General features: G+C 40.6%; 5 protein-coding genes, 1 long non-coding RNA gene, 1 other non-coding gene and 1 pseudogene across 17 annotated transcripts in view; 5 read left to right on the top strand and 3 right to left on the bottom strand.

The window, feature by feature from the left end:
- The window catches only part of LOC118639394, a 13293-nt gene extending 11764 nt beyond the window's left edge, over positions 1-1529 (bottom strand). Inside the window, exon 1 of the long non-coding RNA XR_004961175.1 lies at positions 1457-1529. This is a non-coding gene — a long non-coding RNA (uncharacterized LOC118639394). The remainder of the gene's footprint in view (positions 1-1456) is intronic.
- ZNF821 (zinc finger protein 821) overlaps positions 1-3801 on the top strand; it is a 19322-nt gene extending 15521 nt beyond the window's left edge. For 3 of the 5 annotated variants that reach the window (XM_036275789.1, XM_036275787.1, XM_036275790.1), the window contains 3 exons: positions 607-711; positions 1881-2047; positions 2827-3798. In XM_036275789.1, coding sequence (XP_036131682.1) covers positions 607-711; positions 1881-2047; positions 2827-3481 — 927 coding nt within the window. In that variant the 3' untranslated portion in view covers positions 3482-3798. Of the gene's footprint in view, positions 1-606; positions 712-1880; positions 2048-2826 lie in introns of all 5 variants that reach the window. The other 2 variants (XM_036275788.1, XM_036275791.1) reach the window with 2 other exon arrangements.
- A 7253-nt stretch (positions 3802-11054) lies between these two features.
- ATXN1L (ataxin 1 like) lies at positions 11055-17952 on the bottom strand. 6 transcript variants are annotated; one of them, XM_036275514.1, is made up of 4 exons: positions 17867-17952; positions 15929-15996; positions 15794-15827; positions 11055-14732 (listed from the first exon to the last, which is right to left on the bottom strand). In XM_036275514.1, the coding sequence occupies exon 4, from the start codon at positions 14611-14613 to the stop codon at positions 12547-12549; it is 2067 nt and encodes a 688-aa protein (XP_036131407.1). In that variant the 5' UTR covers positions 14614-14732; positions 15794-15827; positions 15929-15996; positions 17867-17952; the 3' UTR covers positions 11055-12546. The 6 variants fall into 6 exon arrangements, with proteins under 6 accessions (XP_036131407.1, XP_036131408.1, XP_036131405.1 ...); XM_036275515.1 differs by having other exon boundaries at positions 11056-14732; positions 15717-15827; XM_036275512.1 differs by having other exon boundaries at positions 11056-14729; positions 15717-15827.
- Positions 17953-20153: 2201 nt separating this feature from the next.
- LOC118639077 (IST1 homolog) lies at positions 20154-37584 on the top strand. The gene is made up of 10 exons (XM_036275278.1): positions 20154-20215; positions 20561-20599; positions 21677-21787; positions 26697-26877; positions 27646-27733; positions 28269-28352; positions 30185-30295; positions 34077-34265; positions 36571-36613; positions 37264-37584. The coding sequence occupies exons 3-10, from the start codon at positions 21700-21702 to the stop codon at positions 37452-37454; spliced, it is 975 nt and encodes a 324-aa protein (XP_036131171.1). The 5' UTR covers positions 20154-20215; positions 20561-20599; positions 21677-21699; the 3' UTR covers positions 37455-37584.
- A 1782-nt stretch (positions 37585-39366) lies between these two features.
- Positions 39367-40111, top strand: LOC118639078 (annotated as a pseudogene).
- A 6998-nt stretch (positions 40112-47109) lies between these two features.
- On the top strand, positions 47110-141677 carry AP1G1 (adaptor related protein complex 1 subunit gamma 1). Of its 2 annotated transcripts, XM_036273909.1 has the most exons (24): positions 54674-54718; positions 70439-70642; positions 85548-85672; positions 92876-93017; positions 94518-94614; positions 96619-96695; positions 97759-97767; positions 100742-100837; positions 101456-101536; positions 101734-101832; positions 103446-103501; positions 105172-105285; positions 110572-110712; positions 111687-111741; positions 116987-117109; positions 117304-117393; positions 118214-118341; positions 120955-121059; positions 121729-121870; positions 122059-122185; positions 132294-132401; positions 132503-132663; positions 136648-136746; positions 137531-141677. In XM_036273909.1, the coding sequence occupies exons 2-24, from the start codon at positions 70442-70444 to the stop codon at positions 137630-137632; spliced, it is 2478 nt and encodes an 825-aa protein (XP_036129802.1). In that variant the 5' UTR covers positions 54674-54718; positions 70439-70441; the 3' UTR covers positions 137633-141677. The 2 variants fall into 2 exon arrangements, with proteins under 2 accessions (XP_036129801.1, XP_036129802.1); XM_036273908.1 differs by lacking the exons at positions 54674-54718; positions 132294-132401; positions 132503-132663; positions 136648-136746; positions 137531-141677 and adding an exon at positions 47110-47426 and having other exon boundaries at positions 122059-122308.
- On the bottom strand, positions 80649-81076 carry LOC118638242 (60S ribosomal protein L35a-like). Its single transcript, XM_036273910.1, has one exon. The coding sequence runs from the start codon at positions 81014-81016 to the stop codon at positions 80684-80686; it is 333 nt and encodes a 110-aa protein (XP_036129803.1). The 5' UTR covers positions 81017-81076; the 3' UTR covers positions 80649-80683.
- On the top strand, positions 105565-105649 carry LOC118639676. The gene has a single exon (XR_004961249.1). It is a non-coding gene; the product is annotated as a small nucleolar RNA SNORD71 (small nucleolar RNA).
- Positions 141678-143067: the final 1390 nt, after the last annotated feature.

Here is a 143067-nt window from a genome sequence, read left to right as displayed (position 1 = left end):
TCTCAGACATATAGAACAGTCTTGCTCTGACAGTCTTCTGGGCCTTCATATGAAGCCTCTCTCCCTTCACAGCACCAGTTACCCAAACCTCAGCCACAATTCTTATCTCACCCAGCTTTCCTTTTCCACCTACATATCACTACACCCATGTACAGCTCTCCTTCCTAAAGCTCCCCACTTCTTTCCAGACAGAATATCCACCTTTGTAAAAATATTAGCTGACTTCCTGAGGTGTACTCTTGCATATGTTTGCAAATTTAAGTCAAAGTGTTACTTTACTAAATTGTTTCCTGAAGATTCCTGCAAGAAGCATGGCAGGAGGAAACTAATCTTCTCTCTACAGTTTATCTTGGGGAAAAAAAAAAGCTAAGCTCTCTCTGGGGCAATCCTATGCCCTCATGGCAGGAAGCCTTGGAGAAAATAAAGATAAGTGCAAATTTAATTCTCTTCTCCCTATTAGTTTTTCCTTTGGTCCATATGGAAACCTAAGAATAATATGTGATACCAGGTTGTGTTTTTTATAGCAGGATATCCTGTAAAAAGAAGTAGGGGCGGGGAAGAGATTGGTCAATAGTCTTAATGAATTGCCTATTTATTGAATCGCAGGTCACAGAGAATTTGAATTCTGACCCCTTACTTGGACTCTGCCAGTGTCCCCTCTGCCAACTAGACTGTGGGAGTCGGGAGCAGCTGATTGCTCATGTGTACCAGGTATGGTGTGGGGGACTATGTGCTCTGGAACTTGAGCGCCAGCAGCTTGTTTAGCCTTTGCCTCCAGCTCCCAAAGGAACCTTGGGTTTTTCTAATTAAGACTCCTCTCCAGATCTCAGAACATTTTGAAGAATAAGTGGAATCTGTTGAGTAAATATGTTTTAAGGTTTCCAGGCAGACAAACGGAAAATTAAGTACCATTAAAAAAAATTACTTAATGCATATTTTAAATAGTGAAATAGAAACTAACATTTATTAATAGTGAGGGCTATTTTAAAGAAGAAAAAATGAGTTAACATAAATGTTTCTGAAATACTGGAGAAAGTTAGTATAAATGAAGGGATGAGAGTAAGACAGACATATTTTTTTAATCCTCACCCAAGGACATGCTTAGAAAGAGGAAGAGAGAGAGAGAGAGAAACATCGATCGGTTGCCTTCCATATCCTCCCCAACCAGGGATTAAACCCGCAACCCAGGCATGTGCCCTGACCGGAATTGTACCAGCAACCCTTCGGTTGGGATGATGCCAAACCAACTGAGCCACACCAACCAGGGCAAGACAGACTTTTGTGTTCTTTTTCCCCTGATCAATTACAGAGCACCTGTGCCTTATGAGCTGTATTGAAAAGGCATCAGCACACAAGGCAGCCTGGGTTATGGTGTAAAGAGATAATTTATGAGGAGATGCATTTCTTCAAAAGATTGTTTTTAAAAGACTGAAGGAAAGGCAGGACACTTAAATACCTTTTGGATACCAATCTTCCCAGTTAGCTTCTAGACTGGCCTTCGTTGCTCCCTTCACATGGACTTGTACCTGCACAATGTAAGGCAAGCAGTCAGAGAGAAATTATCCTGAGCATGAATTCCTCTGAGGCTCTGAAGATGGCTCTGGAGCCCCATTGTTCCTTAGTTTGGCCACATGTCCCAGAACGTAGTCAGAATTCAAATGAATGAAATGTGAGTGGTGGTCTGAATGGCCTGGCCCTTCTGAAAGACCATTAACACAAGAGACTTTTACTTTTCCAGGTGCTAAACAGGGAGAATAGTTGCAAGTCCCTTTTTCTGAGACTAAGGAAAGAAGATGTTTCCCATAAAATAGTTCCTAAGTAGTGGGTATAGATTGTCCTGGAGGTGGCGTGAGTTGACAGATTAAGGTTCTGTTTTACAGCACACTGCAGCAGTGGTGAGCGCCAAGAGCTATATGTGTCCTGTCTGTGGCCGGGCCCTTAGCTCCCCAGGGTCATTGGGTCGACACCTCCTAATCCACTCGGAGGACCAGCGGTCTAACTGTGCTGTATGTGGAGCCCGTTTCACCAGCCATGCCACGTTTAACAGGTTAGCCAGGCACCTACTCCTCTTGTGCTGGGAACAAATTACTGGGTATGGGTTCTGCTTTCCCAAGTCAAAGTAAAGTCTAGAGATAGGTAATGCAAAGGCAATTGATTCTTGGACTCTTTGGAAGTACAAATAATGAGGCCAGTGAATATGCCCATCCCATTAGCTATCCCCAAAGGGAAATGATTTCCCATTTCTTTCCCCTATCAGAATATTTTCATCTAGAAAGATATGTGGGAAAGTCCAAGAATATTCATGCAAAAGCATGGAGAAAGAAGTTACAGGGTGCTGAGAGGACCCTGATGTGAGAACATAGTCTCTACTGTGTCCCAGGCAGACTGGAACGGTGTGAATTGTGTCCCACTTGCTAGTGTACAATGTAGAGTTGGCCAGGGCAGGAGGAGCCTGAGCCAGTGGACTGTACCTGCCCTGAAGGCAGCCTCTACCTCAATGACTGCCTCCTTCTACTCCCCTGCACAGCTCTACCAAACACCACCATTCTGGCTTGAATGAAAAGGGCTCTTTGTAAGGGCTCATCTGATTTCTAGTGGCTTGCTGTGACATTTGGTTCTGTCACTAACTCCAGGTGGGTGTTAAAACTTAGTATACACCCTAGCCCAAAGAAGAGCAGGTGGAGAGGAAGAACAGGTCTCCAAGCACTCAGACTGACCCCTAGTGGTGAAATTGGAGAAACTGGCCTAGCAGGACAAGAGTAAGTCAGAAATGAATACCTGAGCCTTGCTAGGTGACACTAACCATTCAAAATTTTTGCTTTCCAGCGAGAAACTTCCTGAAGTACTTAATATGGAATCCCTACCCTCAGCCCACAGTGAAGGCCCCTCCAGTGCTGAGGGGAAGGACATTGCCTTTAGTCCTCCAGTTTACCCTGCTGGAATTCTGCTTGTGTGCAACAACTGTGCTGCCTACCGTAAGCTACTAGAAGCCCAGACCCCCAGCGTACGCAAGTGGGCCCTCCGTCGACAGAATGAGCCTTTGGAAGTACGGCTACAGCGGCTGGAACGAGAGCGCACAGCCAAGAAGAGCCGGCGGGACAATGAGACCCCCGAGGAACGGGAGGTAAGGCGCATGAGGGACCGCGAGGCCAAGCGCCTGCAGCGCATGCAGGAGACTGATGAGCAACGAGCACGCCGGCTGCAGCGGGATCGGGAGGCCATGAGGCTCAAGAGGGCCAATGAAACCCCAGAGAAGAGGCAGGCCCGGCTCATCCGGGAGCGGGAGGCCAAGCGGCTCAAGAGGAGGCTGGAGAAAATGGACATGATGTTGCGAGCTCAGTTTGGCCAGGACCCTTCTGCCATGGCAGCCTTAGCAGCCGAAATGAACTTCTTCCAACTACCTGTGAGTGGGGTGGAGTTGGACAGCCAGCTCCTGGGCAAGATGGCCTTTGAGGAGCAGAACAGCAGCTCTCTGCACTGAACCACAAAAACCCTCCTGCCTACCCTCCCACTCACCTGTCCACCCAAGCCCACAGGGGTCAGTGTTGCAGCCACCCACAGGGCCTTGTCCTTGCTGCCTGAGGCAGGCCCAGGTTTTTTGCAGGTGGATCTGTACACCCCTTGCATGTTGGAGCAGGATGATGGGGCCAGGAGAAACCCAGCTCAAGGCTGGACAAGGGAGCAGACACTCCAGAGAACTGGACTCCCCAGCCCACTGCTGCAGGGCATGCTATAGGACTGTGGGGCCCCAGGGTGACCCATGAAATTGTAAGGGCAAATAAATTAATTTTATCTTTATTGGCTCTTTCCTGCTTTTCTTTCAGTTTCATTTTAGTAAATGAAGTTATCTGGGACAGACCTACGTGGAAGTTTTCAGGCAGTGACTTCTGGCAGTTGTCCTTTTCTGAGGGAGGGTACTCCTCAACTTAGGCTCTCCAAGCAAAGATCCCTAGCTATTTTGGCCTTTATAAGTTGAAACATAACTAAGACATTAAAGAACCAATGCTGACTTTGTGAGGGTCCATTCCCACAACCCTAACGAAGGTAATGCACAGTCCAAAGGGCTATTAAAACATAGCTTATCTTTTCTTTATTTTTTTTGGTATGTGCCCCTAGCGGGAACCGAACCCGGGAATCTCTGGTCCACAGGTCAATGCTCCAACTGCTGAGCCAAACTGGCCAGGGCTTTTTTTTTTTTTTTTTGGTATGCCTAGCTTATTTTTTCTAAACTTGGTAGTAGAGGTCTTTCCTTATAAAAGCATTTATTTTTAAGTTGTTTCATTACTTTATTTAGGGGGTTCCATTTTCACTCCTCAATAGATTTTATGTATTTCTCATGCTTCTTCACTCATTAGTTCATCTAGTTCCGAAGGATTACTTAGTGTCATCTTGATCAACCAATCATCTTCATAACAAGATTTGTTGACAGGTCCTGGATTTTCTGCAAGAGCTTCATTAATTTCAGTTATTTCTCCTAATAGAGGCAAACAGAATTCACTAGCAGCTTTCACACTTTCCAAAGTAACTTATTTGTTCAATTTTGTCCCAATTTCAGACAGACTGTATAGTAAACATCTCCCAAAACTTCTTGTGTAAAATTGCTGATCCCACTGTTCCAATATAATTTTCTGTTATCCATTCATGTTTCTCTGTGAATTTATGCACAGAGAGCAGATTGGGTCTGGTGTACAGTACTGGCCTCAGGCCCCAGGCCTGCGGTGGGCAGGGAGCAAAGTGAGTGTGTGTGTGTGTGTGGGGGGGGGGAGTGTCGGGGCAAAAATCTCCAGCCACTTCCTAGTGGGGGGCATAACTGGCATTTTCTAAAAAGAATATGGTCTTTTTATTTCTTTTTTAATTTTAGAGAAGAAAGGAGAGGGAGAGAGAGAAACATCGATGAGAGAGAACATAGATTGGCTGCCTCCTGCACACCCCAAACTGGGGATTTGGCCCACAACCTGGGCATGTGCCACGACCAGGAATCGAACCAGTAATCTTTTGGTGCATGGGTCAATGCTAAACCACTAAGCCATATTGGCTGGGTAAAGATACTGTCTTTAGACTACCTGCTGGTTACTTTTCCCAGCAGAATTCAGTTTGTCAAACTTTTAAAAAATATGTTTTTATTGCCTGGCTGGTGTGGCTCAGTGGTTGAGCATTGACCCATGCACCAGGAGGTCACGGTTTGATTCCTGGTCAGGGTACATGCCCAGGTTGTGGGCCAAATTCCCAGTGGGGGGCATGCAGGAGGTGGCCAACTGATGTTTTCTCTCATGGGTGTTTTTTTTTTTCCTTTATTGATATTTAGAGAGAGGGGAAGGGAGAGAGAGAGATAGAAACATCAGTGAGAGAGAACATTGATTGGCTGCCTCCTACACGGCCCCCACTGGGGATTGGGCCCACAACTTTGGCATATGCCCTGACTGGGAATCAAACCGGCGACCTCTTCACGCATGGGTCGACACTCAACCACTGAGCCACACCAGCTGGCTCTTTTCATTGATGTTTCTCTCTCTCTCCCTCTACCTTCCCCTCTCTCTAAAATCAATAAAGAAAAAAATAAATGTTTCTACAGATTTTTCGAGAAGGAGAGGGAAAAAGAGAGAGAAACATCTATCGGCTGCTTCCTGCAGGCCCACTACTGGAGATTGAGCCTGCAACCCGGACATGTACCCTGACTGGGAATCAAACTAGCAACCTCTCGGTGCACAGGACAATGCCCAACCAAGCCACACCGGCTAGCCAGTTTGTCAAACTGATAAAATTCTATTCCAGAGAGCGGACAGCTGCACTGAGGAAAATGTTCACAGAAATAGCTGTGATATTAAGGTCCACAACACCAAGGAACTTGTGTTTGAGAGAAGAGGTAATTCATCTTTTTATTTACTTCCCAGGATAATGCAGAATTAAGGTGATATGAGAGCTTAAGTCAATAGTGATCAAGGCTAGAGCAAAATGACCACTCTGGCAGTTTGTATGGTTGCCAAACCATGGAGGAGACAAGAGCTGAGGTCATTTCTAAAAAGCTTCTGTGATGGCACAGAACAAGCACAGAACTTTCCTTAGCCTGCACCAAAGGTTGTGTACAGTTTAGATAATTATAGATCTTGAGGTCCAGAAGGAAGTGCCCTAGTTAAGTTGTAGCCAGAAAAATAACTATGCCAGGAATGTGGACCTCTTCCAATATTGTAACAAGGAAACTTGGACTCTTCTCTGACCTCCATAGGTTCAAGGCTATTTAACAGTGTCCACTGACCCCCACCCCCAACCACCACACTAGTCTTAATTCCTTCCAGGCAGGCTGAAATATTTCTGTTCTGAAAAAATACAAAAATTTCAATAAGCTTATTATGAAGTACTGGACATATAAAAGAAAGTACTTAATTGAACCAAATGTCTTTCTCTCTCTGAGCTCCTTATTGAAGGCCTACTTGGAATCCTTCAAAATGGTTGTGCATTCACTGTGTCAAAGATTATTCTGAGCATTCTATGTGGATTATCTCATTTAATTTTCAGAACTATAAATCAGACTCAGGAGTTAGATGCCTGGATTTAAAATTCTGCACTATTTAATAGCTGTGTAACTTCAGGCAAGTTACTTGACCTCCGTCTTGGTTTCCCCATCCATAAAATGGAAATAATAGTACTAGCAATAAATGATTAACATATAATACACTTAAGATAGTTTGTGGCACATAGTAAATGCTCAATATGTGTACCTGAGTCTCACTATCTTGTATCTGAGTGTTTCACCTCTACCAGTGGCATGTTTTAGGTTAGAAGCAGTTAAGTATCATGGCAACTGACTTATTCCAGCAACTGCTGGCAGTATTCCTGAGGAAAGAAAAATGGAGACAAGGCCACCAATGAAGACATCTACGGGTCCTTTTGATTGACTGTACTAGTATCTAAGCCTACAGGTAGACTTCTGGGTCTCTGAAATACACATGTGCAGACCACGCTTCAGGACTAGCTCACATAATCTGCCCAGAGTCGGCCACACAAAGATGGGCACCATTTGCTCTCTACTACAAGGTCTCCCCCGAAGGGCTTCTATCCCCCACCCAATGGCCATCATCTAATGCTAGGATAGGAAAAAGGCGCAAACACCAAAAGGAAAAGCTAGTAGTTTATATAGATAGATATATAGATATATAGATATTGATATATATTGTGTTTACATAGTCCACAAGTTAAATGCAGGTATCCATAAGAAGAGCATTAACAATAAAAATACAATCTGTGTGTAGCCAAGTACAGAGACTTAAAATGGTAAAACAGCAAAAAGGATCTCACAAAAGTACAAATATACAGTACAAATTGATTTATTTAAAACAGTTACAAAAAAGCACAACAAAATAGAGATTATCCTTAGAATTATTAATGCTTTGTTAAAGATCAGGTAGGATTAGAGGGTAAGAAATGGTATGGGTGGGGGGAGCACCTGACTAGTTCTAAGGCTTTAGATACAATGCAATTGATTACATATTAATTCAGCCATTACATACTGGGGATGGTAGTTGGGGGTCAGTAATTTATCTACAGGGAACTCCTACACCAATCAGATCCATCCAGACCTCCCCAGTGCCAACCTTCTCTATTCCTTGGGACCCTAAAGCCAATTGGATGACATTCCCATCCTCCTTTCTCCACCCCATTCCATATCCATATATTCTTCCCTCCCCTAAGGTGCTGTGCAAGCTGAGAGCAGTCTGCTCTCTGCAGCTGGAACATATACTGTTTTGGCTACAGGGATCCTGTGACTAGGAAGGTTGTAGGGGACAGCCTTATTTTTAATACTTCAAGTTTGCCATGAGAACAGTCAGTCTCTCCCCAACACAAGATTCTCTCAAATTCGAGTATCAAGCAACTGAGGGATGAACTCTGCCTTTAGCAATACCAGCAATGCACTAACCACTCACAGCTCACTACGTGCAAACTCCCTGTCCAGGGAGTAGGTGTAAAACCACTGCATCATCAGCTCACACTCTCTTGCTAGCTCTCTGATGAACCTCAGTCCCCATGAGTCATAAAGACAGAAATAAATGCTTGCAAGTTTGACAATAGGTAAAGGCACATGGGCTGCTGCCACACACACTGCAGACAGGAACCCAATTTGAGGCCACCTTCACTGCTGGGCATTTGCAGTTTAGAATGGCTTTGGGACCACACAGACTTTGGGGTTTGCAATCTACTGAGGGAGAATCTAGGTTTAACAGAACTAAGAAACCTTAGTGTGAAAAGTGCATTTATTACTACTGTTCCTGCTGGGGAGGTTCAGCAGGGCAAACCACACCACCTCTCCTCCTTCCGCCCCAGGCACTGTGCATAGTCTGCAGGTAAGGAGAGTGCAGTCGACTCTAGCATCTCAAGAGCCAATGTCATCCTAGGCCCAGACCAGACTTCTGGTCCAAAGAATGATCCTAGAGTTGAAAGAGCAACTGACAGCTGCAAAGACCCAGATGCTTATTTTATTATTGCATAATGTGGAAGGCCTTCACTACTCCAGGGAAGCTTGGAGGGTGAAGGCTTCCCAGCAAAGGGCTAATAGGTTCCTGGTCAACATCCAACTTAGCACAGTTCAGCTCTTCAACTGTAGTGTACACTTTTTCCCATCTGGAAAGTATTGTAGCTTCAGTGTGGTTTAGTAAACGTAGGCCTAGGGGGCCAAGAAGTCCCCTAAAACTTGGCCTCTGCCCTATTTACTTTGCTTTTAAGACGGTGACCTGATCTCCCATGGCCAATTAATCAGGTTATCTTTACTCCAATGGACCCAGGCCCTTTCCCAGTCAAGTCATTTCCACCCTTCATCTCCAGTGTGATCACTCAACTCTTCAATATGCCTGCCTGTTGCAAGTTTAAATCATACCACCAACCTGTGCATCTCCTATGATGCCCACGGGTAAAAATAAAAATAAACCCCACTGAGTGGCTATTTCAAACTTCAAACCCTTTCCCAACCCCAAACCAGAATCCACATAACTGGAGCCAGATGAACCTCCCTGGGATGCTGGCACAGGCTCTAAACCTGGTTCCCCATCATTTATTTTTAAAAACAGGATACAAGATACCACAAAGGAAAGACATTAATACACAGAAAACACCCACTAGTAGGACCTGCTTGTTTATCCCTCAAGACACTCAGATATTTGGAGCCAAAGGGCTCCCGATAAGCACTCAAGCCACATCCCTTTGGATTCACCAGCCTGCCAGCAGCAAGTCATACTATTCCTAGTCACCATGACTTTGTTATAAAGTAACACTGCACAGGTGAGAACAAAAAGCCTGAATTTCATGTATGTGGCCAGAGACATGGAAGAATGGGGAGCTATAAAGGGCAGCAGGCAGGACAGTGAGCAGACAGCAACAGTGGCAAAGCAGCACAGACCAAAGCCCTTGGTGTTATCACCAACTGGGACCAAGAGTATAGAAGGGTCAGTCCAGACCTGCTGGGGCCCCTCCCCATAGGAATGAGTGCTCAGCTTGGAACTCCCAGGATCCCTTTCCCTACACCACCCCCTCCCCACTCCCAATGTATACTAATTTTGATAGGAATGATGATCCAAGACTTGGATGTATTACCCATCCTTTCCTGGTTCCCCTTCTTTCAAAGTGGTATAATCATTTCAATTTAGTGCCAAAGTTAGCAGTCCTTTCTATCCATAAGCTCTGGGAATGGCCTACCACTGACAAGGGACTGGCTCTGGCCTTCTTCAATTGCCCATTCCCCTAAAGCTGACAGGTTCCCACTAAAATGCTCACTCTCTCAAAACCACTCTTAGGGAAGAATGGACACACCATAGGTTACTCTTACTTTTCATGCCTGAAAGAAAGACTGAACCAGAGGGAAAAGGCAAAGGGAATGCCACAGCTCTGACCAAGATTTAGAGCACAGAGCTTCTTTTTCTGGGAGATCATATTTTACAAAATACACCTCTGCAGCTCAGCAAAATCAAGTATTTAAATATTACATATTCACGGCACAATATCAGGGGAGCTACTGGTATTGCTTTCCCAACAAGAGACAGAAGAGGAACAGCAGCAGAAAGGTCAGGGCTCAACTTGCCAAGGGGCACAAGATTTTCTTTCCAGGATTAAGTGGAAGTTACCAAGCTAGGTAATGGAGGATTATTTGATTTAATCTACTTGGCCTATATCTAGTTAGATATAGATTTGCTCCCATGAGGAAGCTCAGTTGGTGTCCCTGGTGGACATTTCTTGAGTGTCTACTTGTGTGCATGTCACTATCTTCTGTTGATGAACCTTCCTATGAGGAAAGATGTTTCTGAGAAACCTGTGCAAACCATAATCCGTAGGAATGAGTTGCTCATGGAACAGCCAGAGACACCTTCTCCAAGGGCCATCATCTGAGAGAATTCAAGACTCAGCCCTACAGGTCCTCACTGCAGGAAAGAAACCAAAGAAAGCAGCATTCGGAGAGAATGGGGGAACAGAGAAGGAAAAGGGCATGATCCCAAAAGAGTACAAGGCTGAGTGTTCACTAGACAGGGTTGGTGTTTGGTTCTAAGGTGAACCAGAAACTTAAGTACTTGCGGTCAGGTCAGCAGCTTCTTTGGATGAGCCTCCAAAAGCTGACTGACCAGGTAACTGCTCTCAAGGAATGACACAGTGGAGTGTAAGGCTTGTAACAAACAAGCCAGTTTCAGCCACTTTGTTCCCGCAGAACAACCTTTAGCACCTGAACACTAAGAATGACTCCATTCTCAGAACTCCCCCTCCCCCAGGAGGTAGGTAAGATTATTTATCCCCATTTGGCAGCTGGGGAGGAAGTGAAAGAGTGAGAGGTCACAAGACTTGCCTAAAGTCTTTGACAGAGCAGATAACAGACCTCAGAGGTTTGAGACTCCTGATAACAGGCCAGGCCTTGGCCAGTCCAAGTATATTTATTTCTAAAGGAAATGCCAGGATCATAACCTGGGAGAAGCCTCACCAGAGAGCTGGGTGGACAATACCCTGAGTTGCTTCAAGAGTCTAAAGACCCCTGAAAAACAAACAAAAAGCCCACCCACCCACCCACCTGATAGCTGGTGGGGGAGCCTAATTCTCAATACCCAGTAGAATCCCAGTCTGAGCTGATGCTAAAAGTTGTGAAAAAAATGTAGATTTAAGACAGAGGGGCAAATGCAACTAAGATTGAAAATACTCTTTGCAGAGGAATATTCCACCACAAAATGAAATCTAGGCGACTTTATGTATTGAAACGTTATTGAGACTATCCCAGAACCTTAGAGCTGGCTGTGAAAAAGGACAGCTAGAAAAGGAAGTGGAATTAAGATGGAAGGAGCTATGTAAAAATGCCAGGATGGGCACTGCCCAGCCAGGTGTATTTGCCCTGACCCGTGGCAGAGTTCCCTTGTTTCTCCACTAAGCTGTTTAGCTGCAGAGGGGACATGATTCTTTGAGTTTTTAAAAACAGAGAATATACCTAAAGGGGAAACCAGAGAGACCCCTACACACCAGAAACTAGAGGTCTTGGTCAGAGTGGACAAAACCAATTTTGCAGAAGGGGAAAGGCAGTGCAGCTACATATTAGGCCCAGGTCAAGAAACCATGCAGAGGTAAGGTTAGGGCAGCAGAAGGGTGGGAGCCACATAGGCACTTAGGCACAACACAGACAGAGGAGGGGTGCAGGGCCTGGGGAAAAGGGTCCACTAGTTCTTTCAAAAGTCACCATTACCAACTAGAGATTCAGTACAATCTTGTAGCAGGTCTGGCATGCTGGGTAGGAGCTTTGTTAGGTCAGCTTCCTTTCCAGAAGCCCTGCCTAGAACCCGGTCAGCCTGGCCATAAGGTCTTTCTCCCAAAGTCCCTTGACTGGGTCCCCACTAAAGCAGTACTTCGCTCTAAACCCTACAGGGGCTTCTCTTTCCTGATGCTAGAAGCTTGTGGGAGGAATGGTGAGGAGAAATAGAAAAGGGCTGAAGCAGGATCAACCAGTCCTGTAGATGAGTGCTCCTCCCCCACAAACCAGCCACAGACATCTGTGTAACAAAATTACCCTTTAAAGTGCACAGCTCTCAAAAGAAGAGTTCTGGGTGGGAACCCTCTTATTCCAACCATGGGGCCTCCTGCCCTCCCACCACAAAAAAGGAAAAAAAAACTTCAGACAGTTGAACTGCTACTATAAGCTGTGGATCATCATTTTTGGCTCTTTCTTTGCTCCCTCCCTCTGCCACCTGCTCCCAAAGCCCGACTTTCCCCTTACAGGAGCTAGGGATGGGGAGGAAAAAACAGGGAGGCCCTGATATTTGGAATGTTTCTTATCCTGCATGCACCCCCTTATTTCCTTGGCCCAGGCCTGCTGCTCCCCCATCACAGCATCCTCTGGGGCTATCCTAAAAGGATGCCACAGGGTAATGAGCAACAGACCCTGCCTTGGGAGGATGCCTTCATGCCTCCTCTCCCCCACTCCCGCCCCCAATCTCACTGCCAAGAGAGCCATTCCCTACTTGACATGTGCAAATCCTCTGCCTGCTCACGGTGAGGCCAGCTCTGGGGTAAAGCCCCAGTCTGGTCTGGGAGAGAGGTTCATTTTCCTGCATTGGAACGCCCTTCGATGGACAGTTTTACCTCTTGTGGAATGAAAGAGGGACGGAGCAGCGCAGCCCGTGCCTCCTCCCCTTGCATGCTGTATCTTTGGAAGCTCGGAGCTGGCCAGCAAGCCTGAGCACCAGGCCCTGGCTGGGAGGGCTCTACTGTTCGGGAGCCCTCGCCTGACGGCTGGCTCTTCCCCTCACTGTCACATTGCTCTCTGGGTCCCAAGACTGTCCTCTCAGGCCTTTCTCGAGGGTTACCCAGCTGGCCTGGGGGAGCACAGCTGGCCTGAGAAACTGAGTTACTGTTCAAGCTCTGTAAACTGATAGAGATGCAGACATCTCCCACCTGTAGCCGATGGCAGGGCAGAGAGAAGAGCTGTGCAGTTCGCCCAGGGCTGCAAGAGGACCAACCCTGACCATATACAAAAAAGGGGTGCTCGGGGGGCACTTCGATGCTCACTTTGCTCTGCTGCTCACCGACCACAAAATGCAGCATGACAAATCCAGGCCACTGGCTCTCCTGAATGTCCACGACTGTGCTAGAGTCAATCTTCAGCCCCCCGCTCACTTCGGCACTGCGCACAAAATCCTGGGTCTGGAGGTCCTCCACCCGCTTCAGCTCCCCTGTAGCCAGCTGGATGATGGCGCCTTTCATGAAATGGGAGGGCAAGTGGGAGGAGGTAATGGGGGGTGGAGTTGGCTCCTTGTCTGGGAAGATGGCTCTGGCCTGTGTGTCCAAACTTGATGCCACCAGGATCTCCGAGCCCATGGGCAGCAGGCCTGTGTCAGTTCCAGTGGGCACCAGGTTGCCATTGGCTACAACCATTGCTTTGGGTAAAGGTCTATGTTTCACCGGTTCCTGATGGGATTGAGGGTAGAAACCCCGGGCCTGGTTTTTCTCGGCCACCTCTGCTGGGTTCCGGGCTGACCCTCGCCCCTCACCCTGGTGGTCAGGGGTATGATGGGACAGGTTGAGAGGGCTGGGCTCATCTTTCCTCTGAGCTGCCACCACACGATAGTCCTGAGAAGCTAAAGTGCCAACCACCCGCTGGACCTCGAGGTCAATGTCAGGGGTCCCTCGGTGTGCTGGCACCGCCACCTCCACCCGTGCAGTCTGAGAACCTGAAAACAACTGTCCATCCACCACACATTCTACCACTGGCACCAGTCCCTGGCCGTCACCCTTGCCGTTGGGGGAGTCGAGGGCTTCACTCTCCCGTCTTACTAAAATTCTTTCTCGCTGTCTCTGTCCATTGGCAGGGGCTGCTTCCAGAACAGACTGGCCCTCCTGAGGGGTAAGAACTGGGCTGGCACCAGCTGGAGGGGTTTCATGTAAGGTGTACCCAGCAGGTAGCCTGGACATCTGATAATAAATGGGCATCCGGCCTGGAGCAAGGTCCAGTGGCTGAGTACTGGAGTGATGTGGCAACTGCCCAGGTGGGGAGGTGGCAGAGGGGGTTTTATTGAATGAGTGAGCTGGGGATGAAGCCTGGGGAGGAGGAGTGGTTCCTTCTGCCAGGAGCGAGGCATATGGCACAAAGTGTGGAAGGTGGGAAGTGGCAAGGTTGGCAGAAGGAGAAAGGAGGGGACTCGGTAGGAAGTTAGGTGGCACAGCATAGGGAAGGCTATAAGGAGACCCAATAAACTGCAGAGAGGTGGATGGGAGCTGAGCATAGTGGATTGGGGGATAGTGGATTCCTGGATGTTGAATCAGTGAAGACGCTACATTAAATGTGGGGGGCAAAGGGCTCATGTTCACCACAGATGGGAGGCCAGTTGGGGAGAAGGTGGCAGGTGGCACAGCCACCTTATACAGCATGCCATACTGGTCCACCGTCAGACCAGTGATGGCCTCAGCTCCATCACCCCCCAGGCTTACTCTCGCTCCTGCCTGGCTCTGCCCTGCCACCACAACCCCTCGGGACCATTCAGAGACATCACTGGAGGGTGTGTGGTTAGTTGAGCAGCTGGTAGTTCTCCCCATATCCTCGCTGGTCACGGGGAGGTCTCGTTTCTTTGGTGGAAGGCATTCCTGACTCCTCTCATGAACAGGTTTCATATTGCTTTGTGGTGTTCCTGGAGCCTGGAAGGGGTCGGCTTGCTCCTTGGGGCATCAGAAGGGACTTCTCTGTGGCTCCCCTGAACCCTCTCTGCTGCTGGCTGGGGCGCCCACATCTGCTAGGGAACAAATCAGAGGCAAAGAAAGTAACCTAGGGGTGAACCAAATCAAAGAAAATAGCAGGAACTGTGCCCATGCAGGAAGATGTAACAAAGAGGACTGTTGGAAAAAAAGAGGTATGAGAGAGGGGCAGACAAGGATGCTACCCTCCTTACTCATTCAGTTTAGGACATGAAACAAACAGTCACAAAACCACAGAGCTACAAGGACAAGCACTCAACAATGCATAAATAAACCCAGAGAGAACAGCTTCATGATTAGATGTGCCTCTGATGGAGACCTTGACTATTCTGCCTTCTCCCCTCAGACAGAATTGAACAAATGGTCTTTGCTGCTGGCTCTTTCTTCCTAAGTTTCTCCTTTTGCCACCAAAGACTACTGTGCTATCTTCTTTCCTGAACATATGACCTCATCCTTACTTCCTTTCCCCAGCCTAATTTGGGTTATGATCTCACCTATCCCCAGCCCCCCACCTCAGGCCTGGTTAAACTCCTTTGCCTCATATCACCACTACCTCAAGGACCCAGGTGTCAGTAAGTCCTCACGTCTGCTTGTGTCTTATTTTTTTAAACCTTGCTCCCTAAACCTGTTATGAGCATTAGTATCTTCTTTGCCCCATGAAATACTACATTCAAACTTGGGCTCTGTGGAAAGAGTGTTCTACTAGTGTTCTACAATTTATGTTTCTCCTCCTCCCCCAAAGAGCCACAAAATTCCTCTGATCTCACATAGACTTCTTGTTCCCTACTCTGACAAGAATTCTTTTCTTCTCATTGACCACCTTCAATTTGCTTTCTTCTTTCATTCCCTTTCCTTTTTCTTTTGTGTTTTCTTTTGTCAATGACTCCTTTTCCACTGTACATCTCCTCTAGGCACCACTTCCTAAAATTCTGATATCATTCCTCCAAACATGCCTGTTTGTTACTATCTTAGGTCTATATGATTAGTAAGAAAATTCTCTCTCCCCTTTCTCTCGTTGTCACCTTTCATACATGCTTTTGTCCATTGTCAAAAAGTATCTTTTTGGTTTGAACACTTCAATGCATATGAACTTTGTCACCTATTTCTTCCAATCAGGCTCCAGTTCTTTGGATCTGAAAAGAGATTTCTATATTACAGTCTGTTCTGTTTTTCCACTGTTGAACCCCAGATTTTTTTTTTTTTTGCAACACGGTATCCAAAGCAGCTGTAATACCTGAGCTTCCAGTGGTGCTTCTGAGCAGCTGTAGTAAGAAGCAGTGTTCTCCCCGCTGGCATGGGAGCCTAAAAGACAGACAAAGGGATAAAGTAAGCAGGAGCCTTGCCTTCGACCCCCAGGGTCATCAAGAAAAGTAATTCCAAAGCCACGAAGACTTTAAACTCCATGAATCCCTGCCTCGTCCTCTTCTCTAGAGGCAACAGCACATTTATCCAGAGTGCCCAGGCAGTTAAATAGAGAAAAAGCCATCTCTTAAGCTCTAATTTGTAGGAAGACATCCCTGGAAAAAATTTTCCATGTCAAATTTCATTGTTTTCCTTAACACTATATTCTTCATTCTCTATCTATACCTACTGCCCCAAAGGTTAAATTTACTTCCAATTCCAATTTCAGGTAAATGCACAAAAAAGTGGAAGGCTCAACATTGTTCCCATGTGAACAAGGGAAGCAGGAAAAATCAACTTCACAGATTTCGCTTTTATTCAGAGCTGATGAAAACACAGTTGTGGAGGTTATTTAAATGAGAAAAGCAGCACTAGAGAAAAAAGAACAATTATTTATGTTTCTGGGGCAGAAAAAGAGGTCAAGGGGGAGTCACTCAAAGGGAAGCCTTATTAACAGATTTTCAGGGTAAAAAATAAAAGGGTCTCCTGTGTGTGTAAAATTTTCTGAGTGACAACTTCGTACCAAGTACTGAATTAGGTAGGACAGAAATTAAAAACATTGCCTTGGTCCTCGTGTAGCTAATAATGGGAAAACAAACTCACGCTAAACTGTCAATACTTGAATCTACACATGCCAGAAACATCAAGCACTGAAAAACAGAGCCTTAATCTCTGAAAACAGAGAAAGCAGTACTGACCAGTACTCTGAGCAACTACCCATTGTTCTGTCCAAGTCCTACAGAACACTGCAGCCTCAAACCAAACTCAAGGCAACATTTATCTCTTAAGATTGGCTAAGTGTAGATACGTACAAAAAGGTGATGAGAGGAAACAAGCTGGAAAGACTAGCTCCATAAACACAAATTACACAATGGACACGAGTGGTGTATCCCTTCTTTGCCCGCAGTTCCAGTAACTGAAAAGCAGTTAGCTTTCTCCTTCATTTCCAACAAAAACTGGGGTCACATCTTCAACCCTAGAATGATCCTTGCTCCCTGCAACTAAAACATTAAGGAAAACCTGCCTCTAGGTCACTGAGGGGTTAGCTAAACACAAGCCAATAAAAGGACTGAAAGAGGCAAAAGGTCTGTGGGAATGACAACAAAGAGCTAAGCCTGTGCACCAGGTTCCCACAACACCAAACACATTTCGGAATCTGAAACCACGGTCTCTGGAGGGGCCCAATGAGGAAGATGTAGCTTGCTACCCCAACCGAGCTAACCAGGAAGGGGGGGGGACCGTTCCAGAGAGTTGCCAACGCTGCCAGCAGAACCAAGGAATCAAGAAGCTGAACCCTGCCAGAGACCAGAATTCGCTGAGGACGAGAGGTGCGCCCGCCAGAAAGAAAGGAGCTTGAAAGATACTAGGGGTTACGCTTCCTGTGCTCCCGCAATCCTTGCTCCAAAAAGGGTAGGGCCCGAAACTGGGAATTCAACGTTTGGAGAGTGGGGGGGTGGACCCTTCACGCAGAGGGCCAGGGGCTAGAGCCCGCAGGTGATGCTTCCTTGTCTGGGGGCCTCTTCCCGCCCCAAGGACTCGGACACCCCGTCCGGTGGGGACACAGCCGCGGGGTCGCCGGGGCCCGAGGCCGCCTTCTGGGCTGGGTCGAAGGAAAGAACGCGGGGGTCTAAACTCGGCCTCTTTCGCTCCCTCGGTCCGCGGTTCGACCGGGCAACGGGCTCCGGGGGGCCACTTCCTCCGGAGCTCTGAGCCCAGGCCTGCAAGGCCTCAGCGAGGCCGGTCCGGCGGCCCCAATCCCGGCGATACTCACCGGCCCATCTCACGACGCTCTTCGGGCCCCTCCCGCTCGTCCCGGAGCCGCCGCAACCGCGGCCGCCGCCATCCCCGGCCCCGGAGCCGCCCCACACCCAGCGCCCCCCCAGTCGGGCGCCCGGAGATGGCGTAAGGCGCGTCCCGCCCCCGGCGCGGGGAGATGGCGTCACTCCTGGGCCGGAGAGGGACGCCCAGGAGTACCTCCCGAAGGGAGGGGCTGGCCACTCGCCCGAAGCCCCCAGAGCCTGCTCCGATGGGAAAACGAAATCTTCCCCTTGGAGCTGGGTCACGTGGATAGGGTTGGGCCGGGCCTCTTCACCTTGACCCCACAATGACCCCGCAAGCTTTCCACCTCCAATAAATTCTAGGGGTTCCTAAACAGAGCATGGCTATCAGAGACCCTCATTTCTCGGACTTGCTGGCCCGATTTGTGGAGCCTCCTCTTGGGAATCTAAGGGAACCCCGAGGCTCTCAGAGCCCCGGAGAGTAAGAAGACCCCCCCTGGAGACCCAGTGTGAAGACGGGAGCTCTTTAAGAATTGAGAAATGTCTGTGAGCTGGATGAGAATGGACCGCACCCAGGATCTAGGGGAAAGTGAAACAGGTGGTGGGAGACATGAAACCTCTGTGAGAGCTCTGGCCTGTTTCGCTCAGTGGTTAGTGCGTCTGCCAGAGGACCAGAGAGTCCCAGGTTCGGTTCCTGCTAAGGGCAGGTACCTTGGTTGCAGTTTGTCCCCGCCCGGTTGAGGTCATGTGGGTGGCAACCAGTCGATGTGTCTCTCTCACATCGATGTTTCTCTCTCTCCCTCCCTCTCTCCCTCTTACTAAATGCAAAAAAATGTCTGTCCTCCGATGAAGATAAAAACAAACAAACATGTAACTGCCTGGCCAGTGTGGCTTACTGGTTGAGCATCGACCCAGGCACCAAGAGGTTGTTGGTTCGATTCCTGGTCAGGGCACATGCCCAGGTTGTGGGCCCAATCTCTAGTGGGGTGCATGCAGGGGGTGGCCAATTGATGTTCTCTCTTATAGATGTTTCTATCTCTTGCCCTCTCCCTTCCTCTTTCTCCAAAATCAACAAAGAAAAAAAAAGACATATAACATTATAGTTGCATAATATATATCTTTACAGAAAAGGAATGGAAGGATGTGTAACAACTAGTTAACATAGGAGAGGAAAGTGGAATTGGATAGTGGTCAAAAGGAAAAAAAGGGATTTATGTTATTGTTCTGACTTTTTTATTTATTTTTTGAGGGGGGAATATGTGCTCTTGACTGGGAATCAAACCTGACACCCTTCAGTGCCCCGGCCCTAACCACTGAGTACACCACCCGGGCTATTGTTTGTTTTTTTGTTTTTAACAAGGAATCTAATTTTTATTTTTATTTTTTTCTTTATTGATTTTTAGAGAGAAAGGAAGGGAGAGAGAGAGAAACATCAATGAGAGAGAACATTGATTGGCCCTCTCCTGCATGCCCCCCACTGGGGATTGGGCTCACAACCTCAGCATGTACCCTGACCAGGAATCAAACCAGCGACCTCTTGGTGCATGGGTTGACACTCAACCAGTAAGCCACACCAGCTGGGTTGTTTGTATTTTTTAATGAGAATATTATATTAGAAATATTAAAATAAGGTAAAATACAAATGAAGTATGTGACTCTAAGATTCTTTCAAGGGAATCCTTAGATCTTAATTTTGATACTTTTTACCTTGATGGGCACAAAGAATCATCCAAATTATTGAATTACACACACATACACATACCCCTTGATCCAATGGATAAAAAAACATAGTGAAGCTACTGACCTGTAACTATCTAAATCAAAGGGCTTTGCTTCATGAATATTAATATTCATGATAGTCATCTTCTCTCTCAGTTTGGCCAAGAAGGAAGTCCTGTGGTCACTCAGTGATTCCATTTTAGCACTAGCTGGCATTCTGTTAATAGGTTCATTGCTTAGCTCACTAAACTGGTATTAAAACTGTAAAACAGATAGACCACCTTGAACCATTCAGGTGTATTCAAGGATAGCTAATTTCTCCCAGATCAAGATACACACTCAGAGACCTGCTTTTCAGACAAAGTTGAAAGAGCAGACACAGGCAGATACAAGCAGAAAAAGTTTTTTGACTACCGGCCAGTAACACAATTACGTAGTGCAAAGGCGTGTCTGATTTAAAAAACAGGATGTTCTGATTGGTGAAACACAGGTGATTTCCTGCTTTGGTGCTGCAGTCCCAAAAGGGTGGGTCATATCTCTGCTGTATGCTGTTTTAGAAATCTTTACTTCAAGCAATCCTGATTTCTTTGGTCGTACATATTGATAGTAGGAAGCTCCATAGTGTCAGTTTTACAGGAATATTAGTGATAAGGAAACTAATGCAGTTTAACCAGAAGTTACTTTATTTCTCTAAAATTCTGTATTATTCTTGGTATCTGGATAATTCTTTATTTAAGTTATTTATATTAAGTAAACCTGGGGTCTTAACCACTGTAACAGGCTCAATAAATAGTTGAATGAATTTTCACAAATATATCCCACAGTGGGAGCCTTTCCTTGCTAATTCCTTTGCTCAAATTTCCTCATTTCTACTCTTACCTAGTTAATCTGTTTGCTATCTGTTTTTAATCTCATTTGAAAGTCCATTTTATTTCACCGAGTTTTTGTGTTTTTTTTTTCCCCCACAGCGTTTTAAGAACTGATGAACTGAAAGGAGATTTTTAAAGGTATTTGGGACATTTGGGGATTGAAGAGTTAAACTTCAAAGTTTTTTCCACCTCTTCTCTTTCCCTGGATTTCTATTGAATTCCTATGATATGTGTAGATTGAATTTGTGTAATGGGAGAACTTGAGTTACCCTGTTGGTAGGAAAACAACACAACCCTGCCACGCTGGTTATTCTCCCTAAGCCGGCAGGAGTTTCAAACCAGCTCTCTGTGTAGCCTATTTCCTCCTTCTGGTTTTTCTAGACCTGTACTACAGGCAGGGAAAGCTCAGACAACTACCCCAGCTTCTTTTTACCAGAGAAAAGTACTTGTAACTTGGGAAACCATGTGTGTCATAACAAGGGGAGGAGATGACATTTTTCATACTGTCACATCTTCCTGCTTGTATGCTTCAGCATGTAAAGGTGTCATTTTAGGAAAGGAACTTCATCTTTGAATGCTGGTGGTGGAAAACAACTAACCGCAAGCATACACTAAAATTCTTGAAATACTTAGTAGATTTAGCTTTTGCTAGGAACGTGTTGGTGCCTGGCATTAGATTATTTTTCAAAAGCTTTTCTGGATGTCCAAATGTAGAAATGTGCAATTTTTAAGCTTGTGTTTTATCTACCTCTCTGAACAATGCTATGTCCTCATTTCCACATGCTTATAATGTTATATGATCTTTTCCAATGGGGATTTCCCTTTCAAATTCATTAATATTTTATTTAGAAAGAGGTCTTATAATTTCTCCATAGTGACTAATATGTCCTGTGGGAAGGGGAATCTCCCGTTGTTGTTTGCTTCCTTAGATACTTGGCAAAGACGTTAAGTTTGTCAAAAACTTCCTGCAGAACTCTCAAAAGTTTCAGTAGAAACACTGACTATTGGAATAAACTGGAGGAAACCTAACCCCTACTTGAATTGCAAGGATCATATCTGGGGTATTGGTCCATAGAGAAACAAGTGCAGCCAGGCCATTACTGAGCAGTTAGGAATTCATTACATGGGGCTTGTTGAATGAATAAAGCGGATGTTGAAAAACTGAAGCCCCATGACACTGATAACTCTCTCTTTTTCTGGGAAACTTGCTCACAGTTGCTGTGCTTTGTGGTGAAATCATGTTCAGCTCTGCCTTCAAAGCTGATCGTCTTCGGGTCAACTTGCAAGTGGTTGTCAATCGCCTAAAACTCCTGGAAAGAAAGAAAAGTGAGTAATACTCCAGGCAGGCCAGCCAGCTGTCTCTCAGATCACTGTGCAATCTCTCCCCACCTCCCCACTGCCTACCGACGTATCTCCTAAGACCTTTCTTACCAACTTTGGAATTTATTTATTTATTTTCAAGCTATAAGAGAAAGTTTATTTAGAAAGTCACAGAGGTAGAAGAAGTGAGCTGTAGAAGAAATGGGCTCAGGAAACAAGTTACAGAGACAGAAGAAGGAGCTTAGGAGAAAGAGAGAGGCAAGGAAAACACACCTGGGGGGCCCTGGCCAGTTTGGCTTAGCGGTTGAGCATCAGCCTGCGGACCAGAGAGTCCCGGGTTCGGTTCCCATTAGGGGCACATACCACAAAAAAATAAAAATAAAATAAAAGTCTGCATTCCTTTACTCAACATATTTATATCTATTTCTAAGCAACCCCAAAGAGCCACATAGCAATTAAAACACACACACACACACCTGGGGGTAAAGTGGTGGGGAAAGGCCCTGGCGTGCTCCCTAGAGAGAGCCACCGCCAACTTTGGAATTCCAAAAAACATTTCTGACTGGTGTGAATGTGGGAATGATTATTGCAGTGATAAAATCTTTAAAAAATGTCCAAAGACAGTTCTGTATCTTGACTGTATCAATATCAATATCTTGGTTTTACAAGATGTTATCACTGGAAAAAACTCAGTAAAGTGTACCCTGGATCTCTTTATATTACTTCTTATAAACTTCAAGTGACTCTACAGTGATCTCAAATTAAAAGTGTAATTTAAATAAATTTTTTTTAGCCTAGCCGGTGTGGCTCAGTGGTTAAGCGTCAACCCATGCCCCAAGAGGTTGCCAGCTCCATTTCTGATCAGGGCACCCTGATCAGGGCACATGCCCAGGTTGTGAGTCTGATCCCCAGTGGGGGGCATTCAGGAGGTGGCCAATTGATGTTCTTTCTCATAGATGTCTCTATCTCTCTCCCTCTCCCTTCCTCCCTCTCTAAAATCAATAAAGAAAAATTATTTAAAAACTTTTTTCTTATTTGTTGATTTTTTTTTTTTTTGAGAGAGAAAGACATCACTTTCTTGTTCCACTTATTTATTCATTCATTGGTTGATTTTTTTTTTTTTAATCCTCACCCAAGGATATTTCCCTGCTTATCTTCAGATAGAGTGGAAGGGAAGAGAGAGGGGGAGAGAGAGAGAGAGAGAGAGAGAGAGAGAGAGAGAGAGAGAGACATCGACATGAGAGGAACACATCAACTGGTTGCCTCCCGCATGACCCGACCAGAGCCAGTGATGAACCGCAACCAAGGTACGTGCTCTTGACTAGAATCAAACTTGCAACTCATTGGTTCTCGGTCTGCTCCAACCGCTGAGCCAAACTGGCCAGGGCCATTGGTTGATTTTTGTATATACCCTGACCAGGGATCAAACCCACACCTTGGCATATCAGGACGATGGTCTAACCAGCTGAGCTACCTGGCCAGGGCTAAAAAATTTAATTTTTAAAACATGTTTCCAAAGGTATAAAATGTAAAACAATGTTTCGATTACTGGACTTTCTCTCCACCAAGTTCAGAGAACTTTATCTAGCTTTTTCAAGTGTGTAGTAGCTATTAAGGTTGAGCTTCTAGGCACATTTTCTGGAAAGGCTTCATTCCAACTGCTTTTCTGTTGTCTTTTGCTCTTTCCTCATTCCAGTGGGTCACATGAGTGATTATTCCCTCAATAAACTGAAAAACTGATGACCTCTGATTATGAGGAGGGTTCAGGTGAAATAAGTATTGCCATGTAAATGCAATTTTCTGAGTACTCTGTAAATAGTTACTATTTACTATTGAATTACTATAATCTATTGGTTGAGAGACAGTGGTTACTCAAACTTCCAAATTGATTTTTGGGCGTTACTTAGCTAAATCTTGGCAGAGGGTGTTTGGGCATTATTTAGATAATAGGGTCCTAGGGGCAGTACCCCAAATAAATGAAATTTAGGCAAACCCAGTGGTTGCCATTTGTTACCTCATGAACAATGAGGCTGACATTGATGATGTACATAGAACTTTTGAATTTTATTATATTTATTTTAGAGAGAGTGGAAGGGAGGTAGAGAGAGAAAGAAACAGTGATGTTGAGAGACACATTGATTGGTTGGCTCCCTCACAGCCCTGCTTTGGTCAGGGCTGGGGAAACCTGCAACCCAGGTACATGCCCTCTATCAGGATTGAACCCAAGACCCTTCGGTTCAAGGCCAATGTTCCAAACACCGAGCCAAACTGGCTAGGGTGAACTTGTGAATTTTAAAACACATGCTCACATGTTCTTTTATTTGATCCTGATAATCCAGTGATACATATTATCCAGATAAATTTTATACTCTTCTTACAAATGAAATTTAAACATGAAGTGCCTGAGTGATTTGAGTTAAATACAGCAAATTTGCCCTGTCTTATCTAAATTGATTCCTTTTTAAAAAGAGATAATAACCTTACAGGGATCTATTTGTAACATAAACTATAATTTTGACACATAATAAATGTTTGTCGATATTGGTATTGGTGTAACAGCCATTTAGCATTTATCTGAAACAATTCCAGTTCTACTGTGATTTCTTTTCCCCTCCATGTCTAGGGCAAAAAACATTTCCCTGCTTTGGACTTGGCCAAGCAACCTTCCAAGCACGAAGCTTTATGTATATTTCAGATTCAAATATAGTCTCATATAAAGATTTCTTTGCAATGACAGCTTAATTCTGTCTATTCATGATTAGATGGTGAGCATCACTTTTAGGGTATGGTGGACAGAAAGGGTATATAATGTGGAGGGGCAGGTTTTCTCGACTTGTGAAAAGCCTATTTCCTCAGGCTCAGTCATCAGTTGATAACTCAAGGTAGTAAGACTTGACTTATAGCAGCAGATAACAAATGGAACAGGTTACATTGGTTACCTCTCCAGCATGACTCAACTTGTTCATTTTATCACATAATGTAGTGGGAAAACATAGGAATTTGCAGTCTGAAGATTTGGCTTTGAATTCCAATCCAAACAGTTACTTCAAATCATGTGACCATGGACAAGCCATTTTACCTCTCAGAGTTTCACTTGCAAAATACAAGTAACATCCCTGGCTGGTGTGGCTCAATTAGTTGAACATCACCCTGTGCACCAAAAGGTCACCAGTTCGAATCCTGGCCGCAGTATGTACCCAGGTTGTGGTGATTAGGGTGCATACAGGATCATCTCACATCCATGATTATTCTCTCTCTCTCTCTCCTCCCTTCCTCTCACTCTAAAAATCAATAAAAACAAAATTTTTTAAATGCAAGTAACAGCCCTGGCCAGTTTTGCTCAGTGATTAGAGCATCGGCCCGTTGATCAAAGAGTCCCGGGTTCGATTCTGGCGAAGAGCATATACCTCGGTTGCAGTTCATCCCTAGCCCCGGCTGGGGTGGTGTGGGAGGCTACCAATCAACATGTCTCTCTCACGTTGATGTTTTTCTTTCTCTCTTCCTCGCTCCCTCCTTCCCACTCTATCTGAAGATAAATGGAAAAATATCCTTGGGTGAGGATTAAAAAAATAAAATGCAAGTGACATACACATCTCACATAGGGATCAAATAGAATTGTATATATGAAAATATTTTTTAAAATGTAAAGCATTCCCTGGCCGGTTTGGCTCAGCGGCTAGAGCATCGGCCCACAGACCAGAGAGTCCAGGGTTTGGTTCCCGCTAATGGCATGTACCTCTGTTGCAGTTTGTCCCTGGCCCCTGTTGGGGTCGTGTGGGTGGCAACCAGTCCATGTGTCTCTTTCACATTGATGTTTCTCTCTCTCTTCCTTCCTCTCTCCCTCCTGCTCTATCTGAAGATAAATGCAAAAATGTCCTCTGGTGAGGATTAAAAAAAAAAAAAAGCCCTGGCTGGTTTGGCTCAGCAGTGAGAGACCTGTGGTCTGGAGAGACCCAGGTTCGGTTCCCGCTAAGGGCATGTACTTCAGTTGCAGTTTGTCGCCGGCCCTGGTTGTGTCGTGTGGGTGGCAGCCACTCGATGTGTCCCTTTCACGTTGATGTTTCTCTTTCTCTCTCTTCTTCTCTCTCCCTCCTCCTCCTCTGTCTTAATAAAAAATGGAAAAATATCCTCGGGTGAAGATAAAAAGAAAAAAGTAAAGCATGACATATTCTTCTTTTTTATATTACTAATCTTTTTATTATAAAAACAATAAATGTTCACTGTGGAACATTTTAGAAAATAAAGGTAAGCTGAAAAAATAAAATAAAGATCACCAGTCTAGGCACCCCCAGAGCAGTGGTACTCAATCTGTAAAAGTGGTCAGAATCCAGAGGGCTTATTCAAATACAGATTGCTGGCTCCACTTCCAGAGTTTCTGATTCAATATTTCAAGGTGGACCCCAAGAATCTGCATTTCTAACAAGTTCCCAGGTAATGCTGGTGTTGCTAAGCTGGGGATGACACTTTGAGACCCACTGACCCAGTGTGGAACACTGAGAACTTTATGCATTTGTAGTATATCTTAAATGGATATTTTTATTTGGTTATTTATTTTCATAAAAACACTGTGCTCTGGCCAGTTTGGCTTAGTGGTTAGAGCATTGGCCTGCAGACCAAAGGGTTGTGGGTTTGATTCCGGTCAAGGGCATGCGCCTCAGTTGCAGTTTGATCCCTGGCCCTGGTCAGGGTCATGAGGGAGGCAACCAATCAATGTGTCTCTCTCACATCAATGTTTCTTTTTCTCTCTCTCTCTCTCCCTCCCCCACACTCTTATCTGAAAATCAATGGAAAAAATATATTGGGTGAGGATTAAAAACAACCAAACATTGTTTCACACTATTGTACAACCTGCATTTTTATTCAATAAAGTCCTTTTTGCACATTCATTTTTCTACATGTGTGCTTTGTACTGCAGCTGAGCAGGCCCAGAAAGCAAGGAAGGAGGTTGCTGACTATCTGGCTGCTGGGAAAGATGAACGAGCACGGATCCGAGTGGAGCACCTTATACGAGAAGACTACCTTGTGGAGGCCATGCAGATCCTGGAGCTATACTGTGACTTGCTGCTGGCTCGGTTTAGCTTGGTCCAGACCACAGAGTAAGACCTATTGACCTTGAATTGTTTTACAGGCTCAAAGAAGGGATGGTGCATCCCTGCCACCTAGTGAGGGAGCAGGTGGGCTCTAACTATTTGGACTAGTTGGGACTGTGTCAAAGAACTTTGTCTCTGCTTGAAGGGAATACATCAGTCCAAAGAGCCATTTTATTTATTTATTTATTTATTTTTTAGTAGGAATTCTTTTTTTTTTATTTTAGAGAGAGAGGAAGGGAGAAGGAGAAAGAGATAGAAACATCAATGAGAGAGAACACTGATTGGCCGCCTCCTGCATGTCCCCCACTGGGGATTTGGCCCACAACCTGGGCATGTGCCCTGACCAGGGAATCGAACCGGCAACCTCTTGGTGCATGATGGGTCGATGCTCAACCACTGAGCTACACCAGCCGGGCCAATGAGCCATTTTTAAAAACCAAATAAATGTCTTTTTTACCCTCTGAGCTGTAAAAATATAGTATAAGTTTATAGTAAGAAAGTTGGAAAATACAGACAAAAAGAATCCATAATCACCAAATCTGGAGATAAGAATTTTGGTATATTTCCTTTCGTTTTACATATGTATATTTTTAGGTATCTATGTGTGTATATACTTTTGCATACACATATGTACATGGAAGTTTATATCTTAATTTTGGTTTAATTTTTTTTATTTTAACATTATATTTTGAACAATGTCCATGGGCTACCTTTGAAGTAGGGAAAAGAGGGAAACAGAATGCCCCGAGTTTTATAATTTTGTGCTTTCCTTAGGGAACTGGATTCTGGTCTGGCTGAATCTGTGTCTTCACTAATCTGGGCAGCTCCTCAACTCCAGTCAGTGGTGCCTGAGTTGAAAATAGTAAGTCTGACAAGTTTTAACTACCCATGCCACGATTATAAGTGAGGGTATCATTAATGTTACTCATCTGGACTTGTAGGATTACTTGGGGAATCTTTTCTTCTCTTAAAGGATAACCAATTTTATATATATATATATATATATATATATATATATATATATATATATATAATTTTTTTTTCTTCTGTTTGTCTTTAAGTGAAAAATAAAAAAATGTTTTTAATGACAATGGTAGGGAGAAAAAAACCTTGTCTAAAAAAATAAAACTAAAAATGAGTTTCTTCTGTGGGGGAAGAGATGTCATAATTTACAAGGTGTTTAGAATTAGAGGTTTTAAGTTTCACATTTATCAGAGACTGAAAAACAAAGCAAAGTGCTTATTTTGTTGTTATTGCTTTTTGATGCTAAAAGAATATAATTCCAATGAGGTAACATGAAAGTGATTTTCGCTCTTTCAGTGGTGCTTTATCTAAAGCAAATCTGCCATGACAATGAATTTTGCCTCTATTTCTTTCTTGGTGATGGTTTGCTGCAGGTATCTAATCAGCTGTGTGCAAAGTACAGCCAAGAATATGGTCAACTGTGTCAAACCAATGAGATTGGAACTGTCAGCTCTCGGGTAGTACCATTTCCAGAGACACTACATTTTTCCAAACCAAGAAGTCTGGGAAAAGCTGAGCAAACTCGGAATGTGTAATTCTGTGCAGAGTGAAAGATGTGTAGAAGTAATTTTTGCACTGGAGGCAGAGGAACTTGGATAAAGAACTTGGATTAGAAAACTCATATATTTTAAAGGGGGTCAAATATATGGTGACAGGTGGAAACTAGACTTTTGGTGGTCAGTACGCTGTAGTATATACAGATATCAAATTATAACGTTCTATACCTGAAACTTATATAATGTTATTCATCAGTGTAACCTCAATTAAAAGAAAAACTAGAGTCAAGAAAACTGAGCTGATTTTTTTTTATCTTCACACGAGGACATTTTTCAATTTTTTGTTCAGATAGAGTGGGAGGGAGAGAGAGGAAGAGAGAGAGAGAGAGAAATAGAAACATCGATGTGAAAGGGACACATTGAGTGGCTGCTACCCACATGACCCAACCAGGGCCGGGGACAAACTGCAACCGAGGTACGTGCCCTTAGTGGCAACCAAACCCGGGTCTCTCTGGACCGCAGGCCGACACTCTAACCACTGAGCCTAACCGGCCAGGGCTAAAATATCTTTTATGTTTATTTTTTTCCTCTTATTCTATTTGGTTTGAGGTTACTTCACCACAGGAAAAGTCTGTCTTATATTACAAGGAGAGCCTTCCTTGTTGTTGCTAAGTTATATGTTATATATCTTTATTTTTTTTTTTATCCTTACCCAAGGATATTTTTCCATTTAACTTCAGATAGAGTGAGAGAGAGGGAGAGAAAGAGAGAGAGGAAGAGGGAGAGAGAGACATCAATGTGAGAGAGACACATTGATTGGTTACCTCCCACATGACCCCGACCAGGACCGAACCGCAACCAAAGTACATATCCTTGACCAGAATTATACCAGAAACTCTGGTCCACGGGCCGATGCTCTATCCGCTGAACTTTATCTTTTTTTTTTTTTTAATCCTCACCTGAGGATATGTTTTTCATTGATTCTAGAGAAGGAGGAAGGAGAGGGAGAGAGAGAGACAAACATCGATGTAAGGGAGAAATATCGATCGTTGCCTCTGACTAGAGATTGAACCCATAACCTGGGTATGTGCCCTGACCAGGAATCGAATCTGTGACCCTTCAGTGCATGGGAGGACGCTCTAACCAACTGAGCCACACCAACCAGGGTGCTAAGTTATATATCTTTTTAAATATATTTTTATTGATTTTTTTTAAAAGTTTTTCTTCATTGATTTTATCAAGAGAAGAAGGAAGAAGTAGGGAGAGATGGAAACATCAATGAGAGAGAACATAGATTGGCAACTTCCTGCATGCCCCCCACTAGGGATTTGGCCCACAACCTGGGCATGTGTCCTGACCAGGAACCGAACCGGTGACCTCTTGGTGCATGTATCTACACTCAACTGCTCAGCCACACCAGCTGAGCTATTGACTTATTTATTTATTTTTTAGGGAGAGAGAGGAAGGGAGAAAGAGATAGAAACATCGATGTAAGAAAGAAACATCAATCGGCTGCCTCCTATACGCCCCCTACTGGGAATCGAGCCTGTAACCCAGGCATGTGCTGTGACCTGGAATCAAACCTGGATCTCTCAGTCCATGGGATAATGCTCAATCCATTGAGGCACACTGGCTGGGCTATGTTATATATCTTTTTAAAAATCATAATCTTAAATAACAGTGACTAGAAAGATGAAGAGCAATGATGCAGAGGTGAAAGACCACCTAAACTCTTTGTTTCTTGTTTTGTCAGTATGTATATGACCAACCTTGTTATGTCCTTTATTTTGCAGCTAATGTGTAAATTAAATGTGAACACTCTACCCCAGATTCTAGTGGAACAGTATCTGATAGAAATTACTAAGAACTATAATGTGCCATATAAATCCAAGGCAACCATTATGGTGAGTACTTTCAAGAAGGGAGAATTGATTTAAAGCTGAGATTTTTATTGTGCACTAGAAGAGTTTTTTCTACTTAGGAATGTGAGTCTCAGGGTAGCTTTGTCAGGATTGTAAATCAGATGAAATTTGTACCTCTTCTCCACCCATATCCTTTTCCTAACAGAGTTTGACTTCTGCTTACTGTTCGATGACACTTCTGAGTTGGCAATAGAATGGAAAACAAAGATGAAGGTACCCAAAGTGTTATACCCAGAACTGTGCAAAACATTTTTAGTTTTTAGGAATTCAACTTTTGCCTGGGAATATGTTGCACTTTGATGCAGAGATGTTTATTAAAGATAGGGAATAAAGGCTACAAGAGCCAAAGGCATAGGGCACTGTCATTTAGTCTTGGTTAAGAGTATGAGTTCCGTAGTGAAATGACCCATATTCAGATTCTAGTTCCACCATTTATTAATTGTGAGACCTCAGGCAAGTGACTTACCCTCTCAAAGACTCAGTTCTCTGGATTGTAAGAAGGGGAATAATAATAGTTAATGGTTATTTGACCCATGCACCAAGAGATCGCTGGTTCCATTTCCAGTCAGGACACATGCCCAGGTTGTGGGCCTGATCCCTAGTGTGGGGCATGCAGGAAGCGGCCAGTCGATGTTCTCTCTCATCAATGTTTCTTTCTTTCTTTTTTTTACTCCTCACCCGAGGACATTTTTGCATTTATCTTCAGATAGGGCGGGAGGAAGAGAAGGGAGGGAGGAAGAGAGAGAAAGAAACATCGATGTGAGGCACATCAACTGGCTGCCACCCAAACAACCCCAACGGGGTCAGGGACAAACTGCAACTGAGGTATATGCCTCTAGCGGGAACTGAACCCGGATCTCTTTGGACCGCAGGCCGATGCTCTACCACTGAGCCAAACCGGCCAGGGCTCTAGTAACTTCTTTATAAAAGATGGGCTTGTACTCAGGTGCCAAACTTGCGCTTAGTGCAGGCATGAAGTCACAAGGGAAGTCTATTCCATCCTCTATGTTCCCACTGTGCTGCTTTCCAATTGATGGGCAGCGTGTACTATGTTGGGTTGTAGTTAAAGGGCACATGTCTTTTCTGAGGCTTTGCTCCTGATGGTTTTCTGGTAGAGACCCTTTTATCCATTTGTTCTCTTTCAAAGAATTATATGGTTTTTTGAAAAATGACCCATTGTAAAAAATACCAAAAGGGACTGTGGCTCTGGCTGGTTTGGCTCAGTGATTAGAGTGTCAGCCCGCAAACCAAAGGGTCATGGGTTGGATTCCCAGTCAAGGGCATGTACCTGCACTGAAGGTTTGATCCTCCGCCCTTGTCAGGGTTGTGCAGGAAGCAACCAATCAATGTGTCTCACATCCATGCCCCCCCCCCCCTGCCCTTTTCACTCTATCTAAAAATCAATGGAAAAATATCTTTGGGGTTGAGGATTAACAACAAAAAAAAGGGAGTGTGAAGAAGTAATGCTACTAGAGATGTGCCCAACAGCTTAGTCTTGGACCTCTTCTCTTTCTTCCCTACTTTCTAGATGTATTTATCCAACATCATGGTTTTCAATACCATCTTTATGGTGAGGACTTCTACACATATATCACTAGCTAAGAGCTCTAGGATGATTTGAGCTCCAGGCTGATGTACCTACCCACATTCTTGAAATCTTCACTTGGCATCTCAAAGTTAACATGTCTAAAAGTGCTCTTACTCTTTCCAAGAACCCCATCAGTCTACAGTTAATGGTAAATCTATGCTAGGGCAAAATTTTTGATATTTTCCTAGACTTTCCCCTTTCTCTCAACCACCACTAGTCTTCCCAACCAGTCTTCAACAAGAACTGGTTGTTCTACTTTCTAAATATATGCAGAATTCTGCCACTTCTCACCATCTTCACTGACAGTGCCCTGATCTAACTTGTAATAATCTCTTCCCTGGATTTCAAGAGCCTCTTAACTGGGTTTCCTGCTTCTCTACTCCTCTTCCTCATTAGTTGATGTTCAATATAGCCTTCAGAGATCTGGTTAGTACTTAAGTCAGATCACGTCACACCTCTGCTTTTAAATACCCCAATGGCTTTTTATTTCACTTAGAATAAAAAGCAGCAGCTTTCCTATGACTGAAGAGGCTGCCCACACTCATCCTCACCTCTTCTCTCCGGCCTCATTCCCTCCACTCTCCCCCAGTTTACTCTGCTTCAGCTACACTGGCTGTTGGCCTCATCTCGCTTCTTCAGACATATACAGCTGATTCCCACCTCAGGACATTTGTACTTCCTATACTTTGTGTTCTCTAGCTATCTGCCTTGTCCCTCTCTTACTTCCTTCAGGTCTGTACTTAAATGTTCGCTTCAGTGTGAGGCCCTTACTGTCTACCTTCTCTAAAATGTCAGCCTCTTCCCTCTTCTCTGCTTTATATTTTTTCTCTGTCATTTGTCTTTATCTGACACACTGTATAGTTCACTTAGTGATCTTGTTTATTATCTGTCTCTCCCACTGGAATATCATCGGCTCCAGAAGGGCAGGGAAGCTTGTCTGTTTTGTTCACTGTGGCATCCCCAGTACTGTGCCTGGTTTATATTAAGGAGTCAATAGAGTTTGTCACATTAATGAATAAACCCAAGTTTTTCCACTGTTAAGATTTGCTAAACTTTCTTGTCAACATCTATGTACATGTTTATGCCTAGCTCTTAATTACTGGTATGCCACAGTGTATGATCTCATAGATACTCAACACATAGTCATTGAAAGAGAGAGAAATAAGTGTGTAGGTCAGAAAGCCTTAAGGTTGCTTTAAACCATAATTGACTTGCACTAGACTCTAAGCTTCATGAGGGCAGGAACCATGTCTCTTTGTTTACTGTTTCTTCCCCAGTGTTTTCTTTTTCTTTTGTTTGGTTAATCCTCACCCGAAGATATTTTTCCGTTGACTTTTAGCTAGAGTGGAAGGGTGGGAGAGAGGAAGAGAGAGAGGGAAACATTGATGTGAAAGAGACACATCACTTGGTTGCCTCCCGCACTACCCTGACCAGGGATTGAACTACAACCCAGGTGTGTGTCCTTGACGGAATCAAACCTGAGACCCTTCAGTCCAGAGGCCAACACTCTAACTTCTGAGCCAAATTGGCCAGGGTTTCCCTAGTGTTTTCTTTTCTTTTCTTTTTTTTAATCCTCACCCGAGGACATTTTTCTGCATTTATCTTCAGATAGAGCAGAGGGAGAGAGGGAAGAAGAGAGCGGGAAACATCAATGTGAGAGAGACACATCGAGTGGTTGCCACCCGCATGAACCCAACCAGGCTGGGGACAAACCGCAACCAAGGTATGTGCCCTTAGCGGGAACCCAACCTGGAACTCTCTAGTCTGGGCCGACGCTCTAACCTCTGAGCCAAACCGTCCAGGGCTTCCCTAGTGTTTTCTAAGAGAGTTTGACATGTAGTAGGTATGCAGTGAACAAATGTGGAATAAATTGAGAACTAGCCGCTGGCCGGTTTGGCTCAGCGGTTAGAGCGTCGGCCTGCGGTCCTGAGAGACCCGGGTTCGGTTCCCACTAAGGGCATGTACCTCGGTTGCAGTTTGTCCCCGGCCCTGGTCGGTTGTGTGGGTGGCAGCCACTCGATGTGTCCCTTTCACATCGATGTTTCTCTCTCTCTCTCTCTGTTCCTCTCTCTGCCCCCCACTCTACCTGAACGAAGAATGGAAAAATGTCCTCGGGTGAGGATAAAAAAAAAAAAAAATTGAGAACTAAATATTATTCTTACCCTCTTGTTTCAGGTTGAAGCCCCAGCAGACCTGGTTAGTGTTGGAGTTATCGAAGATGTCAAGAAAGGTGTCGCTGGCAGTGGAGGTGCAACTGTAGCAGAACCTGGTGATCCACTTTGGGCATCACCAATATCTACACCAGGGTCCTTACCTGTACCATCCCCAGTCCCTTGTTTCTCACCCCTTCCTTCTGAAAGACAGGTCAGTATGGATAAGGAAACTGAATCTGAAATGAGACTATAAGTACTGCTAGAATATATTTCTAAATGGACCATCTGTATGGTAAAATGATCTTTGTGAAGTTTTTTAAAGCCAGGTGGCAGTCCAGCCAGTGTGGCTCAGTGGTTGAGCATCTACCCATGCACCAAGAGGTTGCCTGTTTGATTCCCTGTCAGGGCACATGCCCAGGTTGTGGGCCTGATCCCCAGTGGGGGGCATGCAGGAGGCGGACAATTAATGTTCTCTCTCATCGATGTTTCTATCTCTCTCTCCCTCTCACTTCCTCTCTCTCTAAAATCAATAAAGGAAAAAAAAACATTTAAAAAAATGAAAATTAAAAAAATAAAGCCTGGTGGCATATTTGCAGTCATTTAGCAATTTTTTTTTATTTATTTATTTATTTATTTATTTATTTATTTATTTAATCCTCACCCGAGGACATTTTTCCATTTTTTGTTCAGGTAGAGTGGGAGGGAGAGAGAGGAACAGAGAGAGAGAGAAACATCGATGTGAAAGGAACACATCGAGTGGCTGCCACCCGCACAACCGACCAGGGCCGGGGACAAACTGCAACCGAGGTACGCGCCCTTAGCAGGAATCAAACCCGGGTCTCTCAGGACCGCAGGCCTACGCTCTAACCGCTGAGCCAAACTGGCCAGGGCAGTCATTTAGCTTTTATTTGATGTGTTTTTGTGCTGAATTCATGAGAAAATAGAGCTACATACAACCTTTTATGAACCTCTGGACAATACCACAGTATAGACTACAAAGAACATTTGTATGAGCTGGACAACTTTGAAAGTCTTTAATGTACAGTGATTTAGACTCAAATTTCAGATGATATCTACTCAATTTATATGTAGTGAAAACAATTTACTTTCATGTTGAAAATAGGATAAAAATCTCATAACTGTGTATATATCCAAATGTAGAGAAGTTAAATGAGTAAACACTGAAGAGCCACAGGCGTTAATTTTCTTTACTCTTTGTTCCTTCAGTATGAATTAAAAAGAAATTATTTTATTCTTTCATGTCTGACCCCATGAAGCTCTTTTTTTAAGATTTCATATTTTAGGCATAATTTAACTCTGATTTTCCTTGTTGAAATTATTTGTCTGAATTAACACCTTGTATAATGCTCAGATTCTACTTTTGGATGCAAGTCCTCTGATTTAAAAATAAAACAAAGAAAACTTTATGGAAAATTTAAACATATTCAACATTAGAGAGAATAATATAATGAACTTTAATGCACTCATCACTCATTTTCGATAGTTATCAACATTTTGCTGCTCTTAATCTATTTCTTCGTAACTTTTTTTTGAGACAAGGTATTTAAAGCAAATCTCAGACATTACATAATTTCTCCTGTAAATACTTCAATATATATTTCTAACACTTACCCTTTGTTTTTTTTAATATAAAACAATGTCATTATGATACCTGACACAATGAAAACCAATTTGTTAATATCATATAATACTCAATCCATATTAAATTTCTCTGATGGTCTCTAACCGCTGAGCCAAACTGGCCTGGGCTCTGATGGTCTCAATAGTGCATTGTTTATAGTTATTTTGTTGAAATCAAGATCCAAAATGATCCACACATTGTATTCAATTGATATGTCCCTTAAATCTTTTAATGTCTAACACTTCCTTCTTCCCCCTCTTTTTTTTTTCTTGTCATTTATTTGTTAGAGAAAGCATCCTCTGATTTTATTAAATTGATAAATTGAATAATTTTTCACAAGTAGTATCTCTAGGCTTGAAGATAAAAGATTTCCTGATTCTTGTATGAGGCCACAGGTGACAAAAGAAGCAAGAGTTGTAATCACTCTGAAGGCTGATTTCCAGAAGGCATAAAAACACTTTGTCTGAGCCCTGGCCAGTTTGGCTCAGCGTTGGCCTATGGTCCAGAGAGGCCTGGGTTCGGTTCCCGCTAAGGGCATGTACCTCGGTTGCAGTTTGTCCCCGGCCCTGGTTGGTCGTGTGGGTGGCAGCCACTCGATGTGTCTCTTTCACATCGATGTTTCTCTCTCTCTCTCTCTTCCTCTTCCTCCCACTCTCTCTGATCAAAAAATGGAAAAATGTCCTCGGGTGAGGATAAAAACAAAACAAAACAAACAAAAAAAAACACTTTGTCTGAGACAGGAAGGAAGCTTGACTATGATAAAGTTTACTTAAGTTAATTTTAAGAAATATTTATTGAAGGCTTACTCTGATCAAAATACATATTTGGAACTCAAACCAGTCACTTCCCAGTGATCTTTCTTTCTTTCTTTCAGAATTACTCCTATAAGAATGATTTGCTTCCTGTACTGATTCCTGGTAAGTATAGGGAATGCCGGTAGTAGTTGGAATTGCTTAATATTCATTGAAGATATTTCAGTTGTTATAAGACTGTTCATTCCTCCATTGGTGAGAGAAGTTTATTAGTGATTTACCAGAAGTACAGTGTGTTCCCTTATAGTAGCTAACAGCTTTCAAAATAGATATGAATCTCAAACAGATCTTTAATACAGAAAAAGTTTTAAAACCACTACTGTACTAAATTATCTTGTAACATATTTTGAAAATGTGTGCCTTTAAAAAATCCAGCCCGGCCAGTGTAGCTCAGTGGACTGAGTGTTGTCCTATGGACTAAGAGGTCCCAGTTTGATTCCTGGTCAGGGCACATGCCCATGTTATGGGCCAAAAGCCTAGTGGGGGGCAAGCAGGAGGTGGCCAATTGATGTTCTCTCTCTCTCTCTAAAAAATCAATAAAGAGAAAAAATTAAAGAAAAAAAATTCAGATTGCCCTTGGAGATTGCCAACACAATGTAACTACTACAAACAATTTTCATGGGGGAATTATCTAGTTTTCCAGCCACATTATATACTGTTCTCTCAAGAGCAATAATAGCCTATTGTCTTTGAGGCTGGGATTTCTTTGTGGAGGACATGTTGTGACTTTTAATAACATTTATTGAAATGAACAGGCCCAGGATTCAACCCCCAAACTTCTCCAAAGCCAGCATCAAAAGTCAAGATTGGTTTTGATAACTTTATGCTGCCTGATTTGCCTGATGTAAAACCTCAAGCAAGCCTTTCCATTGACCCTTATGATTCTGAGGAAGTTGACTTTGAAGATCTTGACCAGAGACTTGAAATGCTGAAGAAAGCCACATAATTCCTTAGTCCTGGACTGAGTATTTGCCTGGGACTTAGAACCCTTGGGCACAAAATTTTAATATGGCCATCGATGTGTGGGTCTGAAGTTTTCTCATTTATAATTCCTTCCATCTCTTAAATTCTGTGGCTCTCGGTCTATAATAATGTGTGTGTATGTCTGTATGCATATACACATAATCATATAATTATTCCTGTTTCTTAAAATTCTATAATTGTATAGAGTTCTAAAATTCTATAATTCTGTTCCTTAAAATTCTGTAATTCCTAGATGAAGATTCCTAACCTACAGAATTTTATTAATTATAGTCAATAAACTTTTGTTTTCTCTGAGATTCTTATTTCTCTTATAATTATCACTTTTTCCAGGGAAGCAGAATGGTGTGTGTTTAAATCCATCCCTGTACTTAACTAGCTATAAATAAGACTTTTGGCAAATGATACCTCCTGCCAGATGTGCATGAGAGAGCTGAGGAACTAGAGGAATGTGTATCTTGTGAAAAATGAGTACCTTAAGGAATGTGCAAACACCAAGAGTGAATGAGAGAAGTGTTTTCAGGAAATCTGTGGAATCCTGTGGGCTTGGGTTCAAATTTAGACTCTGCACTTACTGGCTGTAAGTTTCCTTTTTCTCATCTGTAAAACGAGGGGAAATTATGAGGATTAAAGAAATAATGGCACTCTGGCTGGTTTGGCTCAGTAGAGTGTCGGCCAACAGACCAATGAGTCACGGGTTCGATTCTGGTAAAGGGCACGTACCTCAGTTGTGATTCTTTTCGGCCCCAATCAAGGTTGTGCGGGAGGCAATCATTCGATGTGTCCCTCTCACGTAGATGTCTCTCTCTCTCTCTCTCTTTCTCTCTTCCTCTTTCCCTTTTTCTAAAAATCAATAAAAATCTTTTTTTTTTATCCTCATCCGAGGACATCTTTTTTTTTTTTTTTTTTTTTTCCAGATAAAGTGGGAGGAAGAGAGAGGAAGAGAAAGAGAGAGAGAGAAACATCAGCATGAAAGGGACACATCAAGTAGTTGCCATCCGCATGACCCAACCAGGGCCGGGGACAAACTGCAACCGAGGTACGTGCCCTTAGCGGGAACCGAACCCGGGTCTCTCTGGACTGCAGGCTGATGCTCTAACCGCTGAGCCAGACCAGCCAGGGCTAAAAATTTTAAAAATTAAAAAAAAAAGATGTGTGTAAAGGAGAAACTAAGAAAACAACATGCCCAAATTAATTATATTTTTGTTTGTTTCTTGGGTAACTGGTATTTTTTGTTCATTTGTTTTTTTTATGGGTTAAGTTCTTTTTTTTTTTTTTTCATTTGTTTTTCTTTTTAAGAGACTTTTTAAAAATCCTTACCTGAGGATATTTTTCCATTTATTTTCAGCACAGTGGGAGAGAGAGAGAAACATCGACGTGAGAGAGACACATCTATTGGTTGCCTCCCGCACGACCCTGACCAGGGCCAGGAACCAAACTGCAACCAGGGAACGTGCCCTTGACCAGAATCAAACCTACAACTCTTTGGTCTGTGGACCAGTGCTTTAACCGCTGAACCAAACTGGCCAGGGCTTAAAAGACTATTTTTTAGAGCAGTTTTAGGTTCATAAAAAAATGCCATGTTGTGCCCTGGCTGGTTTGGCTCAGCGGTTAGAGCATCGGCCTGCAGTCCGGAGAGACCTGGGTTCGGTTCCCGCTAAGGGCATGTACTTCGGTTGCAGTTTGTCCCTTTTTCTGGTTGGGTCGTGTGGGTGGCAACCACTTGATGTGTCCCTTTCACGTCGATGTTTCTCTTTCTCTCTCTCTCCCTCCCATTCTATCTGAACAAAATATCAAAAAATGTCCTCGGGTGAGGAAAATAAAAAAGCCAAATTGCTCTTTTTCACAGCACTTTGGAGGTCGCCGGCTGCTTGAGGATGAAGCTGAACATCTCTTTTCCAGTTACTGGCTTCCAGAAACTCACTGAAATGATAAACACAAACTTTATACCTTTTATGAGGTATGGCCATAGAAGTTGCTGCTGATACTCTGGGTGAAGAATGAAAGGCTTATATGGTTTAAGTCAATAGTGGGAATGACAAACAAGGTTTCCCCATGAAGCAGGGTGTCTTGACCCATGGCCGTGTGCCCCTGCTGCTGAGTAAGGGGAATTCCTGTTATAGATCAGGGAGGACTGGAAAGAGGAAGCACAAAACTGTTCAGGGTTGCATTGTGGATGCCAATCTCAGTGTTCTCAACTTGGTGATGGTAAAGAAAGGGAAGAAAGATATTCCTAGTCTCACTGATACTACTGTTCCTCGGTGCCTGGGGCCCAAAAGAGCTAGCAGAATCCACAAACTTTTCAATCTCTCTAAAGAAGATGATGCCCACCAGTATGTTGTGAGAAAGTCCCTAAACAAAGAAAGTAAGAAACAACCTGGGACCAAAGCACTGGAGATTCAGTGTCTTGTTGTTCCACGTGTCCTGCAACACAAATGTCAGCGTGTTGCTCTGAAGAAACAACGTACTAAGGAAAATAAGAAAGAGGCCTCAGAATATGCTAAACTTTTGGCTAAGAGAATGAAAGAGGCCACAGAAGAACACCAGGCAGAGGTTGCCAAGAGATGTAGGGCGTCTTTTCTGAGAGCTTCTACCTCTAAGTCTGAGTCCAGTAAAAAATGATATTTTTCTAAGAGGTACAAATAAATAAGAATAAACATCAAACCAAAAAGAAAAGAAAATATGCCAAATTAATTTTTGCATGTAATGTAATTTATGCAGTCTTTTTATAAAAAAATTTTTTTTGCCCTGGCCAGTTTGGCTCAGCAGTTAGAGCATCGGCCTGTGGTCCAGAGAGACCTGGGTTCGGTTCCCGCTAAGGGCATGTACCATGGTTGCAGTTTGTCCCCGGCCCTGGTTGGGTTGTGTGGGTGGCAGCCACTCAATGTGTCCCTTTCATGTTGATGTTTCTCTTTCTCTCTCTTCCTCCCTCTCCCTCCTTCTCTATCTGAACAAAAAATGGAAAAATGTCCTCGGGTGAAGATCAAAAAAAAAAATTTTTTTTTCCCTTTATTGACTTTTCAGAGAGAAGAAATGAGAAGAGAGAGAAATAGAAACATCAATGAGAGAGAACATTGATTGGCCACCTCCTGCATATTCCCCACTGGGGATCAGGCCCACAACCTGGACATGTGTCCTGACCGGGAATTGAACTGGCAACCTCTTGGTGCGTGGGTTGATGTTTAACTACTGAGCCACACCAGCTGGGCAGTTATGCAGAATCTTTATTTCCAAATTCTATTTTATGTGTCCAGGAGACTTTACATTGGCCCTTTTGCATGTGAAAAATTTATACATGTATACCAATTTCTCTATTTTTTTAAATCCTCACCTGAGGATGCTTTTCCTCAATTAGAGTGGGAAGGAGGGAGAGAGAGAGGGAGAGAGAAAGAGAAATATCAGTGTGATAGAGACATATTGATTGGTCGCCTCCCGCAGGACCCCAAACAGGGCTGGGGACGAACCGCAACTGAGGTACATGCCCTTGACCAGAATCAAACCCAAGACTCTTTGGTTCATATGCCGACGCTCTAATTGCTGAGCCAAACTGGCCAGGGCTCAATTTCTCTCTTTTAAAAAATCAGTTTTGTCTTGAGTGTTTCATTCTAGATTTTCCTCTGTTTATAAAAAACAAGTTTATTCAAAGAATACAGAGTTAGAGGAAGGATCTTGGGAAACCAGAGCCAGGGACTGAACTGCACAGTAAGCTGGCTGCCTCTCCTGAAGAGTAAACGCCTCACCCTGGCACCTGTTGTAATCCTAGATCATCCTCTGGCATGTGTGAGGGACTTGGTGGAGAAGCAGTTTGCTGTTCTCCAAACTGGGTACCAGGAATTGGCTGTCCCAGTTACTCAGATGTCCTAACACTTCTTGGACTTCCCAGGCTAATTTTATTTTGTTTTGTTTTGTTAATCCTTACCTGTGGATACTTTTCCCACTGATTTCTAGATAGAGTGGAAGGGAGTGGAGAGAAAGAGAGAGAGAGAGAAATACCTATTGGTGGCCCAGCTGGTGTGGCTCAGTGGTTGAGCATCGACCCATGCACCAAGAGGTTGCTGGTTTGACCGGGGTCAGGGCACATGCCTAGGTTGTGGGCCAAATCCCTAGTGGGCAGCATGCAGGAGGTGGCCAATTATTCTCTCTCATTGATGTTTCCATCCCTCTCTCCTTCTCCCTTCCTTTCTCTCTAAAATAAATAAAGAAAAAAAGAGAAACATCAATTGGCTGCCTCCCACATGACCCCAGGGGCAGGGATAGCACCCGCAAGCCAGGTATGTGCCTTTGACCCAAATCGAACCTGGGACCCTTCAGTCCGAGGGCCAACACTTTAACCACTGAGCTAAACCAGTCAGGGCAGAACTGATTGATTTTGAAGAAACAAGGATGGAGCTCTGCACCTAAAGGAGAACTAAACTGACCCTGGTCGGCTAGTTCAGTCAGTTAGAGCGTTGTCCTGATATGACAGGGTTACAGGTTCAATCCTCAGGGCACATAGAAGAATCAACCAATAAATGAATAAATAAGTAGAACAACAAATCGTTCTCTCTCTCTCTCTCTAAAATCAATCAATAAAAACTTTTTATTTATTTTTTATTTTTTTTTAAAAATGCATTACTCCTTTTGGAGTTTTATTTATTTATTTTTTTATCCTCACCGGAGGACATTTTTCCATTTTTTGTTCAGGTAGAGTTGGGGGGAGAGAGAGGAACAGAGAGAGAGAGAAACATCGATGTGAAAGGGACACATCGAGTGGCTGCCTCCCGCACAACCGACCAGGGCCGGGGACAAACTGCAACCGAGGTACATGCCCTTAGCGGGAACCGAACCCGGGTCTCTCAGGACCGCAGGCTGACACTCTAACCACTGAGCCAAACCGGCCAGGGCAATAAAAACTTTTTAAAAAGGACAACAAAATCAACTTACCATGGATCCTTCTAGGCAAATAATAGTGCCCATATTAAAGAAATAAAATAACAATGAGTTAGAAGTCCTGCTCATTTTCCAGATGATGTACTTCCTCCAGTGGCTCAGTTTTGTCATCCCCAAATGGGAGAATGGCACCATTTCTTCAACTTGGGGTTTGACTTGGTTGTAGTCTTAATATATGGTGAGATTTTTTTCACTCCAGAATTGTCAACCTAATACAGACTCATTTACAAACCAAGTATAACTACTCCACAAAGAAGAAACTATAGCATAAATATGACACAAAACATCGCAGGTGGCATTTTGGGCTGCCTCTTTTAAAATAACTCTAAAGTAGCCCTGGCTGGTTTGGCTCAGCGGTTAGAGCGTCAGGCCTAGGGACCAAAGAGTCCCTTGATTGTGGTTCGGTCCCTGACCCTGATTGGGGTCATGTGGGAGGCAACTAATTGATGTGTCCTCTCACATCAATGTTTATCTATCTATCATCTGTCTATCTATCTATCTATCTCTCCTCACTCTATCTGAAAATAAAATGGAAAAATGTCCTTGGGTGAGGATTAAAAAAAAAATTAAAGTACCTCAAAAAAGTAAAGAAAGCGCTGGGCTGAGCCTGATATCCTCTGGGTTTTAGTCTTTACTTTGAAGGAACATGTAGATTTCCTAATGTTCTTGCTAGGAGGTCAAAGAGTGTATGGAGTATATGGAATTTTAATTTTTACTTCACTCCTGGCTTTTGTATAACTGAAGGATTAATTCCTAAAGCCTTTTCTCAGGCCAGGATAAATTGCAATTAGGCACCATGCTTAAAAGAATTGTAAAAATCCTTCTTGCGAGAGCATTATATAAACAATAGAGGCACCAATTTCTGTCTGACTTTCAGGCTTATTTAGAGATTCCAGAGACTCAAACCATAACAAAACAGGCCAGTGGAACTGCCTCTTCAACTCGTGTTTCTGTACTTTCCACAGGGTTGTGTTCCCTCTTCACTCTCCTTTCTTGGCTGAGGCCTCTGGCACATGGAGAGTAGGAAGAGTTCCCTATGCTAGACATTGATCACATTTCTGCAGAAAGGGCTTTCCTTATCTGCTGCAAAGGTTATATGGCTTCCGCTGATGATACTGAGCCATTTAAGAACCCCACTGAAGAGAGAGGGGCCTCCCCAACCTCGAGTACCATATATGCCAACTGCATGTCATGTCTTCCAAAAGCCCTCTTTTGCTGCTCTGACTCCTAGTATCTCTCACCTTTCTACTGTTTTTTTTTTTGTTTGTTTTTTTTTGGAACTAGAATTTATCTACTGAGTAGTAATATTACTGCCCTGGCCGGTTTGGCTCAGCGGTTAGAGTGTTGACCTGCGGTCCTGAGAGACCCGGGTTTGGTTCCCGCTAAGGGCGCGTACCTCGGTTGCAGTTTGTCCCCAGCCCTGGTCGGTCGTGCAGGTGGCAGCCACTCGATGTGTTCCTTTCACATCGATGTTTCTCTCTCTCTCTCTGTTCCTCTCTCTCCCTCCCACTCTACCTGAACAAAAAATGGGAAAGTGTCCTCGGGTGAGGATAAAAAAAAAAAAAAAAAAAAAGACACTCAACCACTGAACCACACTAGCTGGGCTCCCTTCCAGCCTATCTAAAAACCAATGGAAAGACCGGCCGGTGCAGCTCAGTGGTTGAGCATAGACCCATGCACCAGAAGGTCGCAGGTTCGATTTCTGGTCAGGGCACATGCCCAGGTTGTGGGGCTGATCCCCAGTGGGGGGCATGCAGGAGGCAGTCAATCAATGTTCTCTCTCATCGATGTTTCTAACTCTCTCTCCTTCTCCCTTCTTCTTTCTCTAAAAATCAATAAAGAAAGAAAAAACACATGAAGAGGGTTTACATTTTATAATGTCTGCCATTTTCTCTTTAATGATCTGCCATTTGGTATGTTAGAAAAAAGCTTCTTCCTCTTTCTTAATACGATGATTTAACTTTTCTGGGGTGGTTCTCAATTATAAACATTTAAATTCGACCGCTAAGCAATTTTTGTGATGTTGCAAATGGAGTACTTTAGCTAACTGCTTTGCAGCCTGCAAACTCCTTACTTTTATGGGAACCCCAAACTGTAGTACTTTAGCATATATTCATGCATAGCTATACCTCAGAGGAACCTTTATCAAGACATAATTACGGTCTTCTAGTTTTACACTACTACAGTCAGCCCTCAGTATCTATGAGGGATTTGTTCCGGTACCCCCGTGGATACTAAAATCCAAGGATGGTAAGTTCCCTTATATAAAATAACATTGTAATTGCCTATAACCTATGTATATCCTTCCATATGCTTTAAGTCATCTCTAGATTACTTATAATACTTAATGCAATGTAAATGCTATATAACTAGTTGTCATGCTATATTGTTTATAGAGTAATGACAAATCAAAGTCTGTACATATCTAGTACAGACTCAACCATCATAGGCTTGAGTACATTGCACACATCAGCAATAACATAACATTATTTTTCATATGTTTTTAATGATTTCAAGGGAGAGGGAGAGAGATAGAAACATCAATGAGAGAGAAACACTGATCCATTGATCGACTGCCTCCTGCAAGCCCCCTACCTGGGATTGAGCCTACAATGCTGCCATATGCCCTGACTGGGAATCAAACTGCCAACCTCCTGGTTCATGGGTCAACGCTCAACCAATTGAGTCACACTGGCTGAACACAACATAACACTTTTATTCCCAACTATTTTCCAGTTGTGGTAGGTTGAATCCTCCTATGAGGAACAGGAGGATACTGAGGGCCAATTGTACAACTGTACATATTTACTAGCCTTGTGATCCAGGGCTGCACTATACAGTAGTGCATGGAGGGGTATGAGGGACTGAAATTATAAGCATTCTGCGCCCCAAACCATTGCCCCCCCCTTTTAACTTTTCTTTTCCTTTATTGATTTTAGAGAGAGGAAGGGAGAGGGAGAGATAGAAACACCAATGAGAGAGAACATCGATTGGCCTCCTCCTGCATGCCCCCCCACTGGGGATTGGGCCCACAACCTGAGCATGTGTCCTGACTGGGAATTGAACCGGTGACCTCTTGGTGCATGGGTCGATGCTGAACCACTGAGCCACACCGGCCAGACCATTGCCCTTTTTTTAATTCCACTCTGCCATGTGGGTGGGTATGGGTGAGTGTGGATGTGGGTGGGTGTGTACCTTTTTCTAACTTGCAAGGTGGCACTATATAGCAGACCCTCATGGGGGAGGGGAGAGGAAGAGTCTTTCAGCATGTCAGTTTCTGTGAATCTCAGTCTTTTTTGTAAAACTAAGTTATATATGCTTATCTAGTCTGACTAAGATTGTTGGGAGATCAAATTAGATTATACATATGAAAATGCTTTTTTAATTTTTAAAAAAATTTTTTTTTAATCCTCACCCGAGGACACTTTTTTTTTTTTTTTTGTTCAGATAGAGTAGGAGGGAGAGAGAGAGAGAGAAACATCGATGTGAAAGGGACACATCGAGTGGCCGCCACCCGCACGACCAACCAGGGCCGGGGACAAACTGCAACCAAGGTACATGCCCTTAGCGGGAACTGAACCCGGGTCTCTCGGGACTGCAGGCTGATGCTCTAACTGCTGAGCCAAACCGGCCAGTGCTGAAAATGCTTTTATAAACAGTGTGTAATATCAATATTTAATAATAAAATATAATTACTATCATGCCCTTGGACTTCTCTTTTTCCAGCCACTTGGTATGCCCCACAAGTTCAAGAACAAAATTGTACAGGTGGGCCCACTCAGTTCAATTTTTGTAAAATCTTTTGACATTCTTGCATGGGCATGGCTAAGAAAAAAAGTGCAACCTGCTGTTTATGACAGGTCCTAAACTCAAGATTTGTGGTTAGTTCAGTTCTCTTTGGCATCTAACCAGGTATTGTGCTTTATGCACTTTGGCGGGTACTTTATTGCCAATATACCTGAAGGATTTTAGTTTGGGTAGGTCACCTTTCCTTTGAACGGGCCAAAATATCTTTACGTTCACGTGGAAAATATTCGTTATCAGGTGTTAGAAATTATTTATCAAGCCAGTACTGTCTGGTTAGACTGTCTTTGGCTCAGGTCGTTAGTTCATGGAGTCAGTCAGAAAGCCCACGCTGGAAGGATTTTAGCTGTCACTAGTCCAAATCCTCTCTTTTTATATATGAGGAAACTGAGGTCCTAAGAGTTCAAATGACTTATCTAATGCAGGTAGTTGAGCGATGATACTGGACTTAGAATCCATTCTTCCGTGTTATCTTCTAATTTTTTTTTAGTATGTTGCAACGATACCATAAAACCACAGAATCCAAGACCACTTCGAGCATGTTCCTGACTTTAACCTAAAGGGAAGGCTAAGGTCTCGAAGATGATAGGAAGAGTTTGGGATTCTCATGGGTTAGGACCGGCTCAGCCTGGCTCAATGTTCCCGTCCCCACCTGCTACGCCTCTTCCACTTCCTTCGCTACCTTGCGAGCCCCGCCCTTTTCAGGTGGCCAGGTCGCTTCCTGGTAGCCCATCCCTTCCCGCTCCCCCCTCCACCCCCCTCAAGCGGAACCAATGTCGGTCGGCTCCAGGGTCAGCCGGATCTTTCTCGTTTAGACTCTTCGCAGCGGTGACTCGGCAGCAGCGTCTCGCGTCATCAGTGACAGCCCCGACCCTTGCTACGCTCTGCGTCGCTCTGCCAGGAGCAGTCACCTCCTCCTTGGCAAATAGTCCTCGGCAGGGTCCGAGTTTTCTTGGATAATAGCAGAGGGGAGGCACGAGAAGTTGCAGTCGGAGGACGCGGAATCGACGAGGACAGGAAGATAGGGACGGAAGTTTTTGCGATAGTGTGTGAACTTAGTTAAAAACTCCCTTCCTCCTAAGGATCCCTCCGCCTGCAGTAGCGGTGGTGTGGCCGAGGGAGCCGCCATTTTGGATGTTCGGTTCCTGCTGCCTCTGCTGCCGCCGCCCCCGGAGCTGCTGGTTTCATTCGAGGTTTCGGGCCGGTGAGTGTCACTCACAGCGCTAAGAGCATATTGCTTCTTTTGCCCCACGCCTGCCGGGAGCGGTCGGCCGGAAGCTTCCCAGGGGTCCGGTCCCAGGCTCTGGGGGGTGAGAAGAGAGGACAGAGGCTGGGCCAGGAGGGGCCCGGAGCCCCAGGGGCTGCTCCGACTTCTTGTTGGCCGACCCTGAGGCCTCGGACCCGGAGGCTCCGCGCACGACTGCGTTCTGTGCTGTGGAGTTGCCCCGCTAGTGCCGGCCTCCTTGGACCCGTTGACTTCATTAGACTGCGATCCTCCTTTGAGGGCTCATTCAGGGAGCCACGTATCAACGTTCTTGCATCTTGTACTCGGGTCGGGTCGTTCGTCGAACTCTTCAGCATTTCAAATGCTAGGTTAATTACTGTCTGCACCTGCAATGCCGTTCTCTCAGAAGCGGACATCTGCCTCGCCTCTTCCTAATCTTCCGACCAACTTATTTCCCAATTTTCCGTGTTTTTTGTTTTAAACTCACCTTCCAGTACACTGCTTACCCTTCTCTCAAACTCCGGATCCTGCGGACGTCAGTTTCTAATAATTCTCCCGATCTTCCCGGCTGCCTGAAAGAGTCGGGACGGTTGGTTATATTTCCCTGTTAGGGTTTGGTGTAGATCCATCGAAACATTCGCTCAGAGTATAGTTCAGCAGTAAATGTTTATAAAGCTAATTAAATGGCTTTTGTTGGGGGTAGGTAGGAAGGAGACTGTCAAGTGTTTTCTCATTTGTGGAGTCCTTTCCTGTGCGGAACACTTAGCTTTTTGGTACTTACCGACACGTATTTTTCTTTGGGTTGTATATCCTTGGGCATGGAAATTTGCCTGTGAAGAATAATCTTAATCTGATGAAGGTAGAAAGGAAAGTTTTTTTTTTTTTTCTTTTGTGGCTGCTGAAGGGATTAGTTAACAGAAGAGAGGAGGGAATGAAGATTTCTTAGTTATCTTAACTTTCAAGTGTTTCGTACAATAGTGATCTTTGCTGACGGATTCTAAAACATACTTGGATTGACTTCGTGTGTTAGATTTTTCTGTGGATAGTTGGATTTTAAATATTCACTTCCTCTGCTCCGGATAATATTTGTCAGGCTATATACACCTTAACTTTCTGTTTAAAAATATAGACTCTCCAGGTACTCATAATCTCACCACTTTTATTCTACTCTACGTATGTTTGCAGTATGGCATGCTTGAAAAAAAAAAAGCTTGTCACCAATTCACTGATGATTTTCTACATTTCAAGTTAGGTAAGTGTGATTGAATCACTTCTATTTCATCTTAGTCTGGGTTTTTACATTTTTAAAAGAGAAGTAATTTATTTGAGATTACAGCCTAGTTAGTGACTGCTGAAACCAAAATTTATAACTTGAACTAGATCATATCAGGTATAAATGTATTTTTCTTAACAAGTTACCAGGTACATACATTCTTGTACTGGTCATATGATGTCTCAGTAGAACACTGAATGTTTTCATTGTAAGTAGTCAGTGTTCTTGTTGTTTGTTTTAAGGAGACTTCAAAAGTATATTAGTTACTATTTGTATATTTATTCTGAAGCTATGGAGTTGTTTTTTTGTTTGTTTTATTTAAAGCAACTGTCAAATACCAAACATCTGTGGAATGTTCACTTAAAAAAAAAAATTATTCCTCACCTGAGGATATTTTTCTACTTATTATCAGATAGAGTGGGAGGGAGGGAGAGAGAGAGAGAGAAACATCGATGTGATAGAGCCAACCAGGGCTGGGGACAAACCGCAACCCTTGAGTAGAATCGAACCCGTTACTCATTGGTCAGAGGGCCAACGCTCTAACCGCTGAGCAAAACTGGCCAGGGTGGAATGTTCACTTATTTACTAAATATTCCCTAGTAGTTGCTACTGAAACGTTCCATCTCTGAGTTACATGTTTAAAACAAGATATTGGAAGAGCTCTTAGATAGGTGTTATTTAACTCAGTTCATTTCATAGCACACAGTACTGATGTTTGAATGTCATTCAAAATTAGTTACTAATGGTTTGCATTCAGTTGGAGAAAGTGTCTTTTTGTCTTACAAATTATAAGCAAAGTGCTGTTTAGTGCAGTGTAGATTGATCAGAACTGACAGGCTTGAATGTCTGCTTTGTCTAAAATTGTTGGGATTATATTTGAAACCTCAGTTCATTTTCTTTTGGGAGCAGTTCCTTGTTCTTTGGTCTGTTTCATTGACAGCAGGCAGTTCTAGATTTGAGGGGTGAATTTTAGAGTGAAACTATAAAGTACAAAAATTGTCAAAGTAGTCTTGAAATTAGTGGTGTGCAGAAACAGAACCCCCCGGGTTTTTGTGATTTAGAAAAACTTATTATACAAATTGAAAGTGTTTAAAAAGTATTTTCCAAAAGATTATTTTTAATTTAAAAAGTTGGATTGGGAAACTGCTTACCAAAACAGATTTTTGAAATGCTTAATTCACATTTGATGAGGATTTAAATGTTTTGTGTATACAGCGAGACTTAACTGATATTAAAAGTTTAAAATTATTTGGATTTAGCTCCAGAAAATCTGCAACAATATCTTTTCTTCAAACTTGAGCAGCTTGTTTAGCTGTTTTTGATGTTTGTGATTCAGTCTTTATTTGCTTTATGAATTGTTTTCAGTTCTTGATTTTGGCTTGCTTTCATCTCTTTGTTACTTTTATTCAGTTTCTTTCAGGATATTATTTAAAGTAGCAATATTCAGGATCATATTTAAAGTAGCAAGCAATTTTAAAATTAAGAGTGCCCTGTCTGGTTTGGCTCAGCAGTTGGAATGTCAGCCCAAGGACCAAAGAGTCATGGGTTCAACCCCCAACCCAGGTGGGGGTTGTGCAGGAGGCAACCAATTGATGTGCCTTTCACATCAGTATTTTTCTCTCTCCCTCTGTCTCCTACTCTATATGAAAAAATCAATGGAAAAATATCCTTGGGTGAGGATTAAAAAAAAAAAAAAAAAATTAGGAGAGCATATAGATTTATCTAAGCTCTTATATTTCCTGGCTTATTGGATTTGAAAATCATCTTTGTTAAGCAGTATTAGGATATATTCATTTGCCTTTTTGTGTAGAAAATTTTATTTTAGTAAAGGCAGTCATTTCTACCTTGAACATATGTGTAAGGATTTTTTCTTCACTGAAGAAGTAGCACAAAACATTTAATTTGGCATGGTTACTAGTAGAACAATCTCATCAGTGTTGAAGGGCACAGAAGTAAGTAAATAAAGAAATAAAAAACGCACTTACCAAACTTGTTGAGTCAGCATCAACATTTGTGTAAAAGGGCAAGTAGGTTTAGGATTAATATGATTGAAATGAGAAATACTTTTTTCACTGCTAGGTACTTAGAAGTTTTGCTTTTTTATTGGCCCACTCAAACTACTGGAGAGAGAAAATTATTAATAAGTTATAAATGTCGTCAGTAAAAAATAGGCTTAGAAGGAAAACATTTGTTTTTTAAAAGTTGGAGAAAATATATGTGACTTTTGTACTTTATTAATATTTAAAGACATCTTAAAGGCACATCTTTTTTTACCCCCCCCTTTCTCTGTTGTTACAGAGTGACAGTCACTGTGTAACCTGATATGCAGTTGCTTTGCTCACTCCAGCTTGCTTGTTGTAGCTGACTATATTTGTGTTGTACCAAGCATCCTAGGCTTTTCAGTTTGTCTGGCTTTGAGGTTAATGTTATAGGTTCTCGGGAAGAGTAAATATGAGAAAGACATGAACTTAAATCTTTGGAACAGTAAAATATTTGCACACCCCTTTTTTTAAGCATTGGGTTAATATTAAGACTACCATAGAGTCGATGATGTATACAGTGTTTGGTTATAAGATCTAACTTTTGTAAATGATCCCACAGTTGTATACCTCAAAGTAAAAGGAGTTTTATTAGTATTTTTACAGCTCAGTTTAGTGAAATTATTTACTAAACTTCACTATTGGGAAATTGTTCAGTTTCAAGTTGAAGAAAAGGAAGGGAAGTTAATTTTTCTTAATTCTTTTTTAGAAGTCTGCACAAAAGATTTGGTTCTCTTCCACTTTATGAAAATTTTGAAAACATGATACTTTATAAATATGGTCAGAATACTGGTTTGAGATGAATGAGGAAACTGAAAATAATTAGGCATACTATAGAGTAATTGAATCTTTGTTGATATTAGGCTTTTTGTATGATCATTGAAGAAAAACTATTGTAAGAAGAAAGAAACTTTTTTCTGATGGTACCCAAATATATGTGGTGTTTTATAAATGTGTATTTATCTCTACCAGTGAATGCTTGGGCTCTGTATTTTCTTTAGAAACTTTCCATGATGAAAGCTTAATAAATGGTGTTGATTATTTTAGAAAGCAGAATGAGGAAGTAGCTTACAATTAGATTTTATTAGCATTTGGTTGTATATTTTTATTTGCACATACTGAAAAAGTTGTTTTTGTTCCTTGAATACTCCATGTTCTTTCATTCTCTTTATACCTATTATTTCTATACCTGGAATCCTTTCTTTCTTCCTCCACCAGAACTTATTCTTCCTTTTCTCTATACCCTCAGGCAAAGAGGTGTAGCCCTTTTTCAGTACTTGTAGAATTGTCTACTGTTCCTATATCTTCCAGAGGACAAGAACTATCTAATTTGTGGCATCCCTAGTACATAGCACAGTGGCTGGCACTTAGTAGCTACTCTGTGGAATAGATTATGTGAATAAAAATAATATGAAAAATATTGTTCAGGTACTCAGATATATGGTAATTGGTTGAGTGTAGAACCAAAAGCAGTCAGGGTCCTGAGTGAATTATGTGAATCTACTGCATTTACTTGTGACTGGTAAATCTGATGTCAGTGAAGTTTATTTTCAGGTTTAGAAAACATGCAAAACCTTGTCTTCAGGTCTTTGAAAAGTTATTTAGATATTTAATTCTGAAATTGATGTTATCCTTTAGTTTTTTTATTTACTCAGACTTTTTTAAAATGCAAAAGCTTCAAGTGGGCAGCAAAGAAATCTACTCTTCCTGCCACTTTATATTTTTTTTTTATCCTCACCCGAGGACATTTTTCCATTTTTTGTTCAGATAGAGTGGGAGGGAGAGAGAGGAAGAGACAGAGAGAGAGAAACATCGATGTGAAAGGGACACATCTAGTGGCTGCCTCCCGCATGACCCAACCAGTGCCGGGGACAAACTGCAACTGAAGTCCGTGCCCTTTAGAGGGGACCGAACCTGGGTCACTCTGGACTACAGGCCCACGCTCTAACCGCTGAGCAAAACTGGCTAGGGATTGCCACTTTACCTTTTGAGTATCTATTATGTAATTCATTATAGTAAATTGAGAACTTTAATCTTTTCCCCCCAAAATGGAAATATGTTGATAGTTCATTGATTTGTTGTTGCGGGTTTTTTTTTTTTTTTTTTAATCTATCCTTTTAAATTACAAAATAATAGGTATCAATTGTAATAAGTGAAAAAAAATTAAAGACATATTTTTAAGAAAGTTATCCATTTCCCTCAACCCCTGTATTATTACTTCCTAGCTGTTTTACCAGTTCATAGGTATACTTCATTATTTCTCTCCCTGCTTGGGTCATGTACCGTGTATACTAACATAAGTGTACATATGTAGTGCTTCTTTGGTTTTATATTACTCTGTAACAAGCTTTTCTTAACACATCATGGTCAGTAAATATAGTTTTTTCTTGTTCATTTATTTATTTAATCCTCACCCTGTGATCTTTTTCTGTTTATCTTCAGATAGAGTGGGAGGGATAGGGAGAGAGATGAGAGACGTATCGACCTGTTGCCTCCTACACCGTGCGACCAGGGCTGGGGACAAACTGCAACTGAGGTACGTACCCTTGATTGAAATTGAACCCATAACTCTTTGGTCTACCGGCCGACACTTGAACCGCTGAGCCAAACTTGTCAGGGCTGTCTTTTTTTTTCCTCCTCACCCGAGGACATTTTTCCATTTTTTTGTTCAGATAGAGTGGGAGGGAGAGAGAGGAAGAGAGAGAAACATCGAAGTGAAAGGGACACATCGAGTGGCTGCCACCCTCACAACCCAACCAGGGCCGGGGACAAACTGCAACCGAGATACATGCCCTTAACGGGAACCAAACCTGGTCTGCGGGCCGATGCTCTAACTGCTGAGCCAAACTGTCCAGGGCGAGCTTAAGACCTTTTAGAGGGATGCCAGCCGGCTGCCTAGACAATATGGTGGTATCTCAATGTGGTGGAACATTTAACATCCTATTCCTTAGCTTGGAAGATCCAGAAATTCCATTTTAGTGTTTCACTTAGAGATGATTCAGCCTAATTAAAGTCACTGAAGTGTAAGTTAGAATAACAGTGTTGTGATTCACAAGGAGCTATGCATTTCTACTGAATTACCTGTATCAACTTTTCAGGGCACCCTGCTCCTTGTTTGGAGGTACTTGTGAGGCAAGGTGCTTGAGAAGGCTGTTAATAATCAAAGTTACATTGAGAGCCTGAAACTAGAGCATACGAAGTTGGATGGTCTTGAGTGTTTCATTGTTCTAGGCCTTAGTGAAACCTGATGAAAGAACTATCTCTGTCCCACAGTGGTGTTTGCCTCTCCAGTGACCAAAATACTTATTTCCAGATTTAATCTCTTATTCAAACAGTGATGTACTAATACTGGTCCCCCTTTTTTCACTCTAAAACATTTCCTTTCTGTGAACACATTTTTTCATACAGGGGAAATAAATGTGCACTACTGCTCTCCCCACCCCTAGAAAGAAAATCAAAGACACAAAGACAGTGAAAAAACCCAGCAAAGTCAGATTAATGACAGCTGGTGTCTATAAGATAATATTAGAAAGTAAAAGTCTGATTGAAGCATAATACTATTGATTAGTTTGGTTTAAGCTTTCTAACTATTAAGTGTTCTTACTATTTTGGTCATAGTATTTTGCAAATTGTAAGTGCATTAAAGGCATTCAGAGATATGTATGTATATATATAATGCGTATATATAGAATAAAAATCTGAAATAGGGGTCCTGTGTGGAATATAATAGAAAAATGTAGTCCATATGGAGAAAATGAGAAAGAAAGCATGGAATCTTTTTTGGAGGGCTTTGCTTAGTGTTAATTTAGGTCCCTTCAGCATTCTCAGCCATACTTACAAATCTGCAACTAGATGTTATACATTAAGAGTGGCAAAATTAATTGAAATCTAATTTCTTGCATCTTATTTTTTAGCAAGAAAGACTTCAAGTACAGTCTTTGGCTTGGATAGAAAAGGAGGTAATTTTAATATTGAAAAATTGCTTTTAGTTTAATATTCTTTTTAGATTTAGCGCTCAAAATGGCTTTAGGGGAAGAAGGACCACATAGCAGCAGGAGCCCTAGTTTTTGTTTGTATGTTCTTGACTTATGGCTGTCAGTGGCTCTGCTCACAGCCAGGTAGTGTGAGTTCAGAAGTAGGAAGAACATTCACTGAGCAGGATTGAGTCCTTATGCCTTTCTCATAGCTGTTGGTAAGCAATTGATGCGCCTTTATTTATGTGCTTTGGAAAGGACAAATACTGTTTATTATTATTATTTTTTTTAATCCTTACCTGAGGATGATACTTTTACATTATCTTCAGACAGAGTGGGAGGAAGAGGGCGGGGAGAGAAACATAGATGTGAGAGAGACAGGTTGACTGGTTGCCACCCGCACAACCCCTACCGGGATTGGGGATGAACCATAACCGAGGTACGTGCCCTTGTTCGGAATCGAACCCAGGACTCTTTTGAGCCAAACGGGCCAGGGCCAAATAGGGTTTCTTTAGATAAGATTCTTCTAGTGTTGAAGAATCTTATCTAAGTACTTACGGAGTTCCTGTTCTTTTAGGCAAGGGAAATACAAGGATGACTAGGACAAAAGGATCTGGCCTTATGGAGCTTATATTTGAGTGGGAAAAATAGGCATTTCAAAGAAACAAAGTTAATCATGGCTTGGAGGTGGGGGATGGTATATTGCTGTATGAGAAAAATTCTTACCTCCCCCAAGGGATTTTGGAAAATCATTTTCCTTCGTTTTGCGGATAAATTTTAGGAGACTTGGAATATATATGGTGATTATTTTTGTCTCTTCTGTTTAAAATTTTTCTGTAATCATTTATAATTTTGATTATTCTTTGGGTAGTCTAATTTAGTTAAAGCTCCAAAACCTAATTGTGTTTAACCATTTTGGATAGAAAATTTTCAAAAACGAATTTTACACTTTTTTTCTCTACATTTTTCACCATTATTTGTCAAATAACTATTAATGAAATAGAAATATATTTATTCACAAGATCTGTACCTTACCATGTCAGACTTTTAATTTTTCTGTGTTCTCTGTTGATCCTTGTCTTAATAATAATTTTAAAAAAGAGGACAAAGAGGGACATTTTATTTTGATAAAGTATATAAGCCATGTGAATAATTTAGACATTGAAGAAAATCATAGAAATACTAAATATAAATGTTTAGATATAAAAGGAGAGATGAACAGAAACACAATCATAATGTTAGACTTAACATATCTTTCTCAGTCTTTGATGGGTTAGGTAGTTAAATTAGTAAGAACAGACAGTATCTGAACTATACAGCTTTTAGAAATGGGTTATTCCACAGATATAATTTTATTATTTTATCATGTAATTATCTTTATTTTCTTAAGACAGCTTTATTTGAGGTATAATACATAAAATATTGCACAATTTCATATATATATAATTTGGTGAATTAGAATTCAATTTTATATTCATGTTTTCCCACCCTCTATATTCTATGTTAAATGTTGACTTCTCTTTTAAATTGTTGAAAGTATTACAGATGTCCCCTTTCTTTTCCCCATTGACACCCTCCTTCCTGCTCCCACCCCCCACCTCCTGCCTTCCTCCACCTAATGTCTGTGTTGATTGGTTGTGCATATATGCAAATAAGATATTTGGTTTATCTCCTCCTCCCCCTCCTACCCTCATCCCTCTGAGGTTTGTCAGTCTATTCCCTACTTCCATGATTCTAGATCTCTTTTGATCAACAGCTTATTTTATTCATTCTGTTCTACAAATAAGTGAGATCGTGTAGTACTTGTCTTTCTCTGACTGGCTTATTTCGCTTAGCATAATACTCTCCAGGTCCCTCCATACCATCTCAAAGGGTAAGTGATCTCTCTTTCTTACATCTGCATAGTACTCCATTGTGTAAATGTACCACATCTTTTTTTTATCCACTCGTGTACTGATGGGCACTTGGGCTGTTTCCAGATCTTAGCTGTTGTAAATAGCGCTGCTGTGAACATAGGTGTGTATATATTCTTCCTGACTGGTGTTTCAGGCTTCTTAGGATATATTCCAAGAAGTGGGATCACTGGGTCAAATGGCAGTTCCATTTTTAAATTTTTGAGGAAACACCACATTGTTTTCCATAGTGGCTGCACCAGTCTGCATTCCCACCAGCAGTGTGCTAGAGTACCTTTTTCTCCACATCCTTGCCAGTATTCGTTGTTTGAGGTTTTGTTGATGGCAGCCATTCTGGCAGGTGTGAGGTGATACCTCATAGTTGTTTTAATTTGTATCTCTCTGATTATTAGAGATGTTGAGAGAGATGTTGAGCATTTTTTTCATGTCTCCTGGCCATTAAATGTGTGTGTGAGAATGGATTTGAACCTGTGACTCATTGGTTCGTGTCGACGCTTTAACCGCTGAGCCAAACCGGCCAGGGCTGATCTTTTCCTTTTTGATTAATTATTTAAAAAATTTTATAGGATAGAAAGAATGTAAGGGCATACATTTTTTTTTATTGTAGGAAAAAACAACCTGAAATCTAGCTTCTTAACACATTTTCAGTTTTACAATACAGTATTAACTATAGGCACAGTGTTGTATAGCAGATCTCTAGAATCTATTAATCTTGCTATTATGCTATTTGAATGCTTATTTCTGCTATATGTAGGTTTTTTAAATGTGTTTTTTGTTTTGTTGCTGTTTTAGTGTCTTCCTTTGCTGTTAGGTGACGTTTTAAACTACCATCAATGTCTTTCCTAAGACAGCTTCTTTCCTCTGGCCCCCCACCCTTCTCTCTTTCCCCTTCAGTTTTCTAATTTGTTCTGTTCTAGAACAGGCTGAACAAGATCCTTGAGAACCTTTGAAAAGTAGATGTTTAGTGTGGCTTTGTACTGGCTGTACAAGATTGTAAAAATGTTTGGATACTCAGCTATGTTCTGTATAGCAAAGTCATTATATTACATTCATACCTTATTATTTTTTTAAATTTGTTATTATTTATGACAGGTGTTTAAGTTCTTGCATTTTAAAGAATCTTGTGGTTTTTGAGTATTTTTCAAAGACAGTAAAAACTTTCAAAAATAAGGAAATCCTCAACATTGTAACAAAAGCAAGTAGGTTATGGTTTCTAGATTATGTGATCTGCAATATTCACACATAGATAAGATGTGTTTGAATTGAATTTTTTTTTTTTTTTTAATCCTCACCCGAGGATATTTTTCCATTCTTTGTACAGATAGAGTGGGAGGGAGAGAGAGAGAGAAACATCGACGTGAAGGGACACATCGAGTGGCTGCCACCCGCACGACCAACCAGGGCCGGGGACAAACTGCAACCGAAGTACGTGCCCTTAGCGGGAACCGAACCCAGGTCTCTCCGGACCGCAGGCCGACGCTCTAACCGCTGAGCCAAACTGGCCAGGGCGAATTTAATTTTTAATATGAAATATACCAGACATAAAACATGTTAAGGCTAACAGTAAACATTCGCTTACCCACAACCTAGTCTAAGAAATAAAATATCACCATAAAGCTAAAGCTTCTTCTGTACGTATCACTTCGTCCCTGATCCATATTCCCCTCCCTCTGAGAGGTGCCACTGTGTTGGATTTGATCTTTATCTTTCACATGCATGTTCTTATTCTCTTACTGCATTTTTATATTTCTAAAGAACAGGTATTTTACATGTTTCAAACCTTTATAAATGTTACTGTATATCTTTCTGCAACTTGTTTTTGTGCAAAATTAATTTATGTAAGGATAGTTTATATAGCCAACATCATGGCCAACATTTATTTAGTGCTTACTATGTACCATACACGGTGCTAAGAATTTCACATGTATTCTCAAATGAGGAAACAAAAGCTCTGAGAGGTTAAGTCATTTACTCAGGGACACAGCTAATAAGAGGTAGTCACCATTTGAACCCAGGTAATTTTACTCCAGGGTCATCATTTTAAACAATGATAAGGGTCATTGGATAGGGATACTTTAGCTAAGTTCTGAAACAAAACAAAACAAAAACAAAAACAACTGAAAACCAAAAGTTCTCTTCATAATTCTTTTGGTGTTAAATTCTGACTTGGCCAGATATGAGTCTGTTGTTAGTATTTCTTTCTCTTTTCTTTTTTAATCCTCACCCGAGGACATTTTTCCATTTTTTGCACAGATAGAGTGGGAGGGAGAGAGAGGAAGAGAGAGAGAGAGGGAAACATCGACGTGAAAGGGACACATTGAGTGGCTGCCACCCACACGACCAGCCAGGGCCGGGGACAAACTGCAACCGAGGTACATGCCCCTAGCGGAACCGAACCCGGGTCTCTCTGGACCGCAGTCGGATGCTCTAACCGCTGAGCCAAACCGGCCAGGGCTGAAATGTTTTTAAATGATGCTTACATTGATGTCATTTATGATGTATTCTATTTTATAACTAGTTTCTGGAGTCCTGAACTGTTAAACTATTATTTATTTATTATTTTAATTTCAGTTTTTTTATCCTCACCTGAGGATATTTTTCCATTGATTTTTAGATAGAGTGGATGGGAGGGAAAGAATAGAGAGAGAGAGAGAGAGAGAGAGAGAGAGAGAGAGAGAGACATCTGTGTGAGAGAAACACATCAATTGGTTGCCTCCTGCACAACCCCAACTGGGGCTGGAGATTGAACCTGCAACTCAGGTACATGCTCTTGACAGGAATCGAACCCATGACCCTTTGGTCCTGGGGCCGATGCTCTAACCATTGAGCAACACCAGCCAGGGCAATGCCCTTGTATTTCAGTTGATGGAACAGAGGCTTAGAGAAGTCACATGGCTTGCCTTGGGTTGCTTGCATGACAATGATAGCTGATTTTTAGTATCTTTGTTTTGGTTCTAATATTTTTATGATTTATAGAAACTGAGGAAAACGTAATGTGATATTAAGAGAGAAGGTATTTGAAAGATTTAAGAACTTTGACCTGCCATTCAAAAGTCATCATTCAAAATATAAAACCATAATCTCCAGGTTTTATTTTATTTATTTATTTATTTTTTAATCTTCACCCGAGGACATTTTTCCATTTTTTTGTTCAGATAGAGTGGGAGGGAGAGAGAGAGAGAAACATCGATGTGAAAGGAACACATCTAGTGGCTTCCACTCGTACGACCCAACCAGGGCCGGGGACAAACTGCAACAGAGGTACATGCCGTTAGCGGGAACTGAACCTGGGTCTCTCTGGACCGCAGGCCCATGCTCCAACCGCTGAGCCAAACCGGCCAGGGCTAATAGGGTTGTAGAGGTAGCTTAGTGTAGTTTTAATTTGCATTTCTCTAGTACCTGATGTAGTTGAGCATTTTTTCAAATGTGCTTATTTATCATTCTTATACCTCTTTGATGAAATGTCTGTTTTAGTCTTTTGTCCATTTTTTAAAATAGTATTTTGAGAGTTTCTTTTATATTCTAGATACAAATCCTTAGTTGGATATGTGATTTGCAGATATCCCAGTCTGTAACTTGTCTTTTCATTTTAACAATGTTTTTCATAGCACAAAAGTTTGTAATTTTTTTTTTTTTTTGTATAGAATGGGGGGGAGAGAGTGAGAAAGAGAGAGAAACATCGATGTGAGAGAGACACATCGACTGGTTGCCACCCACACAACCCCAACTGGGGCCGGGGACAGACTGCAACCAAGGTATGTGCCCTTAGTGGGAACCCTGGACTCTGTGGTCCAAGGGCCAACATTCTAACTGCTGAGCCAAACCGGCCATGGCAAAAGTTTGTAATTTTTATGAAGCCCATTTGTGTGTGTGTTTTAAGGTTTGTGCCTATGATGTTATGTCTGAGAACTCTGCCTAATCCCAGGTTTTGAAAGTTTTCTCCTATGGCATTGGCCAGTTTGGCTCAGCGGTAGAATGTCGGCCTGCGGTCCAGAGAGATCCAGGTTTGGTTCCCGCTAGGGGCATGTACCTCAGTTGCAGTTTGTCCTTAGCCCTGGTTGGGTTGTGTGGATGGCAACCACTCGATGTGTTTCTTTCACGTCGATGTTTCTCTCTCTCTCTCCCTCCCACTCTATCTGAACAAAACACACATGAAAAAGAAAAATGTCCTCAGATGAGAATAAAAATAAAAAAGTAAGTTTTCTCTTATATGTTCTAAAAGTTTTGTAGTTGTATGTTTGTTTGTTTTTATTTTAAAAAATTTATTTTCTTTATTGAATTTTAGAGAGAAGAAGGGAGAGGGAGGGGGAGAGATAGAAACATCAATGAGAGAGAACATCGATTGGCAGTCTCCTGCATGTCCCCCACTGGGGATCAGGCCCACAACCTGGGCACGTGCCCTGACTGAAAATCTAACCGGTGATCTCTTGGTGCATGTGTCGATGCCACATCACTGAGCCACACCAGCTGGGCTATAGTTATATGTTTTACATTTAGGTCTATGATTCATTTTGAGTTAATATTTGTATAAGGTATGAGATTTAGGTGGAGGTTCAATTTGTTTTTTTACATATGGATGTCAGTTATGTGTATTGAGTTGTTCTTTTATAATCTAATTATCTGTTTGATGTTTTTGGTGATATACCCTTTTTCATTCCTGATATTGGTAATTTGTGTTGTTTTTCTTTTATAGTATTGCCAGAGGTTTATCAGTTTCACCGGCTTTTCAGAGAACTAGTTTTTGGTTTCATTTGCCTAATTTATTGTTTTTCTGTTTTTAATTTTATTGATTTCTCTTTATTATTTGCTTTTTCTACTTTTGGGTTTATTTTGCTCTTTTTGTAGTTTCTTAAAGTAGAAACTTCAGTTGTTAGTTTGAGATGTTTCTTCTGTTTTAATACAAGGCATTTAATGCTATACATTGCCCTCTAACTGCTGCCTCAGTGTATACCACAAATTTTAATAATTGTGTTTTTGTTCAGTTCATTATATTTACTTATTTTCCTTGATATTTCCTTTTTTACCCATGGATTATTTGGGAGTGTATTGTTTAGTTCTCATGTACTTGGTAATTTTTCCAGTTAGCTTTCTGTTATTGATTTCTAGTTTAATTCCTTTATGGTCAGAGGTCATACTTGGTATGAGTTCCATTCATTTAAATTTATTAACATATTTTTATGACCCTGGTCGTGGTCTATCTTGGTGAATGTGTTCTGCTGTTTTTGGTTGGTGTGTTCTGTCAGTAGTGTTTAGGTCCTGTTAGTTGATGGTATTCAGATCTTCTGTATCCTTGTTGATTGTCTGTCTGTGGTTCTACTGTTTACTTGGGGAGCATGTTGACTCTAATTGGGGTTTAAAATTTTTTTCTTTCTTGTCTGTCAATTTTGCTTTATATATATATATTTAAGCTCTGTTGTTAGGTATGTTTACAGTTAGGATTATTGTTTTCTTGGTGAATTCACTTTTTTTTTTCCCAATCCTCACCCGAGGATATTTTTCCATTTATCTTCAGATAGATGGTAGGGAGGGAAAGAGAAACATTGACGTCAAAGAGCCACATCGACTGTCGACTGGTTGCCTCCTGCAGGACCTGGCCCTGCAACCAAGGTATGTGCCCTTGGCCCTGGAAGAACCACAACCGAGGTACGTGCTCTTGGCTGGAATCAAACCAGGTCTCATTGCTCCACGAGCCGACTCTAACCGCTGAGCCAAACGGGCCAGGGCAAATTCACTCTTATTAAGCAGTGGGAGGATAGTGATTTACCTCATATTCTTGGGATCACAGCTACTCTTGTTAGAGAGAAGAGTTCTCCTTCCCCAGTTTTTAGGTTTCTACCTGTCTGTTACTGTCATTTCTGTTCTATCACAGCCAACACCACTGCAGTATTCCCTAGTTGCTAGTGTGTAGGGAAGGAAAAATCCAGAAAGTCAAAAGGGAGAATTTTCTCCATTGTTCTTTCTTTCTTTATTGTTTTAAATAACTTTTTGTTGATTTTTTAGAAAGAGAGGAAGGGAGAGAGAGATAGAAACATCGATGTGAGAGAGAAACATCCATCAATTGCCTCCTGCACACCCCCTACTGGGGATTGAGCCCGAAATCCAGGCATGTACTCTGACTGGGAATCGAACCAGGACCTCTCAGTTTATGGGATGACACTCAATCCACTGAGCGACACTGACCAGGCTCCATTGTCCTTTATCTTTTTTTTTTTTCCTCACCCGAGGACATTTTTCCATTTTTTGTTCAGGTAGAGTGGGAGGGAGAGAGAGGAAGAGAGAGAGAAACATTGACGTGAAAGGGACACATTGAGTGGCTGCCACCCACACGACCAGCCAGGGCCAGGGACAAACTGCAACCGAGGTACATGCCCCTAGCGGGAACCGAACCCGGGTCTCTCTGGACCGCAGTCAGATGCTCTAACCGCTGAACCAAACCGGCCAGGGCACTGTATGTCTTTTGATTGGAGCTTTTAATCCATTTATATTTAAAGTAATTGTTGATAGATATGTAGTATTTGCCATTTTATTACTCATATATTTTATTCCTTCTTTTAAAAACCCCGTTAACATTTTTTCTAATAACAGTTTGGTGGTGATGGACTCCTAGCTTTATTTTGTCTGGGATCTCTTTTTTCTTTTTATTCTAAATGATAGCTTTGCTTGGTTGTAGGTCCTTGCTTTTTTTTTTTTTTTATCCTCACCCGAGGACATTTTTCCATTTTTTGTACAGACAGAGTGGGAGGGAGAGAGAGGAAGAGAGAGAGAGAGAGAAACATCGACGTGAAAGGGACACATCGAGTACTGCCACCCGCACGACCAACCAGGGCCGGGGACAAACTGCAACCAAGGTACATGCCCTTAGTGGGAACCGAACCCGGGTCTCTCCGGACCGCAGGCGGGGCGCTCTAACCACTGAGCCAAACCGGCTAGGGCGTAGGTCCTTGCTTTTTATCACTTTGAATATTCCGTGCCAGTCCATTCTGGCCTACAACGTTTCTGTTGAGAAATCAGCTGACAGTCTCATGGGAACTCTCTTGTAGGTAACTACTTTTCTTTTTCTGCTTTTAAGATTCTTTGTCTTTAATTTTTGGCATTTTATTTTTTTGGGATTTAAAAAAATATATATTTATTTATTTTTGTTACAGATGTTTCTCCTTTTCTCCCCTCTGATTCCCCCCTCTCCCCACCCTGTCCCTAGCTTTGTTGTCTATGTCCATTGTTCATGCACACATGCATATAAGTTCTGTGGTTAATCTCTCCCCCACTACCCCTAGTTCTGGGGATTGTCAGTCTGTACCCCACTTCCACATCTCTGGGACTACCCCATTCCTCAGACTGTTATGTTCATTATATTCCACAAATAAGTGAGATCATATGATACTTGTCTTTCTCTGTTTTGCTTCTTTCGCTTAGAATAATACTTTCCAGGTCCCTCCATGTCATCTCAAAGGATAAGAGATCTTTCTTTCTTACAGGTGCATAGTGTTCCACTGAATATATTTACCACAGCTTTTTTATCCATTCATCTGCTGATGGACACTTGGGATGTTTCCAGATCTTAGCTATTGTAAATAGTGCTGCTACAAACATGGGGATACATATATTCTTTCTGATTGTTGTTTCAGGCTTCTTAGTGTATATTCCTAGAAGTGGGATCACTGGGTCAAATGGAAGTTCAATTTTTAATTTTTTGAGATAACACCATATTGTTTTGAAACAATTTTTTTTTTCTCTATCCTCACCCGAGGACATTTTTCTATTTTATTGTTCAGATAGAGTGGGAGGGAGGGGGAGAGAGAGAGAGAGCGAAACATCGACGTGAAAGGGACACATCGAGTGGCTGCCACCCACACGACCAACCAGGGTCGGGGACAAACTGCAACTGAGGCATGCGCCCTTAGCGGGAACCGAACCCGGGTTTCTCTGGACCACAGGCTGATGCTCTAACTGCTGAGCAAAACTCGCCAGGGCAACACCATATTGTTTTGTACAGTGGCTGCACCAGTCTGCATTCCCACCAGCAATGTACTAGAGTCCCCTTTTCTCCACACCCTCACCAACACTTGTTTGATGATTTGTTGATGGCGGCCATTCTGACAGGTGTGAAGTGATACCTCATTGTTGTTTTAATTTGCATCTCTTTTATGATTAGTGATGTTGAGTATTTCTTTTTATGTCCCTTGGCCATTTGTATGTCCTGTTTGGAGAGGTGTCTCTTTAGTTCCCCTGCCCATTTTTTAATTGGGTTCTTTGTCTTCCTTTTTTTTTTTTTTTATCCTCACCCGAGGACATTTTTCCATTTTTTGTTCAGGTAGAGTGGGAGGGAGAGAGAGGAACAGAGAGAGAGAGAGAGAGCGAAACATTGATGTGAAAGGAACACATCGAGTGGCTGCCACCTGCACAACCGACCAGGGCCGGGGACAAACTGTAACCGAGGTACGCGCCCCTAGCGGGAACCGAACCTGGGTCTCTCAGGACCGCAGGCCGACGCTCTAACCGCTGAGCCAAACCGGCCAGGGCTTTGTCTTCCTTTTGTTGAGTTGTATGAGCACTCTCTATATATTGGAAATTACTCCTTATCTGATATATCATTGGCAATTATGCTCTCCCGTACAGTGGGTTGCCTTTCCATTTTGATGATTGTATCTTTTGCTGTTCAGAAACTTTTGAGTTTGATGTAGTCCCATGTGTTCATTTTCTCCTTTGTTTCTGTTGCCTTTGGTGATGTATCAGTGAAAATTCTGCTGCGTATGATGTCTGAAATTTTGTTGCTTACAGTTTCTTGTGGGAATTTTATGGATTCATAAGTCACATTTAAGTCTTTTATCCATTTTGAGTTTATTTTTGTGTATGGTGTAAGTTGATGGTCTAGTTTCATAAATTTGCATGTAGCTGTCCAATTTTCCCAACACCATTTATTAAAGAGGCTGTCTTTACTTCACTGTATGCTTTTGCCACCTTTGTCAAATATTAATTGAGCTTATTGCCTTGGGTCCATTTCTGGGTTCTCTGTTCTGTTCCACTGGTCTATATGCACTGGTCTATATGCCTGTTCTTGTGCCAATACCAGGCTGTTCTGATTACAGTGGCTTTGCAGTATAACCTGAAATAAAAGGGATCCAAATTGGAAAGGAGGAAGTGAAACTGTCATTATTTGCAGATGACATGATATTACACATAAAAAACCCTAAAGACTTCGTCAGAAATCTACTAGACTTATTAAATGAATTTGGAAAAGTAGCAGGATACAAAATTAACATCAAGAAATCAATGGCATTCTTATACACCAATGATGAACTCACAGAAAGAGAAACTAAAAAAACAATCCCATTTACCATCACGCCAAAAAAATTAAGATACCTAGGAATAAACTTAACCAAGGAAATAACCTAGGACCTATTCACAGAAAACTACAGGTTATTGAAAAAAGAAATAGAGGAAGATATAAAAAAGCGGAAGCACATCCCTTGTTCATGGATTGGAAGAATTAACATCATTAAAATGTCCATGCTACCCAAAAGCGATCTATAGATTCAGTGTAATCCCCATCAAAATACCAATGACATACTTCACAGAACTAGAACAAATACTTCAAAAATTCATATGGAACCAAAAAAAGACCTCGAATAGCCACAGCAACCTTGAAAAAGAAGAACAAAGTAGGGGGGATCATATAACCTTTGGCATTTTAATGATATGTGTTAGTGTTGGCCTCTTTGGGTTTATCTTGTTTGGGTCTTTCTGAGCTTCCTGGACTTATATGTCTTTTCGTTCACCAGGTTAGGGAAGTTTTCCATCATTGTTTTTTCAAGTAGGCTTTCTATTTCTTGCTCTTTCTCTTCTTCATCTGGCACCCCTTGATGCAAATGTTGGTATATTTGAAGTTGTCCCAGAGCAGAGGCTCCTTACGCTATCCTAATTTGTGTTTTTTTTTTATTCTCTTGTCTTTTTGTTGTTCTGATAGCGTATTTTCTGCTACCTTATTTTCTAAATCAGTTAATCGATCTCTGCTTCATCTACTCTGTGAATTCCCTCTAATGTATTCTTCATTTCAGTTATTATAGTCTTCATTTCTGACTGGTCCTTTTTATGATTTCTATATTCTTTTTTAAAGCTTTTGAAGATCTCCCTAAGTTCCTTGAGTGTTCTTATAACTATTGTTTTGAACTCTTACTAGGTAGATTGCTTGCCTCCATTTCATTTAGTTCTTTTTCTGGAGATTTCTCCTGTTCTTTTATTTTGGGCATGTTTCTTTGTCTCCTTATTTTGACTGTGTCCCTGTGTTTTTTTCTATGTATTAAGTAGAGCTGTTACGTCCCCTGGTGTTGATAGAGTGACATTATGTAGTAGGTATATCCTGTGGAGCCCAGGATGAAGTCTCCCTGGTCACTTGAGCTGGGTGCTCCAGGTGTGTTCCTTATGTGTGTCCTCCTGTTGTAGTTGAACCCTAATGGCTATATGGAGGGATTGACTCTCAGGCAAATTGATTGTAAGGACTAGAAGTGACTACAGTGTAGAAGCTGTTGTGTGGGGGCCTGACCCTACATAGTATGATTCACTTTAGCTGTGCTCTGGTGCTGCTGAGTCTGCTCTTTGAGTGTGTCATTTGTGAAGTTGGTTGGGTGGTGCTCTGATATGGTCTGAAGCTGGTCACCAGGGCCATTAGTTCTGGGGTCTCTTGAGAGGTTCAGGCCAAGGTCAGCTGCTGTCTGTGCCCTGCCCAGGGCCACCTGGTATGAGCTAAAAAGTGATCTGTAGATGGTTGCCACTTGACCTAGGCTTGTAGGTACCCGGAAGAGGCTAAGCTGTGACCTGAGGCCAGATGCTTCTTGTTTGAGGTTTGTGAACCTTTGAGAGATTTTAGGAAAGTCTGGCATGATCCAAGACAGCATATTTGTACGGAAAAGCCACTGGAAATGGCCTGGGTTGCCCTGGCATGTTTGTTTCAGTGGTTAGAGCGTCGGCCTGCGGTCCAGAGAGACCTGGGTTCGGTTTCCGCTAAGGGTGCGTACCTTGGTTATAGTTTGACCCAGGCCCTGTTTGGTCGTGCAGGTGGCAGCCACTTGATGTGTCTCTTTCACATTGATGTTTCTCTCTCTCTTCCTCTCTCTCCCTCCCACTCTCTCCCACTCTATCTGAATAAAAAATGGCAAAATGTCCTCGGGTGAGGATAAAAAAAAAAAAAAGAAAAGAAATGGCCTGGGTAGCCCTTCAAGTTGGGTGGGCAGGGTCTCAAGGAATCACCCTGGTAGGCAAAGTGTTACCCAGGTTGAATAAAACTGGGATACAGTGCCAGCCTGTGCCTTCAGGGGCAGAACTCTTCAAAGGCTTCTGTCAGCATTTCTGTCTGGGAGAAAGCTGTCCCTCTAGACCTTGCCCTGAAGTCAGACTATTCAGTTCCTCCCCATTTGTCCTTAGTGCCTTTCAAGTTGTTACCCTAGAACTGGAGCTCAGAGCCAGCAAGCGAGTCTTTCAGCACATAACTATGTGGGCTCTAACAGGAATGTCTGGGATTCCAGCAGCCCTCCATTTCACTCGGGCCATAATTTCTGCTGGATTTCACAGCCAGAAAGTTATGAGAACTCTTCCTAGCATTGGATGCCTGGTCTGGGGGAGCATGGTGTGAGGTTGGGACACCTTGCTCCTCAGGGGGGATTTCTGAAGTTGAGAGATATCCCTCCCAGTTTTTAACCACCACATGTGGGTGTGGGACCAACCCATTCTGTGCCTTTGGCTCCTCTTACCAGTTTCGATGTGGCTTCTTCTTTGTATCCTTAATGATAGATCTTCTGTTCATATAGACTCCAAGCGATTCTTTTTTTTTTTTTTTAATCCTCATCTGAGGATATTTTTCCATGTATCATCTGATAGAGTGGGAGGGGGAGAGAGAGACAGAGACATCGACTGGTTGCTTCCCACAGGACCCCACCAAGGCTGTGATGAACTGCAACTGTGGTAGGTGCCCTTGACTGGAATCAAACCCGTGAGTCATTGGTCCGCGGGCCGATGCTCTAACTGCTGAGCCAAACCGGCCAGGGCCAGGTGATTCTTAATGGTGGTTGTTGTATAGTTTTGTTTTTTTTGTTTTAATTCTCACCCAATGATATTTCTCCATATATCTTCAGATAGAGTGAGAGGGAGGGAGAGAGAAAGAGAGAAAGATTAATGTGAGAGAGACACATTGACTAGTTGCCTCCTGCATGACTCCGACCAGGGTAGGGGATCAGACCACAACTGAGGTACATGCCCTTGACCCGAATCAAAGCCATGACTCTGGTTTGTGGGCCAACTCTCTACCGCTTAGCTATATCAGCCAGGGCAGTTTCGTTGTAATTTTGAAGTGATCATGGGAGGAGTGGAGTAAAGCATTTACCAATGCCCATCTTGATCAGAAGTCCTAAGTTAATTTAGGTGTAATGTGTGAGATTAGGCTCTGGGGTTAATTTTTTCCCCCATATAGATATCCAGCTGTGCCAGCACCATCTGTTGAAAGACTACCTTTCTCCTTGTTGAGTAACCTTGGCCCCTTGGTTGAAATCCATTTAGCATACCTGTGTGGGTCTATTCCCAGACTTTCTATTTTACTCCATAAGTCTCTAAGTCTATCCTTAAATTTAGTTCCACAGTGTCCTGTTGCTGTAGCTTTGTAGTATATCTTGAAACTAGGTAGCTCAAGTTCTTTCCAGTTTCTTCTTTTTATTGTTTTGGCTATTACAGGACTTTTTGGTGATATTGGTAATCCTCACCCAAGGATATTTTTCCATTGATTCTTTTAGATAGAGTGGAAATGAGGGAGGGAATGTGGGAGGGAGAGAGTGAGAGAAACATTGATAGGCTGCCTCCCGCATGACCCCTATTGGGGTCTGGGATTGAACCTGCAACCCAGGTATGCGCCCTTGACCAGGAACTGAACCTGCATCCCTTTGGTCTGTGGGCCAACATTCTTAACGACTGAGTCAGACTGGCCAGGGCTAGAGTCTTTTTTTTTCTTTTCACTTTTTAAAATATGAGAATATGACACTAACAGTCTTATCCTTTGAGATTGGTGTATTCTCCTCATCAGATTTTCAAAGAGTATCTAGTGTTCTGAGGTGATTACTGTTTCTTGGAAAAGTGATTTAACCTGACAGTTGAGCTTTGTGATTATATTCAGTGTTCATCTGGTTCTTTGTTAAACTATGTTGAGTTTAACAATAGCTGAGCAGAAAATACCTATCTTTTCTCAGGTAAAGCCATAAACCTTTCTTTATTACTTAATGACTGAATAAATATTTGGGTTGAATTCTGAAGATTTAAAAAAAATGTTTTTATTGTTTTGGTTTTTTTTTTTTAGTGAGAGAGGACGGGAGAGAGAGATAGAAATAATGTGTGAGAAAGAAGCATCTATTGTCTGCCTTCTGCATACCCCCTACTGGCGATTGAGCCCCAAACCTAGTATGTGCCCTGACCGGGAATCGAACCAGGACCTCAGTCCATGGGATGATTGATGCTCAATCTGCTGAGCCACACTGGCTGGGCAAGTTCCTAAGATATTTTTATATTAGTGATGGATTTTACATATTGGTATATCCTATGCCTTATTTTGCTTAATTTAATATTTCACGTCTATTGTTTATATTTTTTCCAGAAATTAATTGAGGAATTTGTATATAATAGCTTTCTAAAGCTTTGTATCACTGAACTTAGCAAATCCTGAATTCTTAAAAATCAGAAATTTATTTGGAAAGTTGTGTGAATGGTTTTGGTAACAAAAATATGTGAACATCTTTATTTAATGTCTTTTCATATCCAGAGGATGCCAGCCCCCATCAGATTGCGGGAGCTGATCCGGACCATCCGGACAGCTCGGACCCAAGCCGAAGAACGAGAAATGATCCAGAAAGAATGTGCTGCAATCCGGTCATCTTTTAGAGAAGAAGACAACACATACCGGTGTCGGAATGTGGCAAAATTACTATATATGCACATGCTGGGCTATCCTGCTCACTTTGGACAGGTAGGTTGGGCTGAGACTGCATTTAGCAAGGGTACTCTTGTTTGAGTTACAGTAGCTCAGAGACTTTCAATCTTTTCCTGTCAGGGAGGACAGGATACTTTTGATAGTCTTAACAGTCTGATCATTGTGGAACTGAGAGTAGAATTGAGAGAAAACACTGCAGACCTTGAAAGGCGTGATAATTGCCATCAATTTTCTCTTTTCATTGGGGAATCTCTCATTATGTGGTTTAGAATGTTTGTTTATTTTAATTAATTAATTTTTTATGTTGAAAGTATTAACAGATGTCCCTCTTTTTCCCCCATTAACCCCCTCCTCCCCATCCCTGCCCCCCTCCTACTTTCCCCAACCTAATGTCTCTGTTCATTGGTTGTGCATATCTGCATATAAGTTCTTTGGTTGATCTCTTCCCATACCCCCAACCCCCAATCCCTGACTAGAATATGTTTTGATGGTGGCAGCTAGTTTCTTTAAAATTGACGAGGATTAACCAGTAGGTTGTGATTGTTCGGTGAGAGGGCCTGGGCTATAATGAGTATTTAAGAAAAGTTTGCTGAATGTTTCCTTAATTTTTTTTGTGTGTGAACCATATTATAAGGAGGAACACTCACAGCAGAGGTTTTTAAGTAAAAGAAATCAGGTGGTTGTAAAATGATGGCATTAAAGATTTTGTCTCAATTACCTCGTTTTTTTTTTTTTAATATTTTTGCTTTATTGATTTTTTTTTTTATCCTCATCCGAGGACACTTTTCCATTTTTTTTTGTTCAGACAGAGTGGGAGGGACAGAGAAAGAGAAACCTCGACGTGAAAGGGACACATCGAGTGCCTGCCACCCGCACGACCAACCAGGGCTGGGGACAAACTATAACCGAGGCTCGTGCCCTTAGCGGGAACTGAACCCGGGTCTCTCTGGACCACAGGACGACGCTCCAACCGCTGAGCCAAACAGGCCAGGGCTTCTTTATTGATTAAAAAGAAGAGAAAGGGAGAGGGAGAGAGAGGAAACATCGATGAGCGAACATTGATCGGCTGCCTCCTGTATGCCCCCCACTGGGGATTGGGCCCACAACCTGGGCATGTGCCCTGATCGGGAATTGAACTGGCGACCTCTTGGTGCATGGGTCAGTGTTCAACCAGTGATCCATACTGGTCAGGCACCTAATGTGCTTTGTTTTTGTTTTTTTATTAAATTTAATTTATTTATTTTTGTTACAGATGTTTCTCCTTTTTCCCCTGCAGATACCCCGCTCCGTCTCCCAGCCCTGTCCCCAGCTTTGTTGTCCATGTCCATTGTTCATGCATACATGCATATAAGTTCTGTGGTTTATCCCCCCCCCCTTTCTGGGGATTGTCATCTGTACCCCACTTCCACATCTCTGGGACTACCCCGTTGCTCAGACTGTTATGTTTATCATATTCCACAAATAAGTGAAATCATGTGATATTTGCCTTTCTCTATTTGGCTTGTTTCGCTTAGGCAGGCACCTCATGTTTTAATTGCTACAATTACTGTGGAGATCTGCCTCCTGATCTTCTCTTGCACACAAATGCATATTGATATAGCCAGTCTTAGCTTTAAGCATGATATTCTTGGTTATAACTGCTTTCTTCTTTCCATGTTTCTACGTAATAAGGGAGACTGAGTCACAGAGAAGGCTATATTGGGGTTGTTTTGTAATTCTTATTTAATGCTATTACATTTTTTTTCCGCCTAATTTAAGAACGGTATTATAGTCCGGCTGGCGTGGCTCATAGTTGAGCATTGACCCATGTGCCAAGAGGTTGCCGGTTTGATTCCCAGTCAGGGCACCTGTTAGGTGGTTATTACCAGCATTTAAGAGCATAACTGCAGGAACCAGACTGCCTGGATGTGAATTCTGGTTTTGTTACTGTACTATCTGTTCTTTTTCGTAAGACCCTTAACCTGTCCTGTCTCAGTTGCCTCATGTGTAAAATGGGAGCAGTCCTAAAACTACTTTATAGGTTTTTTGTGAAGATGAAATAAGTAAATGTTAAACATTTATGTTTTGTATGTAAAAAGTCAAATACTACTACTTTTACCATTTCCTTAAAGACAGCAACATTTTTTGAAAAAGTACTGAATTCTAGCAGAGATTTTTCTTATGTGTGTCTTCTATCCAGGAGTCTCTTAGAAATCTGAGAGACAGTATTTTCAACTTTTTTCACAATAAAAGCAGTGATAGATTTTCTGTAGGATTTATAACCTTTCATGTATGGCTGAAACACAACCCAGAAATAAAGTTGAGTATTTAAGGAAGTTGGTAGATTTCAGGAGTAGAAAATAGTGGCTCAGGGGCCATATTTTTTCACAAATGTCTTTTGTTTATCTTGTACAGTGCTTAAAATTGTTTTGAATTTGCTGCCAATATATTAAAATGAAGGAACTTCTATAAATCTGAATTTCTAATTTCTCTTAGAAAATTAGAGGATTTGACAATGCTGGATCCACATTTTCACATGGCAGTAGTAGGCTGGTGTCCTTCTCCACGCTGTTACATGCATTTGTTTCTTCTCAGTTTCAACCTGGCCTGCCATACCCAATTGTCTGTCTACAGCAATCTTCCCTTCTATCGCTATAATATAGCACTCCACTGCCTTAGGTTCTCTAAAGTTTTACATGTTTTCCATACACATCTTTGGTGAGATTTTTTCTTAATCCTCACCCGAATATATTTTTCTATTTATCTTCAGATAGAGTGGGAGAGGGAGAGAAAGGGAGAGAGAGAGAGAGAAAAAACATCAATATGAGAGGGACACATTGACTGGTTGCTTCCTGCACGACCCTGACCGGGGCCGGGAACAAACTGTAACCGAAGTACGTGCCCTTGGCTGGAATCGAACCTGCAACTCATTGGTCCGTGGGTTGATGCTCTACTGCTGAGCCAAACCAACCAGGCCTCTTTGGTGAAATTTATTCATAGGTTCCTTAAAGCTCTTGTTTCTATTGCAAATAGCATCCTTAAACATTAATTATATTGTAGATATAGAGAAATATAATTGATTTTTATCTACTTAACAACATTACTGAACTTGGTTGTAATAGTCCTTGTAGACTCCATTGTTTCCATATATTCAATAGTATTGTCTACAAATAATGGAAATTCCCTTCCTTTTTTATCCTTTTTTTTAAAAAATATTTTTTCTTTATTGATTTTAGAGAGAGGAAAGGAGAGAGAGAGAGAGAGAGAGAGAGAGAGAGAGACACCTCAATGGGAGAGAACATCATCAATTGGTCACCTCCTGTATGCCTCCCACTGGGGATCAGGCCCACAACCTGGGCATGTGTCCTGACCAGGAATTGAACTGGTGACTTCTTGGTGCATGGGTTGATGCTCTACCAGTGAGCCACACTGGCCAGGCCCTTTTTCATCCTTAAACATTTCTTTTTTCTTATGTTCTTGCTGTATGTACATGTAGTACAATATTAAAAAAGAACATTGATACTAGGCATCCTTGTTTGGGCACCTTTAAACCCATATTGCAGTCTCTAAATACCGTTTTATTCTTAAAAGGCTAGGGCCCATTGGAAAGATGACTGATTCCAAATTTGAGGTTATGTTAAAAGTATTCAATAACCACCAGAAGAAGTCCCAAAAATGAGAAAATTTGAGCATTAATAAGAATAATGATTATAGTTGAAACCAAGTAAGTTTATATCATTGAGTGGGAAGGAGGGGGTCATTAGGGAAAAAAGGGGGACATTTGTAATACTTTCAATAATAAATAAAGAAAAATAGAAAAAAGTTTGTGTCATTGAGCTCATAATAATTATAATGAAAACAAAACAAAACAAAAAAAACTCTTGGTCATCTTTGGAGGTTACTAGGGAACCAACTCATCATTTGAAAACTGGTAAATAAAAGGAAAGAACAAACATTTATCCTGCAGTAGTTCCTTCTGAAAAAATTATCGGTAAGCGCCAAAGGACCTGTTGGTAAACCAGTTGTATATATAGAGAAGTTGTTCTTTAGAGGGACTAGTCCAGCAAATAAATGAAGGACTAAAAGAATGATATTGCCATTTTGTAACCCCTGATGATCACTGCTGCTACTGTCCCAAGAAACAACCATCAGAAATAATTATATGCTTCCTGATGAAAATTCATACCACCACCTATGAAGTATACTTGCTAAATCAAAACAAAAAGTGAGAAGCCTGAATCTGATTAAACCTCCTTGGCTGTGCTTTTTTGTTGTTGTTTTTTATTTTTATTTTTGTAATCCTCACCCAAGGATATTTTTACATTTATTTTCAGACAGAGGGAAGGGGAAAGAGAGAGAGAGAGAGAGAGTGAGAGAGAGAAACATCCATGTGAAAGAGACACATCTACTGGTTGCTACCCGCTTGACTCCAACTGGGGCCAGGGATGAACCGCAATCGAGGCACATGCCCTTGGCTGGAATCTAACCCGGGACTCTTTGGTCCACGGGCCGACGCTCTAACTGCTGAACCAAACTGGCCAGGGCTCCTTGTCTGTTTTAAAAAGAGATATTTATACGAGTATTTGTTGCAGCATTGTTTCTAATAGGGATACATTGGGAACAATCTGTATATACACAAAAAGAATAGGTAAGTTGTGTACTCATAAGTGGGACACTATATAGCAACAAATATGAATGAATTAGAGTTTCTTGTCTGGATATGAGTAATACTCAAAGCAAGCTGTTTAGTGAAAAGAGCAAGAATATGATATGATACTGATATAAAGTTTAAAATATTAAAAAACAATTCTCTTTTTGTGTGTAGTAAGGACGTGCAGTGTGGCCAAGATGAACAGGAATTTTGAGTTTTTGTTACTTCTGGGGGTGGAGAGAAAGGAAAGGGGATTGAGGCAGAGTGTGCAGAGGGCTTCAGTTGAATTTGTAATATTAAAATTTAATGCCCTGGCCGGTTTGGCTCAGCGATTAGAGCATCGGCCTGCAAACTGAAGGGTTGCTGGTTCAATTCCAGTCAAGAGCACATGCCTGGGTTGCAGGCTTCCCTAGCCTTGACCAGGGCTTTGTGGGAGGCAGCCAACTGACATGTCTCTCTCTCTCTACCTCCCTCCCCCTCTCTCTAAAAAATAAAAAATCAATGGAAAATATATTTTTTAAAAATGAAGTAGGGTAAAATGATTTGATAAAGCTTGTTGGTGGGTCAATGGGTATAATGTGATTTTTGTATATTTTTGAGTTGAAATATAAATTTTCACAAGAGAATAAAATGGCATACAATAGGAACGTGTTTTTTTTTTTTTTTCTTTCTCCTGTCACGAATGAAAAAACAGGCTCTGGTCCATATAGATACTATGTTGCCAGGCTACAGCTTGGTCTTCAAAGTGTGTGTGTGCGCGCCCTGGCTGGTTTGGCTCAGCGGTTGGAGCATCAGCCCGCGGTCCAGAGAGACGGGATTCGGTTTCCGCTAGGGGCACGTACTTCAGTTGCAGTCTGTCCCTGGCCCTGGTTGGAGTTGTGCGGGAGGCAGCCACTCGATATGTGCCTTTCACATCAATGTTCCTCTCTCTCTTGTCCTCTCTCTCCCTCCCTCTCTATCTGAACAAAAATGGAAAAATGTCCTTGGGTGAGGATATATATATAAAAAAGTGTGTGTATGTATGTATGTAAGTGTGTAAACTAGAAAGTTAATAAAGAAATAAAGGTAACTTTTAAAAAGACCTAACTGATCAGTGGCAGATCCATTCATATTTATAATATTTTAATTGCATCTCTTCATCAAGATGGTTATTCACATCATAAAGCCCAAATGTTTCACTGAAAAGCAAATGTTGTACCCTGGCCTGTTTGGCTCAGCGGTTAAGAGCCTCAGCCAATGGACCAAAGAATCGTGGGTTCCATTCTGGTCAAGGGCACGTACCTCAGTTGCTTTTGGGTTCCTGCCGTGGTGGGGGTGTGTGGGAGGCAACCAATCCATGTGTCTCTCACATCAATGTTTCTCTCTCTCTCTCTCTCTCCCCCCCTTCACCCCTCCCCCAATTCTATCTGAAGATAAATGGAAAAATATCCTCAGGTGAGGATTTAAAAAAAAAAAGAAAAGCAAATGTTGTATATGTGCATTGACCTTGTTCTGAAAGCTAACAAAATGGGTACATCTTTTTTCTAAAGGGTAACCAGATTAAATGTTGATAAAAGGCAATGTTTGTACTTTAGAAAAATGGAACAAGGCCAGAAACCTGGCAAAGTTCTCTTTTTAAAAATTGCTTTGAAATTAAAAGAAAATTAGAACATTGAGTCATCTAGAATAACTTTGTAAACATTAAATTATCAGAGTCTATCTCAAATCTACACCAGATTATCCTGGGGGTGACTTACATTGCAAAATTCTCCCAGGTGATTTTGATTAGTCAAGTTTGGGAGCCACTTAGGCATTGTAATTGTTCCAGAGGGGGCTGATAACTTCAGCCTCTCAGGCTTGTTGCCAATGGCTGCCTGGAATGCTTCTGAGAAAAATTCTGAGGCCACTTCTAGGATCAGCTGGAGAGAATTAGGCAGGGAGTGAAGAACTGTTAGGGCTGTGTTCCACAATGTGGCTTCATTACCTTAGTGATGAGGAAACCTGAGGCTCAGGTTGTTGAAATAATTTAGCTAGAAATAGGAATAGGCACATCCCCTAACCCAGATTGGTTTCTTTCTATTCTACTATGTGTTATATAAAGAGATACTTTCTTACTGTTTCTAACCTGAATTGGGTGCCCTTTTATTTTTTTTATTTATTTTTTTATCCTCACCCGAGGACACTTTCCCATTTTTTGTTCAGGTAGAGTGGGAGGGAGAGAGAGGAACAGAGAGAGAGAGAGAGAGACATCGACGTGAAAGGGACACATCGAGTGGCTGCCACCCGCACAACCGACCAGGGCCGGGGACAAACTGCAACCGAGGTACGTGCCCTTAGCGGGAACTGAACCCGGGTCTCTCAGGACTGCAGGTCGACGCTCTAACCGCTGAGCCAAACCGGCCAGGGCTGGGTGCCCTTAAGTCGTTTTCATAGTAGCTTGTGCATAACTGTCATAGTGTATGTATCATTTTATGATACATATCCAACTGTTGGTTTTTTATGTGTCTTGTGTATCATTGGGAATGTCTAGCACATTGGTTTGTGCACATCAGGAGTTTACTAAAGTAAAGCAAAACCACAGTGTTTCAAAACAATTGGAAGGTAAATATTAAAGAAATCAGTGAGTAGCAAAGAATTATTACAGTCAGCCCTTTGGGATGAAAGGTTGGGGAGAGGGAGAAGGTTGCTGTGGAAAAGTAAGTAAGCGTGTTGTTGACGAGGGACAAATTGATAGTAGGTGAAGAATACAAAATAACCGTCAGCAGGAAAAAGCACGGCCACGCTGGGGATAAGAGATAAGGAATGAACATACTTCTTAAGTTCCTACAGCATCACAGATAGAATAGAATAGCATAATAATTACTCATTATGAATATAAATTATCTAAAAAAGGCTGATTGTTTCCATTTACTGAGTTGTATTTTTTCAAGATTCTGGTCTTAAATTTTCAGTCTTTTTCAAAAAAGAATTCCAAGACTCAAATGCTTTTTTGTTATTTTTTGAAATATATGTTGTTCAAGTTTTGAATGGGAACAGATGATTTCCCTAAGTTGTTTTCTTCCTTTTTAATTATAATATATTAATTTTTCTGACTGTAAGTTAGATATAATTTCTCTTTATCCTGCAGTTTTTTAAAGTTTTTTTCTCCTAATCCAATTTTATCTCTTTGAAATAGATAATGGAAGTTTGTTGATGCAAAATTTAAAAGATACAAAAGGATATATGATGAAAACAGCTTTCTACTCTCTTCTTATCACTTAGTTTCCTCTTTATAGGCAACTGGTGGCATCCATTTTTTTGGCTATCTTTCCAGAGTTATTTTATATATCTTCAGGCAATGGATATATATGTTCTCGCCCCTTCCCCTTTAAAATACATATTGTCACATACTGTTTGCACTGTGTTATTCATTTGTCTTGACGATTAGCCTATATCAGTATAATAAAAAACTTCCTCATTCGTTTTTTCCAACTTTTTTGACATGCTTGTGGTAGTATATCCCGCATAACATTCCATTATATGTATGAACTATCATTTACTAAGCTGATGCCTTATTAATGGACTTGAACTGTTTAAAATAATACTACAATTGAATAATCTCCATTATTTTGCACATGTGTGGATGTAAATGTAGTATAAGTTTCTAAAAGTGCAATTGTTGAGTCAAAGGGTAGGTGTATTTGTAATGTAGATAGGCCAGATCTTTCTTATTACAGTTTGGTCCAGTTTATATTCCTATCATTAATGTCCTTGCTCTGTTGTGACAATTTTTTATCTTTATTAATACAGTACGTTAAAAGTATCTCACTATGGTTTTGATTTGCATTTCTTTTTTTGTAGGAACTTCACTCAGGCATCTTTTGTATATCATATAATTCACCTTTTTCAAATGTACAATTGATTTTTTTTTTAATCCTCACTCAAGGATGTTCTTAGAGAGAGGACGGGAAAGAGAGAAAGAAAGAGAGAGAGAGAGAAAGAGAGAGAAACATCTATGTGAGAGAGAACCATTGATCAGTTGCCTTCTTTTTTTTTCTTTTTATCCTCACCCGAGGACATTTTTCCATTTTTTATTCAGACAGAGCGGGAGGGAGAGAGAGGAAGAGAGAGAGAGAGAGAGATACATTGACATGATAGGGACACATTGACTGGCTGCCACCCACATGACCCAACCGGGGACAAACTGCAACTGAAGTACATGCCCTTAGCGGGAACCAAACCCGGGTCTCTCTGGATCGCAGGCCGATGCTCTAACCGCTGAGCCAGACCGGCCAGGGTGATCAGTTGCCTTCTGTACGTGCTTCAACCAGGGATTGAACCCACAACCCAAGTATGTGCCTTGACCAGGAATTGAACTGGCAACCTTTTGGTGCATAGGATGACGTCTAATCAAAACGAGCCACTCCAACTGGGCAACGATTTTTTTTTAATAAATTTTCCTAGTTGGGTTTGTATTTGTTTTATGAGGAGATTGAACTCTATTTCGTATATTTGAATTATTCTTTTCTTTGACTTGTCCATATTTTTGGTCCATTTTTGTACCAAATTATTGATCTTTTTAAAAAAAATCAATGTGTAGGATCCTCTTACATAGGATTTCATGACTATGAAATGAGTTACAAATATTTTTTTCAAATTTGTCATTTGTCTTGACTTTATTCGCAGAGTTTAGGATAAAAGTAAAAATTGTCTGGACTGAATATAAAAGTTGGGTTATTTACTGGGGTCTTAAATCTTTTGCTAAATTTGTGGGTTAACAGTGTTTCAGGTGAGATTTTAAGTAGCTTTAAGTGAGGAGTAAAGAGGACTGGATGAATGTGAGGTTGTGGATACATTGATTGATTGTTAATTCTCATCCGATATTTTTCCGTTGATTTTTTTTTTTTTTTTTGAGAAAGTGGAAGGGAAGGAGGCAGGGAGAGGGAGAGAGACAGAGATATTAGTGTGAGAGAGACACATCTACCGGTTGTGTCCCACACGACCCTGACTGGGCCCAGGCTTCGAACTTAAATCCAGGTACGTGCCCTTGACTGGAATTGCACTGGAGACCCTTTGGTCTGTGGGGAGACGCTCTAACTGTGGAGCCAAACTGGCCAGGGCAGGCAGGGGTGGATATATTTAATTGATTTGGATATATTTCCCTAAGTTGTTTTCTTCCTTTTTAATTATAATATATTAATTTTTCTGACTGTAAGTTAGATATAAGTTCTCTTTATCCTGCAGTTTTTTTTAAGTTTTTTTCTCCTAATCCAATTTTATATATTTTTCTTTTGTAACTCACTCAGATGTTGAGTTTTGTTTTAGTGATTGCTGCTCAAAAATGGATATCCTCCCTTCACCTTTACCTACATCCGATTCTACTGCCCCCCAACCTTTTTCTTTTTTAACATTTAAAAACGATAACATTCTTTTTTTTTTTTAACAAAAACACAAGAGAACAAATTCATTTTATTTACTTTTCAATAAATTTAAATCCTTGAGGGGTACAGCATTACACGAATTCTGTGTCCAATGGCCTCAGCGGGAAGGTTGCTTCGGAATTTAGCACGAACCATGCCACTATTTCCATGAGCATGAGTTACCTTTCCCCAGATTACTCTGGTTTTGTTTGATTTGCCACCAGGAGTCACTGTGTTGTTCTTTGCTTTGTACACATAAGCATATCTCTTGCCCAGATAGAATTCAATTTCATCTCGAACATAAACACCTTCAATTTTAAGAAGAGCTGTGTGCTCCCTCTGGTTCCGGAGACCCCGTTTATAACGGGCAAAAATGGCCTTGGACCACAGCCTTCCAGACATATTTGTCCTTATAGAAGTCCTTCTCCCAGCAGGCCTCCACAGGGTCCAAGATGGCAGAAAAAGGTCTTTGATAACATTCTTAAACATGAAACATGGTATATTCTCAGCACTATTGCTGGCTACCTCCACCTAAGTGTAAAGTGTGATCATAGTTAATTCTTCACTGGAGGTTGTATTTCAGATGCCATTTCCAACTGTATGATCTTATCTTTCCCCTCAAATTTGTCACCTTCAAAAAATAATTCCCTATTCTTAAAGCAAAGTCACTGTACCAATGGGAATATTAAAAAGAATTAATTAGTATTGTTAAATTTTCATCTTTTTGCTGTTTAGTTTTTAGGTAAGTTTTAAATAAGTATCACAAAAGAAACAAATTCTGCTCACCAGTCACTGATGACTTTTATTGTGACTGTCTTAAAATGTGGCCCTAAAAACTACAAAGTAATGTTAATGCCTAAGAGTATGTTCATCATTAGTTCATCTTGATAAAATATCTTTGGATAATTTATTTGTGTAATTCCTGGTGTTTGCCAGAAGCATGATTCAATAAGGATGATAAAAATTTCAGTGATACCTGATTCTAAGAACATTTCCTTTCACTTCTAAAACATTTATTCATCGACTTACTAAATGGAAAGATTTAAAAACCTTCAGTTTGAAAGAGTAAGATTTTTCTAACAACATTTTAGCTTCTGATTTTTCTTCAGCACTAATTTTTCTGGTGACACTAAAGATGACTTTCATCATTATCTATTTCAGAAGTACTTAAAAATTTAAGTTGACTATATAGAAGAAAGGAAAGGGTTAATTCTTGTCAATCTCAGAAGACATTTTATTTTATTTTATTTTTATCTTTATTGTTGAATGTATTACAGATGTTCCTCCTTTTTCCCCCATTGACCCCCTCTTCCCCGCTCCCACCTTCCTCCTGCCTTTTCCCACACTGTTGTCTGTGTCCATTGGTTATGCATATAAATTTTTTGGTTTATTTCTTCCCACCCCACCAACCCCTTTCCCTTTGAGGTTTGTCAGTCTAGCAACCGATTTGTTCTTCTTAATCTCTTCACCTTTTTCACCCATTCCCCCAACCCTCCTCCCATCTGGCAACCAACAAAATCTTCTCTGTATCTATGGGAATGTTTCTGTTCTGCCTGTTCATTTTGTTTATAGATTCCATTGCTGATAGATATGTATTCCATTGCCATTTTGTTTGTTCATATCTTTTATCTTTTTCATCAAGAAGACCCTTCAACATTTCATATAATAATGATTTGGTGGTGATGAACTCCTTTAGCTTTTCCTGTCTGGGAAACTTTATATGGCCATCGATTCTAAATGACAGCTTTGCAGGATAGCGTAATCTTAGTTGTAGGTTCTTGCTTTTCATCACTCTGAATATTTCTTGCTACTCCCTTCTGGCCTACAAAGTTTCTTTTGAGAAATCAGCTGACAGCTTTATGGGAACGCCCTTGTAGGTAACTAGCTGCCTTTCTCTTGCTGCTTTTAAGATTCTTTCTTTGTCTTGAACCTTTTGCATTTTGATGATGATGTGTCTTGGTGTGGGCTTCTTGGGGTTCATCTTGTTTGGGACTCTGTGCTTCCTGGACTTGTATGTCTGTTTCCTTCACCAGGTTAGGGAAGTTTTCTGCCATTATTTCAAATAGGTTTTCAACTTCTTGTTCTCTCTCTTCTCTTTTTGGCACCCCCAAGATGCGAATGTTGGCACGCTTGAAGTTGTCCCAGAGGCTCCTTACACTATCCTCAGTTTTATGGATTCTTTTTTCTTTTTGCTGTTCTGATTGGGTGTTTTTTGCTTCCTTATATTCCAAATCAATGGTTTGCTTCTTGGCTTTACCTACTCTTCTATTGAATCTGTGTAAATTATTCTTTATTTCAGTTAGTGCCTCCTTCATTTCTGACTGTGCCTCCTTCATTTCTGACTGGTCTTTTTTAATGCTCTTGAGGCCCTCACTAAGTTCATTGAGCATCCTTATGAGCAGTATTTTGAACTCAGCATCTGTTAGGTTGCTTATCTCCATTTCACTTAGTTCTTTTCCTGGAGTTTTGTTCTGTTCTTTCATTTGAGACCTGTTTCTTGGCCTCCTCATTTTGGCTGCCTTTCTGTGTTTGTTTCTATGTATTACTTAACGAGAGGTATGTGGATATCTGAGACCAGATATGCTTGTTTGAAATAATTTAGGAAAACCTGAAGCAGGATCCAAGACAGGCCAATCCTATGGTTAAGCAACTGGCAACAGCTTGGGTGGGCCTGAAAGTTGGGTGGGGCGGGGCCTCAGGGAATCACCAGGGCAGGGCTACCAGTGTGAGCCAGGTTTCTGGAGTCCCAGATATGGCAGCTATCTGTCACCCCAGGGAAGGGCTCACCAAAGGAACAAGGGCTCACCAAAGGAACAAAGGCCTCAGAGAGCACGTCTGTCTTGGAGATAGCGCCCTCTCCAGCCCTTGTTCCAATGCCAAACAGCTCAGTTCTTCCCTGTATGTCTCCAGCGCCCCTCGGGCTGCCTTCCTTCCAAGCTTAGAGGGAGTGAGTTCGATAAGTCCATGCGTGGGCCCTTTAAGAGGAGCTGCCTGGGGCTCCAGCCACCTCGGCCTCTCTGAGCCTCAGTTCCCGCTGGTTTTTCCAGCCAGAAGTTATGGGGACTTCTCTTCCTGGCACTGGAACCCTGTGCCGGGTGCCTGGTGTGGGACAGGGACCCCTCAGTCCTCAGGGAGGACCTTCCCTGCCAAGGTGTCCTCCTGACTGTTATCAGCCACACGAGGGTGTGGGACCAGCCCGTCTGTCTTTGCCCCTCCTACCAGTTTGGATGTGGCTGCTGCTTTAATTCCGTAGTTGTAGGACTTCTATTCAGCTTGATTTCAGGTGGTTCTGAATGATGGTTGTTCTGTAGTTTAGTCGTAACTTTGATGTGGTTGTGGGAGGACACGATACCGCGTTTACCTACCTGCCATCTTAACCGGAAGTCCTCTCAGAAGACATTTTAGTTTTTGTTTTGGATCCTGATGATTTCCCCTTTAGGAGTCTTTTTTGACTTGCTCATGATAGTTTCTACTACCTTTAGGTGTTTTTAATGCATGTACATTGAAAGAACAATTTTTATTTAAGATGTTTTTTTATTGTTTTTTAAATTATTTTTTTATTTTTTTAAGAGAGAGAGGAAGGTCCGGCTGGTGTGGCTCAGTGGTTGAGCATCGACCCATGCATCAAGAGGTCGCCGGTTCGATTCCCGGTCAGGACACATGCCCACGCTGTGGGCCAAATCCCCATTGGGGAACATGCAGAGGTGGCCAGTCGATGATCTCTCTCTTTGATGTTTCTGTCTCTCCTTCTCACTTCCTCTCTCTCTCAAATCAGTAAAGAAAAAAAAAAGAGGAAGGGGATAGAGAGGGCAACATCATTGTGACAGTGAAACATCTATTGTCTGCCTCCTTCAGGCCATCAACCCCCGGTGTGTGTCCTGACTGGAAATCGAATGGCAACCCCTTAGGACAATGCCCAACCAACTGAATCACACTGGTCAGGGCAAGAGAACTGTTTTTAAACAGCTCGAGACAATTTTATTTGTCAACTCTTCTCAATTTTACTTTTCAACTTATAGGCAAATTCAGGCGGGATGTAGTCTCACATGATCTTAGATTCCTGTGTACATGCTTTGGCATTTGAGTGCCTTACTTTCGGAATAGGGTGATTTTAAATGGGAACATAGTTTGTAAAACTCTTCTTGGAGCATCTAAATTGTGCACACCCTTTGACCATCACTCCTCCAGAGGGTATGTTTGATCTTTTCTATGTTAGTCAAGATGGAATGATAAAGTGTAGCATAATGATTGTGACATTCAAGAAAAGCTAAGTAGGGAGACAGACTGCTTGACTATAAAAACCCTTAAGCTCGAGGATTTCTAACAATTATATAAAGAAAAAAATGTAGAATATTTTGTTATTTTCACTACTGAATTTTTGTCTTCTGTATTTGATGCCTAAACCCTCACTTCTCCCATAGTACTTGGTTTAAGACCTAAATGTAGCACTTTCCACATTACATTTAAGTTAGTTATTGTTTGTTTCTTCTTTAGTTGTATAGTCCTGATGTTTAAGGACAGTGTTTGGCACCTTGATGTATTTTCAGTTGTTTGAGTTTTTTGATATTCAAAATGAGAACCAGACCTTAAATACACAAATGTGTTAAGTGCTCATTTAATGTAACTTGGGGATTAAATTAGGAATTGGGTTTATTAATATTATAATACGTTTTTACTTTGTATGAATCTGTAGAACTAAGGTAAACTTCACAGATTATTAGCAAATAGCATAGGACCTTGACAAGATTATCTATTTCAGAACTTTATTACTATCAGTATACCCAAAACTCTTAAATATTTGTCTTTTAGGTGGTTTGATGATACAGGTTATATTTGTTTACTTTGATTATTCAGTGATTCTGGGTTAAAAACATTGCTTTTCTGATTGTGGTAGCAATTTCTTATTTTTTTTTTTTTTTTTTTCAATTTGCAGTTGGAGTGCCTCAAGCTTATTGCCTCTCAAAAATTCACAGACAAACGCATTGGCTATTTAGGGGCAATGCTGTTGTTAGACGAGAGACAGGATGTCCATCTTCTTATGACCAACTGTATCAAGAAGTAAGTCGGGTTTTTTTGTTACATAATTGATTAATTTATTTGGTATTAAATCTCATTGCTTTGTCATATTTTATTCTCTCTCTCTCTGTATATATATATGTATATATTCCCCCCCCCCCTTATTTCCCCATCACCATTTAGTTCCCCTATACCCTTCTTCCACCCCCCTCAACCCCCGCAATCACTACACTGGTGTCTATGTCCATGAGAACAAGTAAGTCTTAACCTTTCCTTCTAAGAACTACTTTGTGGTTTTTAGGTCTTTCCTGTAATATGACATCAGTAAATCATGACATCTTCTATTTACTGATTTTATAATTACTATCTAGAATATATTTGAATTGCTTTTGGTTCTGTAGCTTATATGTAAAGAGATTTAGCATATGTAAAGAGATTTAGTCCCGGGTGGGAACCGAACCTGGGACTCTCTGGCCCGAAGGCCAACGCTCCATCCGCTGAACCAAACCGGCCAGGGCAAAGATTGAAATTTCTGTAGGGGCCCTGGCCGATTTGGTTCAGTGGTTGGAGTGTCGGCCTGGGGTCCAGAGAGACCTGGGTTCAGGTCCTGCTAAGGGCGCGTACCTCGGTTGCAGTTTGTCCCTGGCCCTGATTGGGTCATGTGAGTGGCAACCACTCGATGTGTTCCTGTCATATTGATATTTCTCTCTCTCCCACTCTGTCTGAACAAAAAATGGAAAAATGTCCTGGGGTGAGGATAAAATAAATAAATAAATAAAATTTCTGCATGGGATAATTTAATTAAATGAAAGTATTGCTGTACATCTTCAGGCATAATAGCACAATTTAGCAATCAAATAACATTTGGGCCTTCATGGAATAGAAAAGGTATTGGCAAATTTGAGCTTTTTTATCTTATATTTCCAGGACTTTGAATACCATGCATAATGAAATGTTACATTTATTAAAGAATTACGAGTGTATATTCTGAATAAATACCATTTAAAAATAAAAAGAAAAATCTTCTCTGGGTCTCATCCAAGATATCCATTGCGTGGAATTATACTTAGCCCTGTGAATATTTGTGTCTAAGTCTTTTTATTTTTAATGGACACTTGACTGATTTACTAGTCTGGTCATGTTTGTTTAACTTTCAGTCTGAGGAATGCATGTTATTATGGAGAAATTAGAGGTCCCAAGCAGGAATTTAGCAGTTCTTCACCACCCTCCCTCTTGTAACAAATTTCTGTAGAAAAGCATGGAAGTTCTAATAGCCTATTGGTTAAAGGTACTTTTTGGTTTGTTTTAATTTGGTTTTGGTTCGTGTGTGTAATCTCCTTTTTTAGATTTCTTTTTCATTTGCAGTATTTGTATATTTCATAGAAAATAGAAGTGGGGGGATATAGATAATCAGATTTGTAGATATTGAACTCCTATACTTTGCTGTGATAAATAATGTTCTACTTAAAAATTTCCCAGTGGACAATGGAAAATTTCAAAATAAGAATTATGATTTGGGTGTAAATATTGACTGTATCATGTAAATACTATTTTGAGTCTGTGAACTTGATTTTGGGGGAATCTTGTTTTTTGGTCTTGAAATAAATATTAATAATGAAAATTCTAAGTTGATTCGCTTATTAATACCAGTTGTGTGCTGGGAGGTGCTTTAAGCTGTGGAGATGGAGAATGAAAAAAAAATGGGATAAATTCTTAGTGTCGTGGAGGTTACATTCTATTATTCAACATGACTCTTTTAAATATTTTTTCTTTATTGATTTGAGAGAGAGAGAGAAAGGGAGAGAAGAGAGATAGAAACATTGATGAGAGAGAACATCGATTGGCCTCCTCCTGCATGCCCCCACTGGAGATTGGGCCCACAACCTGGGCATGGGCCCACAACCTGGGCATGTGCCCAGACCAGGAATTGAATCAGTGACCTCATGGTGCATGGGTTGACGCTCAACCAGTGAGCCACACTGGCCGGGCAACATGACTCTTTCTTACATTTACTCTGGGCAGACCTCTGAGAGTTTCTTTAATTCTTGTTCTTTCATGCTCTGTTGCTCTTATTACCCAAGCCTTCAGTCACATGCTGATAATTTGGCAGTTCTGCCTAGCAGTAAGTTCATATTAGAGAGTTAATGCCAAACTCAGGTGTAGGTTTGTAGCTTGATAAAAATTGGGGAGTAAGGCACATAGGCAAAGAAGAAATCTTTGTGTTTAATTTTAATGAGACCCAGCCAAGCCCCAAGTGAATTTAGGAGAGAGCTACTAATAGTAGGAAATTGATCTGGCACTTTCAGTCTAAGCTCTCTTAAAGGACTCTGGATCATTAGTTGTTGTTTTTTTTTTTTGTTTTATTTGGATTTTTTTTTTCATCCTCACCCAAGGACATTTTTTCATTTTTTGTTCAGATAGAATGGGAGGGTGAGAGAGGGGGGAGAAAGAGAGAAAGAGAGAGAGAGAGAAACATCGATGTGAAAGGGACACATCGAGTGGTTGCCACCCACACAACCCAACCAGGGCTGGGGACAAACTGCAACCGAGGTACATGCTCTTAGTGGGAACCGAACCCGGGTCTCTCCGGACCGCAGGTCGACGCTCTAACCCCTGAACCAAACCAGCCAGGGCTGTTGTTATTTTGTTTTTTTTAACCTGTTAATGAATGAGATTTTTTTGTGCATTTTCTTTTTCTTCATCTTTTATTTTTTATTTTTTTTGCTTTTTATTTGTATTAGAGCTCATAGTGTACCAGTAGATTTTATGTTCATTAATGAATGTTTATCTCGTTGGTCATTGGCCTAGAAAAACTCTAAGACATTACATTTTTAAAAATGGAATATAATATTTTATGAATTTGCATTATGCAATTTAATTGTTAAAAATGAATGAAAAGACAACTAAATATTCTTGGGAACTGGGAGCCTAGACAGTAAAGCCATGGTTAATATTTAAGCTTCATATCACCAGTAATTTATTTTTAAATGTCTCTATTGATTTTTTTGACAGAGAGGAAGGGAGAGGAGAAATAGATAGAAACATCAGTGAGAGAGAACATCGATCAGCCGCCTCCTGCATGCACCCCAATGGGGATTAGGACCACAACCTGGGCATGTGCCCTGACTGGGAATTGAACCAATGACCTCTTAGGGTATGGGTCCACACTCAACCACTGAGCCACATTGGCCGGGCACCATCAGTAATTTTAACTTAAATATTGAAATTGGTGGAAAGTAGCAACCTGGCTATTTACACTTTATCTTCTTTTCCTTCCTTTGTTCTTCAGGGAAGACTAAAACTATTTATTAGTTTATTTGAAATTATCAGTTATGAACCCTTTGCATGTTAAAATAAATAATATTTTTAAATGAAAAACAAATATTTTCCATAACAAGAACAGTTTAGTGAGAAGAATGGCATTATTTTACATTTTAAAAAATCTCTGACCCTGGCCGGTTTGGCTCAGCGGTTAGAGCGTCAGCCTGTGGTCCAGAGAGACCCGGGTTCAGTTCCCGCTAAGGACATGTGCCTCGGTTGCAGTTTGTCCCTGGCCCTGGTTGGTCGTGCGGGTGGCGGCCACTCGATGTGTCCCTTTCACGTCGATGTTTCTCTCTCTCTCTCTCTTCCTCTCCCTCCCTCCCACTCTATCTGAACAAAAAAATGGAAAAATGTCCTCGGGTGAGGATAAAAAAATAATAAAAATCTCTGTAGTATCTGGCTTAATGGATGGTTTTATTTGCTTTTGTATTCAGTTTCTTGTGTTAGGTTTTAATTGAAGTATATGAAGGAGATTCAACTTTTTTTTTTTTTTCCTTAAATTCTTACCCAAGGATATTCTTTCATTTATCTTCAGGTAGAGTGGGAGGGAGGGAAGAAGGGAGAGATACACTCAGAGAGAGAGAGAGAGAGAGAGAGAGAGAAAGTGAGAGAGTGAGAGAGCCAGCCAGAGAGAGCCAGAGAGAAACATCGATGTAAGAGAGACACATTGACTGGTTGCCTCCCACAAGACCATGACCAGGGCTGGGGGTGAACTGCAACCAAGGTACAGTCGTCCCTAACCACTCCGTGATAGACTGAAGCTGCGAAAGTCAAAGCATGAAGTGGCGAGGGACAACTGTATATAAATGAAGAATCCTACTTCATGGAAATTCATTTATCTCGGTAGAGTCTGGAACTGATTAACCGTGATAAATGAGGGCTGACTGTACACACCCTTGACTGGAATTGAACCTACAACTCTTTGGTCTGAGGGCCGATACTCTAACCACTGAGCAAAACTGGCCAGAGAACATGACTTTAATAGCGTTTAAAATAACTATGGGCCCTGGCCGGTTTGGCTCAGCGGTTAGAACGTCGGCCTGCGGTCGGAGAGACCCGGGTTCGGTTCCCGCTAAGGGCATGTACCTCAGTTGCAGTTTGTCCCCGGCCCTGGTTGGGTTGTGCGGTGGCATCTACTCGATGTGACCCTTTCACGTCGATGTTTCTCTCTCTCTCTCTCTCTCTCTCTCTCTTTCTCCCACTCTATCTGAACAAAATATAAAAAAATGTCCTCGGGTGAGGATTAAAAAAATTAATTAAATAAATAAAATAAAGTAACTATGGATAGCCCAGCTGATGTGGCTCAGTGGTTGAGCATCGACCCATACAATCAAGAGGTTGGCAGTTCAATTTCTGGTTAGGGCATATGCCCAGGTTGTGGGCCAAATCCCCAGTGTGGGGCATTCAGGAGGTGGCTGGTCGATGTTCTCTCTCATCGATGTTTCTATCTCTCTCTCCCTTCCTCTCTCTGATATCCATAAAGAAAAAAAGAAAAAAAAGCAAAAACTGTGGAGGCTTCTTTTATACTATGCCAAAACTACACAAGTGGTAGTTTCTTAAGGGTTAGTTACATTGTGAAACCGTATCAATAACATTTGGTATCTTTTAAATTTATTTTTAATATATTTTTGTTGATTTTTTTAAAGAGAGAGAAAAGGAGAGAGAGAGATAGAAACATTGATGTGAGAGAGAGACATCTATCAGCTGCCTCCTACCCGCCCCCTACTGAGAATTAAGCCTGCAACCCAGGCATGTGCCTTGACCTTTCATACTGTGGGAGGATGTGTAATCCACTGAGCCACACCGGCTGAGCAAGTTGGTACTTTTTGTCATGCCTTAGGCATTTGGCGAAAAGTTGGTTCACCCAGTTAAAGTATTAGTGGACAGTCAAGTCAAATTCATGGGGGCAACACAAGTTTTCCAAAGTTGTGTGTTGCCACCATGAACATGACTGTCTACCAGTACTTTAACTTGGTTATTGGCAACAGATATTATCAGTTGATGCTCTTAAGTGACAGGCTAACTTGGTTCTTTTTCTAGAAAATGTCTGCCACATACCCAAGTCTTAATAATTATAGTTATCTGTCATTTATTTTTCAAATAAAAATGATGTCCTTTTAAAAGCAGCTAGTTTTATAGTTTAGTTTGCAAATGGAATAAGAGCACAGGTGCTTTTATCTGATATTGCCACATCAGTTTGTGGCAGAAATAGTTATGCATACTTCCCATTTGTCACGCAAAATACTAAAAGATGTATACTCAAGCCCTGACCGATTTGCTCTGTTGGTTAGAGCATCATCCAGATAAGGTTGTGGGTTTGATCTCTGGTCAGGGCACATAAAAGAAGCAACCAATGAATGCATAAATAAGTGGGACAACAAATTACTGTTTCTCTCTTCATCTCTCTCTCCCCCCCCCAAAATAAAAAAGTTTTTCTACATTGTGTACTCAGAAGTCAAGATTTAATAAAATTAATTATTTTTACTGCTTTGTCATGGGCAGTCTTAAGTGAAATTTAACTTTTCCTTCCTCTCTTTCTTTCCTTCCACTGTGAGTCTGTGCCAACGAATACAGTGATTACTAGTACAATTTGGTGCCACTGCTGTGATTTGTGCTAATGTGCCAGTAGTTTTTCCCACCACTGCTTTAGCTCCATTGGTGCAAATGCCATTACCTTTGACAAATAATGAATTAATATTGTGAAAATGGTTTTTATCTCATGGATACCCTAAAACAGTCTTGACTACTCCCAGAGATTTGTTAACTATACTTTGAGAAGCACTGGATTAAAGGATACTGAAATGCTTTTAAAGCTGGTAGAAGTAGCATAACTCATAATAATTCAGCTTCTGAGTAGTTAAGAGTTGATTATATTATATAGATAAGTTTACTGGCTCAGGCTTATAATAGTTCAGCTTTTTTGAAAGTAAAACCTGGCTGGTTTGAGAATAATTCTGTGAAGTAATCTATGTCTGTTAATAATAGGATTTTGTGTATCTGTATTACCAGATACTGGGCCACTATAAATATGTAGTTTAGTTTGTTAAAGGTGGTTCAATTAACTAATTTTTTTAGTTACTATTTTTTCTTCTTTTGAATAAATAGTAATTTAAAAATAATGTCGCATCAAGGTTTATACTATACCATAATATTAGAGAGTTTCATTGTTTCTGTTGTAATAATTAAGTCATAAATGCTTTAGCAGTAGAGATTGTGTTTTCTGATTTTTTTTTTTTTGCAAAAGGTTTTGTTTAATGTATATTGAACTATTTTTGTTAGTTGTAGAGCATATTAAAAATCTTTTAAAGATAAAGTTGTGCTTCATATTTCTATCATTACATTTTTACTTTCATTTTGTTTTGTTAATCCTCACTTGAGGATATTTTACCATTGATTTTTAGGTAGAGTGGAAGGGAGAGGGAGGGAGAGAGAGAAACATTGATGTGAGAGAGACACATCAATTGGTTGCCTCTTGCACAACCCCGACTGGGGATTGAACCTGTAGCTCAGGTATGTGCCCTTGACCAGGAATCGAAACCAAGACCTTTTGGTTCAAGGGTCGACGCTCTAACCTCTGAGCCAAACTGGCTAGGGCACCAGTTTTTACTTTCAGTGGTTTGCTTTGCTGAGTTTTCTAAAGTGGGTTGCCTTTAACATCCAACAGATAATGTCCAATATCTATTGCTTTAGTGTTCAGAAATGTTGATTTGTAAGCCTGTAGGAGGGAGTGTCAGTCAGTCAGTTTGTGGTATTGGTAATTTGTGATAAAGTTAGAATAGATGTTTTTCGCAATTTATAATCCTATTATTTTCCTTGTTGGAAAAATTGGAAATTACTCAGAGCTACCTCATTGGATTATGAAGCTTCTTCATGGGAAGCACCAGGTACACACATTCATTTTTACCTTTTTCCTTTCTTTTGCAGTGATCTTAATCATAGCACGCAGTATGTACAGGGGCTAGCACTTTGTACCCTTGGTTGTATGGGCTCCTCAGAGATGTGCAGAGATCTTGCAGGAGAGGTAGAGAAACTCCTGAAAACCTCCAACTCTTACTTAAGAAAAAAGGTAACTGTAAATGAAACCAAATGTCTGGGTTTGGAGTAGGGAGTCTTATTGGAGATGAGAAGGAAAATTATTCATTTTTGAAAGCTTTGCTGTCAATATATAACATGTCTTTATGCAGTAGATATATTTTAAATGATTATATATGAATCAAGTGTTTATAAATCAAAATCTATTTTTTATACTAATTATGGAGGTGATTTTTTTGTTAACTAATTAAAGTGTTCACAATCACTTATTAACTCTCCAATTGATAAATGATTATGAACACTTTTAATTCCTCTTTTTCAGGAAAATGATTTATAAACAAATATTACTGGATATCCTAGATATCCTAGATAGGTATATTTGATTACTTCCTAAATTGCCTGATTCTAAACAGTATTGCAGTGATAACAAACAAATATTTTTAAATTTACTTTTATCCTAATAATTAGTGCCTGTTTCTTTATATGAGTGCCTTTGAATCTCTGGAAGTGCAGTTCCATTTGGACCTATGTAATTATTAGGAATGATAAAAAGAACACACTTTCTAAAATTGGTATGTCTGAATGGAATTATAATGGAAGACAATGATCTTACTCTCTTACCTGCTTTTATTTGTTGATGGAAACATTTTATTGTTACTTTACTGTGCTTGAACCCTAAAACCTTTGTATGCAAAGGTTATAAAATGTAGAACTCCAAGAAGTGAAAACATACTATTGTGTGGTTGGCATTTACTGTGCCTCTCTCTATTAATGGTGTGAGGCAGAGGTGTTGATAGGGCCAAGAGGCTGTTTTCCAGGATCATACACACTTTCTGATGGCTGCAAATCAAAGCCAGTCCTTTCTCTTAAAGAATGTGTGGGCTGCTTTTTTCCCCCACAAAGTACATTATTTCCTTAAATAGAACATTCCTGCAAATTAGAAAAAAAATTTTTTTTTTCTCCTATATATAACATGAGAAGAATTAGCTAAAAAAATTTTTGTCAGTGTATCTAAACTTTTACACTGTTCACCTCCAATGAATATGGTTACTTTGGGGGGGGGGGTGTCACCAAAATTAGTCTTAGAATATACCTTTCTTCCCAGTGAGTAAGCTGTGACCATCTATTCCTCAGTAGGGACTAACTAAGTATCTTTCGAATGGTTTTCTTGATGTCAGCAGAGAATGAATTGAGGAAGGTATAGATATCACTAAAAGTAACAGCAGATTTCAAGCATCTGCACTATACTTTCAGTTGCATGATGTTTTTATAAAATCCTAAAGTTTTATCTACTTATTTAGCAATATAGAACAAAGGGACAGGTGAGCTAGAAGTTCTCGTTGATGTAATAGTATAAATTAGAAAGCCCTAACCTGTTAATAATAATAAATATGATATCTTTTTTCTTCTTTATTTTTCTAGTAGGTGAACTACTTGATAAGGTTTTTGTTGTTGTTGTTATTGATCTTTATAAGATTGGTTGCCCTGACGTAATTGAAATAAATCTTTTGTCTTTTTTATTTATTTTTTATAGGCAGCACTGTGTGCTGTTCATGTCATCAGGAAGGTTCCTGAACTTATGGAGATGTTTTTACCAGCAACAAAAAACTTATTGAATGAAAAGAACCATGGTAATGTGATTTGGGTGCACTTGGTCAAGTACTGAGGGAGAAGAGGAAAGAGAAAAAGCTTCAGGCAGTGTTGGCCTTCTGTCTCAGTGCAGTGGATTGCCTTTCTACTGTGCTGGACACTTTTCCAGGAAGGGCTATTCAGTTGAATCTCTCTTCCACTCTCACATCCTAGTTTTATAATTAGAGATTGATTCCTTCATAGTAAATTTGCTTCTCATTTCATTTTGTTGTTGTTGTTAATCCTCACCCGAGGATATTTTTTCTTTCTTTTTTTCTTTTTTTAGAGGGAGTGGAAGGGGGGGGGGGAGGGAGAGAGAGAAACATCAGTGTGAGAGAGACACATCAATTGGTTTCCTCCCGCCACAACCAATCGAACCCAAGACCCTTTGGTACTAGGGCTGACGCCCTAACTGCTGAGCCAAATTGGCCAGGGCTGTTTTTCACTTCTGGTCCTCTTTTACTATACTAAAAGTACTGTATTAAGTTACTAATATTTAGTGTAATAAACAAATGATCCTAGCCTGAATTTTCATGTGTAAAATCCTTTGATTTCCTGACTGTTTCATATTAGAAGAAGAAATTATTTCTTTATTGCTTTGTGGTAAGAGTGTAAGATTTGTGAACATCCTTTTAGGTTATTTGTAACAGGAATTTGTAATGGGCACTCAGATATGTTTATATAAAAGTTGAGAGGAGCCTGGTCGGTATGACTTGGTTGAGCATTGTCCCATGCACCAGGAGGTTGCCGGTTCGATTCCTGGTCAGGGGCATGCAGGAGGCAACCAGTGGTGTTTCTCTCTCATTGATATTTCTATCTCCCTTTCCCTCTCTCTGAAATCAATAAAAACATATTTTTAGAAAAAGTTGAGAGGAATTAAATAGAATGTGACTATTCTTTTCCATCCCCCCCCCCCCCCCATCCCCACTCAAGGATCCCTTTTCATTGATTTTTTTTAGGTAGAGTGAAAGGGAGGGGGGGGGAGAGAGAAATAAAAAACATTGGTGTGAAAGAGACACACTGATTGGTTGCCTCCCGCATGACCCTGTTCAGGACCAGGGATCGAACCCAAGATCCTTGGGCTGATGATCTAACCGCTGAGCCAAACTTACCAAGGCTCAAACATTTTTTTCTTATTTTGAAGTCCTGAGTAAAGAAAATTCACATGTCCCAAGTACAAAGAGAAAAAAATGGTAGGGTATATTTAATGATTAATTCAATCCTATATCTAGAAGGCTAAAAAAATGAATCTTTAGAGCCCTTAGTATTTTGTAGAAGCTCTTGTAAGATTCTTTCACTCATTCTGTAACAAGCAAATTAACTTTCTCATTCACAATTACTGTACCTTGTAGTTTTTATATATTTTATCTGGAAATTTAATTTCTTTGCTTCTTGAATTGTCTATCAGAACCCAGCTAACCCCTGGCTGGTTTGGCTCAGCAGTTAGAGTGTTGTCCCATGGACCAGTGAGTCACGGGTTCGATTCTAGTCAAGGGCACGTACCTTGGTTTTGGTTCATCCCTGGCCCTAGTTGGGGTCGTGTGGAGGCAGCCAGTCAGTGTGTCTCTCTCACATTGATGTTTCTCTCTCTCCCTCCCTCCCTCCCACTCTGTCCGAAGATAAATGGGAAAATATCCTTGGGTGAGGGTTTAAAAAAAAAGAACCCAGCTAAGAGCTTATTAAGTATGGAGCAGATGATATCTAGCTTATATTGACTTTGAACATGTCTTCATGGGTATTCTCAGATGGAAAGACACCAGTATTGTTTGTCATTTTTAGCAATTACTTTGTTTATTGGTTAAAATATTCTAATTTGACTAACTTAACCAATAAGCATCTATTAAATGCCTCCTTTGTAGTCACCTCAATGCTTAGATTCTTTGAGAGATTAAAAAACAAAAGTAGCAACTATCCTTTTGGAAGTGATCTTCAGAACTCAAAGTCCTGTTCTATGAAGTTGACTATTACAGCCTCATTTTTGGTTTTCATTTGCTCTTTTCTTTCAGGTGTCCTTCACACATCTGTAGTCCTCCTCACAGAAATGTGTGAGCGAAGTCCAGACATGCTTGCACATTTCAGAAAGGTAGGTGCCATTCTATATGCCTAAGCCTTTCTTAATTGAAAATAATTTTCCTGAAAAGTACATGGTTTTCTCACTTACAAATTTTTGTTTGAAAGGGAGCTATGGAGCAGAATAAAGGACTTAACCAGCCCTGCTGTGTTGTAGGGCTGGAAGCCAGATTTTGACATATAAGAACTGGCCATAATACAGTGTTTTCCCTTTCATAATAGAAGTTTTCTCTCGTTATTGGCAAACACACTAATTTCTCCTGTGCTTATCTGTTGTTTTCGCATTAAAGTCAGGAAATGTAACCTGAGGTCAAATTACAGACAGGAATGTGTTTGTGTGTTCTTTTTTAAGGCAGGTAAATTTTTTCTTTTCTAAGGTGAAAAACTGCAGACTGAACTTTGACATTAGTTTTTACCTAATATAGGGTTCCCCACTGTTCATTTTAGGCTGTTGACTCTGGTAATGGAAACCACTAGCTTTGTTAATTCTCTCCTTCTGTCCCTTTCTTACAGTATTCTAAAGGGGAAATTTTTGTTTTCTCCACTTACTTTTTTTTTTTAATCCTTACCCGAGGACATTTTTTTGTTTGTTGTTCAGATAGAGTGGGAGGTAGAGAGAGAGAGAGAAACATCGACGTGAAAGGGACACACCAAGTGGTTGCAACCTGCATGACCCAACCAGGGCTGGGGACAAACTGCAACTGAGATTCATGCCCCTAGTGGGAACCGAACCTGGTTCTCTCTGGACCACAGGCCGACGCTCTAGCCGCTGAGCCAGACCTGCCAGGGCTCCACTTACTTTTAGAAGGCAGTAGTAAGGAGGACTCGGAGAAAGACTGTTCTTTGAGATACATGCTTTTAAAAAATAGGGTGCTGATCACTCCATAAATGGCGCTTACTTTGTACTTTAGATATAATGAAGTTCTAATAGCAGTTCTTTTTTTGGCTTTTTTTCCCCTTAGATGTTCATGTCTTGATTAAATTATTGTAAGATAGTATGCGACCCGTATCTGTCCCTAATGCTTGCTTTGTATGTTTTGTTCCTGTTGTCTGTTTGGAATCCTGCTGTATGTTAGAATGAAAAGGTAAGAATTAACCCTCTTTTAGATGGTGCATGCTGGCATTAGGTCCTTAGTAGCTTTTGTGTATCCATCCACAAATGTGGCTTTTAAAAACATACTAATGCTGAAGCTGTGCTTAATACTGTGAGTTATTTGTTCTACCATTTTTGGCTAACTCCCTAGTCCAGTTTTTGTCTTGTCACTTAAACTCTTGATTCCAAAGTCAGCCTTGGATTTCAGTTGCAGCCTTTCCTGAATTGTAAGTCTCCTTCTCTGCCGTTCCTTTATCTTTGTTTGAGAAACTTGGAGCAGTTTCCAGGTGGTTTTGGTGATGGCAGTTCCAAATCAGTTTGGAGCCTTGCCACGAATACTGCTTCTTTTTGAAGTAGATATTTTAGAACCATATGTAGGTAACCTTGTACTTTAAAGAGCTCCGTGTGTACTTCTGAGATTTCAGTTCAGACTTAGAGCTTTTATTTCCCCCTTACCTGCACTTATCTTACCTAGAAGTTTGGACCGTAAGAAGGATTTTGAGGTGGGCATCAACTGATTTTCATGGCTGCAGCCTTTCCCTTTGTCATCTTATTTTGTTTGTTTTGTCATAAGTTTTAGCAAATTGCATTTTTGTCTGAATAATAAAGCTGGGTTTCAAGAATTGGTATGCTGAACACTCAACTCAGACACTTGTGCTTTTTGTTCTAGGGTAATCCTATGTGGTGTGTTAGTCTTTTGACAGTGAATAAAACAAGGAAAAAGGACTTCTCCAAGATATTAACCAGATAAAAAAATAATTAAGGATACGTGTACAAAAAAGTAGGCCATTGGAAAGTATGCAATGTGAGACTTTTTGTAGAGAGCTTTTTAACTACATGATCCTGGTTTTATTATGTTAATTTTGAAGCAGTATATGAAATTATATTATTTCTACCTCTAATATAAATCTGCCTACAGTTGTTAGATTTAATGTGGCTTAGATTTGTTTTAATCTTGGAGTCATCCAAATTAGTGAGTGACTTAATGACTCACTTAATTCTGAAACGTTATGGCCAAACTTATGTAAATTTACACAGATTTTGATCTCGTATTTAGAAGTGGCCTTAAGTTGTGAAAATGCTTTAAGTGCATACGTTGGGCATAGCCTGGCTCTTGTTTTGATCTTGATCCCCTTTTAGAACTGGGGAGTAGGAAGGGAACAGAGTCCAAATACAATGAGATAAAATAATTGAGTTGCAGCAAAGGTGTGGCTATTTGATTGCCTCAAAAAGAGAGGTGATTCCGTTCACTGTGGACACTTCTTTTCTTAATTTTAGATGTTCAGAGTTGGTTTATATAGCTAAATTGATATTTTAGTTGGAGACTTTAAAAAGTTCCTATTGTGGCAAACATTAAGTGATTGATCAACAAACAGAATGAAATGATTAATAACATCTAAGGCATCTTTAAAGTCAGCTTGGCAATAAAATTACCTCTACTGTATGTTATGACTAAATTCACAAAGTAAAGGATGGAAAAGGAAGGAACTCTGACTTAAGGAATGTAGAGTTTCATTAGTAAGATAAGACAAGAAAATAGGTTGACAAATCTGTCTGTATAAGTAGGTGCTGAAATTAAATTTTACTGAAAATTATGTCATATGAATTAAGAATAGGAAAAGGGCCTGGCTGGTGTGGCTCAGTGGTTCAGTGTCGACCCAGGCACCAAGAGGTCACTGGTTCGATTCCCAGTTGGCACATGCCCAAGTTGTGGGTCTGATCCCCAGTGGGGGCATGCAGGAGGTGGCCAATCGATGTTTCTGTCTCTCTCTCTCCCTCTCCCTTCCTCTCTCTCTAAAATCAATTAAAAAAAAAATAGGGAAAGGAAATTATTCATGGCCTTGGTATCTTCTTATTTTATTTTATTAAAATGAGTCTCATTTTATTATTTATTTTAAATAGAGTGGGAGGGAGGGAGGGAGAGGGGGAGAGAGAGAGAGAGAAACAGCAATGCGAGAGAGACACATCGATTGGTTACCTCCTGCAAGACCCTGACTTGGGCCAAGAATTAACCCAGGCATGTGCCCTTGACCAGGAATCAAACCCGCGACCCTTAACCCCTGGGCGGACACTCCAACCCCTGAACCAAACTGGCCAGCCTTGGTATCTTCTTGAGGTGAAAGATACGATTTGTGTGTCTTTTTCTACTTGGTCAATGTTGGAGGCTTTTGTATTCCCTATTGTTTGTTGGAAAAAGACATAACTAGCCCTGTCTCAAGAAGAGAAAAAAAAATCTTCTCTTATTTGAGATAGTATTTGTTTTTTTCTTTTTAATTTTTTTTTTCTCTATTGATTTTTAGAGAGAGGAAGGGAGAGGGAGAGAGAGATGGAAACGTCGAAGAGAGAGAACATTGATTAACCACCTCCTGCATATTCCCCACTGGGGACTTGGCCCACAACCTGGGCATGTGCCCTGACTGGCATATGCCTTGGTGCATGGGTTGACATTCAATCACTGAGCCACACCGGCTGGGCTTAAAACTATAATTTTAATAAGATCACTAGTAATTTGAATATGATACCATTTTACATCCGGATGTTTGTATATGTGCTGTTGAAGCAAGCGCTATATCCAAATGTTTGAATGGATAAGAACTGAACATGTTTGTGCCACCTAAGTATGCCATGTTCTACAGAAGTAGAAATTCAGTTTGCTTCATAGGCGGGTTTTACTTGGTTCCTGTAGGCTGTCTGACTTGCTGTTATGGTAGTCTCTTTGCATATATAACTCTGGAGTAAAAAAGCCTGGTTTTTAATCCAGATCAAATATGTATTCCTTCTTGAGTTCTTGGTAAAAATACTCCTAAGTTATATTTATCAAACATCAACAGTATAGAGGTATATTGAATTAATAGAATTTGCTTGGACTTAGACCCTTGTACCCTTTTTCTAAGCCAAATTACCTGCCTATTCTTGAGAAAGTCTTTGATGTTTACTGTTTTTTGATGCATCTTTCTTCCCTGCAGCTTGTGCCCCAATTAGTTCGTATTCTAAAGAACCTCATCATGTCCGGATATTCACCAGAACATGATGTTTCTGGTATCAGTGACCCATTTTTGCAGGTGAGCTTGGAAGAAAGCTTCAGATATATGATATGAATTTAATAGCTTTGATCATTTTCTTTTAAGTTTGTGTCAGGTAGAAATTTGATAGTTAACTGATTAAACTAATTACATTAATAAATAAATAGTGACACAATTCTGTACCTTGTTAGATTAATAGAATGAAATTATAGTTATAATAGTCAAAATTATGTACTACACAGAGACTTATCAGTATACAGGCATACCTTGTTTTATTGTGCTTTGCTTTACCGTAGGTGTTGCATGTTTTTACAAATTAAAGGTAAGACCCTCCACCAGCAAAAAGGTTACCACTCACTTTACTGCGGTGGTCTGGAACTGAACCCTCAGTGTCTCTGAGGTATGCCTATAATATAGCTCTGCAGGTGGTGGTCTCTTTTAGCTGTGGAGTGGCACAGTGTGAGTTGTCTAATAACTTCATTAAGACACAGAAACACATGTAATTTCTCTAAAGATAATGTTTAAAATTCTTCTGTTTGAATTTTGATCATTTCTAAAGGGTCTAAGACTTCATTTAAGAGACTTGAATTTCATATCAAGCAAAGTTTCTTTGTGTCAGACATAGTGTGTTGACATTTCTCATATTTTACACATTAGGTACGAATATTGCGGTTATTAAGAATATTAGGACGAAATGATGATGACTCAAGTGAAGCTATGAATGATATATTAGCACAGGTGAGTAGATTCAACTTGCATATATGAAATATTTATCTCCGTATAGCAGGGAGTAGAATGATTGTAGTTACACAGAGCAATTTTTATTTGTGTTTTCTCATTGGTGGCTGTAATCAATCACAAAATGTCTCCTTACTGCTGGATATTTTATGGAAGCATTGTTTTATCATTGTGTACTGCCCTCTGTGTCTTTTCAGGTTGCCACTAATACAGAGACTAGTAAAAATGTAGGAAATGCTATTCTTTACGAAACGGTTTTGACTATCATGGATATTAAGTCAGAGAGTGGACTTCGAGTAAGTCTTTTTAAATCTTTTCTTCTCCCTAAACATTAATAATTGACTTGCAATTTAGGACTTTGGAAATGAATTCTGTTGGAAAATTAACTTTAGGAAAGAATGTCTTAAATATTTGTTTTTATTTAAGAAAAAAACACATAAAGTAAAACAACTCGAACATTACAGAAGATACGAGGGACAAAAATGTTTGCCTGTAGCTTTCGTGTGTCGACTCTCAATTCTTCTAGTGGGAAATGTTACCATTTTCTAATGTATTTTTTCAGAGCTGTTTTATTCATATTTAAATGTGTTTGTACATGTGTATTTCTTCTCTTCCCCACTTTTTGAACCTTTTTACTTGAAATAATTTTAGATTTACACAAAAGTTACAAAAACAGTTGTTACCTTTTACTTAGCTTCCTGTATTGTTAACATCTTGCATAACTATAGTATAATGATCAAAACCAAGACATTATTGTAGTTACCATGCCATTAACTAAATTATAGACTTTATTTAGATTTCACCAAATTTTCTACCAATGTCCTTTTCCTGTTCTAGGAGGCAGTCCATCATTCCACCTTGCATTTCATTGTCACGTCTCCTTAGTTTTCTCCAAGTCTGTGACAGTTCCTCTATCTTTCCCTGTCTTTCATGACTTTGACACTTTTGAATAGCACTCATCAGTTACTTGTTAGAATGTCCCCCAATTTGACTCTGATATTTTATCATAATCAGATCAAGACTGTGCTCTTTTTTGGCAAGTGATGGGTGCCTTTCTCAATATCATATCGGCAGGTACATACTGTATTTGTTTCACTACTGGTGATAGTAACCTTGATAATTTCATTAAGGTGGTGCCTACTGTGTCTACTACAAAGTTATTTTTCCCTTAGTAATTAAAAATAGTTTTGGGGAGATACTTTAAGACTATGCAGATATCTTGTTCTCCTCAGACTTTTGCCCACCAATTTTAGTATTCATTAGAAGATCTTGTCTACAACAGTTAAGGTGGTGTTCTAATGATACTTTTCTATTTCTCTATAATTTTGTCCTCATTAAATAATTAGAATTCTTCCATAATGAAGAATTCTCCCTCATGAATTTATTCATTCTTTAAATCAGTTATTAATATAAGAGTAATTAGTCCTTAGTCTTATAAGAAACAAGTTTACTAACTACAATATAGTATTTGCTTATAGTTCTTTTTGTCTTTAAGATTACATTATCCAAATAACTTACCCAAAATAACTTAGGTTAGTTCCTTTCCTTTCCCCACCTTTCGAACAAAATGGTAACATATCATGTATATTGTTCTGCACCTTAATTTTTTCACCTAATGTCATGTATAGAGACCATCCTCATTTTAAAAAAATTGTGGTAGAATATACATAGAATAAAATTGACTGTTTTTACAATTTTAAAGTCTGTAGTTCAATGGCATTAAGTACATTAACATTCTTGGGCAACCAACACCATCATTTATCTTTAGAACTTTTTTGTTTTTCCAGGCCATAAAATACCAGCTACCACCTTTAAATAGTTTGCACCCAACAGAGGCCAGGAAGTGATCCTTAAACAATAATAAATATTTAATTTTCCTAGATTTTTAACCTATGCTCTTTTTCTTTAGGTCCTAGCCATAAATATCCTGGGTCGTTTCTTATTGAACAATGACAAGAATATTAGGTAAAGCAATTGAAAAATGTCTTATATTTTGTTATTATAAACGTAGTGTTTTCGAGAGTGACTTTGCTCAAGATCACACATGTATTGAGTAATGTATCTGAGGAAACTCAGGATTTCTATTTTTAGTCTGGTCTTAAAACTACTGTTTTATAAATAAAGAATTTGAGAATTTGCCTTATGGCTTAATTTTTACTCCTCTTTATGCTATAAATCAGGAGTCAGCAAATTTTTTCTGTAGACGCTCAGATGGTCAGTATTTTAGGCTCTATGGGCCTATGGTCTCTGACAGTTACTCAGCTGTGCCTCTTGGCATGAAAACAGTCATAGACAATGATGAATGTGGCCGTCCTAATAAAAATTGATTTAAAAACCAGACAGCAGAGGGCTGGATTTTTGCAGGTAGCCTGTAGTTTGCTGACTCCTGCTCTAAATTAAGAAGAAACATAAAACATTTCAGGTTACAGTTGTGAAACATATTTATCAATTCCATTTAGTTTTTTTTAAAAAAGTTGATTTATTGATTTTTAGAGAGAGAAAGGGAGAGGGAGGGAGGGAGAGAGAAAGAGAGAGAGAGAGACAGGTAGTCAGAAATATCTCTCTGCTTACTACTGCATATCCCCTACCAGGGATCAATCCTGCAACCTGGGCATGTGCCCTGACTGGGAATTGACCTTTCAGTGCATGGGACAACGCCCAGCCAACTGAGCCACACTGGACAGGGCTTTGACCTAAAGTAGATGAATGTATTAGTATTATCTTTTATTTTGTAGTTTATCCTGTTTGCCTTTTTTCCTCTTTTAATCAGGAGAAAAAATTTTTTTTCTTATCATGTTAAGCTTTAAAAAAGTGTGGAAATAATTAATGAGTACCCTAAATTATCTTCTTCCATAATAATTTTTAAATACTTGGATGTTATACTCAAATTTTTGCATGAGTCTCAAATAAAAACAGATAATACAAATAGTAAAATTGAAATAATTTTCTTTTGCATTTTGGGGCTAAGGCCTGAAAAGGTATACTATATGCCTTTTTAAAATTTTGTTGTACTATTTGGAAGAACTTGAAGTAATTCTTGTACTGTTTGTTATACCATTTGGGAGAACTTGAAATAATTGCGTCAATCATTTTGAGAAATATCAGTGGACTTGACCATTGTGACCTTGGATACAGATAGTCTAAATCCAAGGCTTCTCCTGGTTGTCATTGCTTTAGATTATAGTGTCTCCTGTGCCTTTAAAATGTTACCATTATGCCCTGTCTGGTGTGACTCAGTGGTTAGCACATTGGCCCACGCACTGAAGGGTCATGGGTTCAATTCCTAGTCAAGGGTTTGATTCCTGATCAAGGGCATGTTCCTGGGTTGCAGGTTCAATCCCCAGCCCCAATCGGGCATGTGTGGGAGGCAACCAATCATTATGTCTCTCTCACATTGATATCTATTTCTCCCTCTCTCTCTCTGTTGCTCTCGCTCTTTCTCTTCCCCGCTTCCACTCTCTCTACAATCAATCAATCAATCAATGTTAGCATTATAGTTGTCTTTTTTCAAATGTTTAAATATATATGTTTTCTTTCCCTTAGTCCTTAGACATTTTTTGTCTTTATTTTAGGCAGAGGAAAACTACCCTGAATTTTACATTTTAATTGTTCTTCTGCAATTTTGTTTCATCCAGATATGTAGCTCTGACATCTTTGTTGAAGACTGTGCAGACAGATCATAATGCAGTGCAGAGGCACAGAAGCACGATTGTGGACTGTCTAAAAGATTTGGATGTCTCAATAAAACGGTAACAGATAATTGATAGTTCTTTGCTTCCACCCACCTGATAGCTTTGTAATAGTTTTGCGAGTGAGAATGTTGACATTTATGTATTGTCATCATTTTCACAGATGAATTCTCTGCAGAGTAAATCTTTTTTTTAGAAAGGATTGGCAGGGAGAAGTTCAGGTCATTGAAGGAGGCCAATGAGGAAATAAGTGTACACTGAGGTTGTCCTTGGTTCTTTGATAAATAAAACAGATAAGTAATCTTTTGCCAGCTTATCTTTAGCAGAGGTACTGTGTTTTGTGTGTTGGAGGATGAATACATGGAGTGATCCATCGGCTAAGTGTTTATCACAATGCTGAAACTCAAATTGCTGACAGCACACATTTTCTCACAGTACTTAAGTCCCAAGATACTAGAGGCAGCATGTTTCTTAGAACAGTACATCTAGAAATGATGTTAGGAAGCAGATAGCACTTTCAAAAGCCTTACATTTTTTCCTTCATGGCGTAACTCTACTGGTTCTCCTTTTAGAAGAAGATAGATGTTTGTGAAATCTTGCTATAGTTGGCCCTAATGAACTTCTGGTTGTGTTTGTATGTTCAAATCCAGAATAAATTAGATTTGAAATGATCTCTGAAACCACTTAACAAACATTTATTGATACTGAATTCCTTTTGTTTGCAGAGAACAGGAGCTAAGTGCTTGGGCAATCTAAAGACCTAGAACAACTTTTACATATGCTTTGCAAAGGATCTATAAGCAACCTCTCAGTTCTCTGAGCAAGCCAGTGAGACTAGGCATTTACTTCTATCCTCAATTAACAGCTTAGTTAAAAATACAGTCCCAAAGGAATCAAATTGTTATCAGGAAAGTTGGGCTATTCCTTTCCTCACTAAGTGCTAGGAGTGGAGTCTTTACAGTATCTTGAGAAAAAGAATTTTCTGAGACTCACACCGGAGAATGAGTGATTTTTATTTGTGTGGAATTATATCCCTGGGTTTCTGAAGTCCCATTCCAGTCATAGAAGAAGTGTAGCTGGGAATTCAGTACAGCTAGAATCAAAGTCAGTATCCAGAGTTTCCGTTGTTCAGAGTTTCCATTCCATGTTGCAGCCGGGTCCAGTTCAGCATCAGGCTAGTTGCAGTCTAGTAGTCCACTATGTGTGGGCGAATGCAAGAGAGCCAAGATAATGTGTCCCCTGCAACAAAATGACTTACTCTAAACCTTGCTCCTTGTTCAGGGGCAGACCTGGGAATAGAAGTCAGGCCTTCTAAGTTTTTTTTTTTTTTCTCTCTCTCTAGCTTATTACTGGGCTTTGCATTTCAAAAGTTAAACTATGTCTCTTTGATAGGCTCTATAGCAGTAAGACCTCAGACTCTGGAGCCAGACTGCCTTATTTCAAATCCTGCCTCTGCCTTTAATAGACGTGATCTAGTTACTTAACCTTTTAGTGCTTCAGTGGGCCATATGTAAAATGTAGATATAAGAGCATCCACGTTAAGGGAGAGAGGGAATCAGTGGGGGAAAAAGGAGAAACATCTATAACAAAAATTAATTAATTGATTTAAAAAAAAAAAAAGACTTCCGGTCAAGAGAGTGGCATAGGTAAATGTGGTATTGCATCCTCCCACAACCACATCAGAGTTACAACTAAACTACAGAAAAGCCATCATTCAAAACCGCCTGAAATCAAGCTGAATGGAATTCCTACAACTACGGAATTAAAGAAGCAGACACATTGAGACTGGTAGGAGGGGCGGAGGTGGACGGGCTGGTCCCACACCCAGGTGTGGAGGATAAAAATCAGGAGGATACCTGGCTGGGAAGGTCCTCTCTGAGTCCTGAGGGGTCCCAGTCCCACTCCAGGCGCCCCGCCCAGGGTTCCAGTGTTCCAGTGCCAGGAAGAGAGGTACCCATAACTTCTGGCTGGAAAAACCAGTGGAAAGTGAGGCTCAGGGAGGCTGAGGCGGCTAGAGCCCCAGCCAGCTCCTCTTAAAAGGCCCGCGCACGGACTTATCAGACTCACTCCCTCTAAGCTTGGAGGGGAGGCAGCTCGAGGGGCACCAGAGACATACAGGGAAGAACTGAGCTGTTTGAAATTGGAGTGAGGGCTGGAGAGGGGACTTTCTCCGGGACAAACGTGCTATAAGAGGCCTTTGTTCCTTTGGTGAGGCCTTCCCTGGGGCGGCAGACAGTTGCCATATCTGGGACTCCAGCAACCTGGCTCATACTGGTTGCCCCGCCCTGGTGATTCCCTGAGGCCCCGCCCCACCCAACCTTCAGGCCCACCCAAGCTGTTGCCAGTTGCTTTACCATAGGATTGGCCTGTCTTGGATCTTTTTTTCAGGTTTTCCTAAATTCTTTCAAACAAGCACCATCTGGTCTCAGCTAGCCCCATACCTCTTGTTAAGTAATACACAGAAACAAACACAGGGAGGCAGATAAAATGAGGAGACAAGCAGGTCCCAAATGAAAGAATAGAAAAAATCTCCAGGAAGATAACTAAGTGAAATGAAGATAAGCAACGTAACACATGCTGAGTTCAAAATACTGCTTATAAGGATGCTCAATAGACTTAGAATCTCAGCGAACTTAGTGAGGGCCTCAAGAGCATAAAAAAGGACCAGTCAGAAATGAAGGAGACATTAACTAAAACAAAGAATAATTTACACAGATTTAATAGTAGAGTAGGTAAAGCCAAGAAGCAAACCATCAATTTGGAATATAAGGAAGCAAAAAACACCCAATCAGAACAGCAAAAAGAAAACAGAATCCAAAAAAATGAGGACAGTGTAAGGAGCCTCTGGGACAAACTCAAGTGTGCCAACATTCGCATCTTGGGGGTGCCAGAAGGAGAGGAGAGAGAACAAGAAATCGAAAACCTATTTGAAACAATAATGGCAGAAAATTTCCCTAACTTGGTGAAGGAAACAGACATGCAAGTCCAGGAAGCACAGAGAGTCCCAAACAAAATGAACTCCAAGAGGCCCACACCAAGACACATCATCATCAAAATGCAAAAGGTTCAAGACAAAGAATCTTAAAAGCAGCAAGAGAAAAGCAGTTAGTTACCTACACGGGAGTTCCCATAAGACTGTCAGCTGATTTCTCAAAAGAAACTTTGCAGGCCAGAAGGGAGTGGCAAGAAATATTCAGAGTGATGAAAAGCAAGAACCTACAACTAAGATTACTCTATCCTGCAAAGTTGTCATTTAGAATCGATGGCCATATAAAGTTTCCCAGACAGGAAAAGCTAAAGGAGTTCACCACCACCAAACCGTTATTATATGAAATGTTGAAGGGTCTTTTTGAAGAAAAAGATAAAATATATGAACAAACAAAATGGCAATGAATACATATCTATCGGCAATGGAATCTACAAACAAAATGAACAGGCAGAACAGAAACATTCTCATAGATACAGAGAACATTTTGTTGGTTGCCAGATGGGAGGGGGTTTGGGGGAATGGGTGAAAAGGTGAAGGGATTAAGAAGAACAAATTTGTTGTTAGACTGACAAACCTCAAAGAGAAGAGGTTGGGGGGTGGGAAGAAATAAACCAAAGAATTTATATGCATAACCAATGGACACAGACAATAGTGTAGGAAAAGGCAGGAGGGGGGCGGAAGTGGGAAGGAGGGGGTCAATGGGGGAAAAATGAGGAACATCTGTAATACATTCAACAATAAAGATAAAAAAGAAAAGAAAAAAAAACAATTGTCCAATGGGGGAAAAATAAAAATAAAATAAAAACACCATCCACTTTATTGGACTATACAGGATTAACTGGATTAATATATAAATGCTTAAGCACTGTATAAGGATTATCTATTATATTTCTGTAAATATTGATTTTTTTAATTGCTTTTAAATTAGCTGAGATGACAGTACTTTCTATTTCTACTTATTAAATTGATATTTTTGTAGGACATTTTATATACCATGTTTGAAATTACCAAATATGAGAAGATGCATAAAGTAACCTTATAACTTTTATTTATTTATTTATTTTTTTATCCTCACCCGAGGATATTTTTCCATTTTTTGTACAGATAGAGTGGGAGGGAGAGAGAGGAAGGGAGAGAGAGAGAGAGAAACATCGATGTGAAGGGACACATCGAGTGGCTACCACCCGCACGACCAACCAGGGCCGGGGACAAACTGCAACCGAAGTACGTGCCCTTAGCGGGAACCGAACCCGGGTCTCTCCGGACCGCAGGCCGATGCTCTAACCGCTGAGCCAAACTGGCCAGGGCTAACCTTATAACTTTTATATGTTAAACATCTCCATTTTGCCTTGGTTACCAGATTTTGTGAGCAGTTATAGAAACTTTTATTTGCCCTCATAGCACATGCACTTTTTTCCTTTTTTAGGCCCTCATTCTCTCTCTGTTTTTTCCAGCTTTATTGAGATATAATTGACATATAACATTGTGTGAGTTTAAGGTGTACAATGCATTTATTTGACACAGTTATATATTGAAAAACAATGAACACCATAGCAGAAGTTAATACCTGTATATTATATAATTACTGTATATTTTTTGTGATAAAAACATTTAAGATATACTTTCTTAGCAAATTTCAAGTATATAATACAGTGTTATTAACTTTCATCACTATGCTGTTCATTAAATCCCTAGATCTTAATCATTTTATAACTGGAAATTTGTACCCTCTGACCAACATCTTCCTTTGTCCCCCAGCCCTCTGCCTTGGTAAACACTATTCTAGTCTCTGTTTCTCTGTGTTTGGCTTTTTTGCTTCCACATTTAAGTGATATTTGTCTTTGTCTTTGTCTGACTTACTGCACTTAATGTAATTCCCTCAGTGTTTGTTTTTATTTTTATTTTCCACATACCTTTTGATGTGTGTTATATCATCTTTGGACAGAAGTAGTGTAATAAATGAGTATGATGACCTTATATATTACATTTTAAAGGAATAATGCAGAGAGATATTAACTTTGGGTAATAATTTTGTTGACTTTTCTTTTTGAACCTTTTAAGTATTCTAAATTTCAGCCTTATAGAATAGAATAGATTATTGAGTTCAAACTACATTTTTGGTCATTCGTGTCTGTCTGGGGGATATTTGAAGAAAGAGTTGAACAAAGACTCAAAGTAGAAAAACTAGCTTTGATAACTTTTGTCATCTTGTGTGTAAAGATTGGGATCCGAGGATTATGGAAGGACATTAACACATCTGCCAATGCTTGGTGTTCAGAGAGAACACACCTGCGTCTTTGTTTCATTCCCATAGTAAATATAACTATTTTTTGTTTGTTTTATTATTCCCCTGCAAGGCGTGCAATGGAATTGAGTTTTGCCCTGGTAAATGGGAATAATATCCGAGGCATGATGAAGGAATTGCTTTATTTTCTGGATTCATGTGAGCCAGAGTTTAAAGCAGACTGTGCATCTGGAATCTTTCTTGCTGCAGAAAAGTAAGATTTAATTTTTACATTTATTGATAAAAGATTCTTGGAACTTTTTTTTTTTTTTAGATAGAGTAGAAGTGAGGGGGGGGGAGAGAGAGAGAGAGGGAGAGAGGGAGGGAGGGAGGGAGGGAGGAAGGGAGGGAGGGAGGGAGGGGAGAAACATCAATGTGAGAGACATTGATTGGTTACCTTTCACATGACCCTGTCCGGGGCAGGAATGGAACTTGCAATCCAGATATATGCCCTTGACTGGGAATCAGATCCATGGCCCTTTGGTCTTCAGGTTGACGATCTAACTGCTGAGCCAAACCAGCCAGGGCAATGCTTGGATCTTATAAAATCGTCTTCATTAGATGAGGAAAATGTCAGACATGTTTACTACGTGTAACATTTATTTCAAGCTCCTAGAAATTAGCTTTGAGAAGGCCATTATAGCCAGCTTTTAAGTATACTAAGACCTCCATCTATCAAATAATTTCATTTTTGTAAAACCTGGGATTTGTAATCCTTCTATAATCTGTTCTTTAATCTCTCATCTGATGCCCTTTTTATGTGACTTTAGAAGAGTTTTAGCATCTGATTTATGGTTCTCTGTAAAACTTTTAGGAAGAAGTACCTTAAGATTTTGGTAGTACAGTTATTTCTCCTCTTTCCACTGTTCCTAGTCCTGGTATCGTCTGGGTGTGGGAACACTCCCATTTCTTCTTCTCTATCCTCTCCTGCCCTAACTTTATGATTTGTTTTCTGAGACAAAGTGCCATTTCTTAGCTCAACAACTCCTGTTGCAATACCTTGTGAACCCTCTACGTTTGACAATGTGCCATTTCATCACCCTGTGAAATGGGTAATGCTGCTCGGTTTAAGGTGAAATGTCTCCAAATATAATCATTTAATGACTGTAGGCAGGATTTTTGAAAGTTACTGAGCACAGTATAATATACAGGTTCCAGTTTTTTCACCCGGTACCATTATTTTCTTAGGTATGCACCTTCCAAACGGTGGCATATAGACACAATTATGCGTGTTCTGACGACGGTAAGTACCTTTTTTTAAGTCAACATTACTAAGTGATGGATGTGCTGATTAAGGCAGACAAAGCCCTTATTCTCATGAACTTTACGTTCTAGTTGGGGAAGACAGGACATTCATGGGGAAGTATGTACTATACTGTCAGGCAGGGAAAACGCTACAAGAAACACTAAAGCAGCATGAGGGACTATGATGATGGCAGGGAAGGATGGGATATAGGTAATGGGCCAAGTATTTTAGGTGGGCTAGTCAGGGAAAGTCACTCCGAGGAGCTAACATTTGAGTAGAGAACTTAGTGAAATTAGCCACGCAAAGATTTGGGAAAAGTATAATAATATCAGCAGGTGTCGCAAAAATGTTAGGTAGCAACCAGCTTGGCCTGCTTGGAGAACAAAAAGGTAAGTGAAGGCAGAGAATGGTAGCATTGATGCATGGACTAGATTTTATGGGGCCTCATGGGAGTTTAGATTTTATTTTGAATATGTTAGGAAGCCATCGGAAAGTTTTAAATGACTATATATTTGTTCTGGGTTTAAGATTACAGTTTTATAAGGTATTTGTTCTTTTGGTAGCCTCCCAAAATTTTGGAGGTTTTCTGTTTATCATTCAATTAATAATCAGGGATTAGAGATTTAATTAAAAATGAAACTGTAGTGGCATATAAAGAAAATATAACTATCTATGTCTAATTATGTTACCAGAAGTAGATACCATAAAGGAAAACATTCACAAATTTGACTATATTAAAATTTAAAACTTGTATAGAAAAAGGAAAAAACTACAAAGCTAAAAGGTAAATGACAACTAGGGGGAAATCATTGTAGCATATAACAGTATTTTAATATTTAAATTTATGAATAATTTACAATTAATAGGGAAAATCAAACTGGAAAATTGGAAAAATGGAAAAATTGGCATTTGAACAATCAGGTCACAAAAGAAGAAGGAAATGGCTAGTTAACATTGAAAAATACCCTTACTAGTAAAGAAATAGTAGGTAAAGCCTGGCCAGTGTGGCTCAGTGGTTGAGCATTGACCTGTGCACCAAGCGGTCACTGGTTCAATTCCTGGTTAGGGCAAATGCCCAGGTTGTGGGCCCAATCCCCAGTGGGGGGCATGCAGGAGGCGGCAAATTGATGTTCTCCCTCATCGATGTTTCTATCTCTTTCTCCCTCCCCCTTCCTCTCTTTCGAAAAGTCAATAAGGAAAAAAATAGTAGGTAAAATAAAAGTGAGGTATCACTTCACTTATACTTTTTAATCTAATTTCTAGTATTAGTTAGAAAATAGAGAAACAGGCAGTACTATTCACTTTAAGTAGATATAAAATGTTAATATCTTTCCAGAGTATAGGTTGGTAGCATGTAGCAAAAGTCTTAGTTTACCTTTTAGTTCATTAATTCAATTTTTAGGACTTTATCTTGGAAAAATAAGAAAGCAAGTGTATAAAAATGTATATACAAAGGTGTTCATCCCAATTTTATTTATAAAATGGGGGAAAACTGGAAACAGCTTGTTGTCTCCAAGTGGGCATTAAGTAAATTATGAAATATCTGTAGGAGGAAATGACTCCATTAAAAGTATGAGTTACAGCCCTGGCAAGTTTGGCTCAGCAGTTAGAGCATTGGCCTGTGGTCCAGAGAGGCCCGGATTCGGTTCCCACTAAGGGCACGTACCTTGCTTGCAGTTAGTCCCTGGCCCTGGTTGGGTCGTGCGGGAGGCAGCCACTTGATGTGTTCCTTTCACATCGATGTTTCTCTTTCTCCCTCTCACTCTGTCTGAACAAAAAAATGGAAAGATGTCCTCGGGGTGAGGATTAAAAATAATAATAATAAAAAATAAAAGTATGAGTTATATATATATTTGTTGTTATGGAATTATGTCTGTGACATAATAGTTTTCTAGTTTACCCACAATGAATTTTTAAAATATGTTTTTATTGATCTTTTTTTTTTTTAATCCTCACCCAAGGGTATTTTTCCATTTATCTTCAGGTAGAGGGGGAGGGAGAGATAGAAACATTGATGTGAGAAAGATACATCCATTGGTTGCCTCCTGCAGGCCTGAGGACCAAACCGCAACTGAGGCATGTGCCCTTGACCGGAATTGAACCTGCGACTCGGTCTGCCTGCTGACACTGCAACCGCTGAGCCAAACCGGCCAGGGCAAAATTCAAAACCATTTTTAAAAATGCTTCTACTGCCCTGGACAGTTTGGCTCAGCAGCTAGAGTGTCGGCCCGTGGACCGGAGAGTCCTGGGTTTGGGTCCCGCTAAGGTTGTGTACCTCAGTTGCAGTTTGTCCCAGCCCCGGTTGGGATTGTGTGAGTGGCAGCCAGTCAATGTGTATCTCTCACGTCGATGTTTCTTTCTCTCTCCCTTCCTTTCTCCCTCCCATTCTATCTGAGGATAAATGCAAAAATGTCCTTGGGTGAGGATTTTAAAAAAAAGCTTCTACTGCCCTGTCCCATTTGGCTCAGCGGTAGAGCATCAGCCTGTGGACCAATGAGTTACAGGTTCATTTCTGGCCAAGGGCATGTACCTCACTTATGGTTCATCCCTGGCCCTGGTTTTGGAGTTGTGCAGGACTCAACCAGTCAATGTGTTTTTCTCATGTTGATGTTTCTCTCTCTTTCCCTTTCTCTTTCGCTCTCTCTCTCCAACTCTATCTGAAGATAAATAGAAAAATATTCTCGGGTGAGGATTTAAAAAAAAAATGCTTCTACTTTTTTTTTCTCCTATTGACCTATATTCTCTTATTACGATCATATGATTTTTCTTTAGCTTGTTGATGTGTGGGATTATGATGCCGTCGGCCCTCGTTTATCGCGGTGAGTCCGTTCCAGACTCTACCGCGATAAATGAATTTCCATGAAGTAGAATTCTTTATTTATATAGTAATCAGTTTTTGATTGTTGAACCAGCCTTCCATATCTGGAATAAACCCCACATAATTATGGTGTATAATTCTTTTTATACATTGTATTTGATTTGCTTATATCTTTTTTTAAATTTTTTTGGTACGTGCCCCTAGTGGGAACCGAACCCGGGACTCTCTGGTCCGCAGGCCTACCCTCCAACCGCTGAGCCAAACCAGCCAGGGCTGATTTGCTTATATCTTTTAAGGGATTTTTTCATCTATGTTCATGAGAGATACTGATGTTTTTAATATTTTTTCTGATGTTTTCTTTGATCCATGTGTTATTTAGTAGCATGTTGTTTAATCTCCAACAATTTTGGGATTTCTCAGCTATCTTTGTGCTACTGCTTTCTAGTTTAATTCCATATGCTTTTTATTCTTTTAAATATAAGGTATTTTTTATGGCTCAGAATGTGGTCTGTCTTGGTGAATGTTGCATGTGAGCTTGAGGAGGTGTTTCTGCCGTTGTTGGATGGAGTAGTCCATAAATGTCGATTATATCCTGTTGATGCTTTCTCTTATTTCAAACACTCTTTTTCCTGTAAGACTATAAATATCTAAGTTACACCACAGATTACCTGCTTATTAGCTTATTAGCATTTCATCTTTTCTTTTTCATTATGTTCCCAAACTTCTCCCTCTGTCTTTTCTTTGTATTTCTTAACATGAGTGGGTTATCTCAGTCACCTGAGACTTTTTTTCCATTTTCCTTTTCAAAGTACACATGATTAGGCCTGGTCTGTCTTAAAGATCATATCTGTCCAGTAATGGGAGATTGACCAAGATCAGTGATATTGGACCCAGGTTTTACTGTATCTATGTCCTGTGCAACCTGGCTGTCATAATGTTCTGACAAGGCCAAGATTTAGTTCTTCATAGGTTAAATAGCTTTGCTTTGTTCCATGCATACAAATAGTGTCTCAGACTTCACTAGTCCTTAGGACATTACAAGGTCCAAGTGATAAAAAGGGGTGGATAATAAAATACAGAATATTTCCTATTCCTAGGACTAATGGTTGGTTCTGTAATGTTTATAAACTCCAGTCTTTAAGGGACAGTGTGACGTTTTAAATAAACTCAAGTTTTCAAAAAGTAACTTTATTTCTTATTTAATATGCCCCTTTTGAGCTGTTAGTGTACATTTCTCTCACCATCCTCCAGAATAACATGGCTACTCTAGCTAGTCCGTATCATTTTAACATTGGTGTTGGGGAGTTGTGGGAAGCAAGAGTTCGTTGTAACTCAGTTCCTAGTGAATGTGCTTCTTAAATTTTTGAAATCTCACACAGGGGTGGCAAAAGTAGGTTTATGGTTGTGAGCACACAAAACAGAGTTTATTCTTGTGTTATTTATTAATTACTGTGTTATTTATTTACATTATTTGTCTTCTTTTTTTTTTCAAAATCCTCCCCCAGAGGATACTTTCTCCATTGATTTTTAGATAGAGTGGAAGGGAAGGAGGGAGGGAGCAGGGGGAGAGAGAGAGAGAGAAACATTGATTAGCCGCCTCCTGCATGACACTAACTAGAACTGGGGATCAAACCTGCAACTGAGGTACATGCCCTTGACCAGGAATCGAACCCAGGACCCTTTGGCTATAGGCTGATATTCTACTGCTGAGCCAGACTGGCCAGTGCTGTTGTCTTCTTCTCCCCTCCCCGTTTACCCCCTGCCCCCCTCCCCCTTTCTTCCCCCTCCTCCTCCTCATTATTGTTTTATATCCTTGCTTAAGATTTATCTTTTAGGTAATGCTGGCTAATAATTTACCTACTTTTGCCCACCCTTCTACCTTATCTATTTTGTGTAGAAAAGGTCTTAATGAAATTTCTAAGTCTTTATATTTTCCTTTTACTTTGGACAAAGAGGCGATCTTATTTTTTATTTTTTTTTATTTTTTTAATCCTCATCCGAGGACATTTTTCCATTTTTTGTACAGACAGAGTGAGAGGGAGAGAGAGGGAAACATTGATGTGAAAGGGACACATCGAGTGGCTGCCACCCGCACGACCAACCAGGGCCGGGGACAAACTGCAACCGAGGTACATGCCCTTAGCGGGAACCGAACCCAGGTCTCTCCGGACCGCAGGCCGACGCTCTAACCGCTGAGCCAAACCGGCCAGGGCGCGATCTTATTTTTTTATAAAATTGAAAAACTTAGATTATTTATTTAACTAAATAAGACTTTGAGGTTTGAACTACTTATGAACCAGAGAAATAGAATCAACTTTATCTTTCAGGGTGTTTTTAAGTAGTCTCCTTTTAACAAAAACAATAATAGGTAACATTTATCATTACTGTGTGTTTCTAGGGGTAACTGTCTGCATTTCCTTTTAGGCAGGAAGCTATGTTCGTGATGATGCAGTCCCCAACTTGATCCAGTTAATAACCAATAGTGTGGAGATGCATGCCTATACTGTCCAGCGCTTATACAAAGCAATTCTTGGTGATTATTCTCAAGTAAGTACTTCATTTGCCTTTTCTTTTTTTTTTTCTGCTTTGGGGTGAAATTACACTTTATTTTTCTTGTATGTTTTTATTACTAATACTCTAGATGTGCCTCAGTTTTTACCTTTATGATTAGATGACCTATGATTTGCATTAATCTTTGTAAGGGTTGAAATCCTTGACAAATGGTGATTTTCTTTTGACAGCAACCTTTGGTACAAGTAGCTGCATGGTGTATAGGTGAATATGGAGATCTTCTCATATCTGGCCAATGTGAAGAGGAAGAGCCTATTCAGGTACCCCTTGTTACTCTTAGTCAAAGATGGCGAAAATTAGTGTTTTTAGTTATAAGAAGGCAGTGTTTAATGAGGAGTTGAGGTTTATTCCTTTAAAACCTTTTAAAGAAATAATACCAACCTGGCCGGTGTGGCTCAGAAGTTAAGCATCGACCCATGTACCAAGAGGTCATCAGTTTGATTCGTGGTCAAGGCACATGCTCAGGTTGTGGGCCCTATCCCCAGTAGGAGGCATGCAGGAGGCGGCCAATTGATGTTTTCTCTCATTGACGTTTCTATCTCTCTCTCCCTCTTCCTTCCTCTCTCTCTAAAATCAATTTTTAAAAAAAGGAAATAATACCAGAATTATATTGGGAAACCTGCCAATTTTTGAGTTTTAATTTGTTGAGCCATTTTGAGACTTTCAAAGCTACCTTAGGATCTACTCCTTGCTCTGTTAGGTGACCATTATATTATTCTTCCTACTCTCTGACTGACTTAAACAAGAAATGAGACATAATAGCTATGTTTTCATTTGCTCATTAAAGGACTGGCTTTAGGAGAATTTTGGCAACAATACTTGAACTCTGTTTAACTTTTTCCTTCCTCTGCTTCTGCCTCTTGAAACTAAATATGCCTCTCAATCCCCAATGTTTATTTTCCACTTTTTTTGGGATCAGGTTGGACAGTTAGTTGTCTTGGCAAAGTTATCCTGGCAGATTATGTTAGAAGTTTTGTTAGTGATGGTAGGATCGTCTTTCTTGTGGCATCCCATGACTTGATATCAGATTTAGATAATTACTTTTACAATTCATTGTGCATTGTCTTTTTTTCTCCTTAGGTAACAGAAGATGAAGTGTTGGATATTTTAGAAAGTGTCCTAATCTCTAATATGTCCACCTCTGTGACACGAGGTTATGCCCTCACTGCCATTATGAAGCTTTCCACTCGATTCACCTGTACTGTAAAGTGAGTATGGAGGAAAAGTCGGGTGAACAGGTTGTTTCATAATTTTTTTTAAATCCTCACCTGAGGATATTTTTCCATTTATTTTCAGATAAAATAGGAGGAGAGATAGAGAGAGAGAGAAACATAGCTGTGAGAGGGACATATCAACTGGTTGCCTCCCGCACAACCCCACTCAGGGCTGGGAACTGAACCGCAACTGAGGTATGTGCCCTTGACTGGAATCGAACCTGCAACTCTTTGGTTTGCAGGCTGACGCTCTAACTGCTGAGCCAGACCAGCCAGGCTGGTTGTTTTGTAATTTCAAAAAAACATTTTGTTATGGGAAATTTCAAGCAAAGGCAGAAGTAGAGAGAGTAGCCTGGCAGGTGTGGTTCAGTGCATTGAGCATTGTCCCATGGACTGAGAGGTCCTGGTTCAGTTCCCAGTTAGGGCACATGCCCAGGTTGGGGCCTCAATCCCTGGGGTGAGGACTGGTGTGGGGCGTTGTATAAGGGGCGGCCAATCAATGTTTCTTTCTCACATCACTGTTTCCCTCTTTCTTCCTTTCTCTCAAAAAAAATCAATAAAATCATTTTTAACAAAGTAGTCTATTGCAATGAATTGTATATACCTATTTTTCCACAATAGCAATCATCATTTAGTGGTTAGTCCTTATTTCATCTATATATTACTCCCTCTCATCCCCCATCGTAGATTATTTTTAGCATTAAAAGTTATGTGTTTTTTTTTTTATCCTCACCTGAGGACATTTTTGCATTTATCTTTAGACAGAGAGGGAGGAAGAGAGAGAGAGAAACATTGGTGCAAGAGAAACACATCGACCAACCACGAGGCACACGCCCTCAGCAGGAACTGAACACTGGTCTCTCTGGCCCGAGGACCGACACTCTAACCACTGAGCCAAACCGGCCAGGGCTATTTTTTTCTTTTGTTTTTTTTTACCCTCACCCGAGGACATCTTTCCATTTTTTGTACAGATAGAGTGGGAGGGAGAGAGAGAAACATCGATGTGAAAGGGACACATCGAGTGGCCGCCACCGCACGACCAACCAGGGTTAGGGACAAACTACAACCGAAGCACGTGCCCCTAGCGGGAACCGAACCCGGGTCTCTCCGGACCGCAGGCCGACGCTCTAACCGCTGAGCCAAACTGGCCAGGGCTAGGGCTGTTTTTTAAATCAGATTTCTAATGCTTTTTTTCTTTTGAAAGTTGAGAAGTTATTTCCACATATGAAGGTTCTGGTTTATTGTAATATTTTGAGATGTCTGGATAGGAAGAAAATCATGAGCGTTATGGTGTTTAAGACTTTAAATTGTCCTGTTTATTATTGTGAATAGAACTCAATATTTGGCACAGCCGGTGTGGCTCAGTGAATTGAACATTTTCCCATGGACTGAGAGGTCCTGGTTGGATTCCCAGTTGTGGGCTCGATCCCCAGTGGGCAGGCGGCGTTCAGGAGGCAGCTAATCAATGTTTTTCTCTCCCATTGATGTTTCTATCTCTCCCTAAAAATATCAGTAAAAACATATTTTAAAAAGCCCTGGTCAGGTTGGGTCAGTGGTTAGAGTGTCGGCCCATGGTCCAGAGAGACCTGGGTTTGGTTTCCGCTATGGGCACGTACCTTGGTTGCAATTTGTCCCCGGCCCTGGTTGGGGTCGTGTGGGTGGCGACTGGTCGATGTGTCTCTCTCTCATGTCGATGTTTCTCTCTCTCTTCCTCTCTCTCGCTCTGTCTGAAGATGAATGCAAAAATGCCCTATGGTGAGGATAAAGAAAAAAAAAACATTTAAAAAAACCCCTCAATTTTTGGATCAATTTCCCAGCCAAGCATATATAAGGCAAACTTAGACTTTCTGTTTTATTTTTTTAAATCCTCACCCGAGGATATTTTTCCATTTATCTTCAGATAGAGTGGGAAGGAGGGAGGATGGCAGGGACGGGGGGGTTGGGGAACGTCTGTTTCAGAGAGACACATCAATTGGTTGTCTCTCGCATGACTCTGATCAGGGCCGGGCCGGGGACCAAACCAAAACCTAGATACGTGCCCTTGACTGGAATCGAACCCAAGACTTTTTGGTCCACAGGCCGACGCTCTAGCTGCCGAGCCAAACCAGTTAGAGCTCTGCTTTACTTTGTTTTGCTTTATTTTTTATATAAGGTTTTATGAAAAATTATGTTTTTTATTTACTCTGTAAATTGTGGACTAGAAGAAACCCTTTGTTGATAAAACTCTGATGCTTTGCTTACTTTGTTGAGGAAAAGCTTATTTTAAATTATTTAAAGAAGAGTGTGAACAGTATCAATTTCTTCTTTTATAGCAAATTATAGTTGATACCTTTTCCTAGCAATTTTAGGGCATGGGATATTTAACAGACAAAATCTAGCATTACAATTAGAATACCTTACTGGTGAATAATGATTTTGAGTTACATATGTATATGTTAGATGAATGAAGATAAAGGAAAGATGTTTTGTTTTTGAAAGATTATGTAAATTAACAAAAGGAATATTTCAAAATTTTAACCAGAAAACTCTGGTTTAAACGTTATTCTGTCTGCTTGTTTATGAACTTTATTTTGGGAATTTCAATTCGTTTGTCATTTTATCCCAAAGCCGAATAAAGAAAGTGGTTTCCATCTATGGAAGCAGCATTGATGTGGAACTCCAGCAGAGGGCAGTAGAATATAATGCACTTTTTAAGAAATATGACCATATGAGGTAAGTGAAACTAAGCAATGCATGGGCCTCTGAGCATCCCAAACAAATTATCATCATAATCCATAAAGGGGACTCATTTCTCATGCTTTATTAACTGGAATTCTCAACCCTATTTAGTTCTAATTACTTGACTGGTTCTGTTTTGTTCATCTTCTATTCTTCCTAGCCTCTAAATAAAATTTAACTGGTCTTTCATTCACCTTCTCCCTTTTCTTTTGGTATGGAAAGTTAGCTTCATTTTCCATTTTATTTGGTTTAAGAAATGAGAGTTGTACTTTTCTCTGGAGAATCTCATTCACATATCATTACTATTAACATTTTGGTGTCATCTTTTCCCCCCTTATGTTAGGCAGTATCTTCTTAATTGAAACTGTTAATATCTACTAATTTGCCTTTCTTTCATTCCATTCCAATTTTTCTACCACTGAGGAATCTCAATCTCTTGGTATTTGGGTGGACAGTTTATCCATTCAGGTTTCTTGCCTGCCCTTAATCTACCCAGGAATTTAGGTCATGTATTATTATAATCCACCTTCGATTTTCATGTATGTGTTACATGGGGAGGGAAGATGGCTCTTCATGTTTGGCTCTGATATAGTTTTAGTAATTGCTTTGGGTAGCGAATCTAGGTTAAGTGCCTGGAATTTAACCACTTCAGATTTTTTTTAGGTCTGCACTGCTTGAGAGAATGCCTGTCATGGAAAAAGTGACCACAAATGGTCCTACTGAGATTGTGCAGACAAATGGAGAGACAGAACCAGCTCCGCTAGAGACCAAGCCACCACCCTCTGGGCCACAGCCTACCAGCCAGGTAGCTTTCCATTAGCTTATCTGGGGATACTAATGATCTTGTAGTTCCTTATAACCCATCAACGTTCCCTTCAACGTTCCTAGATTGATTGATGATTCTCTTCCTTATTTTTAAGTTTTGAAAGAGCTTTACATTAGATGTAGATTAAGCTAATGATTAATAAATAGAGATATTACTTTCTTGTTTAGGCCAATGATTTATTGGATTTGTTGGGAGGAAATGACATAACGCCTGTTATTCCAACTGTACCTACAAGCAAACCAGCTTCTGCTGGTGGAGAACTTCTTGATTTGCTGGGAGACATCAACCTTACAGGTGAGGCCAGAGTGGAATTACTTAATGCTGAGATAAGGATAAAGGCCTTGGGGAAAAACTACACTGAACATAGACTTTCTAGCGCATGAATTAGTTGAAGATGGGCGAGGCCAAGTCAGAAGCAAAACTAGAATCTTCACAACATCTGGGATATAAGCTGCTGTACTAATGCTCTAGAGTAGTGATTCTCAACCTGTGGGTTGCGACCCTGTTGGTGGTCAAACAACCCTTTCACAGGGGTCGCCTAAGACCATCGGAAAACACACATTTCTGATCGTCTTAGGAACTGAGACACCACTCCTCTATCCGTCTCCAGGTGGGTTTGCCCACATGCAGATACGTCCACATACAACAGGAGGAATTGTATTAAAGGGTCATGGCATCAGATAGGTTGAGAACCACTGCTAGAGAATAGGGATTTCTTTAAGTCCAGTTTTTAGTTTGTGGAGAATTGTAGTATTTTAAGACTTTAAAGCTTGGAAAAAAATATATCCCAAGTCACCTTTGCCTTTTAGTTAGTGTCCAAAGACATCACTTTTTCCAGTTTTCTTTCTACTCATGGTTAGTTTTTAAGAGCTATGGCAATTTGGGAGAGCGAAGAGGTGTTAACCTACTATTTTCCTTCCTCCCTCCCACTTTCCCTCTCTTCTTCCCTGTTATTAAAGCAATGGAAAGAAAAAAATAATTTATAATTATAATACTCAAATTAACTTACATTCTGGGAATATTTTTTTCTTACCTTTGTTTTAGTAGTCGACATTTATAATTGATGTGTTCAGCGGTGTTATGAACCCTTAATTCTAAGAGTGTCACTGTAGTGTATAGTTTTTGGCTTATAGGACTTCTTTAAAAGTATAATGGAGAGATACACTTTAATATACATGACCTCAAATAGAAAACAGCCATAGAATAAGGATGTTCCTCTAGACTGGCAATTGCAGGCTAAATTACAGCTTTTTATGTAGTTTATATGTACCTTAACCGGATTTCAAACTGTTACTTCACATGTACTTTTGATTCATTCACAGTCAATTTCAAATCCTCAGATACCAAATCTATACTGGAATGTGGAAAAGGAAAAATAGTCTCATAGTTTATTTTATTATTATTATTATTATTATTTTAATCTTTATTGTTGAATGTATTACAGATGTTTCTCATTTTACCCCCGTTGACCCCTCCTCCCCACTTCCGCCCCCCTCCCGCCTTTCCCACACTATAGTCTGTGTCCATTGGTTATGCATGTAAGTTCTTTAGTTATTTCTCCCACCCCCCAACCCCCTTTCCCTTTGAGGTTTGTCAGTCTAGCAATGAATTTGTACTTCTTAATCTCCTCACCTTTTTCACCCATTCGCCCAACCCTCCTCCTATCTGGCAACCAACAAAATGTTCTCTGTATCTATGAGAATGTTTCTGTTCTGCGTGTTCATTTTGTTTGTAGATTCCATTGTCGATAGATATGTATTCATTGCCATTTTGTTTGTTCATATATTTTATCTTTTTCTTCAAAAAGACCCTTCGTCATTTCATATAATGACGATTTGGTGGTGATGAATTCCTTTAGCTTTTTCTTGTCTGGGAAAGTCTTTATATGGCCATCGATTCTAAATGACAGCTTTGCAGGATAGAGTAATCTTGGTTGTAGGTTCTTGCATTTCATCACTCTGAATATTTCTTGCCATTCCCTTCTGGCCTACAAAGTTTCTTTTGAGAAATCAGCTGACAGTCTTATGGGAACTCCCGTGTAGGTAACTAACTGCTTTTCTCTTGCTGCTTTTAAGATTCTCTCTTTGTCTTGAACCTTTTGCATTTTGATGATGATGTGTCTTGGTGTGGGCCTCTTGGGGTTCATTTTGCTTGGGACTCTCTGTGCTTCCTGGACTTGTATGTCTGTTTCCTTCACCAAGTTAGGAAAGTTTTCTGCCATTATTATTTCAAACAGGTTTTCAATTTCTTGTTCTCTCTTCTCCTTCTGGCACCCCCAAGGTGCGAATGTTGGCATGCTTGAAGTTGTCCCAGAGGCTCCTTACACTATCCTCATTTTTTTTGGATTCTTTTTTTTTTTTTGCTGTTCTGATTGGGTGTTTTTTGCTTCCTTATATTCCAAATCAATGGTTTGCTTCTTGGATTTACGTACTCTACTATTGAATCTGTGTAAATTATTCTTTATTTCAGTTAATGCCTCCTTCATTTCTGACTGTGCATCCATCATTTCTGACTGGTTCTTTTTGATACTCTTCAGGCCCTCACTAATTCTTTGAGCATCCTTATAAGCAGTATTTTGAACTCAGCATGTGTTAGGTTGCTTGTCTCCATTTCGCTTAGTTCTTTTCCTGAGGTTTTGCTTGGTTCTTTCATTTGGCACCTGTTTTTTTTTTATCCTCACCCGAGGACATTTTTCCATTTTTTGTTCAGATAGAGCGGGAGGGAGAGAGAGGAAGAGAGAGAGAGAGAGAGAGAGAGAAACATCGATGTGAAGGGACACATCGAGTGGCTGCCACCCGCACGACCAACCAGGGCCGGGGACAAACTGCAACCGAGGTACATGCCCTTAGCGGGAACCGAACCCGGATCTCTCTGTGACGCTCTAACCGCTGAGCCAAACTGGCCAGGGCTTGGCACCTGTTTTTTTGTCTCCTCATTTTATCTGCCTCCCTGTGTGTTTCTGTGTATTACTTAACAAGAAGTATGGGGCTAGCTGAGACCAGATGCTGCTTGTTTGATAGAATTTAGGAAAACCTGAAGCAGGATCCAAGATAGGCCAATCCTATGAATCCCACCCAACTTTCAGGCCCTCCCAAGCTGTTGCCAGTTGCTTAAAGTTGGGTGGGGCGGGACCTGAGGGAATCACACTGGCAGGGCTACCAGTGTGAGCCAGGTTGCTGGAGTCCCAGATATGGCAACTGTCTGCCGCCCCAGGGAAGGGCTCACCAAAGGAACAAAGGCCTCTTACAGCACATTTGTCCCGGAGAAAGCCCCCTCTCCAGCCCTTGCTCCAGTGCCAAACAGCTCAGTTCTTCCCTGTATGTCTCTGGTTCCCCTCTAGCTGCCTCCCCTCCAAGCTTAGAGAGAGTGAGTCCGAAAAGTCCGTGTGCGGGCCCTTTAAGGAGCTGCCTGGGGCTCCAGCCGCCTCAGCTTCCCTGAGCCTCAGTTCCCGCTGGTTTTTCCAGCCAGAAGTTATGGGAACTTCTCTTCCTGGCACTGGAGCCCTGAGTGGGGCGTCTGGTGTGGGACAGGGACCCCTCAGTCATCAGGGAGGACCTTCCCAGCCGAGGTGTCCTGATTTTTATCCGCCACACGTGGGTGTGGGGCCAGCCGATAGCACCTCCGCCCCTCCTACCAGTCTCCATGTGACTGCTTCTTTAATTCTGTTGTTGTAGGACTTTCATTCAGCTTGATTCCAGGCTGATTTGAATGATGGTTGTTCTTTAGTTTAGTTGTAACTCTGATGTGGTTGTGGGAGGACGCAATACCGTGTTTACCTACACCACCATCTTGACCGGAAGTCCAGTCTCATAGTTTAAACGTAGTGTATAGGTGATATGGTTTATTTGTTAACATATTAGCATTTCCATATTAGTACATAGTCTTTACAATTATGATTTTAAATGCTTGTCTAATATTTCATCAAGAAGTTTATACTATTATTTATTTAATTCCTTACTATTATTTGTTTCCAGAATTTTCTTATAACTAATCCTTTAACAAACGTCATTGCATCAATTTGTCCTTACTTTGGATTACTTTCTTTGACTAAGTTACTTTTACTTCGTCTTTCTGAATCTGTTTAAAATAAGGATAACTACTTAACCTCAGAGAATATTTGTGAGGAATGGTGACTCACTCATTGCATGCATGACTCATAGTAGGCGCTTGGTAAATGTTATTTACTTTACCTTATCCTCCATGTGTATTGCCCCTAGTTTTACTGCATAGTTATGCCTATTGTATACTATCCTTTTTTCTTTTGTTAATCCTAACTGGAGGAATTTTTTTTAAATTAATTAAATTTTGTTACAGATGTTTCCCGCTTTTCCTCCAAAGACACCCTTCTCCCTATCCCGCCCCCCACAGCATTGTTGTCTATTTTCATTGGTTAAGCATACATGCATAAAGTTCTTTGGTTTACCTCATCCTTCTCCCTGGCCTCCCTCCCCAGGATATTTTTTCCATTGATTTTTAGAGTAGATGAGAGGAAGGGAGGGATGGGGAGAATGAGAAAGAGAGAGAGAGAGAGACATATTGATTGGCTGCCTCCCAAACTTGCCCCTACTGTGTCCAGGGATTGAACCTGCAACACAAGTATGAGCTTTTGACTGGGAATTGAACTGGAGACCCTTCAGTCTGTGGGCCTATGCTCTAACCCTTGAGCAACAGAGACCAGGGCTATACTACCATTTTTACAAGCCCTAGCACATGAAAGATTGCCCCCATCATTTTGTTAATTCCAAGTTTTTATTTTTTTATTTTTATTGTTGAATGTATTACAGATGTTCCTCATTTGTCCCCCATTTACCCCCTCCTCCCCATTCTTGTCCCCCTCCTGCCTTTCTCCACACTGTTGTCTGTGTCCATTGGTTATGCATATAAGTTCTTTGGTTTATTTCTTCCCACCACCAACCCCCCTTCCCTTTGAGGTTTGTCAGTCTAACAACAAATTTGTACTTCTTAACCCCTTCACCTTTTTCACCCATTCCCCCAACCCTTCTCCCATCTGGCAACCAACAAAATGTTCTCTGTATCTATGAGAATGTTTCTGTTCTGCGTGTTCATTTTGTTTGTAGATTCCATTGTCGATAGATATATATTCATTGCCATTTTGTTTGTTCATATCTTTTATCTTTTTCATCAAGAAGACCCTTCAACATTTCATATAATAAAGATTTGGTGGTGGTGAACTCATTTAGCTTTTCCTGTCTGGGAAACTCTTTATATGGCCATCGATTCTAAATGACAACTTTGCAGGATAGAGAAATCTTGGTTGTAGGTTCTTGCATTTCATCACTCTGAATATTTCTTGCCACTCCCTTCTGGCCTGCAAAGTTTCTTTTGAGAAATCAGCTGACAGTCTTACGGGAACTCCCTCGTAGGTAACAAACTGCTTTTCTCTTGCTGCTTTTAAGATTCTCTCTTTGTCTTGAACCTTTTGCATTTTGATGATGATGTGTCTTGGTGTGGGCCTCTTGGGGTTCATCTTGTTTGGGACTCTCTGTGCTTCCTGGACTTGTATGTCTGTTTCCTTCACCAAGTTAGGGAAATTCTCTGCCATTATTATTTCAGATAGGTTTTTGATTTCTTGTTGTCTTTCTTCTCCTTCTGGCACCCCCAAGGTGCGAATGTTGGCACGTTTGAAGTTGTCCCAGAGGCTCCTTACACTGTCCTCATTTTTTTGGATTTTCCTTCCTTCCTTCCTTCCTTCCTTCCTTCCTTCCTTCCTTCCTTCCTTCCTTCCTTCCTTCCTTCCTTCCTTCCTTCCTTCCCCCCCCCCCCATTTTTTGTACAGATAGAGTGGGAAGGAGAGAGAGAGAGAAACATCGACGTGAAGGGGACACATCAAGTGGCTGCCACCCACACGACCAACCAGGGCCGGGGACAAACTGCAACCGAGGTACATGCCCTTAGCGGGAACCGAACCCGGGTCTCTCCGGACCACAGGCCGATGCTCTAACCGCTGAGCCAAACCGGCCAGGGCGGATTCTTTTTTCTCTTTGCTATTCTGATTGGGTGTTTTTTGCTTCTTTATATTCCAAATTGATGGTTTGCTTCTTGGCTTTACCTACTCTACTATTAAATCTGTGTAAATATTCTTTATTTTAGTTAGTGCCTCTTTCATTTCTGACTGTGCCTTCTTCATTTCTGACTGGTCCAATTTTATGCTCTTGAGGTCCTCACTAAGTTCACTGAGGTTCTCAGTAAGTCTATTGAGCATCCTTATAAGCAGTATTTTGAACTCAGCATGTGTTAAGTTGCTTATCTCCATTTCGCTTAGTTATTTTCCTGGAGATTTTTTCTGTTCTTTCAGTTGGGACCTGTTTGTCTCCTCATTTTGGCTGCCTCCCTGTATTTGTTTCTGTGTATTACTTAACAAGAGGTATGGGGCTAGGTGAGACCAGATGGTGCTTGTTTGATGCTTGTTTGAAAGAATTTAGGAAAACCTGAAACAGGATCCGAAACAGGGCAATCCCCTAGTTTACCAACTGGCAACAGCTTGGGTGGGTCTGAAAGTTGGGTGGACCTGAAAGTTGGGTGGGGCGGGGTTGGGCAGGGCCTCAGGGAATCACCAGGGCGGAGCTCCCCGTGAGAGCAAGGTTGCTGGAATCCTAGATAAGGCGACTGTCTGCCGCCCCATGGAAGGGCTCACCAAAGGAACAAAGGCCTCTAACAGCATGTTTGTTCTGGAGGAAGCCCCCTCTCCAGCCCTCGTTCCAATGCCAAACAGCTCAGTTCTTCCCTGTATGTCTCTGGTGCCCCTCAAGCTGCCTCCCCTCCAAGCTTAGAGGGAGTGTGGCTGATAAGTCCATGCGCGGGCCCTTTAAGAGGAGCTGGCGGGGGCTCCAGTCGTGTCAGCCTCCCTGAGCCTGAGTTCCCACTGGTTTTCTATCCAGAGGTTATGGGGAGTTCTCTTCTGGGCATTGGAACCCTGAGTGGGGTGCCTGGTGTGGGACGGGGACCCTTCAGTCCTCAGGGAGGACCTTCCCAGCCAGGTTCATCCTGATTTTTATACTTCATACGTGGGTGTGGGGCCAACCCATCACTCCTACCTGTCTTGATGTGGCTGCTTCTTTTAATTTTGTAGTTGTAGGACTTCCATTCAGCTTGATTTCAGGCGGTTTTGAATGATGGTTGTTCTGTAGTTTAGTTGGCGGACGCGATACCGCCTTTACCTTCGCTGCCATCTTGACTGGAAGACTAATTTTAAGTTTTTAAATCACAGGGAATGTGTTATATATATCCATGTTTGCATTATACACGAATTTCATTTTTCTACATTCCTTTTGAGTCCTTAACTCATTTATCTTGGGGTCGTAATGTTGTTTTCTTGTTTTCCCATTGTTATATGAAAAGGCAAAATTATAAAGTATTAAAAAGCCTAGATTTGCCGGGTTGGTGTGGCTCAGTGGATTGAGCATTGTCCCGTGGTCTGAGTCTAGGCCAGGGCACATGACTGGGTTTTGAGTTTTAGTGTCGATCCCCCAGTAGGTGGTGTGCATCAGGCAGCTGATTGATGTTTCTCTCTGTCTCTAAAAAAAAAAGTCTCTATTTTCTTTACTTATTTATAATGTGTATTAAACACATTTTCCCATTTTTGAGTTCCGGATTCTTTAAACCACTGTTAGCAGTTATATCCTAAGGAACAGTAATGTAACTCATTGGAATTAGTAGATAAATTTAGTGTATGATTTTAGAGGATTAAGTACAGTAAGTTTCTGTTGTTTCCCAAAACTACTACCTATTGTACCTTTAGATGAGAAAAAAGCTAAAATTTAAGGGTTTAGGGACCCATTTGTTACCTATATATCTTGGATAGCCTCTGTTTTCCATGGGAACACATTTCTATAATTGTTTTGAAAATAGTAATTGTGGGAAAATGACTAGATTAGGTTTATATAAACTAGGAGATCTATATAAATATTTCTTTGTATACGTCATTGCCAATCTGCTTGACTGCACGTTCTGCATTGTCATATTTCTTTTTAACTTCGTGTGCTTTGCTTAGTCATCTGTATTTGTGTACTTGAGTATTTTTTAAAAGGTATTTCATCCTTTCTTTATTTTTTAATTTTGTGAATTTTTTTTTTAATGGTATATTTTCACTTAATTTCATACGTAATTTGAAATCTGTTTATATATAAAATGCATTGTCTTTATTTTTCTGAAACTTTTTGTGCCTCTTCTTAGAATTCTAATTTCTCTCAGTTTATGTTTACTTGTCCTCAATTATATGAGCCTCATTGTTCTTATTTGTAAGGATCAAATAAAAATGGTAATCTGGTGATTTCTTTCCTTCCCTCTACTTCATACCTCTCTTCCCAGGGTGTGTGTGTTAAATTTTTATTATGCAATATTTAACGTATAAAATTCAGTAAATGCCTGTTTAGCTTATAAAATAAAATATTATTATGAGAGTTGACATTCCCTTTCTCCCTCAACTCCTTCCCTCTTGATCCCAGAAGTAACTACTGCCTACCCTAAAGCAATGTTTAGCTTTGGTGTTTACCATTTCTGTGTATTTCTTTTTTTTCTTTTTTTTTTATCCTTACCCGAGGACAGTTTTCCATCTTTTGTTCAGGTAGAGCGGGAGGGAGAGAGACAAAGAGAGAGAGAGAGAGAGAAACATCGATGTGAAGGGACACATCGAGTAGCTGCCACCCGCACAACCAACCAGGGCCGGGGACAAACTGCAACCGAGGTACGTGCCCTTAGCGGGAACCGAACCCGGGTCTCTCTGTACCACAGGCCGATGCTCCAACCTCTGAGCCAAACCGGCCAGGGCTCTGTGTATTTCTTGATTAGTGTGCAGTATGGTTTTACCAATTTTTATCTTTCTAGAAATGATATCCAACTGAATGTGTTCTTTTGCACCTTGCTTTTTTTGCTGAACATTGTATTTGTGAGAATAGTCTATGAATAATTCATGTCTTAAGTGTACAATTGACCCTTGAACAACATGGATTTGAACTGCATTGGTCCACTTGTAAGTGGATTTATTTCAGTTAGTTGACCCTTGCATTTCAAACCCAAGTTGTTCAAAGGTCAACCCCTTCATTGAGAATCCTCATGAGTGGAGGCTGGACTGTAGTTATACATAGATTTTTGACCACACGGAACGGTGGCACTCATAACCCCCACATTATTCAAGGGTCAACTGTATTTCCAGTGTACTCACAATTTTACTGTTGTGCATGCATATTGTTTAATTTTATTAATGTATCATGGTTTTCTTACCCATTATTTTGATGATGGACATTTAGTTGTTTCCAGTATTTCACTGTTAGAAACTACCTTGCTGTGCACACATTTTGTACATATTTCTCTGTGTACATATGTAAGAATTTGTAAGAAAGGCACTGGTTCTCAACTTGAGGAGATTTTGCCCATCAGGGCTTGGCAGATATTTCTGTTGTCACAACTGGAGGATACTACTATCATTTAATGGGTAGAAGCCAAGGATGCTGATAAACACCCTATAATGCACAAGACAGCCTCCCACAACAAAGAATCATCTAGCTTAAAATTTCATTAGTTTTGAAGTTAAGGTACTTTGGTTTAAGGATGTACACTCATGTTCAGCTCTACTGTTGCTAAACTCTAGTTTGATTGTGCCAGTTTATATCCCTACTATAGCCCTGCTACATGTTTTTACTAGTATCTGATGTTATCACATATTAAAATTTTCACCACTGTACCAGATGTGAAGTAATATCTCATTGTGGCTTTAAATTCCATTTCCTAAATTATTGGTAGAGATTGAGCATCTTTTTTCATAAGATACCCTTTTCACTCAGGTTCCCTCTTCTGGGAATGGCTTGTTCATATCTCTTACCACTTTTAAATTGGGTGTTGTTTTTTTTATTGACTTATAGGAAGATATTTATAGTTCTGAATACTCATCCATTGCAAGCATTTTCTGCCTGCCTGCTGTCTCTCTAGTTTTTATAGTATTTTTTAATGAACAGATGTTATACTGCTCTGGATGGTTTGGCTCAGTGGTTAGAGCATTGGCCCATGGACTGAAGGGTCTCGGGTTCAATTCCCAGTCAAGGGCATGTACCTGGGTTGCAGGTTCAATCCCTGTGTGGGAAGCATCCATTGATGTGTCTCTCTCACATCAATGTTTCTCTCTCCCCACCCCCTTTCCACTCTATTTAAAAAAAAAAATGTTGACGGAAAAATATCCTCGGGTGAGGATCAACAACAACTAAAAAAGGTATTACTCATTTTAAAGTATTTTAATTTTAAGTTTTTTCTCTTTATGGTTTATACTTTATGCATTTTGTTTAAAGAATCCTTCCTTTAACCTGAGATCATAATATTTTTCTCCTGTATTTTCTTGGTGAGTTTTGTCATGCTGGGTAATATTGACTTAACGTTGGGCTGTTTCTTTTAGGTGCTCCAACTGCTGCTCCTGCCCCTGCCTCAGCCCCACAGATATCTCAGCCCCCCTTCTTGTTGGATGGGCTTTCATCACAACCTCTCTTTAATGACATCACTACAGGTATAGTTATCGATGTTATTAAAGTTATTGGAGAAAGCAGGTAATAATTTTGTAAGTATTAGACTGATTACAATTAGGCTAAGCTTCCTATACTTTCCCAGGTATCCCCTCCATCACAGCATACAGTAAGAATGGCTTGAAGATAGAATTCACCTTCGAACGGTCAAACACCAACCCCAGTGTCACAGTGATAACGATACAGGCCTCCAACAGCACAGAGCTGGACATGACGGACTTTGTTTTCCAGGCTGCAGTACCAAAGGTACTAACAATGTCGTCTTTGCCTTTTTCTTTTGAATAAAAATTGAGTTATTTTTTAAAAATGCATTTGGTAGGGGATATATTTTAATGTTTAGTGATTAAACTACATTGGCAGATTTAGCCCAAACTAACAATAATGTAGCTATTATGATTTATTGAAGCATGTCATTTTTGTTTTTGTTTTTTTCCCCTCACCTGAGAATATTTTTCTACTTATTATCAGATACAGCGGGAGGGAGAAAGAGAGAAACATTGATGTGATAGAACCGCATCAACTGGTTGCCTCCCACACGACCCGACCAGGGCCAGGGACAGACCGCAACCGAGGTGCATGCCTTTGACTGGAATCGAGCCCGGGACTCATTGGTCCGCCAGCTGACTCTAACCGCTCAGCCAAACCAGCCAGGGCGAAGCATGTCATTTTAATACTTTTTACTTGGTCATAAATATTCCTACAGTTAGTACTATAAGATAAAGAAAGGAGATTCTCATAGTTGTGAGAGAAGAATTCTGTAAGGAGGTCTGTTAATGATCTGAGCATTGAGGATACGTTGGGGTAATACAGTGATAAAGACCTAAAAAAACACATTTTAACACAGAATTAAAGTTAATTAAGATAAGGGATTTTATCTATTTGGTATTCTCTTACAGATTGAAAGTTCTCATCTTGATATATAAGTGAGAGAAACATTCCTTCTTCATAAAAGTCTAATATTGATACAGTGATTACTTGTTTTGTAAATTGAAATTTTGTTTATATCAAATCTAAGTTTAAGGAGTATTTATGTTTATCTTTGAAAAGTGAAAAAAAAATTTTTATAATTTTTTTTGTTAGAGTTGACATTCAGTACTGTATTAGTTTCTGGTGTGCAGCAGTGTGGTTAGACATAGAATTTAGGAAGTGATCTCCTGGATAAGTCTGGTATCCTACATATTTATTACAATATTATTGACTATATTCCCTGTGCTATACTTTACATCCCCATAGCTATTTTGTAACTGCCAATTTGTACCTAGAAAAGTTTTGTTTTTTTTTTTATCCTCACCCGAGGACATTTTTCCATTTTTTGTTCAGATAGAGCGGGAGGGAGAGAGAGGAAGAGAGAGAGAGAGAAACATCGATGTGAAGGGACACATCGAGTGGCTGCCACCCACACGACCAACCAGGGCCGGGGACAAACTGCAACTGAGGTACATCATGCCCTTAGCGGGAACCGAACCCAGGTCTCTCTGTACCGCAGGCCGACACTCCAACCGCTGAGCCAAACCGGCCAGGGCGCTAGAAAAGTTTTGATTGAAGAAAAGTTTAGAATTTTTCTGTAAGAGACAAGATAAGATAGTATTTTAGACTATCTGGTCTCTGTTGCATCTACTCAGTTCTGCTGTTAATAGTGCAAAACCAGCCACAGACAGTACGTACGTGCTGGAATGTGGCTGCGTTCCAATAAAAATTATTGACAAAAACAGGTGGCAGTTCATTCTTGGCTGTGGGCCATACTTTGCCAACCCCTGGTTTAGACTAAGCTAATCTAATTTTTTTCAATCACATATGAAGTATAACATTCAGATCACACATTTTTGGAAATTTAAGTCCTTTAATTTGTGGTTACTGCTGACATTGCAATCTTCTTTACTTGCTTTTTTTAGGAGCCAGAATATTAGAGATGTTTTAGAAGCAATAAAGTGGTTTCAATATTAGTTGTGTGACATTAAGCAACTTAATTAACCTCTATGCCTCAGTTTCTTCATTTGCAAAGAGGGCTGGTGTTGAGGATATCTACTTCAGGAGAAATAAGTTAGTTTTATGTCTCAGATACTGTTTTAAGCACTATTCATGTGTTCAGTGCTCACTAAGTGTTAGCTACTGCAATTTAGGATTTTATATTTTATTTTTTTTTATCCTCACCTGAGGACATTTTTCCATTTTTTGTACAGATAGAGTGGGAGGGAGAGAGAGAAAGAGACACAGAGAGAGAAATATCGATGTGAAAGGAACACATCGAGTGGCTGCCACCGCACGACCAACCAGGGCCGGGGACAAACTGCAACCGAAGTACGTGTCCTTAGCAGGAACCGAACCCGGGTCTCTCCGGACCGCATGCCGATGCTCTAACCGCTGAGCCAAACCGGCCAGGGCAGGATTTTATATTTGTTATTTCAGGCTGCTGTTCTAGCAGGATATCATCTCTGCTCTTAAAAACATTGCCTTATTCCTGATGTTGTACTGTACAATGTCTGTTTGCATAACATGGTGTATCTTTAACTTCAAAATGTCATATTACATAGACTCTATGATTAATTACTATTTTTACTTTTTAATTATCTCTGAAATTGAGGTACATTTTAAAATTGATATCTTGTCATAGTTTAATTGGCAGCCTGTTTTTTTTCCTCAGTGGTATATAAAATAATGGTATAAATTATAATTAATGGTATCTTACATTTAATTAAATAAATTTAAATACGTGAATAATATTTTAGCTTGCATAATTTATCTTGATACTAGAATTATTAATTAGTCCCAAAATAATAAACCTGTGTATTGAGATTAAATCACTACTCTTGTAATTTTTGCCTTCAGAGAAGACTGGGTAGACTTCCCTCCCCCTAACCTCCTCTTCTTTCTTTTCTCTTTCTCCCCACCCCTTCTCTCTCTCTCTCCTTCTCTTTCCCTCTCACTACTCCTTAATATTTTAGAAGACAGAACTTTCAGGAAAGATTTTTTTTTTTTTCAGGAAAGATTTTTAAAAATTCTTAGAATAGCTACATATGTACTATATTGTGCAAGCAACATAGTTTACCTATGTTGCTAAGCACTTCCACCTCTGTTCCCTGCCAGGGATGGGGAATGGGAATGTCCGGCCCGAGGGCAGTGTAAGGCTGCACAATCAGTACCAGCTAACATCACAAGCCTCAACAAATTAGCCTGACCAAATATAGGAGGTTGATTTTTAAGTTGATAATTTTGTTTATTTATTTTTTAATCCTCACCTGAGGACATTTTTCCATTTTTTTTGTTCAGATAGAGTGGGAGGGAGAGAGAGAGAGAGAGAGAGAAACATCGACATGAAAGGGACACATCCAGTGGTTGCCACCCGCACGACCCAACCAGGGCTGGGGACAAACTGCAACCAAGGTACGTGCCCTTAGTGGGAACTGAACCCAGGTCTCTCTGGACCACAGGCCGACACTAACTGCTGAGCCAAACCTGCCAGGGCTAAGTTGATAATTTTATATGGCCCGCGAATGATGTTATAAATATCCAAATGGCCCTATGCAGAAAAAAAGTTTTGGGACCCCCCTGAAACAAACAAAACCTGCCAGTGTGCAATAGATTATGGCTTTTGGTTTTTCCAGGTCTTTTGCTGTATAGGCTAGTTCTGCACATAATTTTTCTGTTAGGATCCTGTGTCCCCATGGGAGAGATCCATTCACAAGCTGACTCTTCCAGCCTTTCCTTCACCTCTGTCATGTAGGAGTAGGCTTTGATACATTCCAATTATGCAGGCTTTAGAAAGCAAAAGTTCAAGTCTCCAGATCTCAGCCTGTATGTAGTTAGTGACTGGTATGCTGGTTTGTTATTCTTAGAAAGCTCTTCTTTTCTTTCTTTTTAGCTTTTTTTTAAAAGCTAAAAAACAGGCACCTGTTTTTTACCTGCCTAGTTGATCAGTTATTATTAAGTGATGTTTCCAGAATAAGAATTGGTCACCTTTTGAAAACAGGTAGGATACAGTTCTTTCTGCCAGAAAGGGAGGAGTGGCTCATTGCTAGTTTTCAAGATCAAGGACCTAACAGTGGGGTTTTATAAGTGATAGTCCACCCACATACTATGAATTGCTGATTTCTGGAAAACAAACGGAAAGTAGTAGTAGGTAAATCTGTTACTTGAACCATCATCTGGGTGTGTGACTTTTTATTTGTTGCCTTCTCTGACATCATATTAAATGTGTTACTTTTCCTGAAGAGTGCCCTTTGTTCTCCCCAGACATTCCAGCTGCAGCTTCTGTCTCCTAGCAGCAGCATTGTCCCAGCATTTAATACGGGGACCATCACACAAGTCATTAAAGTTCTGAACCCACAGAAGGTGAGTAGCACATTTGAAGACAATATCTGAGGAAGGTGTAAGCATTTTTCTTGAAATAAAATTCTGCTTTGTTTCTCTGGATTTTTTTGACTCATGGCCATAAGAAATCTGTGAAAATGTCTTAACCTTTTTTTTTCATAGATAATATAAACAGCTCAGACACATTAAATGATTTAGTGGCATCTTATTAATGCAGCTTTAAAAATTTTTTCTTAGTGCACTAATATTTGATGTCTGCCACATAAAGTGAAAAATACTTATAATTGAGTTCTCTTAAAACTACTGTTACCTGTAAGTAAACTTTTTTCCCCCTCTAATTTATGCCTTAGGGATGAAACAAGTTTATGTTCACATGTAGTACTATAGGTTTTACAGACAAAGCAATAGTATATCTGAATGTAGAGCATAAAATGAGTGTATGTTTTCCTCATTTTTCTGGAAATTTAGATATAAAGGTTGAATCTTTTTGAAAAGCACTCAGCAAAGATTACCATGAAAATGGTCCCGCGTGGTTTGGTCCTGTTAATGCAGTTCCAGGATTGAAGCCAGTGATGTGTTCTGGAGATGCGTTTCCTCTGCCTGGCTGCATGACCTGCCTCTGTGGCTGATACCTAGAGTACTAGGTGGTTTTTGATATTGTTACTGGTCTGTGTGTCATTTTTAAGAGACAACTTTGCTTTAAAATAATTTGTTTTATCTAAGATTAAAACTGTATTTGTGGACCAGAAAGATTCTAGAGATTTTATTTCAATGTATAATTTGTGATTCTCTTTTTCTCTCACAGCAACAGCTGCGAATGCGGATCAAGCTCACATACAATCACAAGGGCTCAGCAATGCAAGATCTAGCAGAGGTGAACAACTTTCCCCCTCAGTCCTGGCAATGAGGGTCCAGCACCATTCTCATTTTTATCCCACTCAATCAAAGGAACTCTGGGAAGGAGGTTGTGATTGCTGGCAAGTCCCCCCAAACTGTACCATGGGCACGAGGAGCTGAAGAGAACTGTTGAGGATTTTCCTAAAGTAATTGCTGACCTTGAAGCATTGTTAAAGACTAACCTCCTCTCCTCCACTGTTGAGGCCGGCTGCTTCTGGAGGCTAGTTTGCACTCTTCCTCTTCTTCCCGTTTTCTGCACTTCTGTACCCTCCCATATTAACAGCCAGAATCAACATTCCCTGGACCCCTGAGGAAAAAAAGCAGCTGGTCTGGAGGAGAGGACTGGAATCCATGGCAAGAAAACACTTACTCTGTCTCTGCAGCAAAGAGTTGCCCCTTCTTTCTACTGTGTTTCTCTGTGGACTGGGCGAGGTGGGGTATTTATTCCTCACTAGTTGGGTCACCATCTTCAGGCGCTTTTTACATCTGGCATTCAGAATGGAAATGTAACAATGGACATTAGGGAGACCTGCCTTTTTCTACCGGTTCCCCCAATATTTGAAAGAGGCATTAGGCTCCTGGTAGCCTTTTCTGTGCATTGCTGTATACACACAGACACACACATGTATGTATGCTTGTTACCAAGAACTGGTCAGATTTTGAGAGGTTATTTGTAAACACTGGACAGATGCAGTTACACAGAGCTTTTGTTGAGATTTGGCATGAAGGATATGGTGCTCTATTTGTAATAGAAACTTCCAAGGCTCTTCCAGCTTCCCTTTCTCTCCATTCTTGAGCTGTAGTAATGAATACTCTTCGTGATTTTCAAAATTGATTCCCCTTAAAGTGCAAAGTGGACAACAACTAAAAGATAAATATAAATAGTTATTAATGCCCCTATTCCCACCACAAATTTTAAAGTTTCTCTTAAGCCCATAACTTGCCTGATGAACTATGGTAAATGGGTGGAAAGAGGAGTTCACCACTTTTAAACATTAGACTCCTTAACAAAAGCACCTTTGCCCATAGGAAGAATGAGTATCAGGCTCATCCTAGAGCATACTGGAGTCATTTTTCCATTACTCCAAATCTCCCTTTTTATTTCCTGAGCCTGGGTTGGACCTTGGCATTTCGTTTGAATTCCTTCTTCTAACTGGAACATTTGTGTTGTATCTGTAACATGGCACTGAAATAAAGACCACACGGTTAAAGAAATCTTTCCTATATTGTACTTTATGGTGTTGGAATGAAGCCTTGTCGCTTCCTTGTCCCCTGTGTCAGAGGAATGGACACCATAGGGTAGGAATATCCTTTCCTGAATCTAAGAATTTGATATCATGAACATCTGCATCAAAAACTTCAGGTCTGGAGCTTTTTTAAATCTAGTAACAGTGCTGAGTGCTTTTCAGAAAGGACCCTTGTGTTTTCAAACCTTAACATTGAGTTGCTGGAATAAGGCAGGGTGACTCTCCTGCGGCCCATGTTGAATGTACTGTGTATGTTCAGGTACACAGGTGCCATGTCTGATATACTAAAGAAGAAAGGAAAAGTCAGGCCCACCTTGCTCTTAAAATGTTGGTAATCATTACTGTATTGAGTACAGTATAATGACTACCTTGGCCTAGGTCTTGAACCTGGGTACATATATCCATTTTTCTCACTCCATTTCACCAAGCCTTTACTTAAAATCTTCAGTGTCTTGTCAAATCTAGCTCTGTATCAGATGCTAGACTATTCCTAATATTTGACAAACTGGAGTTGAACTACAGGCTCCAAAGGGGAAACTTTCTGGTCTTACTAATATATAAGAGCAAGATTTGCTGAAACTTAACTCCACAGGGTAAATGTTTGACTGAGTCAAGAACAGGATATTATCTTGTGCATAGTTTTCAGCAAAGTAAGCGTGGACTAGTATATATTTTAGATAACTGCTCTGCCTTTGCAGTGAAAAATAGCCTTTAAAGGTTACTTTGCAGTCTGATTTCATTGGGTGGATACTTAATGCTGTGAAACATGATAGGATTAACACAATGTTGGTGGATTTCTTGAATAGAATTTGTCTAACATTCCTCTTTGTGGTAGGGGCTTTATTTTCTCTCTCATGTTTATAGTTAAGCAGCTCAAGTTTCTTTAGTTGAACTGAGTTGAATTTCAGAAATCTGCTGAAAACCATGCTATAAGGCAGTGCTAGCTAATGGAGCTGGAAAGGGTCTGCTCTAGTAACAGCATTTCCTTGGGTGATCATACTTTTAAGGTAGAGTGTTACATGATCAGCCATAGCTTTGTCTAGAAGGAATAAAGATCATGGCCTTAACACAAAGGGTGCTGTGTAGAATATGAAGTGATTTCAGAGAGTGAGCCCAAGCACTGTACTGAAGGACTAGAGAGGTCAGATTGCTGCCTAGGATACTGATGGTTGTGAAGACTGTTGCAAATGATCAGATCTTTGAAAGCTTCAGTGTGCCTTAGTTTCTAGGATCAGAATTAGTTCTCCTCTCAACTTGGCCTTGCTGCTAGAAGAAGTCTCTTAATTTCTATGAATACACATTTCAGTAATTTCTTTCCCTAGTATAACCATTCAAGGGGGCGGGGGGTGGGGAGTGGCAAATGTGGGTAGATTTGCAACGTTAGAGCCATTGTGAGGAAAGAGTGATTTCCATAGCTGTTTTAATAACTTCAGGGTGATAGCAGTGAGCCTACACATACTTACTTGGACAATTTCACATGCACTTTTACCTCATTTTTTCTTCTTCCAGAGTAGTTTGTATCCTCTCCCCTGCTACCCCCTCCCACCTAGTAATCCTAAGGGAGAATTCATCTAAGTTATCTTAAAAAACTGTAGGAAGGGTTCTCTACCCGAGAAGCTTCTCCCACAATGTTCTGGTGCTGTTACCTTGAAGTGATTTGGACAGTCATGGAATATTTTATGCTGTGTGTGGTGATCATCTGTTCATTTTAAGGTCTTTCTCATTTAAAGAAACATTCCTCAATGTAGAACTTGGGAAGGGATTCTTTCCTCTTGCTAGGTTAAAGATGTGGTTTGTACCCCTTGTTTGTCCCAGTCATATAAGAAAATAGACTTTTAAAACTGTCCAGCACTAACGGTTTGAGTATTTCTATCTATATAATGTGCTTTCCATTTTTATGTTCTTATGGAAGAGGTCAGCAGTTAGGGGGTACTGTTTTTGAGATTCGACATCATTATCTTCTGCATTGAAAAATATTTGGGCCATGAGAACTGAAGGAAAGAGTTTGAATGTGTATATATTTTTTCTAGTGAATGTATTTTATCTACATTGTCCTAAACCGAGAGAGCTAGAGAGCAAAATGTGGATATTCACAAGCTTTGTGGTTGGTGGAGAGGTGTGGTACATGTCTGTGTGCTCATGAGTTTGGGAGTGGGAAGGATCACTGAAGAGAAAATTGCTCAGAATGTGCTGCAGTTTAAAACACTCTGACCAGCTTTGGCTCAGAAGGGCGGGGCTGCTTGTAGAACTGGAAGCGAATAACTCTTTCAAGCAATAGCAGTGAGTGGGTCCCATCTACAGCGTTCCAGGACCTGGAACACTTAAACAGAAGAAAATGCCGAAGCGGCTTGCACAGTTGCTTCATGAACTTCCACAAGGCCAGTTCTGGCTTCAAGATGGCGCATTGAAGTTTATTTGTTTTTGTTTTTGGAACCTGCTGTTGCGCTTTGTGTGTTTTATTTTTGTTTTCTATTTGGGGGCCTCATGGGAAAGAGCTTCTGGACTCTTTCCTCTGTGAACTCCCACAGTGTCCCTGTAAAATCCCTTTTCTTTCAAAATATTGTACGTTACATTTTCATTAAGCCCCATCACATCTTCTTTACTGTAAAAATATTAAAAGGCTGTTTCCAAGTGGGACAGCTAATGAAGTTCTAATTATTGCAGACATATTTTTGAGATGTAAAAAAAATTTAAAATTAAATGATAAGCCTTAGAGGCAAGTGAGGAATAAAATGGATGTAAACATTTACATGGGATGCATTAGAATTCTGCTGTGTGTATTGTCTTTTGGTTGAAAAAAATTATGAACAGTGACTAATAATAAAAAGTCAATACTCAATGATTTAAAATTTGCTTCCTCGCTTCTTACAAGTGGATTAGAGAAGCCTTGGATGAATTCTCATTCCAGGGCTTTGAGCTAAACTTGTTGACTTGTTGATTGATGTTCCTTTTATACAGAAATCTCACAAGAGAGGAATTTGAACAACTTCAAAAAAATTTGTAGTTGTAGACAGTCAAAAGTGTAATTGGGAATTTTAACTATATGATTATGTCCATGCTTATCTTCTCCACAAAGGTGAATTTTAACACAAGGCATAGAAATCATATCAAGGTAAAATGTGTATGAGGGGTGGTCATAGGGTTTCAGTTACAAGATTCTATTTGTGAATTGTTCACGTATGTCTGTGACTAGGAAGGCTTGTCTAGCCAAAATAAATTATACTTCCTAGTCTATACACTCTTCCACAAAAGTAAGAGTGGTTGGAAGTTGAAAGCTTTAGCTTTTCTATTACTCAGATGATTCCTAGCAGTCCCTTGATTGATAAGGGGAGAGTGTGACAGTCCCCTAGCTGAGAAGGAGAAAGATGTAGTCCTTGGCAATTATCTAGTTTATGCAGAAGGGCCCTTTGGCACTATGTGATAAGTAACGTTCCTATAATCTTATATGTGACTTAAAATTTATCTTTGTTTTTAATACTAAATTTTGTTAATACCTTCATCTACATGTAATTAAATGAAAATATAAAAGCTACAATAAGCAAGTGTAGCAGGTAATAAACTCCAGATATTTACTTAACAATACAAGAAGTAGTGTTCCGGTTTGAACTTCAATCTAGAAGGACCAGATTAATTTTTTCACTTTTAAGGGTTTTCTATGCTATTTCCTCTCCTAGTTCAATCGTTCCCATATTCAAAAAGTATAAAAATGTTCCAGAAAGAAATTTCTTCAAACCTTGAAGCCCGGTAAATACTGCCTGTTTATTTGGAACTAAAATAAGGAATACCTAGGTCAGTTGGTTAGAGCATCATCTTGATAAGCCGTGGTTTCGGGTTTGATCCCTGGTCAGGGCACATACAAGAATCATCAACCAGTAAAAGCATAAATTAGTGGAACAACAAATCGGTATTTCTGTCTCTAAAAAATAAAAAATAAAAAAATGTCTAAATCTGCTCAACTTGTGATAGAATAACAAGGGATTTAAGCCTAATGATGACTTTGTGATCATTGAAAGAATGGGTATGACCTATAAAAAAACCCCGATGTAGTTAGCTCTTATGGTTCATCTACAAAAATCTGATAGATATGAACTTTCCAGACATTCTTTTCATTTTGTAATGAGGATTAGGAAAAGCTCCTAAGATTAAAGTGTGTATGTGTGTGTGTGTGTCCCCAGGGCGCGAGAGAGATAAGCACACC

This window comes from Molossus molossus, unplaced genomic scaffold (genome assembly GCF_014108415.1).
Source record: "Molossus molossus isolate mMolMol1 unplaced genomic scaffold, mMolMol1.p scaffold_m16_p_21, whole genome shotgun sequence".
Lineage (NCBI taxonomy): Eukaryota > Metazoa > Chordata > Mammalia > Chiroptera > Molossidae > Molossus > Molossus molossus.
Note: the sequence above shows the minus strand (reverse complement) of the source record. Positions and strands in the feature narration are given on the sequence as shown.

Coding starts and splice junctions, on each gene's coding strand:
- LOC118639077 (XM_036275278.1), top strand. CDS start 21,700: ATGTTCAGCTCTGCCTTCAAAGCTGATCGTCTTCGGGTCAACTTGCAA. Junction 27,734..28,268: donor TGGTGCCTGAGTTGAAAATA/GTAAGTCTGACA, acceptor GGTTTGCTGCAG/GTATCTAATCAGCTGTGTGC. Junction 36,614..37,263: donor GCTTCCTGTACTGATTCCTG/GTAAGTATAGGG, acceptor TGAAATGAACAG/GCCCAGGATTCAACCCCCAA.
- ATXN1L (XM_036275514.1), bottom strand. CDS start 14,613: ATGAAACCTGTTCATGAGAGGAGTCAGGAATGCCTTCCACCAAAGAAA.
- AP1G1 (XM_036273909.1), top strand. CDS start 70,442: ATGCCAGCCCCCATCAGATTGCGGGAGCTGATCCGGACCATCCGGACA. Junction 118,342..120,954: donor CGATTCACCTGTACTGTAAA/GTGAGTATGGAG, acceptor TTTATCCCAAAG/CCGAATAAAGAAAGTGGTTT. Junction 121,871..122,058: donor GGCCACAGCCTACCAGCCAG/GTAGCTTTCCAT, acceptor TTTCTTGTTTAG/GCCAATGATTTATTGGATTT.
- LOC118638242 (XM_036273910.1), bottom strand. CDS start 81,016: ATGTCTGGAAGGCTGTGGTCCAAGGCCATTTTTGCCCGTTATAAACGG.